Consider the following 104,256-nt stretch of genomic DNA (forward strand, 5'->3'; position numbering starts at 1 on the left):
AATCCCAAGGAATATCCGTGCTACAGTGTGATACGTAACTGTAGCATGCATCAAACTTTCACCCATATAAGGAATCAACCCGTTCATTTTCCAATAAATTACTATGCCTCCCCTTTGTTCTTGTAAAAAAGAATAATACGGTAAAACATGAGCCATAAAAATTAAAACCACACACATTTTTCCCCTCTCTGCTTTTAGAGGAAATGGCTTACTGGAAGAAAAGACTGCTTTACTGTGTCCAGGCCAATAGTTTTCCTCTTCGGATTAGAGAGAAGGATTATAGAAGCTCATGCTGAGCTAGCACTGCTGCAGCTGGACTTTGATACTAGTTGCCAGGCTGCCTAGTTGAAAGCTAACTCAGGTATAGCTGTACTAACTGCAGTCTGCAATGCAGCAGCAAATTAACTATTTAACTCAAACCAAAATCCTTTTTTCCCTACTTACTGAAAAACAGCAGCTGACAAACTATGGATTTGGCATTCTTTCACATGCAATAAGATTTGATGCAAGTATCTAAAAATATACTTCATGGCTGACAGCCCAAGGAACTGATCAATGTAAGTTCAAGAGGTGCATTTTACAGTCCAGATGTTCTCAAACTATGCTCCATCAACAACTTACAAAGATGGTTGGTCACATTATGCTGACTTTTCTCCCCTTTGCTGTACCAGTTTGTGTCCAAAAGATGAAAAGTACATCCACAATTCTTAAAATATTTCTTCTTAAACATTTTCTCCTTTTGCTAGTTAGCATAAAAACATCACAGCAAATCAATGGGATGAGAGGTCGTACCAGTGACAACTTGGTATAGACTATGAATCAAGCTTTAACCTCTGCAGCAGGATGACCTTAATGAGAACTCTGAAGGCATGAAAATGACATGTACATACATAGACACTAGATAACGACAAAAATTCCACAAGGCAAACACGCTTTTCCTAACCTGACCTACACACTTTTTCAGTGGATATGGTGCCAATGGTGTCAAAACTTGTGCAAAACCGGGGAAGAGCAAGAGGTCTTACTTGCTTATTTAAGGAAAAACCTGGTAGGATTTTCTAGGCAAATGGATTGCAACAGTGAACAATGTTACTAGATCTTAATTTATTAAATGTTCATGCCTGAAAGGTTTCCTCCAACACTTCAGTTATAAATGATTATAAAAATGCAAAACTATACCTTGGGGAAAAAATGAGGACTAGTTTAAACATGCATTTATCCATGCATTAAAACAAACACAAAACTAGCAAAACTGACAAAAATCTAAGCTTGGATACAACACCGTCATACCTTTTGTATAGGGGATACACATACTCTAGCTATGGACATACCCGTATCTTCCTCCATCTTCTCATTTGGATGTTAAATTAACAATTAGTAACTTGAATGCCATCGACAAACACCATGATAGGCTAGAAGGGGAGCATCTAGGTCCAGCATGTAGATTCAGTAGCTGTTGCTACATATATCTCTCCTTGCTCAAGTCACAAGAATCCTTATAGTTCAGTCCTTTGGGAGTGAAAGGAAGAGAATGCTTAGCCTGATATGAGGAAAGTCATTAGAAATTAAGTACCATGTAGCTTCATCGCCCATAGCAGAGAAGTGAAAATCAGGTCATGTACAGCACCTTGATACATCATTTTTTATTTTGATCTTGGCTTGCAAGTCCTTTCTTTCTCCTTCCCTTACAAAGGCACATACTTCTCATAGGAGCACAAATCTGTAAGCATCCCCAGAGCAGCCTCTGAGGCTGTTTTGCTGCATTTCCCAGAAAGCAGCCTTAATTTTGCCAAGTCAGAAGAATCATCAATCCATCATCTTTGCTACATGTTATAAAACACAGAGGACTAAAGCAAAGTTCAAATGTTCAGTGTTTTTCCTTGGAAAAGTGCTCTGCCACTTCAGTCTTCTCCATCTTTCCTCCCCTAAATAGGAGAGCTTTTACCCTTGGTTTCATGTCTCTGCTCCAGTCACAGAGCTGCTTGGTAGTAGCAGAACATGCATTACATTCTGGGGTTTTTGGTTTTTTTCAATCCTACATAATCCAGACAAACTCCCTGCTCTTATTAAAACACTGGTATGCATTTGGATTTTTCCTTGAACACCAACAATTCAAACTCTTGCCCATCACTTCACTTTCAAGTAACCATTTTTGACGTAAGCCACAGCATTCTACCTGTGTACTGAATTTCTGGAGTGAACAAGAATTTGTTTTCACCTAAACGTTCGTGTCTTCGCAGCACGGGTCAACAGCTTCATGCACAGACCGCTACACCAGCATTCCAGACAATATTCTGCTAGCAGATTCCTTTACAGACATGCTACTAAATCAGCCTAAACTCATAACTATTGCCGTGGTTAAATATGGGGTTCGGGTGAGAAGCGGGGAAGCGATTTCCTTAGTTCACCATCAGTTTTGTTGGCTGAAGGGTTAGTGAGATCATGGACACTGCCTTCTCTGTCCCTATTTTTCACATGTCTTTTGGCAGCTATATACAGCAAGACATATTCCTTTGTGTATGATAAATGCTCCAATCACTGCCATCTCCTTAGGGAAGGCAAAGAGTGCTGATCACAGCTCAAATGGCTATATAGCTCCACTGAAAATACAACTTCTCTACTGCAAGGCAGACTGATGTTCTGCAGGATAAACAGTCACATATATAGAACTCATGTTTTGATTAACTGAGTATGCTGCACTTGATACAATAAAACCATTACTTTGAGTGGGTTTGATCACTTCTGGTGTTCTTCAAGGCAATAATTTTATCACTTTATTGCTTTTCTTTTAAACTCCAGCTTGGGAAAAGAAAATAAGATGCTCGTCTTAAACAGGATGAAATCTAGAGGAAAAAGGTCCATTCGTCATCACCTGTTCCCCAGCCCCTCTAAAACAGAGTATTGAAGCAACTGGGGATTTTATCAAGCTGATGGTTACCTCCAGGCATGAGCTTATGTGAGCAAGTGCCCAAGGGAACCTGCAAACTTACCTTAGATCATACTCTGACATACTTGTAAAAATTATCAGCTATTGACACTGCAGTCAATAATCTCCTATTCCACCTTGGGATCTTAAAGCATTAAAAGCCTAAGTAATTATTCATAAGGTAGAAATACTTTCTCTTCTATAGATAAGTAAAATAAGGTACAGCATGTGACAAAGACAGACATGCCATTTCACTTGTAACTCCTACTTGCATGTCTTAATCATACACTTGTTCTCCTTCACTATTTATTTTCCTCCCTTTCTGTTCTCTAGCAGTTTGGGAAGCTTCTAAACTGTTTCATTCTTCAGGGCATTTTTTGGTTTGTTTTGGTTGGGTTTTTTTTAATACAGTCTGTATGGTCCTAAGTGTTGCTGCAGACAAACATCCATACAAAATTAAATTCAATAAACCAAAAAAATCACTTGCAGAACTGCTGGTAGCATACAGTAAGTAGAAGTGTGACATGCACAGTAAAATAGGCAGTCTCTGCTGTTGTAAAAGCTTTTACTGAACTCTGTTTCTATTTAAAATACAAATATTCTATATCATATACTTCAAACCTAGGCTCTGAATGCAAACAGTGCCATTATCTGCTTAACAGAGACCAATTATTCAATGAATAATCAAGCTACTGTGCAAGTTCTGAATGCCTATAATGTGTTATTTGATAACATGGTGTCTTCTGACCTAGACAGAGCTGCCTATAGCATACAATTAAAGGTTTCAGATACATTATGTTCTTCTCCTGCCAAATGCTGTTTATGCAGTATGCTTTATATACCCAGTGAAACTAACAGAAAAACAGTCTATTTCAGACTGAAATGCTTTGTTAAACCATTTAAACAAAAACAGTGTACTGCCTCAAGATCAGATGTCCTTCCAGGGAAGGAAAGTACCACCACCACCTGTTTTTCCTCTGATACCAAATTCTCCATTTCACAATTTAATATTTTGAACACTGGCCTTCCCTTTTTTTATCTTCATTCTATGATTTCTCTGCATTGCTTTACGATAGCATCACAATCAAGATAAGTATTTCATTACATTAGACATTACCTGGAGAGAAAGCTCCTGACCCACACAGCCAACAACAAAAAGTGAATATATTTTAAAGTGATTTTTAAAGCCTGTGAAATACACAGGCAGTAGGGAATGAAGTCCTCCCTCTCTTGAGAAAATGAACTGTGCAAGCCTGTATTTCCCAGTCAATTTGTCCCATGTACCTTAATGCTTATTTGAAGGCATGAAGCAGAACAAAGCTCACTTCACATGTTCACTCAGTCTATAAAATCCCTCCACTGAGGCAGTCTGTGAAAGTGCTAGTTAACAGTGTTTTTAGATGAGGACGTGGATCATTTCTCACTAGATGATACAGTTACTTCATTTAACCCAGCAAATATCAATCAGATACTAGCTGATGCCAGTCACCTAGGTACTCCGAGAACTGGCCGCATTGCCAATATGTCAAACAAATAACCAATTAGTGTCTTTGTTTGCTAGTTCACTGTATCCACTGCTTTCGTATTCAGGCCTTGGCAAGCTACCAGCAACTTGGACTGCAGTCCCTTCCCTCCCTCCCAAAAAAAGGGAAGTCTTAGACTAAAAGAAGTTCTTCAAAAGCAACAAGGCTATGTAATCTTCACACAGTGCATTCAGCTTGGTGCTGAGTGGGTGCAACATCCAGCCACTGAAGTTAAGAGGACCAAGTTTCTTTCTATAGCTCCCAAATTTCAGAAGAGTACAAGGGAGCTGCTGACAAGCACTTAAGAGAGAACATAATAAAAAACCAAAAAACACCATTACAGCAGGACAGTACATATCTTGATATTCAAAGGGTTCTAAGAGTCCCTGAGCTCCTATTCCTCTAGCTGGTGGAATCCTTTGCCTGGCATTCCAGGCCTTCCCAGCATTCCAAAGAACACCTTCATTTAGACATCAAAACTCCTCTACTTTCTGGCAGGATATGAAGCCTATGTACCAGTCTAAAAGCAGCACTTCAGGATAACTGTTACAGTCTCTTGCTTAGCTAGAACAGTATTATTTCACCTGCATGACAATTACTTTTCTACAGCAGAATAGTAGATGCAAGAAAATGGTCAGTATCTTTAAACTAAAGATCTTTAGTATCTTGAACTAAATCTAAACTTTTTCTAATGTTAGTCTTGAAAGTCACTATGGTGACCTGATCCTGACTTCTAAGACCATAAAGAAACTGCCTTATCAGCTATTTCTGTCTCACAACAAGCAGACTACTAAAGGAATTATTCCCCATGTTCACTTTAGAAAACCATAGCAGGGAGCCAAGTTTGGCAAAGATATCCACAGATCTGAGCATGTCACAGTTGCATCCATCACAGATTTATCCTTCAACACACTCCTGAACATTTAAATAATATATTTCAAACGACTTCAATACAAGTCATACAACACCATGCGTTTAAAAAAAACCTCAACCACTACACACTAACTGAAGTTCTCTGATTTGGGGGCTAAAAGCAAACCTTTGGGGCTTTCTGTGCCTTCAGTGGTTTTTTTTTTTCCTCATTTTGAACTGGAAAAAAATTCCACAGAGCACAAGTCTTTCAACATTTCACATAAGAATTAGCTCCATCCAAAATAATGCAAGATGCAGCTCAGCAGTGATTTAACAGACCCTACCATTCAGTTTCAAACCACAGAGCTAGCTGTCCTCAGTGATGCTACTACAGATACTCAGCTATAGATCACCAGTAGATAGGCCCCAGCTGTCATGAGACTAATAGAAGCCATTAAATATTTCCTTCTCCCCAAAACTACTCAGTATTCCCACTGCCAGCCTGGTTTCAGAGCTGTGTACTGAGGGCTGTATTTCCATTTTAAGATACTTAGAAGATACACTAATGCACAGAATATCTGTTCAAAACCAGTTCATTCCAAGTAGTCTCAAACTCAGGTTTTCTTGGAAAACTTATAATGAAGTTCTTTCTCACTGCCTGTTTCAGTACAGGACAAAAGCTTTCTACAGAGCTATCTACAGTCTTTTAAATTGACTCTTGCAGGAAAAAAGGCAAAAAATCCCAATGCTGTGTTAAAAACTTGACTGTGCTTCTGTTCAAAACAAAATAAAAACCTTAAAGAACGCAGTGAACAAACTCTACCAACTCTCCTTCCCAAAGCCGAAACTATTCTTACCAGTCCACAAGCACTTTCGTATCACAGTGAGGTCACTGCAGCACTGTCCTACATAATAAATATGCATGTAACAATCAAAAGTGAGGATTCCTGATCTAAACAGCAAGAAAGATTGTTTCAGATAAATTAGTTGCTTCTGACTCTCCTACTTACCTTCCGGTTTTATAACCACCTCTTCCAGTTTGAAAAAAATACAGGATTTTCCATGTATGTGGCTACATGAAAAACAAACTATTGACTGATGAAGCAGACAATGTATGAAAGTTAGCTGTCATATGTATAAAATAAATTGAATTTAAAAATTACTTTTGGAGGTACTCCTATCTTCAGGTAAGATCTCAAAATATTATAGTATAAATACAGCTTAATGGGGTTTTTTTCTATGGTACTCCTTCAGATAACTAGAAGAAAGTTAAGTTATTATGATTTCAGTGTCAGTAACATGAAATCTGATGACAACAAAAATGTACACATGCTCATGCTGCCAAAGGCAGTAAGACTTCTCTTTGCCAGTGTTGATCCTTGATACTTAGATAAACAGAAGTATCTAGATATATCCAAAACACACAAGACCAAAATTAACAAAGGTTTTTAAAAGTGTTGCACTTCATCACTTTAAGAAAGAAACTACTACTGAACAATGAATTTAGTATCTGCTATGCATTTAAAGAGACTATGTTACAAGCTTGTGCTAGGACGCAAAAATGTCAACAGAACTTTTAATGTCATATATACAGTATTACCTGTATCACTAAGGTTTTCCTAAGCATCTATCACCATTCACAATGTTCTCATTAAAATGTATTTAAATTGCAAATCCTCTGGGACAAGACCTGTCTTTTGTATGTACTTGAACGCTCTACAGCACAATGAGGGTCACAGTCTTTTTTGCTTTAAATACTAGCATAGCACAAGTATTTTTTAACGTAGGAAAAGATACAAAATATTCTGAAAGCACCCTTTGTGTTCGCTCTGTGCTTAATTCCCATTTACAGTTCAGAATAAACACTTCAGCTGTCATTCTATTAACAGTTTTACCTAAGAAATTCAAGATGGGGCCAAATTTGCCTGCATAATGACTTCACAGTAAGTGGCAACCAGATGGACAGCACAAGGCCATATGCTCCCCTTTGCTGAAAGGTAGGAAAGTGAGCAAATACAAATCAGAAAAGAAGGAGAGTGGGGAGACAAGTATCTCTGCAATATACCCATTAATTCATGCACACGCCCTTTCCTACCAGAAGCATACATAAACTTCTCTGTTCCCTGTACCTTAGGATCTGAATTGCAGGGAAGCAATGGCAATGATGAGGGGACAGCTAGGGAACAGCCGTTGTCTCCAGCATAACCCTTGCTAGGCAGGTACCTGTCTGTGCTACATCCACCAGTGTCGCATTCCGAAGAAGAGCCATTGTGCAAGCATGGGGAAAAGAACCAGCATCACCACGGCCCTAACAAAGTGAAGGGAACAAAGGCATCAGTCCACAGGGTCAGCCTCTCTGGAAGCTGACACTTTTTCCAACGCAGCACCAAGAGCCAAGAGGCTCAGAAGCTGTGCCCACTCCACAACCTCCACAACATTTCTTTTTGCCCAGACATAACATGTGTCAGAAGCTTTTAAGTAAGCCTTGATGCTACCTAAGTCTTGCATTACTCTTTCAGTTGGAGCAATCTGGCCATATTATAATGTCTCCAAGGAGTACCTGCCCTTTTGAGCTAGTCCTAAAAATAACATCTTTCAAAGTTAAACATATCTATTTAATTGCACTACTGCTCCCTGCTCAGAAAGTCCTTCTTAAGACCAAAGAAAAAAAGAGCATTCAGATTTCTGGAGGTGGCAGCTGGTAATGGAAGAAGAAAAACAGCAAATATGTGCAAGAAAAATCTTTGAGGTTGCTTTTTTTCTTTTGAGACACTTGTGCAAGTTAACATGTGAACCTTGACCCATATCTCACTTTCCTGTTAAAAGTTGTTTTCAAAGCTGTCTAATTTTATCATTCCAGATAAGCATGTAATTATTTACTAGATGTGGGTTGTAAAATCCAGGCAGCTATTATATACAGGGAAAAATTATGGACTGCTTGCTAGCTGAGACACACCACATGCCTCATGTTTACATCCTGAATGTTTGTTAACTTTAATTATTACAGACAGGAGCTCTTTAGTTCACTTTAAGAAGAGCTTTCTTTAAATTTGTACCATCAGCTAAATTGACTGGTAGTCCAAATGGTGTACTCTTCTGTAAGAAATTATTTTATAGACTTGAACAAAAGTATTTAAGGCAAAACACTAAAATAATTCAACAGCAGAAGTCTCACCAACTTCAATAAAATTTGTATTTTGCTATTTTTATATATGAATTTTCATTTTCTATTAGTGGAAAAAGCTGGTAGGCAGACTTAAAAATCAGACACGTAACACTTTCCACTACAAAGACTTTTGCAACTTTTTTGAGAAGCTCCGACACTTGCCTCATTTGTAGGCAGCCTTTGAAGTTCCCTGGAATAGCAGAGATGCTTTGTCTCATGGCAATCCATTCAAGTTAAACTGTTTTTCTATGTCTTCTTGCCTTTTTTAATCAAGTACTTGGTGGCCTCTCAAAAAAAAATAATCAAAGGGACATGAACTCCATGGACACAATGGCTGGGCAGCTTGCACCTCTGACAGAACAGTGGCAGACAGCATGATATGGAGCACTTACAGGTTGCTGAAGTGAAAAAGCAGAGTGGCAGGACAGACAGCAGAAAGGAGGACGAAATAGGTCAGACTTTAGCCATTGTTTCCCTAGACAAAGCACAGACCCCGAAGGTCCATCCCCATTCACAAAATAACAACCTTACCAAGTAAGGCAATTACCTGAATTAGAAATCACTACTGAAGGCTCAAATCCCACTTAGGGATTTGTTAAGGTCAACAGGGGAAGTTTATACCTCGATATAATATCGTTTAACAAAAAAAGCTAAAACCACAGTACTAAGAGGTTCCATGTTAGAAACTAATTTGCAAGAAAGTTATTTGGGTTGAAAGTTAAGCTCTTGAAAATTAGGAAGTATCATACTTGAAACAGCATATGACAAGCTCCACTTGCATTAATCCTCTTTTTAACTGTTAAGATCACATACTATTTTTCCTGCAAATCATCAGCTCATTCAGTGAACAGGGTAGCTCACAACCTAGAACTCTATCTGCGCAACCCTAAGTCAGACATTTTCCGACTTACAGGCCTGACTTTGCAACCAAAATATTCAAACATACCTTTTTAAATGTAGTTTCATTTGTGTGTAATACTATAGGTGTACATGGTGCTTTACATGACACAAGGAAAGATACAGTAATAGCCAAGGAAACTCTTACAGTTGAAATATATCAAAGCAACATTGAATCTTAGACAAGATAAAATGAAAGTGAGACAGAGGGAGAACCTCTTTATGCTGAAAATATTATGATTTTGAATAAAACAAGAAACAAGCCAATATTGCATTTTAAAATGCTTAGTTAATGACAAAAGTATCATTAGAAAACCTTCACTGCTACTTGAGTTTACAGGAAGGTCTGTCTTTCATTATACTCATGCAAAACCAGCGATTTCAACAGGATTACATGGATGTAACAGAGCTCATTGTGACCTTACAACTAAATTAAGAATTAAACCCTAATACACCACTCTTGTCAAGCCAAATCCTAAGCCCAGCAAATAGGTGGACTGAAATATGACAGAGAGACTGAAGTAAACCTTCCGCTGTCTTTCGCCCAGCCTCTGCCCCCACTGTACCAGCTAAGAATTCAGTGGAAAAAAGCTTTCAAATCACCTCGGGCAGGGGCCTCTAGAGCCAGAGAATGCACAACAGCCAAGTTCTACCCCGCAGTGATGACAAACCAACATTTATTGTTTTGTCTCTTGTGGATAGAATTTCACCAAGTACCTCATGTCCACCTACACTACAAAAATACTCCTAAAAGTATTGTCAGAGTTTGGAATTTTTTTTTCAAGTCAAAAAACTGCAAACTCCCCATTTTCCAACACTGCAGGTTCCAGGCTTGCCCCTCATATTATTAAACCTAACGAGTGTGTGGCAAATGAGTTTCAACAGCACACAGTATGAGCCTAGAACCAGCGAGGAGAGGAAAAGGAATCAAATCACCGTCTTCCTCTCACATCCCAACAACCAGCAATGAAGATTCTGCAAATAGCACTTAGCTGACACTTTTGATGATAACACATGAGGCAGAAAGGACTCCAGCTCACTCTCCTATGTCAATATTGGTTCTGCAGTATTCGTAAGGATAAAGTATTTTTTGCCTGTGAAGTAATCCCATTGTCCAGGAAGCAGATGAGTCGAACACCACTATACCCACATAACACCCCATTTGTTGCTCTTATAGAGCATGCAGTTTTATACTACATAACACAGTCCAGTTTGTTGTTGTTCTATTGCCAGGTAATGCAACTAATTTAAATGAATACTGATGATATATTATAGGTAAATTTTAGTCCTATCAGGATCTCGTAGGGTAATGCAATTTCTCCTCCTAATTTGGATGTAATCACATGTAATAACACTGAAACCATGTTCTCGATCATGCTTGAGGTTTTGCTAGTTCTGTCCCTCTGTGCTAAAAGTAATCTGTGATGCAATACTACTGCAGAGTCAGAACCTGCAGCGTATAGACCAGAGACAAAACAGCAAGCTGCCAGGTAGCCAGGTTTCAGGGAGTCACCACTGAAACCAAGCGGGAGAAATAGCACAACAGTACGCGGGGCCGGGTGAGGGGAAGTGTAACGAGCTGTACGCATCTTTTACAGGGCACCTTCAGAACTGTAATCATGCATACACCTAACTAGCCTTTGGGAACTGACACAGTGATAGGAAAACAGCTACACCGTGCATTATGTTCTGCATTTATGCTATCAGTCACAATCTGAAAATACTTCAGCTGAGCAGCAGGCTTGCACTAGTACTTGCACTGCAAGCACACATAGCTCACATCTTAATTTTCTTACTGACCTTTTCATAAACTGGTTGGACTTAAGATCTTCATCTCACCTACTACTCCATTTCTGAAGCTAGAATAGCTGATGCGTACTCTTGCTACGTGTTCTCTTTGCCCGCTGTTGTCTTTAGCACAGTTACTACCCGCTAACCACATCTAACTTTTTGTACAACTTCCACCTCTTTTCACCCTTCAGGTAAAAACCCCACCTTGCCCTAAACAGAGGAAAATCAATTTTGCAATCCAACGGTATGCAGTAAGCATACTTTTAACAGCGTTTAGGAACCATAACACATTCGAAGCAGTACGCGCTTGCTTCTTACTCTGCATCCTCTGCAAATGAGAATTATTCCTTCCCTTTCCTTCACAAAGTATACTGTCTCACAATACAGGTATTGTTCACAAGATCAAGTAACAGCTTTTCCCATACAAGATAACTGCTGCGTAATGTTAATCACAGTATCTTGTTGCAAAGCACTTATGTCCTACTATCGTATGGTCTAATTTGTAATACTCCCCTCATATGACCATGCTATTAACAACCCTTTTACAAGTGTCCTGCAGGAACTTGCAGCATCTTCACAGGAACTACCTGAAAACCACTGAGTATCGTTATTGTCTCACTCGATCCATGTTCAGGTAGTAATGTTTAAAGCACATTAAAAATATACAGGTTGCTTACCCTCCTTTCTTTGTGCAAACTCCAGTAGCAAGTCTTGCAAAAAACCTAGGAATCCTGACAGCTGCAGCACAAAACAGCAATTTCTGTCTTGGTGTGCCTATAATGTGACAGGTGCCCCGTGTTCAGACAGATGAGGCTCTCTGCTGATTGCAGTCACAGCTGTAAATACCCCTACATCATTACTCATTTTACTCCTTTTATATACACACATTCTTTTGCAGCTGTTATAATGGTGCCAGGTGCATGCTCTATTTAATATAGAGCCTGTAGGTTGGTTTGCTTTCAAACCCACGTGTAAGAACCAAGAAATTCTGCCGGAGAAACACTTTGCAGATCCTTTTCCTCACTTCAGCATCCTAACAAACTTCGAAACCATGCATGTTCACGTACTATTTTCCTTAAGAAAAGTTACGGTGGCATGCCATCCTGTTACAGCACACCAACCCTCACAATTTACAGGTATCACCTCTATAGCTGTAACAAAAAGGCCTGTTAAGTTTACTACATTTTTACAGAAGGCAAACCGACAATTCCCTGGTTAAGAGCAGCCTAAACGGATTTCAACTTCCAAAAAGAAACTACCGTTCCTTTTCTTGTCGTGGCAAGCGATAACACTGGTCTAGGACAGAAGATTTCCCCAAAGAGCCGCAGCACCTCACAGATTTACAGCTCTGAGCAGCGAAACCGTTCAAGCGGCCGCACGGCAGAGGTCTCACGCGTTAGGTGGACTTTCACAAGAAGAGGGAATAAAAGCGGCTTTTGCGCTACGGCGTTACTGGGGTCATTTGTACCCGGGAACCGCACGCCAGAAGTTGGCAGCCCGCGCCCGTCCGGAGGCGCCGGAGCCGTAGGGGTCTCGCGGGGGGGCGGGGGGGAACGGGGACGGGACGCCGCCGAGCAGCGGGGGCGGGGGGCGCGCGCGGCTGCCAGAGCCCCCCCGCCCCACGCAACCCCCCCCCAGGCCCCCTCCCCTGAGGGAGTAACGCCGCCCCGGCGCGCGCCAAGGCGGCCGCGGGCCCCGCACCGCAGGCGGACACGGCCTGAAGACACCCCTCCGCGCCCGGGCCCGCCCGACCCCCCGCGGGAGGGTGCTCCGGCCCCGCCGCAGGCCGGCGCGCGGCCGGGCTCCCTCAGACCCCGCGGCCCCGCCGCCGGGAAGTTGGCGGGAGGCGGCGCCCGCCGCCAAACTTTCTCCGCCGCAGAGGGGCTCCCCGCGCCCCGTCCGCCAGCGCGGCCCCGCCGGCGCGGCGCCGGGACCCCGCTGGGCCGCCCTGCCCGCCCCCGGGGGCGGCCCGCCGCGGCAGCAGGGCGTACGGCGGCACCGGGCGGCGGAGGGGGGTCCCCAGCGCCGCGCACGGCCGCGCCGGGGCACGGCACATACCTGCTGCCCGCGACGCCGGCACCCGCGCAGCCCCGCTCCGCCAACGGTCCGGCGCGCGCCTCGCGCGGAACCGGCAGCGGCGAGGGGAGGGGGAGGGGGCCTGCCCGCGCGCGAGCCCGCGCGCGCCCTCCCTTCCTCCCGGGTCGCCTAGGAAACAACGGGCCGTCGCTCAGGTCGGTGAGCGGGAGGGAAGGGGGGGGAGGCGGTTTAAAGGGGGCGCGCGCGCGTGCTCGCCCCCCGTCACGTGGGCGCCGCCGACCCAATAGTGGCGGCGAACGGCGGGCGCTGTAGTACTACGGGCTGGGAAGGTGAGGCGCGAGAGGGCGGGGCGGGGCGGGGCGGGGCGGGGCGGGGCGGCTCGCCCGCCACAGCCCCCGCCCCCCTCCCCCGGTAGGTCCCCTCACGGCGGGAGCCGCCGTCCCGCCATCGCCGGCCCCGGGGCAGGGCGGGCAGGGGGGACCCCCAGTGTGAGGGGCCGCGGGGTGAGGGGGCCCCGGCTGAGGGGCCGCTCCGGGCCGGGGCCGGCGGGAACTGGTTTCTGTCGGGACGGCCGTGCCGTGAGGCGCACCGGGGCTCGGCCAGCGGTGTTCTTCAAGTTCTGCCCGCTCGCTTCTCTGTTTTGCTTCTCTAGGGACCAGGATTACATAACGGCGCGCGGAGAGAGCAGCTGCAGGACTGCACGATGCAGATTAGAGATTACGTTGATTCAGCAGATTGTCCTGTGCATGTCTGAGAAAGATTACACCAGCAGAGTTAAGAATACCCGTTTGCCGTGGTAAGCTGTGGTTCGAGTGGAACAAATTAACTCAATACAAAATTAAACGCAAGAAAATGAAGTAAAAAAGGCCCAAGGTTAAGAATATGCTTTAATGGACAAAATTAAAAAAAAAAAAAGAGCTTGAAATACAAGTTTTAACAGTTCTTTCCCATGTGCTGAGCTGCTGTGGAACAGCTGGCATTGGCAGCCATCAGTTATTACTGTCTGGACCATGTTTAGCTTAAATCAAAATCAGCATTATGAAGACTAGTTACATTACCTTCCTGATGCCTACCATGTAAAAGTAAATATCTAAACTCCTATGATACGTATTTTTTAGTATCTCAAAATTATTTAGGTGATACTGGTCTATTTTATTAAACGTCCGTGTGCTAAACTGTCTCCTTGTACGCCAGTTTGTAATATGGATTTTTTGAGTTCTGATTTTTGGATCTGAGATGACTGACATTTGAGAGCTGACATTCTGATGGACGCTACATCTACCACTGAGATATGAATAAAAACTAATCGGGCAGTGAGAACCTTTTAAGTGATATTACATTTCAGTTGGTTTCTTAGAGAGTTTAGGGATGAAACTTGGGAGGGAAGGTGCCATAGAAGAAATCAGTAAACACACAGAATGAAAGAACAGTGTTGTGGGGGTTTTTTTCCAGGCTTAATAGTGGTTTTTTTAATACACGTGTCTTCTAAAATTTATTAATCCGCCCCACATAAGCACACAGCAGCTCGGGACTCAAATCTCTATCTCAAAATTACAAATATGTAGTATGACTACAGGTAGATACATTTGACAGAAGCCTTAACTGAAATGTAGCTTTGCCAGCTTCTGTATGAGTATCTCATATGGTAGAACGGGGGTTTCAGATGGGAATTTGCATTTGGTTGCAGACTACTTATGAAATTTTAGGAATGGACAGTATTCCCTTAAATTTACTGTAATGTCTCAAATTGTCATTTCAACATCATGATAACAGTTTTACCAGCTGTTTTAGTGTATAATTAATCCTAGACATGCTTCAGTGGATAAAATCAAAATGTAAACCTGAAGTTTTTCTGTAGGCATGCCTAAGACAAGAGGACTCAGTCATTTGTTGTCATTTCAGAAGACTGTAATGGAAAGAATTTTGAACAACTGTATTAGAAAAATTCACCTGTCATTCACAAGCATGTTAAGACTTGTGAGCTATTTGGCATCTGCCTTCACTTCTGTCTTTTGTTAGAGTTCCTTCACGTTGTGGCTATCCCATCTTAAAAGAAACTTTCAGTGTGTAGATTTGAGTAATGCATTGTCCTTATACAAATTTGCAGTAATATCTCATCATGAATTCTTCCTTGTTGAGATCTCAATTTGTTTCAGGCAGTTTGATGGATTTTTTTCTGACGCGTGATGATTTTCTGCGCTAAAATCTGAGCTTCATAGGGTAACGGTATTAGAAGTTATCACCCAGATAAGAAAATTAACAGGTTCCTTTTAACAAGACTTCAGGACAGTTCCTGGCTCTTGGAGAAAATAAGAGGTCTAGACTACTAACTGCTTGATGATAGATATCAAGAACACATCTCAGAAGGAAATTTATGTTTAATTAGCCTATTAAGCAGATAGTGCAATTTTAAAATTTTTTTCCCTTCATTGTTTTGACGACAAATATTTGAGCTCAGTATTGGGGCAGAATGAGATTTTACCTCTTTTGGATTTCAAAAAAGAATACATAATGCAGTAAAATCCCATTCCTGAAGACAGCTGTAAGGTGCAACTTAATCTAAATGAGCAAACAATGTATATTTGAAATAGCCATGTGACTGATGATCTTTAATTTGGGGGAGCGTTTGTATAGAGATTAATTTTAAGAATGTTTGGATAGCAAAGAACCATAAAACAAAACCCCAATCATTATTCACCGCTTTCTTTTTATCCGCCTGTGCTCTTTAAGACTTCCAGTTATCATCTTTTGGGGATACTGCATCTCATTGATGCTTAGAATAGTTAGCCATTAAAAGTACACAAAATTAGGTGGCAATAAGGATTCTGTTTTACGTGTATGGGGAGTAAAGCACACAGGTTCATTTAAAGACAAATCTAATGCGTTCAAAAGACTTGTTCCAGTCAGCCTTCAGTATGGCCAGATATTAGCATGTATTTTTGCTAAAGAGCTGAACCCATTGCAGTTTTGTGTCCGAGTGCTCAATTTGCCCAGAAATCCAATAGCAGTTCCCAAAAAAAACCCAACCTGTATTCTTTCCCCTCGTGTTTTAGTGCCCAAGAAGCACGAGAATGTATGCATTTTCTTGTATGGCTCACCTTAATCTGTGGTTTCTCTGCTACAGAATAGTAACCCAGTATTTCCATCACATTTGTAGTGTTCAGTGTGACACACACATACACGTAGAGTTCATGCTTCACTCAGCAAAGTACTTGAACATGCTTTAACGTAGTGATTTAGGATATGGTTAACTCTAAACGTGTGATTTAAATCCTTTCCTAAACTGGAGCCCATGTTAATGGATTCAGACTACGAAAGCAAAGATGCCTGGGACTTTCAAGTAACTGAAAAGGCTGAAATAGTATCAATAGACATCGGTATACACAGGTGACCTAACTTTGAGGTATAAACTATAATCTTTCAAACAATGTATTGTTATTATTAACATCCGTTTAGATGACAAAAAAGGGGGGGAAAGGGTAGAACCGATCTGAAGTTTTTTCAACAACCTGGCACAGAGCAAAATAGGCTATATTTTAAATTTCAGATTAAAATACTCTAACTTGATACTTAAAGTAATCTTTCACAAACTCCCAAGATGCATGCAAGATAAACATTTGAGCATTCGTAGAATTGGATTCTTAGTTTCTGTGAGCATAGGCTCCAGCTGTGTCTAAAAGGAAGACACTGAGTTTGGAAAGTGTTAGGAAGATGCACAAATAATCTCGTGTTTCTAGTACCGGTTCAGTGCACAGATAGATGTAAGCAAGTTAGAATCAAGTTTAGCAACAATTTCTGCTATAGCATTTCCTTTTCTTTACAATATTCTCAGGTTACTTTTCTAATGAGATAGAGAGTCCAATTTATTCTTTTTAGGACACTGATAAATACTTAAACTTCTGTTCAGAGTGCAACAAACACCCAAGAGAAAAACATTTCCATATAAATACATGACTACCTAATGATTTACTTTTCAGTCTTAAAAAAAAAAGCCACAACTGCGAATGGTGTCAGCAGCATCTCTTTTGAAAGTGATCTTTAGACCCAAATTGTGATACTTACTATCAGAACTTAAAGAATAGAATTATGCATACACACATACATCCTCTTGGATTGTTTAGGAAGTATTTTCCTTGAATATGCAGGCAACAAAGTTTGAAAATAAACAATTAGTAGTCCCGTAGCCTTCAAACTGTCTTGTTCTTGGCAGTCAGCTTATGAACAGTTTGTAGTACATGTAACCATTAGTCCTAGTCCAAACAGCTGGTGAGGTGCACAGTACATCCATTTAACACACTGATGTAGTAGAAAACTCTCAGCTTCCTTTAAGGAGTTTTCTGCTGGATCAGTGGATTTAAGCGTCTCCTGAAAAAGTTCAACTTATACCAGCAACAGCACCAGAGAGATAGTGAGATGCATACTTACAGTAAGATGAAGGAAAGGAGATGAGAGATCTCCTTCTCATAGTAGCAAAATCAAGCTATTCTGCCTGTTCAAGGAGCCATATCCTAATTAAATCTGGAAAAGGAGCTAGTCTGAAATTTAGGTTGTATATCCTATTTATATTTTCTGTTATGAGAGCTATTGGATATTATACAATCTTGTGGCACATTCTGAGAAAAGAGAAAGTAAATTAAAAAGGACTGCTTGCTCCAATAAAATACAAATTTAAATCAGATTTTTGACTGCTGCATATTATATTTTTATGATGCAATTTTTATATACTACCTTATGTGAATGTTTTGAGTTCAGCAATAAATTGCAGTACTGGTAGAGCCTAGAAAAATACGCAAGTGATCCTGTGAGCATAACGGGGTGTTACCCTATTCTGTACTTGGCCTCTGTATGCATGTTTGTCTTTGTTGTAACCTCACCCACGTTGCGCTATATGTAAATTTGAAGCCTGTTTAACAGCACATATAGAATCCAGATCTTGACTGCTAAAAATAACCATCTCCAGGATGATTTATTTCTTTTAAAAACAGGATTTTAGTTCTGAAGTGAATCATGTTGGTTTGTTTCTTTGTGCCACATGCTGTGTTAATTGTACTTGGTTGTGTACACAAAGTAAGCAAAGTCGCCTATCTGTGAGACAGCCCAAGAGGACAGCCTTTGGGTGGGGACCTTGCTGTTACAGCCCAGTATCACGGGGAACTGCCATTTCAGATTTTCTTGTATGGACAGGACACTTAAAGAGCTAGAGAAGCCATTTGAGGTCCCATGAAAAACAGAACTGTCTGCTTATACTGTAAGTACAAATGCGTTATACCTTTTGAGATGGGCCTCTACAGAAAGTTGCCCTTCTACTACTAAAAGCTGAAGTACAGGCAATTATTTCTGGTAAAGTTGATAATTTATTTTATTTGATAATTTAATGGGAAAAAATCTTTCTTCCAATATAGGACAGTTTGCTTAAAAATTTACTTTGCATACACTTTAAAGTATAATTAAGAAAAAAAGAGCAAACATTAAAAAATAAGATCTATCATGTTAGGCTTGTTCAGTAACCTATTTGGTATGTTAAACCTTGACTACACCTTACAAGAAAACAGAATATAGCAATGTTAGATGTTTATAGAGTTGGCATGTCTACAGAATAATTTTCTTTTTAGCAATGTCAAGTGAAGATTGGTTCCTGTCCAGGCAGAAAGTTTCTATTCCATATTTTAAAAATAATTGTACAAGTCTTGACCTTGCTGAATGCTGCTAAATTCACAGCCTATATCACTAATTTCACCTGACATCCAAACATGAGAAACACCCAGGTGAAACACACACGTTCTCTCTGAGAAATTACAAATTGGGAAGTTCTTGTTTGTGAAATGCAAGAATTCCACCACCAAGATCTTACCTGACTGAATAATTATCTGTCTGAGGACTGGTTCAATTGTATGCACTGACTTTCAAGGTGCAAATGTCAATTTAATTTGCTAGCCAGAAACAATAATTTAGATTGCCTAAAAGCATCAAGTATTACCATTCTGAATAAGCATGACAGTTTGGAAAAAGTATTCATTGTTTAAACGTGCTTTAGTGTGAATCTGGTTTTACTCTGTAGTACTGCCCTTAGGAGTTCACTGAACTTGACCGTAGACTTGAATGTTTGCCATTAGCTGTGAATTAATGGAACTTACATGTAACATAACAGTATATTACTGTCAAAGTACAACAAATGTCTTAGCAGCAACACTGAAAGATGCATTCCAATAGCTATTTCTTCAGGGAGAAAAGTCACTGGGATTAAAAACGACATGCTAAATTTACATGTTTGTCTTTAGGTGCTGTTTTAGAAGAATAGCCTCTGACCAAGAATAAAAATTGTTGTCGGAATAATATGCGAACAGGTAATTTCTTCCAAGTCTTTACTTGGATGTGTATACATATATAATTAGAATTCATTAAAATTGCATTGATTTTGACAGCTGCCATTGGGATTGTCACAACTGCTCCATAGGGCTGTCTTCACTTACTAGTCAGCAAACTAGAGTTCACCAGCCAGTGGTACAATTTCTCTTAAGGACATGTTTGCTTTGATCAGTCCTAATATTTCACAGTTCGTGACTGATTAGCATACAGTACGAAGTTGCTTGTAAGTGAGGAAGCATGCATCAGCCCCTTTATCATCTGTCAACATTTCCCACTGCTCTCCCTTCCCTTTTTCCTTTTAGCAGACTTCAGGATTAGACAGCCTGTAGTATTTAGCCTCTGGACTGGGCAAGACAGCTGAGTCAACATGTGGATTATCAAGGCTGCCTTGGTTTTGGGGGGCTTAAGGTGGTGCTGAGCCTTTATTTGTTTTTCTTTTTAATAGATAGGACAGTCAGGTTACAAAAGTAAATGCAAACAGACAAGATAGTTTAGGGACAGGTTTTCGTGCATGTCCTCAAAAAGAATAATGGAGAATCAGTGTCCTTAGAGGCTTCTGTTACCTCTGCCAGTTTTAAGTGTTCACAGCCTAGCATTAGAAGGAACAATCTTGTTTCGTTCCTCTTCACTTCTCCTCCCACCAAAACGTGACTTCTTTTAAAAGTAACTTTTGTGTCCTACTTCTCTTTATTTAATCTCTCATGTAGAAGGATATATCAAAATACATATATATATATTACGTAGAACATATGTTGATAACATTTCTATAGTTGTATTAATTGAAAAGCGAAATCTTTTGTATTTTTTTTTTAATTGCCTATCACCACTTGACTTGTTAAACTTTTCTATCTTGATTATGGTAGTCTGAATGTAGTATACATTTGACTTTCAAAGCGTACAATTTGCATTTTTAGATTAATATAATGTATTGACTTACCTCATGAAAAATCATAACACATTCACCAATGCTAATGTAATTGGGTTTTGGCTTGTATTGAACCCCTTCTGATTCTCCAGTATACTCTTTTGCATCATCGACTATAAATTTAAAGAGATAAATTGTTGCTTTCGTACTTTTCTGTCTATAAATACAGAGCTGTAGCTTTCAAATTTGATCCAAACTACTGCATTTCAGTAAAGCGGGTATGGAGTACAATAATACATATTTTTGTACTTAATATTTTTTTTTTAGTGTTAGACCATCCTGAATTTTCTTTTATTCTCTTTCATAATTCTGTCATCTACTTTATACTGTACTACTCTGGTACTTTCAATAAGTAGCAGCAACGTATTAATACACAAAATAGAATTAATGAAAAGCACAATTGAATGGAAAATGGGGCACCTGATCTACATGGACATAGAGGTTTCTTCAAATATCTCATTACTGGTAAAATTAAGGTTATCATTTTTCCCTTAGCACTGGAAGGAAGTCGAGCTCTGGAAAAAAATAGCCTATAGAGAAATTGTCTGTAATTACAATCAAAAAGGTTTCGAAGGCTTCCTAGGCACTTTTTGTTCTCTCTCTCTCCACCTCTCTCACTTTTCCCTAATAGGCCTAAGACAGAGTGCCTGAGGTATTTTGCCGGAACAGAAATGTCTAGTTGGACTGCAGAGCTGGTCCTTAATACACAGATCACACCGTAGCAGTGAGAGAATCATTCTCCCAAATGTTCTGAGACCTGAATGACTTGAGGCATTTAGTTTTCTTCAGTACTCTACCACTATGCCAGTGTGAGACAGGTCTGTTTCTGCATAAAGATGAAGAAAAGAAATAGAACCATAAGGCAGGATTTTAAGGAGGTTAACAAGTTCTCATTAATTCTCATGAGAATTTCTTTGAAGGCTTTCCATGAGCTGTCTAAAGGGATTTTTCTGTGGGGCCTACCTTCTATCATCTCGCTTTTTTGTCCGGTAGAATTTCAACAACACTTAACTCCCTCAGATGCTTAATAGAGCTGAGAGCAGGTCAAAGTTGAGAGTTTTGCTTTTTCTCTTTTGATTCTTACAATTGTATAGATATCCTGGTACACTGTTCATGTATTCAATATCCTCTCTTCATTTAAGGAAGGGTGTAGCCTTCGATTTAATTACACTGTCACAGAAGTTCCACTGTTATGTTTGAATAGACTAAAATAAAATAATTTATAGTTCTTGTTTAAAAACCTGCTTAGTTTTTTGTTACCATTTTATTCCTATTGCAATTATAGCGTTACCCATGCAAAATAATTTTAGAAGTCTTTTAATAGTGAACTTGCAGTAAATGAATTGCCAGTAGACAAGCACAGAAAGCTTCAGAGTTAAAATAAATTTCCATTTAACTTCTAACAAGGTAGGGCAGAACACACGTTTCTGTTATACCACATCCTGAGCCAATGCAAGAAGGTCAAACATAAACAATCTTTCCAGCCTTACCTCCCCCCTCCTCCAGCTCCCTAATTTATCTGCACACATGCAGAAATGTCCAGTTACCATTTGGGTGCTAGCACTTTGATAACATGGACATAAAACTGAATTCCTGTTGAGCTCTGTGGTATAATGACCTTTGTCTTAAAATAAGAAAAGGGCTTTACTCACACTCCTACATCAACATGCCATCATAGAAAGGGAAGAATTTATGAAAAGATGAGAGAGTGGAATTACTAGAGATGGTCTAGAGGATAGCAGGACGCACAATGCACAAGGTTAGAAGTAGCTAAGCTTTTCTGCTACTTTTAGAAAAGTCAGGTTTATTTTATATACAAAGCTGTAGAAGCTCCCTCTAGGGTAGAATGTCTTATGGTCACACTTCCTCAATTTTTTCTGCTGGAATAAAGGGGAACCCTAACTCTTTTTCCTGAAGGACAAATAAGAAAATTAAAATCTTGATTCCTCTTAAACACCACTATATTTTGCATAGAATATGTCTTCTATACATAAATAGTGAGACAGTAGAATTCTTATTTTCAGAACTTCTGTGAGAAATAACAGCAAAAACAACACCTAAAGTGTGAGGTAACACATGATTCTCATGCTTGTGATGTCACAAGACTGCTCTATTTTTCTTTTGATTGAGATATTGTGGTTTCATAAGATTGAAGAAATACATGAAAGTATATATGCATATATATAAGGTGAGTTACTGATGCATTAAATGTATCATAAATATATGCAGTCCAACTTCCAAACTTGGACTGCTTTCAGAAACAGTGAAACGGTGCAGTTAGAGACTCTATTTAAGCATAAAATGGACAACTGCTGCTACGAGTGCCAACATTAGTATCCTGTACTTGGGGTTTTATTAGAATGCCTAATTGTGTTTAAAACACTAACAATTCATATAAAAAGCCTACTGAATTAGAAAAAAAGTCTTTTGGAGTTCTGTGGAAATGACATTGTAACAGGCAGCCTTCTACATAAGTGACATTTCACAGGCTAGCTCCTCCACTGGCTGTTAAAAAATGGGGTGGGAAAACGTGGTGGTGTCCAACTGTGCTATGATTCAGCTCTTAATACAGCTTGAAGCAGTCTCAGAATGTCCTGATCCACACCTGAGACTGTTCTTGGTTTATCTGTACTGACTCCAATTCTCTCACAGAAGCTAGTGAAGCTAAAGATAGTTTGTGCCACTGGAACAGGACAAACCAGACTTCATATAGGTCATCATGTGAATCACGGTACTCAGTACGGTTTGTGGTCATGAAAGGCAAATGAAGTAACAGAATTCAAAAGTTCCTCTCACTGCAAGAGAAATTTTGCATTTTTTCATATAATTTAGGTGCTTTGCATCTGATATGGTGACAAATTTGTGATCTTTTTGCATATTGTTACATGAAACAATTCTGCAAGATAGATAGTGTTACGTGTTGCTGGCCTGGAAGGCAAGACTGATACCTTATTTGTTCATAGGGTGGTTTTGTTTGTGTGTGGTGGTTTGTTTTGGTGGGTGTTTTTTTTTTTGTTTTGTTTTTTTTTAAGGAAGCCACCCCCACTCCCCAAAAGTATAATTAAGCTCTCCTTTTATTGATAAAAATACAGAAGTCTCTGTTTTTCTCTGTGTTTGTTTTGGTCTTATTTTTAAGATCATGAAGAACTCTGTGGCACCAGTTATGGATCTTTTTGTCTAAATGGAGGGATTTGTTATATGATTCCTACTGTATCCAGTCCATTCTGCAGGTCAGTGAAACTAAAGTTTGTGTGTTTAAGTATTGGACAGTAGCTGTCTAAAGACTATTTCTCCATTTTGCTTCTTTAAGAAATTACTGTTAAAATGCTATATAAAAGAAAATACCTATTACCTGTGGCTGTTCCAAATTCAGTAATTCATGCTCAGATTACTTATGTAGTTTGCAGAGACATGACAATATGAGAAAAATAAACGTGTATACTTGGTGTATACTTGTTTGACAGCTGCAACAGTACTCAGTTACGCATGCATTCAGGATGATTTCTATATTTGGAGCCATATTTCCTCCCCACATTTCAATACAGAAAGGAACAAAGTACCCTTTGCCTCATGGAGTATAGACTGTAGGAAAGGCATTCAGAAAGGCAAAGTACATTCCCAGTTTTTCTTCCAGATGAATTATATTGCAAAAATTCTTATAACATAAAATGGTCTGACCTGAACAAAATGAGGAGGCACAAAAAGGAATATAATCTTTTCAGAGGAAAAAAGAACATAATTCAAGACTTGCTATGTTCTCTGAATCTCACTGAAATACTCAAAGGGCAGCTTTACAGTGACAGCCAAAGAGCACTTGAAAAAGAAACACCAAGGCAGCAAATACAGATGCTTCTTACACCATTCGTTTATGGGACAAAATTCTAATTTTTCATGGTTCTGCATTTACTAATTCTGTCTTATTGTTCATCAAAATAAATTACGGTTAATTTAATGGATTCTACTTAACATAGTAATAGGCATTCAGACACCTATTAGATACTCTTAAGGATATTACCTTTTTTCCTTCCGTGGGAACTTCTGCTCCCTTTTCAATCTTGAGCTATAACTAATGATAACTGGATGAAACAGTTGAAGAAGGAAACAAAATCTTTTCTAAGATGCCTAATTAAAGTATTTCTTTCTTTTGTTTGGGACAGTTCAATTTACATTTAAACTCAAGCATGTAAACTCATCTAGTAGATGAGGAAAGAAGAGGAAATTTTGTGGTAAATGCTCATTTAAAAATATACACAGCATATCACTATCATTAAGCATATTGCCCAATGTCATACAATGAATCAGATCCAAAAGTGAGGATAAAGCTTGGAAGTTCTGTATGATGGTGATTTATTCTAACTGCTAAACCTTGCAAGCTTATGCAATGTAAAATGAATACTACACACACAAAAAGTAAAACATGTTGAAATATGCATGGTTTTTTTTCTAGAAGGAATCTCATATTATTGATATTAAAAATACTTAAATGAATAAAGAATGGTTAGACTAAACAGCATCAGTTACACAATTTCAAAGCACCCTCTCAACTATTGCTAGACTGTGTAATGAGGAAGGTGTATTTGATGTAATAACTGTAAAGATGAAGTAACAAATACTGAGAACAATTCATTCTTCAGGAGCACAAGCTAGTCAGCGTAGATAATTTCCACTTTAAAAGGGCTCCAAATGAAGTAATTTGTAATTCAGGTACTAGAGGATTTTATAATCTGCTGAAGCAGAAAAGTAACATCTTAAGAGCATTTCTGTTATACTGAGGCAATCTTATTGCATTTAAATTATCAAGTCTTTTTCTTCTGTATCTGGTGGTTGATTATGAAGTTGTATGGGTTTAAATAGAAGCATTCTATTTAAGCATGTCCTCATTCTAAGCATGTTCTTTAATCAGTCAGAGAAGGCTAATTATAGATGAGAAAGGTTTTGTTTACACACAGATATCTTAGTAATCAGCAGTGATGTGAATAGAAACAACAGAAAAAAATGCATCACTATTCAGCAGAATTCAGAAAAATATTTGGTGCTCTGGAACTTCAAGACTGGCATCATCACACAGTTGGGCAAAGTTTCTTTGATGCAGGTTTTTGCCAAATCCCACCTAAAGCTTCCAAGCGTTCTCAAATCATCATCTCCCACCAACGGAAAAACTGAATCAGTTTTAGAATCAAAAGCTGAATGATCATTAGTACAGCATTGATCAAAAGGGGCAAATGGAGCAAGAACAGACTAACAAACTGTAAAAAAACCTTAAAACACATTTGCCTTGACATGCTACTTATTTACACAAATGTGTTGTGCTAAACATAGTTAGTCCAGATTGCCTGATGCAACATCATTGGATGTACTGTCACAATGTAACTAGGAAAATTGCATCATTCTTTAGAAATACGTATTTTGTAGCATGCTAACAAATTAAGAGCCACTGTTTACTTTTGGAATTTCAGCTATTTTAACCATTCAGAAATGGATATATATATACAAGGAATAGAAACAAGACATTAGTTGACCCCCCTCTCCTGTGCAACATGAGCAGATTTTAAATACAGCTGATGTGTGTTAAAACCTGAAGTTGCTCAGCTGCCATCTTCCCTCATTCCTTTCCTAACAATGAGTTAATGATCTCAGCAGCAAAAGGCGCACCTGTCACCATAAACAAGATGAGCTTCAAACCCAGGAATGCTCAAATGTACTAAATAAACATGCAGCAGAATGGAGAAGGATGGAAAAGCAGCTGCCTCAGGTGTACCATAAACCATGAGGCTGAAAGCTGTTTGCCTCAGCACTTGATGTGCAGTTGTCCCATAATCATTAATTAATGCAGTGCAGAATTAAGTGAAGATTTTGTTGTTTGCGGGGAAGCTCTGGTATTTCCATTTTGTCTTACACATGGCAGATTTCTGAGAGCCGCCTTTCTATGTTTCAGACAAAATACAGATGGTATAAGACCACACAAACACAGCTCCTCTGGTTCTGAGGGCAGTACACACAGAAATTGATAGCGAATGCTGTCTTTTTGAGGAAGGGATCATATTCTGCAGAGGCGTGTGCAGGCTAAGTACTGCAAGGGACAGAGGCAGACCTTAGAAATCTCCTCCCTGAAATTCTTGTGTATGGTTAAAGGATATCTCCACTTTCCCCTTCCTTTGCTTCTACCCTAATGCAATCTGTCTTCCACCTTTCCTATACTAATCCAGTAAATACTGTGCAAATTCCTTCTACCACTTTCTGTATACCCCATCCTTGTCTGGCTCTTTCTCTGAGATGGGGCCTTCATTCTCTTTTTCAAATGGCCCCACAAGTGGTATACTTGCTGTGCCATAAGCCTTCAGAATATACACACTGCAAGTTGCCAGTGAAGGGCTTCCCACTCATCTGGGCTTTTCTACTTTCTCTGCCTCCAAAACTATACTTTCGCATACCCCGGGCTCTTCTGAAAACACAGCGTCCAATTAGTATTTTTCAATTCTGCTTTTAGCTTGAAAAGTAGGAATAAAAGTTAGCATACACACCAAAAGCATAGCAAAAAAAAAGTCAATAATTAAGATTTATTTTTAATGGGACACAAAATATAAAATGCAACATTATCTTACGTGTTTGAAAAGTATTAGTGATCAGAATTCATATCATTGCCAGATATGATAAAGCTTGCCATAGAAACACATAGCTAAGGGAGTTCTAGAGGAAAATAACCCATTCTTTCAACTTTTCTCCCGTAGTAGCATGAGTTTTATTTTACTCTCTATGTATATGAATACAGCTTCAGAGTAACAGTTTTGAAACTCCTCTGAACACCAAACTTTTTAAAAAGCTGCTTAGGGCTTCCAATTAATTTTGCCATCGCTTATTCACTTGGGCTTTAAATTCTTTTTCATACTTACTAGATGCCCTTATAGTGTATGGATTAGGACAACTTTTAGGAGCCTGCTACAGTCTGAAGATTATGGTGATTTTGAAGCTATCAGTCATGTAATCTGAATTGCATTGATAATTTTTCAGCTGCCTTTTTCTGCTTAGAACTTTGTGTTTACATGCAAGTAACTTTTATACCAAGAAGCATCGAGGCTTTTCCTGACGAAAGGAAGACTAAAGGAAAACTAAGGTCAAGACTCTTATAGTACAATACTAAGCAGCGGGAATCCGTGTGCATATTTGACTCAAATCCTACTTCCATTTTTAAAGTCTGTCAGATACTTGCTTATGACACCCACCTTAGAGTCTGGAAGAGAAAGAAACCTTACCTTCTTACCTAAATCAGACAAGCAGTAGGTCACTTGCACTGTCTCATGAACTGCATTTGCAAACGAGACACCAGCAATGCTTTGTGTTATTGGAGGGCTGTTATGCTTATATTTTAGCCACTGATCAGATTGTAAAGGATCAAAATACTTGCAGAGGACCCACTGGTCATGTCCTGACATCTTATCCAATGCAGTCTATTTCCTTCCACCTTGTACTGACACTGATATGGGTAGTTTTGATTAATATCCTATGTTGAAAGATTCTGTGGATTTCTTTACGTATATTACCTTAGTGTTTTGCCTTCAGCACAGCTCCTATAGCAAGTTTGTATACAACAGTTAAGGCTGGCTCATCTCATCTGACAAGAGGTGTGGGCGTGTGTGCATGCGTGTGCAGGCATCTAGGAAAGCAGAAATCTGGATGCTCTCTGAAAATGGGAGTTTCTAGTCTCACAGCTTTTTCTCAAACACTTGAAGGCTGCTGTCTTTCCACTCTGATTGAATTAGAAATTCTAATTTCTTAGAGGAGGAAAAATCTTACTTCCATTTAAAAAATCAACTTTGGAATGCTACGTAGTAGGACCGTTTAAAGCCAACAGACAACATGTGCTGCAACAGTAGGCTAACAGCATGCAGATGATGTTGTGCAATAGCAACACCTGGCGTAGTGACCACAAGACTTAAGTAGTGTAACTCCCTCTTAGCATAGCCTAAAAGCAGGCTTCTCTGGCTTTTGCACTCATTCATTCAAGTACGGAAGCAGCTTCCTGCCGTACTAACAACTGCAAGTGTGTCATGCTTAACTTGTGCTCTACTTTTAGGCATCCATTATAAACAAGGTAAACTATGAGTTGCTACTGACTTTTAGGGCTGTGTATAGTAAGACTGACTACCTTTAGGAAACACTATAGAGATAACATCAGTCTGGATTATATTCATAGCCCACATGCTTGCTAGAGACTACTTTTCTGTCTTGCTTGCAGTCACCGTGTGTGTAACTCCACTGAAATTATTAGAGCTCTTGCTAATGCAACAGGATAAGCAGATCTTCTGAGTGAGTTCCACTGCTCATTATTGAAGTCTGCTTAGTCTCTTTCCCACCAATTTTAGGAAAGGACTTACAGTAGAAACCTTTCCCTCTCTTGGTTGTCTTAAAGCATCAGTTGCTTCTGTACTTAACACGTATATATACTTCACCTGTTTGTACATCAGCACTGATGACTTCATAAAAGCTTGTGCAAGCCAGTATTTGAACATCTGGATTTTCAGAAATGCCCTAACCGTAACAGAGCCTGTTGGTAGGGTCACATTAGCTATAGTTCAGTTTATTTAAATGTAACCAAGAGATGCCTCATCCCAATTTTCCTGTTTCTATGAAAACCTCCATCATTTTTAGGTTATATGACTATTTTCTACTTAGCGTGGGATCACTTTCAGCAAGCGTGTCAACAGGTCAGCCTAGGGAAAGTGGATGGGTAGCTCTGTAATCCCTAATCCATTACACACAGTTAAACAAATGCTATCAAACTGGCAAGTCATGGAAAACATATTTCTAATACTTGGTTTTGTTACATCCAGGAAGAATTAATAGGCTCAGCATCCAGGATGTTTAAGTTTGTATGTGCTTTTTTTAGTGTAGGTCTTTTTCCCTTTGCTATAACCTTGGATTCATATTGGCTATAGTTTTCCCCTTACAGTCTTAGGCCTTCTGGCTCCTTTCCATCTTGAAGACTTATGACTACCTTAAGCATCCAGTTCTGTTTTCTAATTAGTAGAAAGTGGCTACAATCTCAGTGGCATTTTTGCTACACTGTCATCATATTCCCAATTTTTTTTCCATGGTCTTTGGCAGAACATGAATATGGTTCCCATGCACTGTTCATGCCAACTCACTCTACCGTATCACAACAGTTCTCTAACCCTAGCCTTTTACCTAATCCTGTATGCAACTCTCTTCAGCTAGAAGGACTGTCTTTTCTTCCTCCTGCTTCATTTTTCTCTTTAGGCTACTGACTTACTCCCTTTACACTCATTCTCTAGTACTTTTCCATGAGCCTTAATTTGATGCCAAAACCTATTTATTTTTTCTTCCTGTATCATTTTAGCCTTGCATTATTCTCCAGTTTTCATTGGTATTCAAGAATACTTCTATGAATTTTATATTCCATTTTCTATCCCTGTTATCCTATTCAACTCTCAAAGCATTTCTCTCTCACTTGCTAGAGAACAATGCCCCACTCAAACTACACTTCCATTCTTAAAGTATTCTACAGTATTTCAGAAATAGCCCACTGAAATGCCACTATACTTAGAGTAAATATCTGGAACATTATGTCAAGCAATCAGAGCAGTCTGCCTACCCTTCCTTCTCCCAGCAGTCAAACATAGGAACTTTGAAAAGTCTCACATTGTCCTTAGTAAATGGTGGCTGTTTGATCAGTTGCACAGCTTTAACATATGATGATAATTAAATTTTTTCTAGTGTCTAAATCTTCCATTTTATTTCCAAAGGCAAAGAACTAAAAGAAATGATAGTAATTCTTTATGCAATAGTTTAGACCAGTAGTACTGAAATAGTGGTCCGTAATCTAGAGAAAGCGGTGCTGGGAGTCACATCAAGCATGCATGGTGGCAAGCTCACAGTGATCCATTTGTCTTATTTAGATATGCTAGACATCTTTCTTTTCTGGCAGTTCCTCCCCACTCCGCCTTCTTATCCCTCATCTGAAATTATACCTTGCAGCTGCCAATGGCAGTCGAGAACTTCAAGTATGTTACGGAGTTCAGCCCATTTTTCTCAGCTGGAGCCTGAAATTGCTTATGTCACAGATGATTATGACTTCAGTGCCAGAAATAGCAAGAAGGAGCAAGATCTTTAGTAATACAAATATAGAGAAGCAAATTTACATACATAAAAGATACATGCAGAATGTAGTTATTGAATTAAGTGCTTTCCATTTTCTGTAATGCAATAAATTCCTTAATAAAACTTAGAAGAATAAGTGCAAAATATAAGACAACTGAAGCTTAGTTTAGCTTCAACCTATCTATTTTTGACTCAATATGAATTACTAAGCCATTCATTTTATTTATTTTTAATAAAATATCATACCACTTTACCATGGTAAAATACCATATTCATTTAAATGCTTTCTTCAGAAGAAGTTTTCAGAAGCTCAATACATAAAATAAGCATAGTAGAGAAGACTTCTAGCTAGGTCTCTCCAAGAGAGGGTCATTCACCAAGCATGTAACATGTTCTGGCACAAATTATTACACTGCATAAACTACTTTAGCAATTTAAGGTGTACTGTGTCTCAATGAATTCCTTCATCTATTTAGCTGACAGTACTAGCTCTTCAACAAAGCAAGCTAGAAAGTCACATGAAAGGGGGAAAAGAAAGCATGACTACTGTGTGTAAGATGAGAACCAGTGGGATGACAGTTAACACCAAAGAGGTGGATTTAATTAATTAAATCTGCCAGTGGAGGAGGCAGATTCAGCTGCGAAGTACACCATTGTGAAGTATATTGCTAATCCAATGAATGTATCAAGAAAGATATGGTTTAATATATAAAAGCACTGTGGATCAGAATATACACTTGATGCCCAACATGCCCTATTCCCTTTGTTCCAGAAATATGAGGTGAGTGGAAATTCCGTAAGAAAACTTGCTGTGAAGCAAATATAAACCTTGAATTATGCCATACCACGTTCTCTCCCCACTTAAGACCAAAAGAAGCCTCTGTGCTTTTCATATTAGATGACAAGTAACTGTCTAATCCAAATAAAACTTGGTTTCCCAGGTGTATTGAGAATTACACAGGAGCCCGTTGTGAGGAAGTTTTGCTGCCCAGCATCAAGACCCAAACAAAAGGTGACCTGTTTGCAGCTTTCTTGGCTTCACTTCTTCTTCTAGGAGTTCTTGTAATTGGAGCATTCTACTTCCTTTGCAGGTAAAAGTGCTTCAGAGTGCTGAAGCTATTTAATCAAGTAGCAATTTCTTCTGGTAATCATGTACTAATTATTTGAATGTAAAAGTATGTAATGAATTATCCATAAGGTTTGTATGGTTATTCAGCATAATGAATGTGGATGTCTCAACTTGTTGCTTGTAATACTTTACTTCCTGGCTTGTAGTTTTTGCAATGTCTTTTCTAAGCTATCACTTATAGTTGCTTTGTAAAAAACACATGTAGTATACCCATTTCTGAGAGATTTTACAGTCTACCTAGAGTTAGGGCTAACATTTTAAAACATCAGTCAACGCTTACATTGTCCAAAGATTGAGAAGTAGAAGCAAATTACCAAAGTGCTTAGGGATCAGAAACTGTTCCACTGCATTGAATTGGCAGCTAAACCAACTGGTGCCATCAGCTCCCAATTCCTTTACAGCTCCTGGTTTAAAAAGTAAAACTAAGGAAAGAATCAAATTCAAGAAAAATCCCAGGTAGATGTTCATTAACTAACTAACATCCAGAATAAATCAAAGGGCTAACTCATTTATTCAGGATGATCCGTGTTTGAGCAGCATGAAAATGTCAGCGCTGGACAGCAAGTGCTGCAGGTTTGGTTTTAGTAGCATTTTAGGCATATTAGGACTTCGAATGAAAACGCGTAAGCAGTTACTGGGATTAAGTCAACCAATCTATTTGATGCTGTAACACCAAATATACATATCAGTACACTTATACCAAACCCAAACAAACTTACTGTCCAGTTACTCTTTGCATTTTTGTACACAAGTCAACCTCCTATGTCCCCTCTTGTTTTTAGAGTACAGCGCTTTTTGTAAGAGCTCATTTTGTCATATACTGCTAATATGTATTTATGCCTTTTTGAGGCAACTTGCCCCTGTAATTCTTAGCCATCACAGACTTGCAGTCTCTTCCTGTTACTCCTATGCTGCATTTCTCCTTGGTTATGATAACCTAAGGTTCTTGCAATTCTGTTCTTTGCTCTCTCATAATCACCTTGCTAAATCAACCTCTCTGATCAGTGCCTTTCAGTGAGCGACCTTTGGAATAGCTGGTCTAGTTTTACCTCAGCTGCTGTCATGGAAACCCACTGAATGCCAGTTTTTCCCATAGCTGCATATATTTAGAAGAGATAGAGAGCATTTGATAAAAGAGAGTTTGTATCAAAGAAAACTTGTGGTAGAGGATATCCCCCACCTTCGTCATTTTAGTTAAATTAATCCTGTCTTAGCAGTGGAACACCACAGCAGTTGTTTGCTAAAGAACATTTGCAGATTACTATAAAGTTATTAGAATACAATACAGCTTTAACTAACTAAAGAAAAAGTCATTCAAGTGTCATAGAGGTACAGAGAGTATTTCTTTAGAAGTAAAGCTTATCTCTGAGAAGAGAAAAAAAAGTCTTCAGAGAGCAGAGAATTCAGAGAGTAATCTGTTAAAAGATCCCTTTCCTCTGGGATACAGTAAAATTAGGGGAAGGCTTACTGAGTTTTATGGTCAAAGAGCCTTGCATTGCAAAGTACAGAAGTTTAGAATAACAGCAATGACAGGTCTGTGCGAGTCTTTTATTAGACAGTTGGAAGATGAACATCAACTACTCTATTTCTTTATAGGAAATCAATTTACCCAAGCTTTACCTATCTGGCAGAACAAGTAGTAGGGCCTCTTTATTAGAAAAATAACAAGGGCAGCAACTCAGTCTTAACATAGTTGCCCTTGAACCTATCTTACATACCAGACTAGCTTGGGAAATCTCGTAAAATCACAAGGAACTTCTTTAGCATAAAGAAAAGAACATAACTGGCTAAAAATTGTCTTGTCTTACCTTTACACTTCAGAGGCTGATGTAGCACGATCATCTTCTGCTAGAGAACTCATCTATAAAGGAAACACTTTACATCTAAAAGTCCTTATCTCTTGACTGAAGTGACCAACATATAAGAGGAGTCTCAAGTGGATACTTTAATCTGCTCCCTTCTTTTCAGCTGTATAAACAAGGGTTATTGCTAGCAGATGTCATTAATGTTATTGTAATTTTTTTCCCCAAAATTCGATCTACCACCTGTATCGTAACATTCTGAAAGAGGGTGGAACCGGGGCTTGTAAGGGTCAGCTGAGAGTTTGCATCACCCTTGACTTGTCCTCTTGACAGGATATATTAAATTTAAAATGTTAATGAAAGCAGAAAGCTTTTTCCCCCATATTGTGTGTTAGTAAGCATTTTCTGTGGCTCTTCAGCAGAGGATTCTAGTGAGGTTTTAGTATAAACAGTAATGCAACCTGGAGGGATGCAGAAGAGGAGTTATTAATTGCAATTTAGGACACAGAAACTGAATCCCTAAAATTATACATCAAATCTTTCAGAATTTAGGAAATCAGTGCTCTATTTTCTTGTCCCTGTCATCACTTCTACCCCCCCACTTCCTTTCCAAGTTTTCTTCCTCTCAGGCTGGTTGGGGCAGATTTCAGGACCAGGCATGTGTAAGTGCATTTAATGCTCCCTACAAACAAATCCGTTCAACATACAAGGGTGGAGAGAAAGGATTTCATTGCTCTGCTTATAAAACCAAATCATAAGTAAGGGTGAGAGTAACCCATAAAAGAAAAAACGGCTGCAGAGGAAAAGCTCTGGGTGAACAGCGGGAAATAATTTTCCTTTTATATTTAGCTGACTCATCACATTTTTATCAGCCGAGGATTTATTTTTTCCAATCTGCCAACAATCTGCTGTTAAAGCTGATTTCATGCTGTATTTGATTATGTACTAGGATTCATCAAGATGCTATGGTTTGGGAAAGCAAACCTACAAGGAGAAGGAGGAGAGAGAATCAAAGATAATGAAGAAACAGACAGTATTTGAAATGGCTAGAGGGTGAGAATGATGGAAAGTAGAACAAAATAAAGATAGAGGAAAGGAAATGAAGGCCTGAGTGAAAGGAACAGCAGAGAATGGAGGGAGGGAAGACGGAGAAGTGGTCAAGGACTGCTGATGAAAAAAAAAGCAGCTTAGAACTGGAAAAGATAAACAGTAGTCTAGCGTTAAAGCTCCCGCTGTTGCTGGAACCTGCTGAAGGAAAGGCTGCTGTAGAGCTATCTTAGTGAGTCTCAGGTTGATAGAATGTAATTATTTAGGTAGTAAAGTAAGTAGCTTTAATTTACTTTCTGAAAAAATTATGAGGAATGTTTTTGCAAAGAAAAGACTATCCTTTTATGTCTCCTCGAAGATGAGTCTTGTAAAACAATTTTATATCATGTTGGAGGAATTCATAAGAACAGTACTGTCCACACCCAAAATTAATGTGAAAACCAGTTCAGTACATTAGCTTCCTATGTTATGTTATCAAGTTTTCTCCAGGAATGTGTTGTTTCATAGGCAATAAACGTCGCTTCTCTGTCAAAGACGGAATCCCAATCTTTAAAGAGCATGCTCAGCTCTGTTTGCTACATTCCTGTAAAAGCTCAGCACATAAAACTACTGCTATTTCTAACTATTGGGATTCACTAGAAGATATGGCATCATGCCAACAATTGTATTTTAGCAAAGACAGTAAAATAGTTACATTGTGAATGTAAAACTTACCCATATATATATATTAAACCAGAACTGGTTTCATGAGAGTGATTTGCTGTTTAACAATGAAAAAATGCCTTGGATTGGAGTAGGCTTCTGTGCAGCTTTAGGCCCAGGAGCTGCATAACCTGTTAGCAGAGTGGAGTATATGGAGGTAGAGCAAATCCAGATCTAGCCGCTCTCTATCTTGAAACAAACACACACACACCCCCCGCCAACAAATGGATAAAGCCTATTGTTTTGACCTGGGGAAAACAGGAAAGTATGCAAAAATCCTTGCTATTACGTTGTTACTGAGGTAACAAAGGGCATATTTTGCTACAAGCAATTCACCTGTCAGTACAGGTCCATCTGGCCTTCTTTCTCCAGAAACATACTGTATAAGGGTTACTGGAAGAAGAATAAGAAAGGTAGCTGAGTAGTATAGATTCCAGATAAGCCAGCTTTGATTTAAAAACAATATAGAGGCCTGAATTCCACACACACAGCTTAGAAGAATATAGAAAACCCTAGGGAAAACTATAATCTGCAATTCATTTCTATACTTTATTATAAGTCCATGCTGAAATGCCAAATTACCTGTAAGATAAGTGTATATTGATGAACAGGAACTCAGCCAGCCAAAACAACAGGGTCTAGGAATAAAGCTGTCCAAGACAACAGACTTTGTGGAGGAGTTATATCACCACAGGACACAAACTGGACAGAAAGGAGAATAGCTCATGACTCTTCTCAAGAGAGCAGATGTCTAATTACTATTAAAAGAAAGGGAAAGAGACAGCAAGAGATCAGCTCTATTTAAAAGATCTGTTTCTCCTCAAGAAAGTGTGGAAAATATCGCATTGATATTTCACTTCCAAATGCTAAGAGAGTTAATGATAAATTAAATAATTTTGTGGTATCTACTAATTGCTTAAATAAAGACCTGAGAAATCAGACAAACAGGAACATTAACTTCAGGAGAGAATCCATTTAGTTCTGAGTGCTCTTTCTGCCTCTGATCTCTGTTCTCCTCCCTCAAATACATGCTTCTCAAAAATGTTGAGTATTAATTACAAAGTAATTGCAGAAGGTCCATGTTAACTTTTTTTCAGTAGAAGCATCATTCAATTGATTTGTCTCTTCTCTGATAACTTTTCTCACTCTGTTTTTTTTTTCTCCCTGTTGTCTCTTTTTTGTTTCTTTCGGTCAGGAAAGCTTCCATTCCAAGGACGAGTTCTTCAGAGTGTGGTGCCAACCTGGTTGAGACTACAAGCAGCAATGGCTGCAACAGTGAGTACATTGCAAGTTAAATGATTTAACTCTGTAAGGAAGGCAGGGGAGGAAGTTTTCTTTAATTAAAAGCATGTGTTTTGTTTATTTTTCAGAAATAATAACAGAGTAAAGCACTAGAGTGGAAGAATGGTGGGAAAGCAACATGCAGAGCAACCCTAAGAATACACTAGATGTAGAGGATGATGTGGTAAGCAAGATGAAAGAAGAAAGTAGACTGAAATAGGAGGCTTACTTATGTGTTGGAGAAGACTGCAACTAAGACATAAAAAGAAACAGTTGCGCTTATTAGAGTTTCTATGTATTTTTAAAGGTGTATCAAATTATACAGAAAACACTATAATCACTACAATTTATGTTTGAATTTTGTGAGATTTTTCATGACAAGTTACTGTTTTCAGTAATGCACAGGTAGAAGCATGAGATAATTTTGGTTTTTACTGCACGGGAAACATGAAATAATCCTTTTTCCACTGCATAGAGAATATGAGATGATCATAGGGTTTTTAGCATGAGGTAATACTATGAATTTTTGATAGGATTGTCCTTTTTCACAGGATTGCCCCAAAGGACTTGAGGACTGTCTTGATTCAATAGTTTCAAAATTTATACCTGTGATACATGTCCAGAATTTGGCTTGTTTCAGATACATTTACCAGATGAAGGGAAAAAAAAAAGTACCTTTCTTCAGCTAATACTGATTTTTCTTTTAATAGTAAGACAACATGAGAATGAGGTACCGCTGCTAGTGTATTGGCCAGCTTCCTGGCACAAGATTTTAATTCAAATTAAAAGAAAATATTAAGAAAAGAGATTGGTAATGTTTAAAATAAGTTTACTAGGCAGAGTATTTACCCTTTGTTTGGTATACGTCCCTAATATTAAGCAAGACACCTTCCTTGATAGTTTTATTTTTGTCTTGCCTTCTTCTGAAAATCTCACTACTGAGGGAGATTCAAACCTTACCGTAAATTTTCCAGTTGATATTTCAGATACTAGAAGTCAGGAATTTTATTCATCAGGTCCATTCCTGACACAAAATATTATCCAGCCAGGTGTCTTGGCTGAACAAGTGCTGCCCTCTCTGAAGATTTATTTGTTTTGTTCACATAACCATTTGTTGATCACACCAGTATATTATATATCACCATCTGGTTCCTCACAGGATTCACTTACTCAGACAAAGAGAGGCCAAATGACATGGTCCGTCTCTCTTTCTGCCTTGAAAACACAAAGAGACTGTCTGGTTAGTCAGAGGCACAGAAAATGTGAACTGAACAATTTTCTTTTCAACTCATTTCTAGCACTGGAGGTTGAAACCAGCAAAAATCATATACGTTTCCATAATGGCACATTACCTATCAGCTCATTAGATGGGATTTATAAGGTTGTATTGAAGAGAAAGTTAATTGAGAAAACTTCAGGAACTGAAAGGGGAGAAAATGCAGAACGCAGATTTCTTGTCACTGAAATAAAAAATCTTGAGGTGTATAAAAATATAGGTGCAAAAAAAATGTTGAATAAGCTTTTACTCCTAGGGTGTCTACTACACGCTCTAATGTCAGAAAAAATAGCGTGTATGTTTTGTCAGTGTAGACAAAAGTACAGCAAGACAAAGAAAAGACATGCTGTTACAGTGTATAAAGTAAAAAGTCAAAGAGAAAACCATATTGTAATAGGTACTAGAAAACAAAACAGAAAAATACATGACCTTCTGAGGACTCACGTCAGAGAGGTTAGAGTCCAAGTCAAAGCTCAGCATCTGAAAGAAGAATCTGAGGGCACCAAATCAAGTAGAGGACCTGATCCAGAGAAGCTCCTGATCAAGTTATATAAAGCACTAAATGATCACTTTCTCTCCAAGTTAACCGATCTTCTACGTTATTTTCTGGACTTCAAACCTTTAGCAGATACTCTGAAGGAAGCTGATAGTATTGTTTTAAAGGCTAGGGAAGGTAAAGGTGATTTTTCATCCCGTAGGGACACGCCACAGTTAACTACGGCATTTAGAAGACTTGTAGCAGTGCTGACAGCTACATTAGAATCAGTATTACCTAAAGTACTTTGCATAGCCTCAGTGAAAATTAGTCAGAGACAACTGCTGATAGATAACTTCCATATGTTACTGATCATGAGACATTCAAACTTAACAATGTTAAAGTTTGCTATACTATTTTCATTGAAGAAGGAAAAGGCTTGTGGTCATCTTAAGTGGAAATTCAGGAAGGAAATATTAACAGAAGATGTAAGAAATAAATGGACTAAAGTTGTACTCTGTAAACTCTTAGAACCCTCTCAGCTTTCTAGACAGACATGGAATAGTTATTCACTGTTACCAATCTTGTTTGCATTATTCGGGAAACAATTTGTACAAAAAGTGAAGATGAATAAACCAAAACCATGTTTAAATGCAAACAAGTGGATTTATGAAACAATGTTATCTTTCAATGAAATCCTGTTAGCGATTCAGACTGCTTCAAACCTGTTGCATTTGAGAACATTTCAGCTTCTAAAATTAATTATTTCAATTCACAAGCTTTGTGAATTTGACGTTCAGGTCAAAATAAGATCAGGCTACAAATTCATTTTAAGGTGGTCAAATGCCACAGAAAGTACAGGGTAGCCAACATTACGTATAATTTAATAAAATAGTACAACACTTTCTAGCAATGCTTGCTTACAAAATTAAGCAAGTAGTTCTGTGAGCAATAAAGCTAAGGAAACACTGGTTCCAAAGGATCAGATCTTGTGGTTGGAGTCACTGGAGTCTAAAAAGGTGTTACGTGTGTATGCAGGGATGAGCAGTAAGGTCTCTCTTCTCTGCTTGACTCCTGTTTTGATGAAATGTAAGATCTCATGTCTTTAAAATTACCCCTCCACCAGTTGAAAGGTTATGGAGGGAAGAAAAGGGGAAAAGGCTAATTTCCTAGAAACCTCCACTAATATGATTACACAACAATTTATTATAGTGTTATGGCAAAAATTCTTTTATACCTGAGGATCATCTTTTCCTTCCAGAATCCTGTAGTAAAGATCTCTTCATAATGTGTTGCAAAAACCTTTTGATCACTTGCAGAACGAAATGCCAGCCTTTAGCAGAAAATCTCTTTATAGACCTAAATAAGAGGTTGCTTGTATGTTACTCAGTATATAATCTTTTTTCATTAGTAGCCCAAACAAACACTGGGGCAAAGTACAATGAAAGGGGAAGGAGAAATGGCTGTTCAAAGAAAACAAGAGGATTTTTTGTGCTGTGTAGTCTTTTGATTTATATTGTTAAATATTGAGCAGGCAGACGACCAACGGGAAGTCCATTTGGTAGCACTTCCCGTTTTAAAGGTACCTTCAATGTTGTGCCACCGCTTCACAATTTACTGCATTAAAAAAAAAAATGATTTTCCTTCTGGCCCTGCATTTTTAAAGAGCAGAGAAGAAACGGGGGAGAGAAATGGTGTCCGTGCCATTGCTTTCTGTTGTGAGTGTTCTGACAAGGAGCTACCGAACTGACCAGAGTCCAGGCAGAAAGGGAAAGCAGTGAGCTTACCTGAAAGGCTAAAAATTCCTGTTACGTGTTCAGCAAATTCTGTATCAGAAGACATGTACCTGGAAGGGACTTCTCAGGGAGAGGGAGAGCTTTAGCCAAAGGTGGTTATGGATTTAACATGGGACACCCAACTCTTCTACATTAAAAAACAAAACAAAACAAACCCCCCAATTATGTTCCGTTGGTATTTAGCATCCTTTCAGATTTAAAGGACATCAAGCTATTTCCAGTAAAAACTGAAAAGACTGTGGATTGGACTGGATAAGAGTTTTGATTTGTACTATGACCATATTCAAACCCAGGGATATTAATGAAGACTTACCTGTGTAAGTTTGGGGAAAAAACCTAGAACTCAACTGTGTTATGATTCTCTGGCAATGTTATTTAGATTACCAGGATGCCTATGTTCACTGTACCTCTCTCAGATATAATGCCTTTTGTTGACATCTATATACTTAAATGAAGAGATGGATTATTCCTGTATCTCTCATTATACAGAATAATCGAAAGAATCCAGATGTAAATGACTTGCTTTTTGTGGTTAAGATTAGTGAAAAATGTGCTTCTTTCAAGGAAGTACTGCAGTATTTCCTGCACTTTGGGGGAAAATGAGCAAACAAAAAAACCCAAACATGTGCATACCTAAAGATGTTTAAAAAAACCAAAAACTTTTTCATTATTGTATGTAAAATTATCTGCTTGTGCTTATCCAAAGTCTGTTCTTGCTTTTCTTGTGATTGTAACCTGTTCAACATAGTCCGTATGTAATGTGAGAGAGCAACTTCTTGATAGCAAAGTACCAAACACAAATTTTGTGAAATACCGGTAGGCAGGTTGGCACTCGGTTAGTTCCATGTTGGGACTGATACTCTACAAAACCCTTCACCAGGAATTATTTCTACTGCTAGCTAAGGGTGTGTAAACAAAGCCTGCACCTGTAGCACCTGAAATAACAAGAAGATATTGCTGTTTTCATCTCCCAAATTAAAACATCTCCCAGATTTAGAAGTTCTAAATGCACCTCTGTGTCAGTTTGTGTAACATTTGAACATTCTTTTTCAGTGTACATTAAAAGAGACTATTTTCAAATGATCCTCTCAATGTAAACAATGACATTTTGACTACAACTTTGTACAGGCAAATGATGGGCTGTAAAAATATAGCTGAGCATCAACTGGTGGCATTTTTTAACAGGCCTCTATAATTTGAATCTATTTTGTGCATTCTCCATCACAGAATTTGCTGCTGTTTCAAACTAATCAGTCATTTTCACCAGTTCTGGAGATTCTAGGAGAGTTCCTGTTTTGAGGGGATTAGTGTTTGCTCTCACTGTTGCCATGTTGACAACTCAGCTAAGACGAGCTTATTTTAAAAAAGCTGTTTCTAACTCTTATAGCTGTGAAAATTTATCTTAAAAAGGTGACATGACTGCCACTGATTCAGTGACATGAATCACTCCAAAACATTTATTTTGAGAAGTCTGTGCTACCTGCTAATCTCAGTGAGGTTCTAACTGTGAAATGTAATGATGGCAATTTATAAATTGTTTTTTAAAAGCATTTAGAAGCACAAATCCCATTGATTTGGGAATAAAATTTTTGCTCCTAAATTATCAAAGCACTTGGAAAAAAATTCCAATTAGCTATTTCTCTGCTAATAATTCTAACATAAGTATCCAGGTAATATCATTTCCAAATGATCCAAACCTATCTTATGCTTTTCCTTTGGAAAAAAAGTTTCCCGTTTTTCTGGTGTATGTTATCTGTTTAGTAAAATACTCTACATTGTTATGAAGTGCTGGTAGGCATAAAATAATCAGCACAAGGGTCCTACAATGTTTGAACTCGTATTCGTTTGACCTAAAACTGTGGTACACAGGAACCAGAAAAATTTCAAGTAAGAAATCTGATAATTCAAGTCTAACGTTTATCTTATCTGCACAAAATACAACTGCTGTATTAAGATGGAATGTATTGTAGAGATCCGCCACAGACTCATACAGTTAAAAAAAAAAAATCTTCCCCACAATATAATCATGAAAAATAACCAGACAGTGGGGGAAATACTTATTTGCTTAATGTTTGCAGAGTGCTCAGAGATTAGAATATAAAAAGACGATTTAAGTTTACATGTTTACTATCTTTTTAAATTCTAACTATGCAAACTTCCAGACCTCAAACTTTATTTTCCAGTATCATTCCATTGAGTAAAATACAAGCAGGAATCTGAATGGCAAATGTTTTTTAACTTGTTCTCTCATTTGGCCAGACACTAGGGGTTTGGGAAACTTAGGTTGATACCAGAGTTAGTGTCTTATGTGAAAGCTAACGAACACCACTACAGAGTTACTTCTAGTAGAAAGAAGTTCTCCATTTTTAGAAAGCCAAAAATAAACTAAGAGGGGGTAATGACACTGAGTGAGGTTTAAGGTAGACTTTTAACTAAAAATTGATGAAGAATCATATGTAACTGCTTGTTTTTTCAAAATTTAGTCTGAGGTTTAACACTCTTATCAGCCTTCTCTGCCGCACGCTGAAAGTCAAGGTTTGGCTCCGTCATTTACGTATCTTGGTGTACTGTTCCCTGCCAAGGGGGCATGATTCAGTCTGAGTCATTCGTCTGTTAAAATAAGGCTTGTTCCAATATTAACTCGGGCCAAAACAAATGTGACACAGAGAGTAACAAAACCCAAGTTCACTATCTTTGCAGTTTGTAACTGAAATTGCTTTCTGGCAGTACAGTTGTGACAATTTAGCATAATTTGGCTCCTCTTTATCAAATTATTCTTGCCTTCTTACAACTGCTTGTTATAGAAACGTCCTATAAGGTGGGAATTTTTGGATTAGTAATTTTAAAATAAAAATTGTAGTAATAGTTTTATGTTTGGTAATTGCTGTTTTGGTTGTGCAAGTATAAGGTTATGCATCACACTGCTTGTTATTTTTTGTACTTTTGAAACCTACAGTTCACTTAATTGAAAGACGCATTAAGAAAAAATGTGCAATGAAACATCATTCATATTCAAAACATAGGGAAAATAATGTCTTTTACCTTTTGTCAGCAAAACCATCACTCCTCCCTGCAGGTCTTGTGACTTCGAAGGTTTTCTTTTTTTCTTAACAAAATCAAAATCCAGTTGCGGTCACTCAGGGACTACATTCTTTTGCTGGAAACATATTACCATCAGCACTGTAACTGCAGATAACTATCTACAGAGCAGTCCTGCTATTCACATTTGCCTCAGTCGCTGAATATTCATTTAACTAACTGGCCACTTTAAAACCTCATGGTTATCTTTTGAGTGACAGAGGTATAAATTATTGCACCGCCTTTTGGTACGTGCACCTTTTAAGTATATTTTGGTTTCACTCACGAGTTGTCGTGGTCGAAGAGCAAAGGACAGTGTGGAAGCAAAACAAATTTGGAGAGTAAAACACTTTAATCACAGATGTTGCAATTTTATCAATTACACCACTTCCCTGTCACTTGGAAGACATGACAGGCTCTGGGACAGAGAGCGTAGCAGTTCCAGCCATGCAGTGCATGGTTCCGGGGTCCCCTGGGCTCATCCCCGCTCCCTGAGGTTGGAAAGATGATCCTGGACTCTGGTGCAGGCTCTTGGGGTTCCTGCCCCAGCACCTTTTCTGTACTATGTTCTGTACTACGTTTACCTCTTCAGTGTCCGCAGCTACAGGACCTCGCTGATGATTAGCCCCTTCAAACCACTCTCATTTCCTCTTTTGCTGTGCCGTCACTGGAGCTCACCATCTGCTTCTTCGGACACTTCTGGACATGTCTGCACTGCAGTTCAGGACACGTGGTTGATCATACTTCATCTACTTCTACTGCAGCAAAAAGTTAAAAGTTCATGGGCTTATGCTAGCAGCGATGCTGACTAGCCCTAACTCGTGCTAACAGCTACGGGAATCCTGTCTGTGTTACAGAAAGGGAACATTTGCTTTGCCTCCTGTTAAACATGTCGCTTACGCAGACAGAAAGGGCCAAACATGACATTCCGCTTATGCTGAAAAGGGAAAACGTATCCACCTCCCACTGAGAGGCTTCTCTTAAAATTCAAGCATACTCCACTTCCAAGTACCTTTCCTTCTAAATGCAGTAACTAAACATTTTCCAAGTCACACCTACACTTCCCAATCTCCTATCCCCCGCAGGCCACAGGGAGTTCACAGCTCATCCTCTGTCTTCTAATTTAAAAAAACCCATCATCCACACAGCCAGGGGAAAGTGCTGTCTGGGCTCAGCACCCACTGAAACTCTCGGGACAGATATGCCTGTACCTTAGCTCCTTAGGCCAAGTTCAGGAGAAGATTTAACTAGACATGGGCAAAAAGTTGCCAACTGTAGTCTTGGTTGGTACATTTAAAGGAAAGTATCGTTATTTTGTTGTACAACATACAGTTAAGTATTTTCTTTTTACTACACTGAAAACGGGCCAGCTGCCTGATTTGGCATTTAGAAGTGTGGTGAAATGGTGCAAAATTAATCTTATTGTCATTCTATTACCAAGTGAAAATTAAAGGGAGGAAAGAATTTAAAAGGGAGCAAATATATTATTAGCTATACTGAGACTATGCTGAATTTACTTACTTGAACGTTGCAATACTGCATTCCAGCTGCAGCAATCAAAACAGGTGACTGATGTAAAAGCATGGGAAAAACATGCAAAAGCACAAGTCCTGTTTAAAGGCTCTATATTCAGAGCTTTTTCTCTAAGAAGAGAAGGCAAGGTATTTTTATGTAGTTTCATCTTTATTTAATGAGCACTTTGTTATTTTTCTCTAAAGATTTTCATTCATTTTATCTACTAAAACCATTCAGATCTGTAAATAGGACTCGAGTCTGGGCAGGCTGGGCATCTCTCTTGAAATAAAATCCAGGAAATGGTGGATTTTATGCATCAGTATTTCAGTATGCATCAGTAGTTCTTCTAGACTGTTTTACATACATAAATAGAGCACATCAAAGTACTGTTTCTTTCTACATGTTTATATTTGGACTCCAACTGCCATTTGTGCAAACCACCCTCATTCTGGAAGAAAGAGGCTTTCTTCAATTGCAGAATTCCATCAAATATCATTTACCTGCAATTCTGATTACACAAAATGCAAAGCTTTCTCAGAGCTATTATATAAAACTCTATTCCAACTACAAGATTTGATAATATTACCAAAATGATGTTTACGTTTTGGAAGGGGCTTTGATTGCAAGATGTCCACTCTTCCAGACTTCTTGGCTTTCTGGAATGAAACAAACAGCTCCCTGAAGCATTAAAAACACACTTACATTTGGTTTGCTTTAGTTGAACCAAGATGAATAAGAGTCATAACGGTAGTATAACCATGAAGCAGGTCATCCTTTATGTCATTACATTCTCTTAATACAAAATTCCCAGTAACTATTCGATCACATCCTATTTCCCCATGTCCAAAAAAGCCAAAGAGAGGAACGTTTGGAAAAAACTTCCTAAATGCATCTGCTTCCATATTCCTTTTAGTTTTATAATGCCGATATCCTCTGCCAACACACGCAAACATGAAGCCAATGGTGTTATGCTCGGGGATGTTTGCTGCTTTGAGACGCTGCATGGCGGCTTCTGCTGTCCTCTCATCAGCTACGTCCTGGTCTAGCAGAACAGTGGCACTCTGGATCTGGGGACCGCTGAAAGCCAGCCCAACCACACCGCAGGCATCGCCCGGCTGGGCGTTGTTACTGAAAGGCAACGGGCACCGCGTTAGAGAGCGCTCCAGAGAGGCCACCTCCAACCTGAATAAACGTCTGCTGTGGCAGAAGTAGATTTCAAAGCAGACCAACGTCCTAGAGATTCTGAAAGCCACCCATCGTTAAAAAACAAACCAAAGCCTTCAAATTTTAGCAACCTTTTCTTTTTTAGCAACCTTTCACAAGGAAAAACTTTCACATCCATTATTACCAGGGATTAAGCGTAAGCCTACCTTTCAAACACATGCCAAATTCAGCAGTTTGTGTACGTCACAGCTCTGTAATTCCAGCTAAACTATTAGTTAAGCTTAAGAGAAGCAAAGACACTCAGCATTTACCTATCAAACCAGGGCAGCGGTCAGTAATGTCTTCAGATTCATGTTGCTGTAAGTCTCCTTGGTTGGCCAAGACACATTGCTTTTAGTAATTACCTACTTACGCTTTATTAGCAGTAATTTAATCTACGGTCCGATCTCTTATCTGGAGTAATGGTGCAGCTGGCATACATTAGATGCAAGAAAAATGTTGGTATTACTACGGAGCTCAGACCTACGCTGGCGTGGGAGCAGCCCGCGGCAGCGTCTGCACTGCACAGCCCAGCACAGGAGCTCCAGAGAGGATGCAGCAGCACCCGCCACTCAGACGGCACAAAGGGCTCTCCCTGTGCAGCAGAGCAGCTGGAGCAAGTGGAGCCTCCATCTGCCCCGCAGGGATCCTGGCGGAGGGAAGGGGTTTAAGCTAGATGAGATCTGGCCCCGTCCTCTGAGCGCCATGTCCTTCAGCAGCAGCACTGTATGAGGTGTGCTCCTGGGCACAGTCCTGTTTGCGTGTTCAGCTACTGCTGTCACGTGAACCAAACCGAGGTTGATACAGAAACAACATGTTCACACAAATGGTCCCTGTCACAATGAGTGATAATTTATCTGCAAGCCAGAGAGTAAACACAGACTACAATAAACACACACGGGGTATCTGAAGCTGGAAATCTCCTTCGCAGTAGGTTTCTCCTAACTGGGTTTCCAGAATTCAATTTGTAACACAGTCATACACAGCTTCCAGCTTTTCTGGCTAGATCACAAGGTAGCAGTTGGACTTTATTATCTTTAAAAAAATAATTATCCTTTTACTACTGTTAATGGGCATTTCTAATATGACATACTAAAAGGCTACGGCTTCTGCACTGTTTCTCCCATTCTAAATCTTCTTTACAATTTACCCTGAAATAGATACCTACTTCTCAGAGGTCAGCGATGTAAAGCTCTCCACTTGGCCCCCCGCCAGGATGATACTTTTCTCATTCAAAGGATTGACTATTTGATGAAGAAATCGAGTCGCTCCAGACTTCCAGGAGTTGTAGCCAAACAGAAGAACCACCCGGAGATCTGGGTTATTCTTCAGACCTACAAACAAAATCACGAACGGCAATCCTCTTATTTGCAAATGCTGATCCCTGAAGTCCAACCATCCTACTCTCTCCTCAAATAATGCATCACACCTTTAGTAATGGCTGTCCACTGCTGCAACTGGGAAAGCCAGACACAAGTTGCCCAGGCGCTCAGGAGCTGGGCTGCATCGCCCACATAAGTGAGAATTTCTGAAAAGAACCTAGCAAGGAAAAGAAAACTGCATCTGCTTCCTCCAGCTTTCGACTTCTTTAGCAGAGCACTGGAGTTTTACCACAGCCTCTGAAGGTACAGCTCTTCAGTTTTACTTGGCAGCCTTAACCATCCTTTTACAGCTAAGAACTGATCATATAGGTTATTAAGAACCACAACGCAGTAAATAGCTTTACCTGAAAATTAAACACTTTCCATACATCAGGCAGTTGCTTATCCCAAGGCAGAAACTCCCAGGTTCCCAGAAGACTCAAGAAACCCTCATTATATTTCTCCTTACAAATGATCTACCCTGCTGAGGACACAACGTGAGGAACGTGAGCTGTATTTACTGAAATATGCTGTCTTCTGTCCTACCTTTCCTTGCTACAACACCTGACTTCAGATCTAAATGCAAAGTTATTTTGGAGAAGAAGAGAAGCAGCTCCTCCCCACTCGTTTCTAAACTGTAGCAACGGGAATCATTCCCAATGGCACAAACTCATTTATCGTTATTTTTAACCAATCAGAGGTTGCGCAAAATCAAACATCTCCCTCTGAACAGCTCCACTTGGAACCTACTGAGGTAATCTGAGATCGATTCTCAGGATAACTTAATACTCCAGAAAATAGGAAGAGCAGAGATGCGTAATCACCAGCTGCAGCCCTCGAGAGCCCCAGCGTGCTCTATGAATGGAGACAGCACAGAAGCTGCTGCTTCCACGCTGGCGCCTAAAAGAGCAATAAAACACTCGCAAAAGCCCAAATAAAGGGGAAAACAAGAACGTACCTGCTTCAGCAAATTTACTTTCATCAAAGACCCTGTTCTTCAAGTCCTTTGAAAAATGGAAGGTATGAATTTTCACCCCATCGATTTTGGGAAACAACAGAGCAAACCCAGCTTCACCCTCTTCAATTTCTTGAGGTTGATTGCTGCTTGAACCCATAGGGGTAACTACAAAGATACAAAACCAGATATCTTGTGCTCAGTGATTCTAATACTTTCGTCTACGCTGTAACACAGACTAAAACAGGCAGAACAGCTTAGACAATATAAAACATGATAGTTCATTTCCATAACGACGCATCTCATTGACAACTGGCATGATTTTTTTGTACATGTTTTGGTAAGATGAAGTATGTAGGAGTGCTGCTGGCTATAGATCACGCCGAAGTCACTTTGGACAAGGAGACATGGATATATTTGAACATTTCCCCCCAGCCACACCAAATATAAATCAGTTGGAAAACAAGCACTGTGCTCAAGCCTTCTGCAGGTACGCAAACATACTCAGATTTTTAAGGACCACAAGCGAAACGGGGAAAGGTGTTATACAAGTGTGTGATGACAGTATAAAGCGAACTGACACAAATATTGGGAGTGTATTATTGAATTATGCTAGTGACAACAATCAAATACCCTACTTATGCTGTGGGAAGAGAACTTAAGGTGAGAAACTGGGAAAAAATCTTTCTAATGATAAAAAAGCGAAGCACTAGAAAAAGGCTGCCAAGGGAGGCTGTGAATGTTCCATCGTTATTGCGTCCTGCTAGACCATAACAAACAGGTATGTATTGAGGATGTCCTGTACAATGAGTGACAATGTGACTCTGAAAAATATAGATAAATCCAAGAAACATTCAGTAATTACATTGCGGTGCCAGGAAAAACTGCAATGAGCTGCCTGCTCAATTAAATCAACCCTTTTAATTATAACCGCATCACATGAAGTACAAATTTAAGCTCCACGTGACTTAGCAGCGACACTGCAAACTCCTTGAAATTTAAGCTAGAGCTGAGCAAGGTGGGAGAACACGGTAATCGCTGTGAGACCTCTCCCGTCAGTCTGCAGGACTACGCCTTCAGAAACGTATGAGATTGTGATAAGCAGGAACCGGAACAGATGTGCGATACGCTGGACACCTTCAAGCTGATCTCTCACAAAATCACACGTTTGCCTCCTACCTACAATCCCTGGGGTGACCAGTCCGAGAACCTGACATCGCTTCGGCAACAATTTCTCGAGCGCAATTGCTGTTTCTTTACTGTTTCTTTTCCTGGCTGTTAAAAACAGAAGAAAAAAAAGCGGGGAGAAGCAAAAATCAGTTGTTCTGAACGGTACTGGAACAAGCCTTGCGCCCAGTCCCGTTGTGTTTAACGGGTGCTGCCCATCGGTGGCTGCCCTGCCAACAACGTGGCACATCTGTACCCGTCGGTACGGGCACAAGACTCCTGGCACGCAGAGCGGGTACCCTCCAGAGCAGGGGAGAGGAACGGCCCACGTGCAGTAACACACACCTACGGGCTGCACTTCGCACCACCAACGCAGAGCTGCCCGCGGGCGTTTTGCAAAGGGTTTGCTGCCCCTTGAAACCCAAACGCGGAGAACTGCCTCTCGGCTGCCTCCCGCTGAGCGGGCACCGGGCACGGCCTGGGGGAGCGGGTCACCTCGAGCTTTACCTTTCTTCTGCTCGTGGCTCTCCTCGTGCCCGCTGAAGGTCTCCGCGTCCGCGATATAGAGCACGGTGTGCGGCAGCACGTGCACCCTCTGTAAGAGGAGGGGAGAAGAAGCGGGACCGCGCTGCCCAACCGCTCCGGCGGGGCCCCGCTCCAGGGCCGGGAGGCGCGCTCCCGAGGCGGGAGGAGGAGCGGCGGGGAACGGCCCCCCCCCCCCACCGGCGGGCTGTCCCTCAGGGCCCCGCGCGCGCACCCACCTCCAGCTCGCGGGCCAGCGCGCGCACCAGCGCGTGGCTCTCGGCGGGGCCCGGCTCCAGCGCCGACACCCAGGCGACGCGCTGCCGCGCCCGCAGGATCCGCCGGGCGCACTCCCTCCACAGCCGGCACACGCTGCAACACACCACGGACAGGCCGCGTCGGCGGGGCCGCCCCGGGAGCGCCGGCCCCGCCCCGGCCCCGCCGCCTCGCACCCGCAGCCAACCGCCGCGGCGGCGGCCGCGCCCCTTACCAGGCGGCGCGCAGCAGCGCCTTGGTGGGCAGGAAGCCGAGGACGCGCTCCACCACCTCGGCCAGGTTGCCGAGGACGAAGGCGCCCTTGGCGGCGGCCTCCATGGCCCCGGCCGGACCCGCCGCCGCCGCCTCCCCTTCCCTGGGCCGCCGCGCCGACGGCGCTGCGCGTCACCCGCGCGCCGACGCTCCCGGGGCGGAGTTCCGGTCGCGCGGGGACGGGGACAGCAGCAGCCGCCGCCGCCAGGCTGGCGCCGCCTGGCGGCGGGGAGGACCCGCCCCGCTCCCGGGGGCCCCCGTCGCGCCCCCCCCCCCGCCCCGAGCCCCAGCAGGGAGACAGCGCACTTCGTAAAATGGTTTTTATTCATAAACTTGATGCAAGTTTACAAATTGCTGTACATTGCCGAGTAACGCCGCAATGAGAAAGGGCACCCAAACCCACGCAGGCGGCGGAGGCGCGGGGCCCGGGGGCACCCCGCGGGCAGGCTGCCGCCCGCCCCGCCGCGCCCGGGGGCCAGGCTGTGTCCCAACAGCGGTACAGCCACGCAAGCAGGAAGGCTGGGGAGTCACCCACCGTCCCTGGGGAACAACAGGTTAGTGGAAGCAGTGCCAAACCTCGCCCATCCTTTCTTTCGAGCTAAAAACCGGATCTAGAAGCAAACGCACAAGGACCCGGCCGTGCCTGATAGAGAAAAGAGCACAAAGTCGATAGTCAACTGAAAAACCAGAACAGAAACATGCTTCCGCGCTTCTAAACAGCGCTTAATCCATGGTATGCAGCCTTAGCTCAGCCCCAGAGGGGTGCAAAAGGCCTACTGACGAGTACTACGACCAAAACAGGATCGATGTAGGTAAGGCAATGAAACAGAGTGTAATTACACAGACCCAGATTCATTTCCTAATAAAGAACGAACAGTTCCCATTAGTCTGTCAATAACAAAACCACCGCCATGCCTACGGCAACATTTCTTAAGCCTCTGAAGCAGATGACAAGTTTTTGTACTTTATTGTAGCTTTGATATAAAAATTTTTAATTCAAGGACTTTCATCTCGATTTGTGCCAATCACTTTATAAGTTCATTAGTTTACAAATGATTGCAACAACCCGTTAATAAAATGGAACACCTAAAAAGGTTTTTAGTATTTTAAATAACTTCAAGCTTCATACTGCGGCTCTTCTTGTTAACGAGGTTGAGCCAACGAGTAGCAGGAACAGCCCAGCAAGTTCTGATGCCCCAGTGGAAGTGACTAGTTACAAGGTTTTATTGGCACAGCCTTGCTCTGCTTAAAAAACAAAACAAAAAAAAACCCAAACCAAAAAATTAACATAATCTAAACAAAGAGCATCTTTTCCAAGAAACAGTTTATATTCTCATACAGCCATGGAAAAATGTTTAATGACTTAACATACATGTGTTTTTCCTATATCATTAATTTGGAGATACTACAAATGCTGCCATTTTAGACCAGAAAAACTACTGTGATTTGCAAGACCTGACATTTCCTAAAACAGTATTAAACAACGTATTAAACTTCTTGGCTTTAAATGAAACAATACAACGCAAGTCTCTGCAGTCTGCATTTTGCAAAAGGTAAGAAATACACAAAAGTGTGTGAACAGCTCACTCCTATTGAATGATCTTTAGTAACTCGATAGCCTGCGGTAGGGAGCTTACGCTTTCAAATAAAAAAAAAGGGAGAAGGGAGGGCGTGGCCCAAATATGCTTAATCCGTAAGAACAAATACGGTAAAGGCCCAAACTGCTCAGTCCGGATACCTAAGAGCGGAATGGTAAGGCTGTAACTTATACTTTACGTGTCAGTTGACAGATTATCCACTAACTTATCTAATAGCTAAAGTCTTCAGTACGGCTGTTATAGGGGCACTCATAGCTTGAGTCTGTGTGTTGGAAAACATAAAAAAGAGCTTGTTTTGTTGACATTGGTCCAGGTATACAACAGTCCTCAATATTAGCCGTCTTCTTTTGGAGGAGTGTACCAGCCTATGGAGAACAGAGAAATGCGTTAGGTACCAACACTGCTACGTCAAGACGATCTCACCGTCTCACTCCCAATCTGTGGGAGATGGAAGCCTAATCTGGCTCCTTCCTTCCCTCTTAAAGTCGGCCAGCTCAGCGAGACCCAGTGCCCTAAATGCTAGTGGTCTGCAGGGGGAGACAGCGCATGTGGTGTATTCCAGGATCAGACCCAGGACTTGGGCCTGAAAAATAATACTTCCAAGTTCGGGCTTTTCTGTGGCAGCAGCTATCCTGAGTTGGACAAACTGGACATCAACAGAGGAAGCTGTTGAAGGAGGAACATTGCTGTAACAAAGCCAAATGGAATACAGGTAAAACCCCCAAGTCTTCAAGCCACTTAATGCACAGACATACAAATGTGACTACACTGGGATACTTAGCTATACATCCCACCTTGCATACTGCAGAGTTCAGCACGCACGAGCATTTGAACGGTTTACCCTGCTTCTGCACGTCTTGCTGTAGGAATGGGCTCAGAAACGTCCGTTGAATAATTTGCCTCCTGATAGGATTTGGCGTGTTTAACAGTTGAATCATACCTGATCAAGTGTGCATAGTTTTTTCTAGCCACCTCCAGATCTCCAATCTGAATTCTCCCAGCCACTATTGTAAAAAAATCCTCTAAATTTTTATACAGTGAGCACAGGGCCTATTTATGTTGTCCCAGAGAAAAGGTAGCAGCTATAAGTTAAAGACACCTTTTGCAGCAGCAATAAATGCTGTGAATGCTTTGTGTACAGCTCCTGACGCTGCAGTAATCACTGTAGTCAAGGCTAGCACATAGCTAGAAGTAAACAGACAGCCATGCTGGCTTTTGTAGCAAACTAAAAAAGCAAAAGATTCAGTTAACGGCAAGATCAAAATATCATAAAACTGGAAAGCATTTTAAAGGCGTTATCTTTGATCTTCCACCCAAGAGCAGAGAAGGCATTATGTCCAATTTTACAGGTAGGGAAGCCGAGGTGCTCCCTACAGTCACACTGAAATACACTCTCATGTTCACAGCAACATGAATTCCCAGAGGAGACTGTGTCCACCCTGGACCAAAAGAACATCACGGAAATGGTAACTGGGACTAACTCCCTCGTCACGAGACCAGGTTACCAATTCTACTGGCTACTTTCACATAACATGCAAGGAAGGCACTTAAACCTTTTAAAGCCTCAGGTCATTTGTTGTCTTCTCATCCTGGCACAATGAATGTCATTATACCTGAAGCATTGAATACTTGTTTTATGCAGCTGAGAGACCATTAACTGGCTTTAAATAAGGTAAAAAAAAATATGTGTCTCCCATTTCTATTGCACAGTTTTCCAGCCAGCGCACTTCACTTGGACTTTTTGTAGTTTTTCAGTCTCTGGTCTTTCCTTCCACTTTATCTCTTCCTTAACAATTACTACTACTACTAAGGTCTTGCCACATCGAAACAAAGCCTTTCAGGGAAAGAGGCAAACTTCCAGCAGGTACTTCACTAACAAATAAGACACCGTAAAAGCTACAATAACAATAAATCTACTGGATCAACTAGCTGAAAGTGAAATTGAACTCCCTTTGAAAGGACAGTAGGAACACATGAAACACCGCTATATTCATGTAAGCTGGAAAAGTTGCAGTGATTGTTAGTCAAGTTACTTTAAGCACTATTGTCTTCCTAGTGCAAGGTGAGAAAAAGGAAACACCATTTACGGTCTTCCCAAGCCAACGTAAGACACTCTGGCACTTCAAGTCTTACTGCGGCCAAAATACCAATTCCCAGGTTGCTGTGCAGACAAGAACAAAGTCGCAAGAATATACATACCATTTTTCTCGTGTATTTGTACTAGTGACTTATAGGACTGCTGTGCTCTTGCTAGATTATATTGATTCTGAAAGGAGAAAAAACTAACATAAAAACCTGCATCTAGACACGCAAAACTTAATAGTTTTACAAAGAAACTCAACAGTGGGCTTACAAGTAAAAACCATGCACAATGTTACAACATTCCTGGCTTTAAAGTACAAGATTTTCAAGACAAATACCCTTATTTTCTCATTTCTCCTCCGTCGTGATGACAATAATTTGTAGAGCCCTGCTGCTGGAAAGGCCCCTCTATCGGAGGGTTTAGAACCCGAGAAGTGTGTGCAGCTGGAAGGGCAGGCTCCGCGCAACCCCCACTCTAACTCCATCGTGCTCAGCTGACCAGTTACCGGGTTAGACAGAATTGTGATCATAAACTTTCACATCTAACCGAGTTCACTATCCTTGAATCAGTACTTAAAAAACGGCATCCAAGTGACAATTTCGTTGACTTAAATATTTAAACATCCTTTGAAAACAGCATTTAGTACTTGAAAGTCTTTTCAGTTACGGCCCGTTACCAGCACGCACACTAGAACTGCATTTTGATTTCAATTAATGCTGAACGGCTAGCTCAGAAGTATTTGCATGGTATTATTTTTCACTCTCTCATGAAACTTCGCAGGTGTCTAGTCCAGCAAAAGGAGGAGAACTTCTTAACATCAGTGTATGCGATCCTGGCAGTCAGGCTGTTATCTACAGCCCTTCTTGGAGCCGGAATTTACAAATCCTCCAGATTCCCAATTCTGAATCCTCCTTCCCTCCCCCCTTGCCAATATGGGGATAATACAAGCCCAACTACTTACACACCCTGCCCATCCCAAGGTTTTACCTTCCTCATACATTCATCGTTTCTTAACAAACTCGTAGCTAACTGCCAATAAAATACTCACACATGCACCACACATCAAAACGCAAATATATTTGCAATGACAATTCTGTCATTAAGCATCTTCGATGCAAGTCAGCAAAGAAATGGAGGCCTAACAGTAATTTGTGTAATTGATATACACAGCGCATTTACCTTATTGGCTCCAAACTGTACTCTGGCTTTTCCTTTGACTAAAGTGGCATTGATCTGCATGATGACTGATTCTATTGAATAGGCACTGCTCCAGCCCTGGAGGAGAAAGGAAATATTTCTATATAACACATACTTGCTTCTTGTGCTCACCTTGCAAATCTATTTTGGAACGTGTGCTTTGGGATTTTGTTTTTATTTTTCTGCACTCCAGTTTTAGTTTTAACTACTTGTTTTCAGTTAACAACTTTCATTTTCCAGAGAAAATCTGGGAAGTGATATACAGTATTAGTACTAAGAACTTGTAGGAAAAATGAAATGGCTGAATCACACATTTCCAAAATACTGCAAGACAGCAACAAGAGCAGCTCCATTATTACACCATTTACACATTTTCAGCAACGTCGCAACAGAAATGACAATTCCTTGTTATAAGAAGCAGAAAAGAGTGGTATCTAATGGAGCCACTGAGTGAGCTATGACAATTTTGCTCCCATGAAAATTACTGCTTCTCTCTGGTATTGCTTTACCTTCCAGGGTTCACAAAAGTTTCTGCCAGAGCTGGCAAATAGTTACTTCATTCATTTACTAATTTTAAAGAGAAAACCGATCACTCCGTCTACACAAGAGTCATCTGTGCCTAGAATCTTCTGCATTCCTCACTTCTGCAGAGCCGACTTCCTGCAGTAGCAGAGGCTTCCAGAAAAGAAAACAATGGCTTTTGCTCCTCAGAACTCACTCTTTACACTGGCTTCCTCCCAGAAATTCTGAGAATTCAAAGTTGATGCGCTTTCACTTCTTGCCTCTTCTTCTCAGACCTCTTGTAAGCCATCCAAGGCAGAAAAGATCTTACACAAGATCACAAGGCAAATCTTGTGGAGCTGAGGTTTAATTCCACTATGTTCCCTTTGGAGTGTGTAATTTATTCCACACAGGGATTCTTCCACTCAGGGGAAACACCTATTTTCATTATTTTAAAGCATGCTTTGTTATTATCCAGATAACAGAGTCTGTGTTCACCTGTTTAGTAAGGAGTTCCATGCATAATGCACCTCCACCTAGGACATACCTAGAAACAAACGTGAAAGAAAATACATTTGACATCAGCAGTTAGTAAAAAGATGAAGCTCTTCACAGCACTTTAAGCTCTTGCAGGCTAGTTTGTTAAATTTTTTGTTCACATAAAGCTGAAATGCCCTTTAACCAGTAATATATCCTAACTAGTCAGCCATATTATACTTATGCAAAGAAGATTAGTATTGTGAGACCAAAAAAAAAATTTCCTTTGCAATCTACACTTAGTTAAAATCGGTGACTGAGCTAGTCTGCAAAACTGCTTACACAACTGTACACAGACCATGAAAAAAGGAAGGTTGCTTTTTATGGCTACACTATGTATATGTAGTACTGACGTGTAGTTGTAAAAAAACTGAACAAATTCACATCTGTAAAGAAATTTAACACAATTCCAAACAACGTAGGTGCACCCATAAATCAAAGATGTAGACAAATGAGATCAAGCAGATCTTCACTTGCTCTTTTCTTACAAACCACTTTCTAATTTCAGTAACACTTCATAATGCATTGTGCTGACCGGGACTCAGCAGTCAGCATGCCTGGTCATCATAAAACCTGGGCTGAGGAAGTAGAATTTACCACTCCAAAAATGTAGTCTTCCCTATGATCAAGATGTTCAAACAGCGTAGATCTGTTCGACATTCATAGGGAAATGATCACTGAAATCCAAACTTTCTGGGCCATTCTTTCTTCTGTTCAAAGAAGTCCAAGCACAACAAAACCAGAAACCAAGTAAGTTTTCTGGTGTCTGGCACTGCTTGTTCACTTTTTTGGTAGCAGCAACCCTCATGAAAAATATTTAACTGCACTAACCATTTCTTGAATGCAAAAAAGACACACAATAATTAAAATCCAATCAGAACCAGCACCAGCTATCACAGACTGTGTTTTCAAACGTACAGGTATCATTTCCTGTCAGCAGGAGATGCATAAAAGCCTTGGAAGGCGAATTTAATCTTCTCTCATGGATATACACAAGTTTCTACTCCACGGACAGCACTTCAAACATGTTTTAGATGACTTTTGGAGCATGCTGTCAATTAAATTTAGTACTTTTGGATTAGCATTTGAGGAGATTTTAGACAAAAACTTTACAGCAGTGTTACCAGCAAAATCGAGTCAGTTATGACTGTACAGAAAATTTAAGGCAACACAGGGATCAAGACCCCTTCAAAGCACTAACTCAAAACATCCTACTATTCTGAACAACTGGAGAAGTAACAGCAATGTTAACCATGCACAAAGGGGCCAGTTCTTCAATGTTATGGCAGGCACAGAGTCTCTCAAAGCTAGACACAAACTAAGCAATTCAAAAAGGAATTGCATCTGGCTGGAATATGCACCCAGCTGTTTGGCTCCTATTAATTCATAAAGCTTAAGAAGCAAGTCTCCATATCACACTTTGAGCTTTTCACCAAACTCAGGAATACATCATGAATATACATTTAGGGGAAATTTCTTGAAGTCTACATGGTAGTCTCAAACTGTTCCCTGCAAACCCAGTCAACCAGTCTCAGGTTGCAACATTTTCACCACAAAGTACAATTTCTGTAAAGCAACTCAAACCTACCCTCCTGTGAGCACAGGAGATACCACTCGCACAAAGGGAGGATCAAAAGGGAAGTTATCCTGAAAAGCATAACAAAAACCAGGTTAAGAACTATACTGTGACAGTGTTTTCCTAACCAGGAAGTATTTCAATAGCCTTATTTGTCAAATCTGATTTAAAGCAGTAACATGTTTTAGTTCTGTAAAAAAAAAAAAAAAAAAAAAAAAAATCACATTTCCACAATACTGGCTAAAAAGCAATCTTTGGGAAGCTTTAGTGCCACACTTAAAGCTGTGGTTTTTCTCTTTTTTGCCTTTTTTTTCTTTTTTTTTTTAAATGCTACAGCTCCATCTTTACCCAAGTAACAGCTGAGGGTCATTTCAGTCACTTTCTACAGTAAGTAACAAACTTAACCCCAGCATTTCTTCCCATAGACACATACCTTAAAAGAGAAGTTGAGTAAAATGTATTCTACACCTTCTTTTTCTTTTAAGACCTGAAGATCACTATGGAGTGGGCTATCAGGATCAACCCTATAAAAGAAGCAGTGGGGAGATCGTGGATGAAGTTAATATTTTCACTACCTGTAAATATTAATTACTCTTGAAGAGCTTCTTTATGTATTTGTAGTTTACAAACTGTAATTTGAAGTGAACTGTAGAAAACTCTTGCTCCCTTTACCAAGTAAACGCTTTGCCACGAGATCAGCATGACAGCTTGCTGCAACGCACTATGTTCCCAATGCTATCGTGTTATTTGAACATAGTTAGCACGAAATAACATGTTTATTTGAAAACAGCAATTTTAATTTCTTCAGTTCACTGAAAATGTATGAACATATGTCCCAAGGCGGAGGGGAGGAAAATATTTTAACAGGAAGACTGTAGTGGTCGAGTTTTCAGTACACAGTTGGTGAAACCTTTATGGAATATGTGATCACAGTTCTGTATCAGCTGTTAAAAGTAATCTGCATCAGCAGAAGTACTAAAGCCAGCAGCTTCTGCTCAGCAGAATTTCAACAATTGTTTGTTGAAAAATGCTGGTGGTGAGCAGCCTAGACATTAATTCAGACACTACTGGGTTAATCCCACCCAGGCTCTGAAACCCCAGCAGCTTTTAGAAGAGACTAGTCAAAAAATGCCTGCAGCAAGCCAAATGCAGATGTTAAACAAAATGATGGGCTATTAAATCCAATCCTCTGCTACAGGTGAAGCCACCAACTTACTAGATCCCATTTCAGAATTACTTGGGTAGTTTGTCCCCATCCTACTAACAGGAAGCTGTTTCAGAAGAAAATCTCCCAGTGCTTAGAAACCTATCATTTCCAGCCACAGCTTGTACTAGGCCAGTTCAGAGCTACTTGTTCTAGTAACAATACTGTTCCTTTGGCAAATGGGCTCTTTTCTCTCTCTGACGTTTACCCCTCAACTAGTCTGCACACAGTTCAGGTTTTTTCAGACACTTTTTTCTGGGATAAACAAACACAATACTTCTTATCTTCTCTTAGTCATTCTGGAAGCCACTTGCTGCATGCACTCCATTTTCTCTTTCTTGAAGGCAGAAAAATCAGACCTGTTCACAGCACTTGACAAGGCGTTTCAAATCACTGCACAGTGGTTTGAGCGCTTTGTTATAGAAGCGCTCGATAGATAAGGCCTCCTGTAATAGGGCACAGATTTTTCTGACATACGTCATTCCTGCCATTTTCAGCTTCAAAACATTCACATGCCTATGATTATACCAAGAAGGAAACAAAATTGTATTTCAGCAGCTGGTCACATAGTCGTAGCAAGTCTTACTACTAGGACAAGCAACAATTCCTACAGGCAGATCAACTATTGTCCTGAAACAGCTTTTGTCCTTATTCACCATGACATATATGAACTAATGGAAGTTCTTTCATCTCTTGCCATCTTTTGCAGACACCCAGCCTAGTTTGGATAGGCTTTTCCTTCCTACAGGTTATCTTGGTGGATGATGGCATATGATCCCGTTAGCAGGAATAATTTCAATATAATACCTCTAGAATTAAAGTTATTGGACTATGGACACAACAAGATCAGTTATCATCTAGTACACACAGTGAAAAGCAGTACATAACAGAAGACAAGTTATATAATTATAGAAGTCATAATTATGTTTTACCTAAAAGTGCCAGTCATATGTGTCTGCTCAACTGTAGAAATAAAGAACTAATGATGCTAAGATAGTTCTGTTCCTTCTTACATCTTGAATGAAATGAGAAGTTGCATTTTCTTGACATTAAAAACAAACAAAAAATCTAAACTAAAACCATCCAGACAAAAACTCTAGACAAAAATATTCATCATTTAAAGCCTCATATTTTGGAGTGGTTTTGGAAAGAGAATTGAACAGTAATGAAAGTTACGGTAATCTGCACTACGTTGGCTGTGTAAAGAGGGTTTGGGTTTTTGCCACCTCAATTACTACAGTTCAATCTCCGTAAACATTTCTGTATACCAGAATTGTAGCCACCACACACTATTTTATATGCTCTGGCTGGAGATCCTCATTTATCAAAAGTAAGAATCTCTGCAGCAATAATAAGACAGATTCTTCATAACATGAAAAAACTTTAATAACTTACTTTAGAAGCTTAACGTGCCATTCATACAAGCTGTCATTTACCAGTTCCACTGAATATATCCCTGTAGAAATATGAGATAGAATTAATTATGCATTAAAAGTTTAACAAGGTAAAATTTAGCAAAAACATTCTTTGCTTTTAAGTACAAATACTGTCAGTAGAAGTAAGCAATAGATAAGATACTGAGATACTGATACTGAGGCACATCCTTCCTCCAGTAGCAGAAGCACTTCTGAGCAGCACCAAGGAAAAAAGTTCTTTCACTTCTATAAAAGAAATTCCACATGAATCAAAATATTTTTCTGACACCTAACCATTTCTCCTCCTCCCAATTCCCCTTCAAACTTTCCACAGCTACAACTCCAGCTTGCTTAGTACTCAGTATATTTTATACCGAGTACACGACCAACATGCTTTTGAAACACTTAACACACAGTCTGAGTATGCAGCATTATATTTCACAGGTTCTTGTCAGTATTGGCAGACCAGGACAGGACACTGGACAGTGTATGGAGTAGCAACCCAAAGAAAGATACTGCACTCCCAACAGCTAACCAAAGACATCAGAAAGATACATGAAAAGAATAGCTGTCTCTGGAAGCCAGCTGGTGATTTTCAGCAGTCCATTTGTTTTAAGCGCATTAAACAATAGTTATGCACTTCACTCAAAGGGAAGGATGAAAGGTTATCTGCCATTTTCTTGTATACTCAAGCTTCCTCTCTGCAGAAGTTCACAAGCAGCCCAGGAAAAAGCAATACATCTTTAACAATCAGACAAGATTTAGAAAACGGTATCAGTGATGTTCAAAAGTCTAATCTCTTCCCCCACAGACTATTCATGCATATACACTAAGCAACTATGGTTAAACTTGTTACCTGGGCTAATAATTAACAGCATATCCATTGCTGACATAATTATTTGGAAGACATATGCAAACCAGGAATTTGCCTAGGATTTCTGAAGGCTATACAACCAATAGACTGCAGCCACCACATTGTCTCCAAGGAATTACAGTATTAATTTCTGAGTTTTATTAGTCTAGAACACATTATCTTGCAGTTGAAACTTTTAAGTTTTAGCACTTGGAGTGCAGATGACATTTCAAGCTGTCCTGACACCTTCATTTCTAAAACATTCCAAAACTCAGTAAACAAGGTCAAGAAACCAACTCTCCTTACCGCAGTGCCACAAACAAGTGGGTACAGCAGCCAAGATCATGTTTTCAAATTTTTCTAAGTCTAGGACAACAAAGTAGGTCTGAAAACTTACTCACTGTGCTCACAATGTCCCTTTTAATCAGCAGCTAGCTCAGAGAGACCACACTTTTCTGTTTGAGTATGAACAGAAGGAGCTATCGAGGCCTTTTTCCAATTTCCCAGATCCAAGGAAGCTATTTTCTGAAATGCCCTTAGTATAAGTGAAAGTCATGAAGTATTTCAATTTGTACTGCTCTGATGTAACAACAAAAGAGTTGACATTCAAAACTCTGCTCACTGTCAACTCCCATTAATGATTAATCTATTCCAGTGGTGTAGCCAGAATATTTTCTTCCACCTACATCCAAAAGGGAGTGAAGACTGGAAGAAGCAGCCTCTTAGTGGTACAGCTTCAGCACCTAGCACGGGTGTAAAATACTTGTTACAGACAACAGAACAAGTTACAGTAAGGATTTTGACAATGTCATAAATAACGGAAGATCACAAGAGAATTTTCCATGAGCTTGTTTATTCACCAAGCCTCTAGTCCTATTCCTGCGCTCCTTCCACCACTCTAAAAGTCCTGCTCTTACCCAAAATTCACATACCAGTCCTTCTGCTCTTACCCAGAATTCATGTACCAGTCCTTCTGCTCCATGGGTTACCAAGGTCCACATGTTTTGCTAGCTTCCCCAAAGGAATAGCTTTTGCTGGTCTTAAGAGCTGTACTATACCTAAACCAGAAGTTGTAAAAGGGCTCTTCAGATCGATGCACACAGTTCAGGACTGACAAGAATGTGCCTTAACAGAACAGCAAGCTACTTAACCTTTCAAGCACCCAGACTTTGAGCTGAACAGTATCCGTATGTCCTCATGAACAGCAGCAGCATCAGGGTTGCTCACTGTTTTGGTACAGAAGCTTCTTAACAACACTATCCAAAGTTGAGGGGGGTGTGGTTTTTGGGGTTTTTTTTAATAGTCAGGAGGTACTATTTGGAACAAGCTTATATGCTTTTTCCTTAATTTAGGCAGTAAGAGGAAAAAAGTTACCATCAAGAAGAATTTAACTGATTAGCACCAGTTTCTGAGAGGTCCTTAAGGTAGGGAAGGGAATCAAGGTTCCCCTCACTTAAACACAGGTTTTTTGTTTTATTCCTTTAAGAGGCCATCAATAGAGGTGATGAAGTAAAAGGAAGCACACAGAATGATGAAGCAAGCAAAAAATGAAGAGATGAAAAGGTAGGAAGGAAACCCATCCCTTCCAAAATAGAGGCAATGTCTTTCTTACAGCAACTTTACTACAACTAGGAGTAAATCCCATACAGTCTTTGGATAAAAGCAGTGAGTTGAAGTCACTATATATGAACAACACAGCTGCTAAAGATATGAACAGAAAAGATTTTATTGAATATCTCCAAATTCTTTGTTCCTCCCCCTCCCTCCCTGTCCCCCCAAATTATGTTAAGACCTTTGTGAATTCTTCCGTATGAACTAACCAAATCTCCAGCTTCGTATTTGGAAATGAGATCATCTTAGTTCGGAGGACTTGTGACTCCTATTATCAAAACAGGTTAATGAAACTCTGTCTAATTTATAGCAGAATATCTTAATTTGCTGGACTATTTTTTGCTTCTGGTAGCTCATAAGAACATGGTTTTCTGTTTGTTTTTAAGGGTAGTTCTTCACCTAGATTCTCCAGGTAGATAAGAAACTTTCCTGTTTACAGCAAGCTTGTAGTCATCTTTTGCCTGAACTCCAACAGTAGTATTTCAATCACTAAAAGGAACCTCATTTCTAAAATGGCTACTACCTTGAATATACACCCATAGTTGAAGTCCTGACAGTGTTTTTTAATGCTACTTTTTTATAAAAGTTTAACAGAAAAGAAAAAATTTAAAGGACTATTACTACAAATATTATTCACTTTAGAAGTCCCAGCACTGTCCTATCGTCAATCCTGAAAACATGTAACCTCACATACACTAAAAAAAAGTGATCCTTATGCAACTAAAAAGCAGCCTTAGATTTTCTAGCTTATATTACAAAAAATGAAAACAGTGTTAAATTACCTTGCAACAGTTACCCGAACCTTTAAGTTTCACAATGGTTCCCTTTGTGTGTTAATAGTAAGAAATTAAATTAAGGGGAAAATGGACCATGGAGCAAGTACTCAGAACAAAGATCACTTAAAAAAAAAAAAAGAGTCAATTATCTACCATGCCCCTGCTCACATGGTGACAGTTATCTAACAAGACAAGACAGAACCAGGCTATAAAAGCAGGAGTTTTGTGCAAAGAAGAGGAACTGATATTTAAATTCATCCAAGTCCTAAGACTAAATGAAGTCATAAGGAATGAACCTAGGTAAGTTTTATAACAAACAGCATCATTCACTGGAAAAACTTAATACATGTATCAGTAGGACAGTGTTTCAAAGCAGGATTGCCATCAGTTTTATAGTGTCAACCTCCACTTGACATTTTACTCCATGAATATGTTTTAGAGATCGACACAAGGCATCCAGTTGCAGTCTTTTTACATATTCCTGAGCCATAAGCTAATAATAAGTTACTATACTCACCCTTTAGTATCCCAACTTACTTTACAGTTTAGCAAGATTTACTTTTCCTCATCATTCAGAGTACGCTTTCCTACATCAGGAGTTCAGACTTTTGCAACTAGTTAAGACTTGTTATTAATCTAAAGCCAAGAAATGGCATTATTAAGCAATGCAAATAAATCTTCACCTCAAACTACACCTATTATTGGGGGTTCCTGGTTGTGCCTCCAGCAATACCACTATGTGATTAAGCACCGTGCAGTCTTTCTAGTCAAGTAGATTTGTTATACCCAATCTTTGTTCTAACTACAAAAACAAACCCTGAAGATCATACATGGGCAGTAAAGCATCCCTCATGACATAATACACATCTGTTTCTAGGCTCTTCCTTAAACCCACTAATCCATTCTTTACCAGATAGATGGTCATTAGGGCATACTGGCAAGCACTTAGTTGCAATAAAGCCTAATAGAAGTAGACTACATTAGATCAACACTAGGATACCTAATCAAAGTTATACTTCAGACATTTTACCACTGTTCACAATACTTCAGCACATAAAACTATTTACTTAAAAGGTAAATATAGCAAATCAAAACAGGAGTCTGTTGTCACTTTAACTCTGTCCTTTTACACACAAATTAAAATGCCACAGCCACGAAGTAAAATTTAAGCCCACTAGAAATAATCTAGGGGAGAAGTTCAGAAAAGTAAAAGATAAAGGATTAAAGTTTAGACTGACTTTCTAATTGGGAATTCCTCCTATTCCCATCCTGGCCTGCACCAGGTTCTCATAACCTGGCTGCAGTGATGGAGTTCTTTACTCGGCTGACCTACAGGAATACAACTTGCCTGAAATCTATGTAATTTCTACTTCTTGTATGGTAACACTCAGACAATTCAATATACTGATTCCTTTGCTGAGCTAGTTTAGGTACAAACCTTATATGGAACAAACAGAACAACCACCTACCTACCTAAAGCTAATCAGTGTTTGTTATTCAAACAAATTTAAAAGACAAGCTTGTTCTCTATTGCCATTTGTATCCTTATTCCAAGGAACACACGGAGCTCAGGATCAGACTAACACCATCACAAAATGGTAAAAGAAAAGTAAAAGCAGTGTAGCTAAGGTTAAATCCCATATAATAACAAAACCTTCTGCTGTTGAACACAAATCCCTTTGCAGCAAGCATATTCTTGTGAGCTGTACTACCCACTGGTAGTGGTCAAGGCTTTTGCCCTATATACCTGGAGAGCTGAATTTCAGGTAGTTCTGAAAACTCAAGAAGTCCCGCGGGAGTAATCTTGAGTTGTTCTTTGTAGTCATCCATGCTAAGAGCATTCTCTTAGTTACACCAATCCTGTTAATTCTCATATGAAGATTTGCATAACAAAAAGGAAGAACATTTTAGAGGATATGTATCCTGACTTCCTTTTTCTCCACAAATACACTATTTTATATAATGAGATTATATATAATGTATGTATCTATGTATTTTTATATATATGTGCACACATATATACACATACACACACGTATATTCAAACATATGGCAGCAAAACACAGAAGGATTAGCAGGAAGTATCTGCCAAAAGAATTCTTTTAAAGTGCATCTTAAGAAGGGAATTCTTTTCAAGTGTATTTTAAGAAGGGAAATCCGAAGCATTTTACCTGTTTTATAACTCTGTGATCTATATATATCCCTGAGTTCTTTCATAAGTCGATCTGAAGCCTGAACTGACCCAGAGACTGCACCCTGAAATAAACAAAAAAGACTCCAAGTAAATGAAAAGTAGTATTTACATCAAACAGTTTTATTTCCATTACAAAGTTACACTAACTAGACGGTATTAAGAATATATTAATTTCTGTATTAGGATTAGGTTTTTGAAAAGTTACATATTCTAATGAGCAAAGACCACTCAAATGAAACAAAACACTCCCTCTAAAGCAGCACATTAATATATACTACTACATGGTATAGGTGATACAAACTTTTAATCACGGCACAACAGACATTTTTCTGTAAAGGAATTTATTCTCTTTGGCATCCATCATTTCCAAGATGGATCCAGATGGATTTCTAATAAGGAAATATTTCCTTTTACCTTCTGCTCTTATGCACTGGAAGGAAGAGTAAGACTAATCCTAAGAACAAGCTTCTGCACATAAGGTTTTTCTCAGAAGTATATTTCTATTTGGTTATGAAAAGAGGTACAGGAGCTGGGAAGCATCCACTATAGAATACCAACTTCTGGATGAACTAAGACCAACCAACATATTTAAAAAATGCAGAACAAAAGCAACGCTATTATTTACAATAGAGTGAAAAAAATCAACACCTACACAGCGGAAGACTAAGGTAAGTAAGCCTTAAAATACCAAATATTTCGTTGCGATTTGTCACAGTTCTTGTGGTTTATGCAACCAGGGCAGAAATATCTTTTGTTCTTTTAGAGCTCAGTTCTGTATTACTCACTATCTCAAAGTGATAGAAAACTTAGCATACAATTTCTGAACCTGATATTTCAGCCTGACACACAGTACTAAAGCAAAGAAAAAAAAAAAAAGACCTTTAAGTGACATGCATATAAAATATGTTTGGCTCTAAAAACCACCAGTTATTGACGAACTAATAAATACACTAGTTATCACATAACTGATGTCTACTTGTATCAACAACTGCTGCACTGGTTGTATTCTGCACACATCACCAACGCTGACAGTTCTGTGACCTTTGTATTAACTTTTTCCTCCATTTTCTGAGCTTTAAAGTGAGGACAGAACTTCTTCCTCTTACAAAATTAAAGTGCTTATTTAGAATAACACTATCACCAAAAATACCTACGCTACTCTCTCCAATTCAATGCCAAAGCTAGGAGTAAAGATTTTGATACTAAACCTTAGATGTTACATGATTACCCTGCTTACATATTCCACCCAAAATACCATTTTATGTTCAAGATTTTTGGAAAACAGAGAGATTAAAAAAGAGTGTTACAAGATTTAAAATATGGAAAAGGAATGAAGACTCCAAATGAAGTAAGGCAGCTATCACCCTGAACCCCAGCAGCCCTGTGAAACTTTGGCTTTCACTGGCAGTTTCCCAAAGGTAGATTATTTCATGAGACCCATGCAGTTCTCTGCTGCTGCTTGGACTTCAGTCACTGCCACTGAAATACAGGCTAATACATGTGGATCATAAGCATGGTTTCAGGAGGGGCAGAGGGGAAACAACAACCAACAACACACACACAACAAAAAAACCCCACCACCAAACACAAGAAAGCCCCCACCTATAATAAAGTTAACTTCAGCCTCTCTAAAGTCTTGAACGATTAGTTTACGGGTCTGTTTTCCTACTCTATCTAAAAATTTCAAGAGATTTGTTTCTTCAGTTTCCTTTCAGACACTATGAACATCTACAAACAGATCCTTTTTGGCTAGAAGTGGCAGAGAAGTATTTCTGGAGCAATCTGAAGCAGCTATGGCCATTGTCTAATATCTGAAATGTCATCTCTGTTTGCCTGAAGTCAACAGTGATATTATATATTCTACAAGATCTTAATCGTAGGATCAAATTATTTCTTAAAAAGGATTAAATATCAGTAATAGTTACTTGATGCTAAAGCCTCCACATACTCCTTTGTCTTGTCCATTCAGTAGCATCACATAATATGCTTAGCTTCACACTATAATCGGTCAACTATTCTTTTAGGCTATTCATTTTCATATTCCACTGGATTTAATTATGCAGATTACTGAAATTCCACTAGTTTTTCTTAGCGGACCAGTATGAAGAATGAACTTTGCAATTAAATATGCAAATAGAAGGCAACTCCTTTCATCTGTTTAAACAAAAGCTACATAAAGACAGGGCTCCAGACAAGTAATTTCTCAGTTTACTGAAGCCCCTGTCTATAGAGCAGTATCAGACAAAGAAGGGATTTCTCTTCCTTTAACAGCAAGCAAATGAAGTTTTATGGAAAAAACCTGATACATGTTATTTGCAGATTACTACTATTTGTACCCACTATTTGCAGATTAGCTGAAAAAGGAAGCATTACACTTAACAAGTTAACAGAACACAGTGTTAACCACCATTCTCTGTAAAATCGCTGTGCTTTTTCAGACCTCTGCTGTGAGTGTTAAGGTTGAGAGACTCATCAATGTGTTGAGTCTGGAGGAAAGAAACTTCATAGAGGTGTCAAGATTTTGGCTTTCTTCTGTGCAGAGCTGTGCAATATCCTTGCCTCATCTCCTGTATTGCTCACTGAAAGAAGGAATTTTCTTACATTTTTCACAGAGTATCAACCTCTAAATACAGACAATTTAAAAACAACTTAGATTTTCAAAGACATCCTGGGGAAAACTAGTTTCCTCATTGCATCTTTATTTCCATCAAATTAAGCTACTGAATTTCTGTACATAGTGTTGGAAGCTCACCTTTGCATATGAAAACTTAAGTATTTTCTGTACCATAATAATTTAAAACCCAAAACTTAAAATACCCACATACTCCTGAGTGCCATTATAACCGCTGATAAACTGAAGTGGTACTTAAATTAAAAAAGGTGAATTTTAGTGTGTGTAAGCCAGCCTCAGTAGGCTTTGTCTGTAACACTTTTTCACCCCTTTTTCCTAGGAGTTTGTAGTTGGGCTGCCCACTCCCTGTATAGCAGTATTAAATATAGTTAGGTTTGCTACTCTAATGAATCGATAGACTGCAAACCAGTAATCTATGATCAAGAGAAAGAAAATAGCAAGCTTAATCTAAGAAGTTTGGCACAGGAGCTTACTTTACATGCTCTGAACTACCAAGAGGAAGCCTGCAGATATTAACTGCTATACCTGATGGTATAATGCCAAACACCAGTGCTTTGAAACACAAAGTCTTCATTCCGGTGTCACTTTTGGTTTTTATAACCACTGTTAAAGTGCAGTTTAGAAGAGAGTACTACTTGTATCACACCATCGCGTGATATAATAGAGCAGTGAGTTCAGTTTTGACTATAATGGTACTAAAATTAAAGTCTTTAACTTTCCATAACTCGCTATATGCAAGTTGTAATTTCAAAGACTGAATTCACATATAAATAACTAAGTATCCTTCTAGAAAAGTGGGACTTACCACTCCAAGGGAGATAAAGCTCCCATTTCTCCAGTTGTGAGATCAAGACTGCCTTAGAAATAACTGGTCAGTCATGGGATCTGACAGATACCTGTCACATGGGGTTGACGCCAAGAGCAGAAAGGCATAGACATTTGATCTGTGAACTGAAGAAATTAAAAGAGCTGCCAGACAAGCCCCAAGTGACTTTTTTCCTATTAAGTAATCAAATAGGCAAAAAAAGCCTCACTTGACCACCCTCTCCTGTGCAAGCATACTTGTGGTTCTCCAGAACAATCAGCAGGTAAGCTGGAGAAATCCCTGCTACGGGAGGTAAACATTCATGTGCGCAACATGCCATTTGTTGAGTTGCAAATAACAAAAACACCCAGTGCAGGAATTCCCAGAGCCAAAACTGTTGGACATGAAAAATATTCATGAGCTGCATCACTACAAGCTTGTCCTGTTCTCAAACTCTTACCTCTATGGATGTGCTTTTGCCACTGTCAGAAACATGAAACTTTGGTCCAGGTCAGTATAGGCATTATATTTTTCAGAAGTGTTTCTATCCTTGATTAGTATTTTAGTGTGAATGTGTAAATCTGAGTAAAACACTTTATACAACAGTTAAGCAACACTTCTAAGAAAAGCAGGACTTCAGAACTTCTGCATTCACAAGTCAGTAGGGCACACCTAACCATGCAGAAATCAGCACAGCACACGCCACTGCCCTAGCTGTCTGCTGCACTAAGTCTCCAGACATACAAGGTTTTGCAGCCTCAGCTTTTCTCCTTTGGACATTCTCTTTTCCCCTTCCATCCCCCAAAATACAATCACAGTCCGCTCCTTACATGACTTATCTGAGGTAGCAGGTGCAGTTCATTGCAGTTTTAAATCCAAAGACCGGATTGTCTGTTTTCTGTCTGATCAGAAAAATACTGTCACGCATCGAAACAGTACAGTAAGTCATGTCACTCATAATACATTTCAGATAATTTGGCCACAAGACTAAAAATTACCTGCTAAAACAAAACACAAAAAATGGAAACTCCTCCAAAATAATAAAACAAAATCTAAAGTGACCCAAGAAGAGCTAAAGAATAAAAATTTGCTCTGTTGTCACTGAACTTTCTCACTATTCTTGCAGAAGTACATTAATTCTTGGAAGTAGATTCCTACTTACTTCAAGGATTAGGCTGAAAATGGAAATGACACCTTAGACTTCATAAAATCCAAAGAGGAAAGTGGAGACATTTGAGACTTGTAAAGAAATGTGCATAAACTCCTCAGTAGGAAATGGAAAAGGCTAATAGCATTATCTAAATAAGAAAAGCATTAATCTCTAAAATAACTATGTGGGGAGAGACCTCCGAAAAGCAAGCAGCAGCAAGTTGTTAAATATTTGAAGTTAATGATTCCAGCTCAAAGACCTTTTTTCATTCCCAGTAAGCAAGTGGTTCTTTAAAGTTATTACAATGCTAAGAGGAGGATTAGTTCTTGCTCCAAGTTACACACTGTACCACAAGCCAAATTCAAGTTTATTTCCTGATGCCAGCAAGAAGAATAGGATTAGGGATACTGCCAAGAAAGAGAACTAGTTTACAAAATTAGTAGATACATATTCTTAACTTGTATAAAACACACAGACCCTAAAAACTCTTACGACAAAAGTCTTGAGCAGCAGAAAAATGTCTTTAACCTGTTAAGAATACGCGAGAACGCGACTGCATGCACTCCTTTCCTATGGAAAAACCTTTAGCATGATCCATAACTTCAACCTGCATTTCAGCCAAGGGGAGAGAGGATGACCCATGGAGTTGGGCCAAAGAACATGTAAAGGAACTGAAAAGTCTTCTGGTTGCATTGCACACTAGTCAAAGCCGTACATTAGGCTTCACGTTCCCTCTTCCAACAACAAGCATGGAAATAGCATGGCTTTGTTTTAGTCTCCCCTGCTGAGGAAACAAAGTATACCAAAAGAGCTGTGTAGTTTGTGCGGAAACCAGACCATGTTTAGCCACTACATTTAAGTTTGTGAAATTCATACTGTCCTTTAAGAAAACTCACTGTGAAGGGCTGTACAGATTTACATTTTGCTTTATGTTAGGATACTGAGCAAACTTCTGCTATCTTAGAGCATGTTTAACACATTCTATTAAAAGTCCTGTGTCAAAGTCCCAGCATAAAGGGGCATTTAAGTGCTACTAGGTTAGGTCTTTCCTAGGTCAGTAGTGCAGCTATAGTTTTCAGTTCTCAAGCACTTAAGAGTAAACCCTTACAGGTCCTTTGAGAAATTATTTGAGCAGTGCAGCTATTTCTGGTGACCCACAAAAATACCACAGTTCCTCAGCAGCAGTCGAATACCCTGTTCCCTGTACTCAGCTGACCTTGTTTATGCACCAGCATCAACAAGAGTGTCTTGGCATGAGAAACAACTATTATGTAAGTCGAAGCTGCTGTTGTCAAACAAAAAAACCAGCAGCGTTCATTTCAGCTCCACTAGATGCAGAGGAAAAAAGCAAAAGGAAAGGCAATATTTGCCAAATGGGAAAGAACAGATAGCAAATGAAAATCTACGGTTTTACGAGGCTTTCCACACCAAGGAAGAATGTTGACACTACAAAAACCTTTTTTCAGTTCTATCAAATTTTTAGATGACAGCAAAGCAGACCATGCCTTTCAGGCTGCAAGAGGATTTATTTTATTTAACAATTAAGGAATCTTTACCATTAGGTCTGAGTTATAAATACAGAATGTCATTACTATACACTTTCCTTCAGACAACCTGATAGGTAACTATTGAATTCATACACATATCAAAGAGCAGACTCCTCTAGCCAGCTATCTCATGCTGCCTATTGCAGCAGAACGCGAGTCTAAGGTATTTTTGACAGGTTTGCACGCAAGTATAACAGCACTGGAACAGGAGCAGAAGACATTTAGTTGAAGAACTCTGATAGAAGCATTTCTATTTTATTTCCTTTGCAAAGCAAATGGCTACAAACTGAATCTCTTTTCCATGTTAAAGTGTCAGTAACTAAAAGGAAGAAGTTTTTTTTCTAAACTAGAGAAAGTTATTCAGGGACAGTAATTCATGACAAGAAATAGTCAAGATTCTGCTAACTAAAGAAGCCTTTTGCCTAATTTCTTATAACTAGATCTATCACAGCTAGTGCTGAGCACTTTGAATGTATATAGTTCTCACTACAAATCAAAAGAGGTTTACAACAGTGATTCTCTTGAATCTAACATAATTTTAAAGTGCAATTTAGGCTTTTTAGAAAATATTTACTGGAAAAATCATCAAGTTTAAGAACTAGAACAAAGCTGGTTCCTTGGACAAAAATCCTGGTGTTCCCTACATACCAACCCTAAATCTTATTCTTTCCCTAAATAGTTACAGGTCTCTCCCCTGTACCTGACTACTACTCACATCCTCAACTATTAGCTTAATGAGAAATAGCACGTCTTGTGTCTGGACATGATCTACGTGTCTGCTGACTTGCCAAAAAGCATATAAAAACTTACGAGCTCATACAGTAGAGGGCACCAATTTAAGCACCTTCTTTCTGTACAGGTGACTTATGAAAATTTTAGAACCCTTACCTTCGGTTGAAATTGGTCATGAACAGGAGTATTGAATTTCATGCATTACACATTTTAAGCCTCTCCAAAACAGAAGTTTTGATTTCTTTGGAAGCCAGGCTAAATAAAATTAAGGTTGTATGACATCATTATTCCCTCCTACATGCACCTTTGAGAGGTAGAAGCTTCTCTGGAACTTGGCACTTGTGACAAAACATTTCTAAGCCTCTGGAGGCCAAACAGGTTTTTTACAAGTGCGTACTGGCAGGATCACTCAGAAAACTGTGATAATAATGCTGCAGAGCTGTTGAAGACCCCTTGCTTTATGTTTGGCAAAAAAACCAACCCTTCAGTAATTTCCAAGTGACACAGATATTACTGAAAAAACAAACTCATGCATAAAATGGATTTAAAGCACAAATTTGTGGGTTTACTAAGTATGTTAAGTCACACATGACTTTTAATGCAGTCAGTTTTATATATGGATTTATTTATTATTTTAATAAGGGCTCAGCAACAAAAGTCATGCTTACGACCTAGACGCTTTCTGCTGATTCTGCAAGGAGGACTACTGTTCGTAACAAAGGCACGAAGCAAGAGACATAGGGACAACCAAATAAGATAACTCTGGAAATTAGAGGACCAGTTAAATATCATTAACAAGTGTGAAACCTGGATTTACATGTAAGAGTTGACTCTAATGAAAAGCTAAAAGATACTTTTTCATCCAAAATGCCAAGAATACCCCAACCCAGTTTGACAAAAGAACTTATGATAGCATTCTCCCAGGCTGAGTGACAGTGCTTTGAAGTAGCTTTTGTGCCTCCGTGGCATGTAGACTGACAACTAACTTCCTGTGCCAAAGATTTTGATGAAAGATGAGTCCATTTACTAAATGACCTTGGAATTTTAGCTGGCCTATTCAAACTTCTCCAAAAAGAGCTATTTAGGTCCCGTAACTTAAGACATTTGTCCTATATATGCTGGAAGTCAGCTACAGGTGGATTTATGTCTAGGTGCATAGCAGTAGGCTTTATTTGCTGAAAACCATTTCTATTTTAAAGCCAGAAATATTGCAAAGAAAAACAACATATCATTAACTCACATTTAAGTGATCTTGCCTTTGATTTTTTCTGATTTTTTCTAAGATTGCAAGGTTCTCTTTTTCAATGCCTTCATCCTCAGATTTCTTCCCGTCAACTGGTTCCTCCTCCTTCATATCATAGTGATCCAGATCTTCAATGTCCTACAGGATAGAGGAACATTCACTGTTAATCACTTAACTATGCTCTTCGTTCAACGAAACCCTCTCCAAGGGCATTTAGGGATACAGTCACATACTGCACAACACTATGTAGTAGTGACTGTTGGATGCCATTTCTATTTTGCTCTAACTTCACTCTCTCAGCCAGCAGTATTCATTGGAAGTGTAGGGAGCCTTCACAATAGAAACAAGACCCAAATTCACAACATGTTTCTGGTCACAGAAATAAGCACAATAAAACTTCTCACAGAAGTTAAGATTGTAGTGAATTAACCCATTACAGTAAATAGAAAACAGGGATTTAAGGCATTTTGAACAGGGCTTGAGAATTCAAAAGTACTCAAAGTTAGGGTGTCTCCAAGATGTTTCTAAAAGCGGACTCTTTTTTCAATTAGAATCTTAGCTATATTACACACTTCTGGCAAATAGTGATTAACATACCTGGCAGCACTACAGCAACCCTTCAAGAAAGCTAAATATTAGAAAGCTACATGTACTTTATTCAAGGTGAACATTTCAGCTGAAGATTAGATGCAGCATTAGGATATGAGACAAAATTATGTGGTCAAGTGTCCTGATCACACGAGCTAACATTTCAGTTCTGAGTTCTCAACTAAGACACTAAAAAATCTTCCACTCCGTATTCTGAGACAGGGTTATCCTGTTGCAGAGGAGCACTATGAACTTAAGATGACTGCCTGTAAGGTGATTCAAGTGCTATTTGTGGAGAGGAGGGGAAGGATGTAAATACCTTGAGATGAAAAAGGAAGCACTACAGCAGCTACACCAGCAAGCTATGAGTACACAACTATCAGATATGCTCCAGTACGCAGTGCTCCACCACACCTGTGGCTACTCTTTATGCACCATCTGTTTGCACGGCAGGAAAACCTGGCCATAACTGCAAATTCACGGATGTCTTACGTAGTAAGAAACACACCTATCTGGTGCCTTTGACAACACTGTTTCCTCCAACTGTAACAGATTTTAGACTGAGTATTCTTTAAAATGCTCATGTTTCCCAAAATAATGATATAGCTGTAGGAACCCTAAGCTGCTTTTCAATTTAGAAATTGGACTAGATTACAAGTTGAAGATACCCGGTGCCACACACAATGCCACCTAACAGATTATAAATTATGACAGACATGACAATATTTTTGTCTAAAGTAACCTGAACAGAGTGCAAAAAGCTACTTACAAGTTTGCAAGCAGAAAGAGCCTTGTGGCAGCAGGATATGGGAGTGTACATACTACCTTTACAGAAACTCTGGCTCCAACAAATGTGGTCTGGATCAGGCTAAATATGGTGTTAGAAAGGCTGCTTCAGATTAATTCCAGAACATGGGTAACATTTAGATATTTTCTAAAGGAAGACCTATTCAAAGAACGAGTTGTTCATTCTTACTACACAGCTTCTTCATTAAAAATCTAAATCTGAAGTAGTCAGAACAGTTCTCCTATAAGGCTGTTTATAGTGGTTTAAAAAGCAAAAATCTTGGAGCTATTCTAACATGTTGTAGAAGTCATTGAAAGGGGTGGTTCTCATGCAGTAAAAAGCTCATTAAAAGGAGCACCGTGTTGCTAGTAACATAAACCGCTTAAAGCTTAGCATGTCTGTTTTGGATGTCTTTCCATTTCCTTCAATGTATTATAGTTAAAAACCAGCTCACCTGTTTAATAAATCAGCAAACTGATTTACTCTTAGCCAGTCTGCTTCAATTTGGGAGGCACTTTCAACTGTATCAGAGCCAGTTCATACGCTGCTTGAAATAGGAGTTAACAATGCAAACTTACTGATTTGGCACACAATGTTATGTATTGTTTGACTAAAGCGCAAACAGATGTCCAATTCTTTGTATCCAAGTACCTCACAGCTGAGATCTAGGTTTAAGAAGAAAATTTCACTAGTTTTGGTGATTGAAGTGAAAAGCTGACATTAAGGTAAACATCCAAATTTTTAATTATCTTTTCTGTTGAACTCTAGGAAGATTATGTGTTACAGTTTGGCTTAATAACTAGTCAGCCACTGCAGAGCAAAATACCAGTATTCTACTAGATTAGGATAACAATCTCCTATATACACATACTTCACCCATATCTTCTTCTTCCTCCTCCTCTGATGTAACTTCTTCTGTTGTTCCATTCTGCAATACAACAATGAGGCTTCTGCATAAATTGTGCATATGTTTGTTTCTTTCAAAAACAGGAAGTCTACTATCAAAGAGAAAGCAGTATATACAACAGTTACACTTATCAAGGCCTGCAAAGGACTGAAGTTTAATGTGAAAGATACACAAAGATGCTTTCCTGGAGTATGACAGTGAAGAGATTTTTGCATGAAACAAAGATAAACAGAATGTCACAATTTATTTCACATTAAGTTCTAAGTGGAAACTTAAGCTTCAGATAAGGATATCCTATTCTGAGACAGTGACAAATGCAATAAACAAGTCAAGCGGGTTCTAACTCATGATCCCTTAACCGTGAAATCAGATCATGGCTCTAACTAGAATCCATATAGATGCTAGACCTCTAAAAAGAAAAAAAAACAACAAGCTTTAGACCTCTAAAACTTAATGGATTTTTGTCTCACTCCTTAGAACTTCGATGCAACAACTACCATCATCATATAGCCATTGTTATTAGATTATTTGACGAAATACCAAAACAATACATTGAGTTCATTTTTCATGGCTTTGCATTTCAGGATACCACATCAAGCTCAGGAAGTTTGAACTGCAGAAATACTCAGGAGCATTCTGATATGCTTGTCCTCTGCTTACTCTTCCTTTGGCAAAGAAGGTATGACACTGCTGTAGACAATGCAGGGGACTAGATGGATCTTTGGTGTGACTTGCTAAGTCCCCTCTTACTCAACTTGCAAATTATCTGACATTTCTGGCTAAGAAACCTTCCACGAGTTTGGTTTTGAGTTTCAGAGCATAAGCAAGACTCTTCAAGGAAGCTACTTCCTAATGTCACAGGCCTATTGCTTTACAGTTGCACTGCTACGTGGGTGGCTGAGAGAAAAGACCTATAGGATTACGGTTTGGCACATGACCAAAATTAAGCAAGTTATTTGTCATTACTATAGTACTGTCACCACAGGAAAACCATCTGTTACGCTACAGGAGTTTTTATAAATCCTGTCATCTTAACATGCATAAGCAAAAGAAGATATCATAATCTTATTAAAAATACAAAAAAGAACAGTTACTGTCAACTACCAGTTCTGTTTTCAGCACAATACAAAACATTTTAGTTAACCTGAACGTTTCACAGCCCTTCACAACTCTTAATTTGTCAAGAGCCCAAAAAGTAAACAAGGCATCTCAGATACTCCCTACCCAAAGTAGCATATGGTCTCAATATCCCATGTCTCTGCAAGGAATTGAAGAGGAAGGAAAACATCAACAGTAGTTCATCCAAGTGCACACTGTAAAACATATACTCTTCAAGAAAAAGCAAGCAGTGTTTAATCATGTATACATTTCAGAAAAAAAGTAAATTTGGGAAGCACTAGGAATGCACAGCAATTGGCTTGAACAGCATTTAGGAGAGAATTAAAGTGACAGCACTAGTAGCACATACACACCTTTCAATGATATAGAAACTCCAAAGGAAATTGTGTAATATTATCACACCATTATTACATGGATTCTGCAAACAAAATTCAGATTGAGGACACCATAAAGCAACAGTGCTTCATATCTCAGTTCTGGCTTACACAGGTTTAATCGTTCCCACCATCTTGTTTCTTGGAGTTGAAAAAACAACTCCTTCATTGCCATAAGGAGGTGTCCACAGCTTTTAAATTTACCTGTCCAGCTGGTAAGGGCTGATCTAGCATTTCAACATCTGGATGCTGAGGAAGATTATATAATCTGCAGAGGTCACATATTAATCTCTTCAGCTGTTGAAGAAGCTATAAAAAAAAGAAGACATGGAAACAGCTATTTAAACCAAAGCACATAACAATATATTTTGAATTTTCTTCACCTGTTGGTACTGAACTTTCAGTCAGTGCACAGCATTTAAATCACTGGAATAAAGTTTAAAGACCCCTCTTTTTCTCTGTAGTCATTGTAATAAAATCCCCACAATGGGAAACCAAGGACATGGCAAGTTAAAGACCCCTCCTGTTCATCTCCTCATGTCAAGTGAAGAAAGTCATGAGCAAAAGAATAACCTGCTGTGGCAGCACCATCCATTCCAGGCATAGGTGTCTCGGCCACAGATTACTAGGGAATAATCAAATGGTCATATTCCATGAGACAAGATAGTCCATTCCAGTTTCCTAAAGAACCATGTCTTCAAAAAACCAAGGAGGAACAGTCTGATTTTCCATATCCTGAATCCTTTTCTAGGGCACACCAGTGAGGCACTAGAAGCAAGACAAACACTATAGACGGCATAGAAACTAGCCAGCCTCTGACCTAGTGCCCAAGTAGTCTGCTTGCCATATCTTGCATCGGGTTGAGGTACAATCTGTTACTATCTCTGATTTCTGTTTCCAACTTTCAGCGTTACATTGACTGTGTTCTGTTAACTACAAAATATGGAACACCTTTCACTCACTATAATGCTATCCAGAAAATAAATTTAGTTCTGCAGAAACAGAGAAACATTAAGTTTGCTGCTTGATCACCATGCTAATTAAGTGGATTTCCATAGCTGTTAACTTTCTCCAGGCAGCCTCAGATTCCTAGTTAAGGCCCAGACCATAAAAGACTGTACTACCGCATTTCCTAACTTTTCAAGGTCTTTGCATAGCTATGTCAGAAAAACAAGGGACAGCAGAATAGGTTTGCAATATTGTCAACACTTCATTATTTGCAGAATAATACCCTAGATGAAGCTAGCAAAAATTATACATCCATTTATGGACTTTTCTTCCCGATACCAAAGGGAGTTTTGTCTTGCCATTTGTAGAAGGCAGTGTGCAAGACAGCCATTTGTGTACACATATCCTTCAGCACTACTAGTAGTTATGCCTAGAGCAGTAACCCTCACTCCACTTTAAGTATCTCTCCATAAAGGAGGGAGACTCAGGCAATGTGGCCTCATGCAAGGTACAGCATAGACTGCATTCACCTGAAAAAAATGATACCTCTACACCACTATTTGGTGTTTGTATACTGTATTTCTTAAAATATACAACAAATTAAGGTATCTAAGAAAAATCTAGTCACTCCAAAATATTCTACATGTCTAAAGCCTTGCTATTGGCCACTTTAAATGCTCTTACCTTACCCTACTGCCAGTGAAAATTCAGCCTCTCCAGGGTTAAGAACTCATTTCCAAGCCCAAATCACTAGCAGTGATAAGCAAATGTTACCCTTCTGCTATCTGAAAGCTTCAGTGCTTTTCCCTTCTCCAGCAGAATTCAATGTTCCTGTTTAACAGGAATGTTATTTATTCATCGGAGGCCACAAACTGACATACTAGCCTGCATTACAAGAATTATGACTTTCTCTCCTATCACATCACATTTGCTGTTTCTGCATCCTTCATGACAGTCATCCTTAACTCAAAACAGATGACACCAAAAGAACTGGTGTATCGGCAACACATTTCTTGTGAGTATATACAAGAGATGTGATAGTTTCTGTTGCCAGAAGCTTTCTCTAACAATCACATTTCTCAGTGTTAAGAGTCTATACCTGTCTGAAACATCAGGAAATCTTTTAGCAGGCAGAAAGCAGATTAATCAATCCAAAGGTTAGCTGGTGGATAGAACCACAGGTCTTAGAACTATTATTCTCAGCACGTGTAAGATGCTTAAAGTTACACTGCAACACATTTTGTTATGGAAAAATCTTTCTCTGCACAAACGACACTGCCTCGTGGAGAGTTGGAGCATAAACTATAAGATTTCAGGAATTGTAATTTTTCTCACGTAGCTATGTAAAGCTAGGCAAGCCATTAATTTGTTTACATCTGTGTGAAGCATACAAAAAAATCTGAATGGTGGGGGAAGAATACTACTACTGGCATTCGGCTGGTCCAAGGCTTGGAAAAGCAGTTGAACACAGTATTAGATGTGTCTTTACAGAAAGAGACAGTAAGGGCTGGGAAAAGAGTTAAGAACTGCTTCCTCCACTCCCCATCCTCTTCATGAGAAGTCTTGTCACCTGAACTGAAATTCAGAAGGAATCTTTGCAGACAGGATCTAACACATTGTAAGCTTCTCTCATTGCCTTCTGAACACAGCACCACTATGAGGTACATAAGCACTCTCAAAGCAACAAACTGCTGGTACAACCTGGACCACATTACACAGCAGCTATGCCTGAAGAGGTGTCTCCCGGCCTCCAGCAGCACATTTTCACCTTCTCACTTGCACTGGCACCAGAGATTACACAACCATGCAGCAGCTTGCAAGCTTCGAGGCAGATCAATTCCTGATGTGCTTCAGCACATAAGCACCCATTTCACCATAAAGGGGCAGACAGAAACATGCAGCTGAGAGCAGGGACCCCCTTCCTTAGCAGCAGGCTACACTTCAGGTTTAGCTTAATGCAACTGTCAAACTGCAGTTTCCTTTTTATAGCTAAGTTGTTTTACTTGATGTCAGTTTCTACAGTCTGCAAAGGTGGTGGCAGAGGGAGAAGCTGATCCTGTCTCTACAACCCTTCTTCCTCATTGCTGTGTTTTTCCTCCACAGGAATTCATTTCATACCCTTGATCCTTCTGCCATGGATCATCATCACCATTATCCCTTATGCTCTGTTCATACGTCTGAAAAATCATAGGATAATTTGGGCTGAAAAGCATGTCTGTAAGTCATCTGATCCAACTCCCTGCTTTAAGCAGGGCCTAGCATGATTTGGTATGTGTTAATGGTATGTGAATAGGCTGTATCAAAAGGGCTAGCAGATTTCTGCCATGTATTAATAATTTAAATGTATTTCCAAGCTAACTTCACATGCTTGGCTAGTGTAAAATGAATGCTTAGCACACCCGCTTGCTGCTACCAAAGGAAAGTGGGCTATCAGTATACCAATAGTTTCCCTGAATACAAACTGCCTAAAGCAGAAACTAAACAGCAACTAGAATGCATAATCCACAGGGTATTAAAGGAGCAATGTAAATAGCCTGCATAAGGTAAATGCTCAAGTGACCAAATACAATGACAAATTTATAAATTAATTATATTCATTATAATTAATATAAAAATGACAAAATATTAAAATATAATACATACATCTATAATATAACTTCTAATAATATAACTTCAGGAGTTCTGAGAAGTTGGTTGGTAGTTCTTATGGACACCATAATGCTGTTTTAGAACACAAAAACACCTCTTAGAATTTTTTGGTTCCTGTGTCAACATCTTACAAATCTGAAAACAGTTTAGAACAATTTTTCTGAAACCTATCCTGCATTAGGAGGCCTTCTTATGCATGAAGAGATCTTTCTAATGCAGTATGAAAGCATTCATAATTTTAGGATACCTTTAATGATATTCATATACTGCTGGGTTCACAATGAAGCACCTTGTTTTCTGATTACCAAGAAACATGGACTGAAGAAGTATAGTGTAAGTATACACATACTTATTCTTCTACAGGTATCTATATACAAACATATACACACATACACTACCTATATCAAAATAAATAAATGAATCAATCTTAGCCTACCACTGGAGGAAACTGCTGAAGAGGAAACAGAGGAAAGAACTAACTGTCATTTGGCATGTGACCACTAGGTCTCACACACATTCAGCAGCCTTGGGCAGTTTCTGAAAGTAAAGCAAAGCTTCTTCCCTGCATGTTGTCTCTATGATCGCCAATACATAATTGGTTGCTGCCGCGTTGGTACTTTGCAAGAGCCAACATTCTTTCCTCAAGTGCCATCATGTGGGACTAAATCTAAATTCTTTATACAGAAGTAGTGTGCTTAGGGACAGCAGCTCATCAAATTTGTACACATACTTACGCCAGGAATTCTATACTTTTGAAGCCTTCCATGCAAGTTTAAGCCCTCAAGGTTTGGAGAGTGTGAGAATTAAAGCTGCCCATCTGAGTTTAAGTCCATTTTACTATTGTCTTTAAAAAGCAAACCTCCAAATCATGTATAATGAACCCATGAAATAAGGTTTGAGACTTTAGACTTGCAACTATAACTTCCATTATATTAAACAGAACAACGAAATTGAAGTAGGATTTATCTTTTGCATTGCACAACCACTAGAAGACAGCTGTCAGTTTCAGCTGCCTACTAAGTCTAACGCCATGGTGATTTTCAGGATCTGAAAGGGAATTCAGGAGACACTAGGGGTCAGAGAGATCTCTGCAGCCCCTTCATCTGCCGATTAGAACTTGTTCAATATGAACAGCCAAGCAGCTAAAGCCTCCAAACCTAATGGTATCTATGCTGATCATGTTCTAAACAACCTTTCAACATTTTTAGTGTGTTGAGGAATTTTCATAGCAAAAAGCACCATGCTGATGCCAAGGTAACACAGAGTTTCATCCCACAGAAGATTTTCCAGGAAACGTGCATGATTTTACCATAGGTAAAACAGTTTTCCTTTTACCATGTCAAATGACAAGGCTTCCATATATCTATGTATCTATCTATCTATCCCTGTCAAACTTCTATGCCTGAAGAGCACATTCTTCAGTTTCTGAAACAGCTGATACCTGTCAGAAAGTTACAAAGCAAGTAGAAAGGGCAGAGTAATACCAAAGAACTCTAAATCAGGGTACATGTACTAGCAGTGCTTTTAGCACATGTTCGCTGTGCTCAGTTGAGCTCCTGGAAGATTCCAATGCAATTTCCCATTCAAAATTTGACTGTTCCAATAACTTTAGAGTTATTGGAACATATAGTTTAGAGCAACATGGCACAAACGATCCTTTAGCTGCAATAAATTAAATGAAAACTGGTTTGAAACATTCTAAAGGTGTAAGTTGAACTAAGTGAGTTTTGAGAAGCCTCTGAATTTCTACAGGTAATAGGTTCCTTATCCCTTCCTACCCTACTCCAAGAAGTCTGTGAGTTGCTACAACGCCCTTGAAGGGGAGGGAGTTGCAAGGTGAAAAGTTGTAGGGAGAAAAAACAAACCCCAAACCCACAAAGCCAAGCCTTTTGAGCAAAACAAAGTAGTCAGATTTTGTAGTGTAAGTACTTGGCTCTTCAAACACTCCCATCTGTCTTCATCTTGGCATAACATGACATGGGGTGGATTCCGGAGAAACCAATGGGCCATCCACAGGTGTCTATTACATCAACCCATCAGCTTTTACATGGGCAAGTACAATCTTGATATCAGAAGCTGTTATCTTACAATGTACATAAGCAGTCTATGTGCATACGCAATTCAGCCCAGCAAGTCCTACTCACGTTTGCAATAAAGCTTTCTACCCTATTGCAAAGCAACCTGTAGGTAGTTAAACATAGGCAATACCTTGCTTAAAACCTTTTGTCTGAAGCTACTAGCCACACCAGCTTCAAGCTGGAGAACCTTCCAAGAAGTGTTTTTAAGAAAACAGTTGATTTGGCCACATTTTCTGCTACTACACTGTCTTATGTCTTTCTAGGCAGAAGTCACAAAGACTAAGACATCTATAATATTCTCCTAAATGCAGTTTAGTCTGAAGTTTAGGTTGTAAGAAGAAAATACACAACTGATAGGTACGCCTCCTGTAATCAGATCCAACGTAATACATTAAAACACTAATGTTCCTCTGCAATGCCCCTTTGTTTTTAATTACGGCAAGGCACATGAAGGCTCTCGCTTGTTAGTTTTCTAATCGTTTCTGCTAGAAGTCAAATGCATCCTAAATATTGTTTAGGAAAAGAAATTTACACGTTCTTTTTTAAGGACAAGTATGCTTGATTAACATTACCCCAATAAACATTACAGGTAAGCAATTTCATGAGAAAGAATATTCCTAACTTAGCCAAAACCAGGCAAATACTAAGGCCAGCACATAATCCATGCAAGAAGCAGTATTCTGCAGATGGGTTTGTTTTGTATGCATCACATACATGCATGCACTCTTGTACACAAAAATAAACAAAAAAATGTTAAAATAATCTGTTAATAAACATCATCCTCAAGGGCTATTTAATATCCATAAAGCTGAATTTGGAGAGGAAAACCAACACTTTTAATCACTGAATTCGTCAGTAGGCTGTAACACTGCTCTTTGTGGAACGAAGTACATTTGTACTGACATTTTTCTCCAAGTAATATTCAAGGACACTTACTTTCCTGCATAGAAAGTTAATTTTTATATATACATATATACACACAGCTCCTATCTCTACATCAAAAGGGTACTCAAGCAAGATATAATGCCTGATAGATTTCTGAAATACAAAACTACCATAGAATCTGTACAAAGATTTTCTTTAAATAACAATTGTCCAAAGTCACAACACTGTTCAAACTTATCACTGTCTAAGGAACATTCTGATGAACCAGAAGCTATCAGATCAAGTCTTCTTTACTGAAACCAGGAATTCTTTGTATTAGTTACCACTACAGCCATGTTTTGGAGAATATACATTCTCAAGAACACAAAGCTTTTGCCTCCATAGTTGATCTCTGTGCAAAGAAAAACTAGAAGAGCTGTGTTATCCAGTAGTTTTAAGTTCTCATGCATTTCACTGTTTTAATTATTTTCAGAAAACCTTAAACTGTGTTAATTATTGGGGCTGAAACTTAACTGCTTTTAAAGAGCAAGCATTTAAGTCATCTTCTCCTTGTCACAAATCTTTCGGATTACTTTTGGTTCATATGTTTTTGGCAGAGAAACTTGTGCTTACAAAACCCCCAAATAACCCCAAAACTCAACTAATTTAATTGCTTGTTAATGTGACAAACCAAAATAAACACCCAAAACAACCAAAACACTTGCTCACCAGTGTATTGCTCTTCTTAATATCTTCTAAACGCTCTAAGACTGAAGTCAGGTTTGGGTCATCTGATTCTACAAACCATATTGGCGATGAAGAGGGGTAAGACTCCTGTTAAAAAACAACACAAAAGACCCAACAAATAAATAAATAAAAAACCTGTAAAGCTTTTAAAACTCATTCACCCCAAAAATTTCACACCACAGTATTAACATCAACTTTTACGTTACTCTAAGTCAGGTAACATAGAGGCTTTTAACACAGCATTTTTAGGCAATGCAAGAGAAGTTGAAAGAAATCCAGCCAACTGGTTATTCTAGTATTTCATCCTATTTTTATCTTTCTCATATATGTCCATCATCTGATCAACAGTGCTGAAAAGTTTAAAACCCTTGAGGCGAGTGAAGCAGGAGGGAGAAATTTAGAAATGTAGTACAGGTGATTATTACCAAAAAATGGAATCACAAGTAGCACATGTCAAAAAATAAAACTATATCGATGACGATTTTTCATAAAAATACAGATACTTCCAAATAAAAGCTGTGAAAGCAACAAAACCTGGAGTCTTCAGATTTCCTCCTCAAACAGGATTATTCAAACTGTTCTAGCACTGCGCCTCAGACTGAAGCAACATAGCTCTAATCTCCTGCCTTGGAGGACAATTTAACAGGCAGATCACGATGCCAAAAATCTGCAGTTTTATCTTTTTACCATCAAGGCTCATAGAGGACTTTCCACTGTTGAAAGATTCCTCAAGCAATATATTGCATACGACCCTATCAAGAAAACGTACAGAATAACTTTCTTCCATCAATAGAGTCCTACAGTTGTTAGGCAGGTGCCAAAACACATCCTAGTGACAGCGAGATCAAATGGGTTCACAGGATTAGACGTATACTCAGCCTTCCAGAACAAGCCATGGTTAGGGCGCATACAACATGTGGAACAGATGTGGCCCACAACCACTCATACAATCCATGACAAGCGATTTTTCTGTCACTAAACTGCCACAGCATGCAGCCCCTCAAAAGGTGCTAGAAAGATCCTTGCTACAGAAAAGTAAACAGAAGTCCTTTGCCTCTTGTTTAGACGTTTCAAAAAGCTATTCCAGTTTTTTTCCTAACACAGGTTTGGTAACACCGTGAGGATGGAGGAAATCACGTAGCTTCCAACTCAACAGTAAGTGTCCCTTCATATCATTGACATGTTTGGATTTTTTTTGTTTTGTTTTAGTTATTTAAGGCATTCTGCACTTCTCACCCATTCAATTAAATTTTAGTAGCTGAGGACAAATTGTTGAACCTCAGTTTTATCACCCAGATATTATCTCCATATCCCCAGGTCGTACAAAATAATGAGGGAATTTTCATTCATTTCCCTCACTACAGTTTAAAAGGAAAAATTCCGTATTTCTCATTCCAGAGACAACAAATCATGCTTCCTTCTTCAACACTTAGAGTCAAGGTTCCTACTACTACTCTAATAGGCAACTCCAAAATGTGCACTATGCTTACAAATTTACACTCTTTCTTGATTGCATCGTACATTTTTTGCTTTATCATTTTCAAGACAGCAATAAGAAGTTTTACAGAAGGAAGACATCATACCTGTCTGTCAGTGTTACTGTCTGGTCTTTAGTGATTCCCAAGCAAACTTAGCCTTAGCACGCTCTCAAAGTTCAAGTGCCGAAAGAAAAATACAGAACTTCGTAACTTAAGCTAGCTTCTGTCATTTCAAAGATACTGGCTTTATTAGAATGCAGAACACTATCCATTTGAAAACTGGAGAAAAATACAAGCATGCTAGAATTGGCTTATAATAATAATACGAAGCTTACTTCCTAACTAACCTTCTAGCTGAAATGCTGAACCTCATAAAAGAAACCATGTGATTAGATAAAGGACAACAGTTTTGGCAAAGCAGACTATCACAGCAGAGTTTCCACCTGGCAGCATATTCCAGGGAAATTCTAGCTCCAGAGGTCTAAAATTCCCACCTGTAAACTGAAGACTTTGCATAAACTTATTTTTAAACAAGCTCAATCCCCCCCAAGTTTATGTTTTTAAAATCACAGCTAAAAATACCTTAGAATACCACGATATTCCTAGTATCTTTATGAAAAGACAAACTGTTTACATCTTTCAGCTTCACTTTGAGGCATACCATACACAAAGCAGAGCCCTTAGAACATCTATTCCTGATTAACTATGGCCTAACAACTCAAATGTCTGTCAAGAAAGTCCAGTGCTCAGCTTGCCAAGATTTTAAGGCTAAGGAAGGCAAACAGATGGGTAGTTATGTGCGGTTTAATCACTTTCTTCCTTTACCAAATGCAGTACCTTGGAAAAGTGTATTTTCTCCTCAGTTTCACTTGAGACACTCTTGAAAGACTAACCACTATCACTGCTGGAGAAACAAGGTTAAATTCCCAGCTGCCACTGGGTTCCCAAACTATTGTTTTTAGGAGCTACTCTTCATCAAAGATACTCCAGGTTTGGTACTGAAAACATCTCACTCATTTTTAATAACATGCAACCTACTGTAAAGTCTTCTGCAACAGTGCAATACTCTTACCTCAAGACTGTCATACTGCACACTGTATCTTTAAGCACAGTGGAGAACATCAGAAGGCAGACTGCTAACCGTGGCCCTACTGCCTGAAGACTTACTTGAACCAGCTATTTTTGAGACCTGAACTTCTCTGGCCAGCTCATTAAGTTAAGAGAAAGGCAATAGGGTAAACACTACTACCGTGACTTTAGATTATGCCAACATTCCCATCAGAAAATACAAAGAACAAGCAAAATCCCTTCCAAGATTCACTGAGCCATCTGCTTCTTAAAATCCTCAGACTCATTAGAATTAAAATATTCTCCAGATACAGTCAACATTTGGACTGTGTATGCGCATTCTCCTAACAGGTATTTTTGGCTTTTTTTTTTTTTTTTAAATCAAGCACTTGTCAATTATGGTAGTCGAGGTCTAAGCAAGTCTATTAATTGCAATGATTTATAGAATATAAATGTCTGTCAGTCCACTCTTCTAAACTGTATCTGGAATCTGAAGACTGCTTACAGAATGAAGCTCAACTCTTCGTTGTCTGTATTCTTCTTTTCTGACAATTCTATTTCTCCTTTCTCCCCCAGAAGGATTTAATTAACAAACCCCCAGTAGGACATTTGTTCGTTGCCATCAGTATCTATCCCAGTCTGGGAGGCCTATACAAAAATCTCCTCCAAAAAACTCGCAGCAAATCCTTCGTCAGACAGGGACATGACTGATGGTGCAGATTTGATGATCGAGCAATCCCACTATGTGTTTAAATACATTACAGTGGCTACTCGAATGTGCTGATGCCTTCCACGTGGAATGACAGTCCTTCCTCATTCTTTGCTCTCATTCCAACTCATTCCATTTTTTGCAATGAAAGCAAGTCCTGCTGTATGTGAGAAAACATACTAGGATTTGATACTGCCTGCATTATTACTGTATAGCACATATACATTACTATACCCTAAAAGTGATTAAACATTCAAATTTTCAGTCTTTAGCTTTTGAAATGTGAATAGGAACAATGCATTTATCAGAAAGGCTTTTCTTAAACACTGTGTGAGCATATTCACTCATCTATATCAGAAAAGGTTTCAAATTTTAGACTTCTGGAATATGGATATTTAATTGCGTATTCCAACTTTTTCACAACAGATGCTTAATATTAAAATACAAGTTCATCAAGCTTCCAGTTTGTTGCAACACTTTTTAATTCTTCAGACTTACCAATAAATATGTTCATTTAACTTAAAAACATAAATAGCACTAAATTTCTCTAGATCTGTAAGTAATCCATATTTTTGGAACAGCTGAGTTTCACGCGGATGTGAGTCACTATATTTTGAAATACAGAATTCACACACAAACTTCAAACATTCTGATCTTGAGATATAAACAAGCTCATGAGTTTGTAACACCATAGCATGCAATGAAAAACTAAGCTTGTGGTTTGTAAGGTCAAACAACTAAACTTCACATGAGCTAATTCTGTTGAGAGAATTAAGTCAGCCTTTTCTTCCATATCTGTATCCTATAGACAGGAGAGAGAGATTTGAGTTATGTCACGTAAGGAACACAAGCTTCCCAAACACAAAGACAACATTTCATGAGAGGAACCCTAGAATAGCAGTTCTGTATTATTAATTTTCAGTGGCTAAAAAACCCCATTATTTTGGGCCTTTCACTATGCAGCTGACGTACAGTGATTTTGTATAATCTAGCTTAGCCGCACAGGTATCACCCACATTAAGTGTTTGAGATCTTTTATGTAACCACTGTAACATGACATTTTCCTGCTCTCATCACAAGAGGCAAAGGCTACAATGCTTAGGTTTGGGCAGCTTTCACAAGCTCATGCAGGCTGTACAGCCTGGAAAGCTAATGCAATTGCTCAGTAAGACATGACACACTGAGATGACATCACACCTAGCGTGTACTGAGGCCTGAGGACAAAGGCTGAATGTTTACAGCCAACCCAGATACAATTACAATTCATGCGAACATCACTTCTAGAGAGTCTTTGTATCAACATCAGGACAGATTGGGAGCTCTGTCAATACAAACGCTTCTGTAGCTTCTGTAACAGAATGCAGCAAAAGAATTTAGCCTACTAATAAACATACAAAATACAAAGAGAATAAAGCCCTGCACCCCTGCCACTGGAACAATTTCAAAACTTACCAAATCATTTAGGAAAACCACAGCGTATTAGAAGAATACACGCAGGATCTCACTGTTCAGACATTCATTGCACCCTCTGTAAGAGGGGCTGCTTACATTTTACTAACAATTTTGCTTACCAAAAAAAAAAGCAAAAATTGACAAAAAATGCCAGGAACACATACATTAAGACAGCTTTTCCTGGGTAGGGATCTGTCATCTAAGTATATCCTATCTAAGCTTTCTGATCCTTAACAATAAGGCTGTTTTACTTGCCATGTTATGTAATCTTTATCCTGTTCTATAAAGCTACGCCGACACAATTTTGATGTTAGTAAGAGACTTTTAAACGAGCTATTTCTAAATTACAATACTGTTGAAATTGTGAAGTTGCTAAATTAAAACAACACACCTTGCTCCCATTCCTAAGATTAGAACAACCTGTACACACAGTTTGCTATGAGGTAATAGAGTAACCACGTCTCCTTGTACACAATGGAGCCATTTTATCATGGCCAAATGGTAGGAAAACACATTTAAATACAAGTCTTCGGCATTATGATTTAGAATAGCAATTACATGCTGACAGTTCTTAATTTTCTTTAATTTCCAGATCATCTTAAACTGAAAAAGTGGTTTTTTTTTCTTTTAAAAGTCCTTAGTATACTGGCTGAACAAAATGCAGCCAATTTGATTTCTGTTTCTAAGTTTTTGCAAAATCTCCATCATTGACAGAACCTAGTTCTGTTCTTTTTACACCAGATACAGCTAAAACGTAGCTGATTTTCATAACAGCACTTCTGACTTATCTTCTCAGTCCCAAATTTTTTTGTCCACCCTCCTTTATGTCCAAACAACAGAACGTCAAACCCCCAGATCTTTTAAACAGCTTAATTGCTTCGAGAAGGCTAGCAAGAGGCCATTCTAGCTCACACAAATCTTGGTAATGAAGTAAGTAAATCCTAATGGAACAAGACATTTCAGAGGACTAATGCAGTCTTTTCAAGGTGAATACATTTGCAGCTATAAACACACATCAAGTAATTGATCTTAAATCATAGATGGCTTTCCCTCAGCAGACACTTCGATGCTACCAAGTTTCTAGCTTAATTTGAATTAAACAGAAGAATTAGATTTTTTTTAAAAATAAAATCAAGTCCCACTGGTTAGGGATCATATACACATCCTACACAAACATGCAAAAAATAATGAAGATCAACTACACAATTAGCTACAATTTAATACATATTATTTGAAGTTGTTAGACAATCATTCACTACTTACGAATTTTTCACCTGTGTCAACCTGCCTTTAGAGGGGGAAAAAACCCCACAAACCAGAATTAATACTAATAAAAATATCAGGACTTGAGAAAATATTCTTAAAGATAAAGTTTAGCTTGATGATTATAAAACACTAGTACTTACAGCTTCTTAAAAGAGTATTAGCTGTGATTACACAACTGACAGACTGCTTCCCATTATTAGGGGCCAAATTTTCCAGAGGCAGCTTAAGATGCAAGTAAGCATTTTCTACCACTAAGTACTTGAGTACCCGTGAAATCTACAGGCTAAGAACCTTTAAAAGTCAGCAGATTATCATCTGCCCTCCCATCCCATTCCTTATAATAATTAAAAAAAGAAGAAAGCATGAAGGGTCACTTTCAACTCAGGTTTTTTTGAAATTTCATTGGAAGTAATCCAAATAAAACTATTTCCCAGAAACCTCAAGTTACTAAAACCCCCAAAAGCTGTATTTTCAAACATCCAGACATCATTATGTGCTCTGTTGTACAGACTGAATGAGTTACTAAACATATTACAATATTCTAACATTTAATTTCCAAGTTCAAGTAAAAATTTCCTCTTTTACATACGCAAGAATTGTCATTTCTTTAAGAATCTAATAGTTCAGTGATCCAGAGTTCTAAAAGATAAGGAAAGTGTATACAATGGCGGGTTTAAAAATAAAATTTAATATTGGGGGTGGGGAGGAAGCAAAGTGAATTTTACCCACCTCTACTGAACAAGGAGAAAACTTCAACCCGCTTTTCCTTTTGGATTTTTAAGACTGTATACAACATACTACTAACTTGCTCAACGCATACAAACAAGAGGACATCTTTTATTCACTAGAGTTCAGTTAAACAGAGCTCTTAACTGTTTCTACACCACAGAAAGCAAGCTTGTATTAGCTTTGATTTTCTTACACTCTTCCTGAAGTCAAAGCCTGACATGCTCAGTTCAGTGAAAATACTTGTTACAACTCATGCATTTGGTAAGGCACCAAGTTCAACTGACTAAAATACACGTATCTCTCAAACACAGAAAATTACTGCAATTCTACCCTTGAGTTTAATGACTGTCTTGACAGCAACAGCCTATACAAGACAATCCCAGATGAAGCAGCATGCTTTCATCAGACCCCTGGCGATTGCAAGAGCTTAATCATCTTGCACCTTTAGAGGAGGTAGGTGAAAGAAACCCATAATCCTGTTCTGTGCAGGTTCTGCTAATATGCTCATCACTGCAGAACTGAATACCTTCAGGAGCGCATTAAAACAACACAACTAACAGGGTCATAGATTTCGTCTCCCACACACTCTCCAGGGAATGATGCAAGTGTAGCAGAGTGTCTTGTTTTAGAATTGTTGATGTTATTAAATACAGCCATGTTAAGAGAAGGCAGGGTCAAAGGCATGTGCCTCACAGAACAGGAAGACCATAACAAACCACAACTCTATAGGTACCTGTAAAATTCACTCTACCATCACAAATTGTCCCAAACAAAAATAAATATAGTTCTCTATACAAACAAATTCTACTGATTATAAAAGGCTACCACAAAAGTAACTACAAGGAAATGTTTCTATTAAGAGCACGCAGAACGATTATGGACATTACTTTTGTTTTCACAACAGACATCCTCTTGGGCAGAGCAAAGCAGTTCCCCTCCTGTCACATCAGGCTTTTACAGACACACGTGCAATGGTCTGCCATTTTGCACAGCCGCTTTCTGTATGAGTGCGTGTGGACTACAGCAGGTTTTAAATGAACTGAAAGCCTACATTATGGAACACTTTTGGCAATATACAGATTCAGCAGCAACTGCAAGGGCCAATATTCATAAAATGGTGACTGCAGCATATCTAAGGGACAGTATTTCAATGGCAATTCACTTGTGTAAAAATTATTCCAAAACCCAAGCAGCTTGTAATTTGCAGCTTCACCTGCACAAATTCATTTGTTCAACCCAGGCCCATAGAATTCTTTTGAAATTATTACAGAATCTTCAACTTTTTTACTTTGGATACACCTAAGACAGAAAATAACATTTTGAGAAAAAAAAAAAACAACCTGGAAAAGACTTAAGCAAATGCTGCTTTCAACCAGGCAAATACAAGAGACCAATAATTTTTTTCAAAGTTTGTGAAATAATCTAAGCTACTTCTGTGTTTTACGTCCATGTCTCTATACAGGTGCACACATTTAAATCTCTCACTGCTCAAACATCATTACCTTAGAAGAAGCCAAAACACATACAACCAAAGTAGCAAAGCACAAAACATCACTTCAAATGGTCACAAACATGAATGCAGATGTGGCATCATAGTTCTTGCACTTCTTATGGTCAAGTTCTTGTAGTCAAGTTTTTACAGCTAGTCATTCTTCAAACTGATCTACGCAAAATGCCCCAACTGCCGATTTTGATATACGAAATTGCACATTACGCTTGGAAAAACAGGTTTATCAAACTCTCTTATCAGTTGCCACAACCTCATCCACTACCCTTACCAAACAAAAGGCAGCAGGCTACTTGTCCAGTATAACATGACTACACAGAATTAAAATACAAACTTTGACCATAAAAGCAAAAAAGGCACTTTTCTGATTAAAACAGCTATTGATCTTCACTATTCTCCAGGTCATCATTATAGGGCAGCAGGCCATCTACTCATTCAAAGAAATTTACAGAAAAGGCAAACACCCTTAGCACTTTTGTACGGACCCAAAGTAAAACCCACCAAATGTTAACGTACTGCTGCTCAAACACAACTCTTAAGTTAACACTAAGCTTAGCTAACAGCATAGCAAGTGACAGTTGCTGAAGAGCAGCATGTAGTCTCTGAAAACGAAAACTGTTTTAGAGGGCCAACCCAGTTAAGGGAGCTAAGGAACACTGCTTTGCCAATATTATTAACAGCAACAAATAAAGTTACAGATCACCCACCCTGAAAATTGAGCAAAGAACATAGCATTGCTGAAGACTAAGTGACTTGCTTATTGGGAAGAAGGTTGTAGAGCTGATAGTAGAATCCAGATTTTTACCATAGCACCTCACAGCAATCGGATCAACCTATCTTGCTCCTCACACACAAAAAACCCACTGTGTGCTTGTAGTCTCGTCTTGACAGTTGTCAGAGGATGGTTGTTTTAGAACCCTCAGCCACAAGGGGTTCTCTTCTTTAATGCGCGCATTATACATGCACTCAAGCTGGCGAGGTTTATCTAAGAAGCAGCTAGACACACGCACTAAAGAGAAAGGTATTTTGCAAATCTGATTCCCCAATACTCTTTCTTTACCAGCAGCACAGTATCTTACGTGCCCAAATTCCTAAAGGAAGTCTCGTTACTTGAATCAAATTATCAACTCATTCAAATTATCAAGAGTTATTAATTACCTACTTCTGCAACTATACAGACAAGTACATTCTGAGAAGGTATCATTGACATTAGTGTCACAAAGCCAGAGTAGCAAGAAACGGCTTCTAATATGGCTAGAACTGAAGTGGTTATAACTAAGTTGCAACATGTCACACTCTCCCTGACTTAACTTGAAAAAGAAAAGTTTCCTAGCAGACCTGCTCTTGCCTGTATCACTTAGACTGTCACTGCTCAGTATGCAAAGTCTGGTGTCACTTCTGCTGTCACCCAAAAATCCAGGCTTCCCTTCCTCCCCTTCATTCTCTTTACCTCCAGGAATTTGTGTCTTTCAAGTGTTCAAATTGCTTACCCCCCTTTCCATTAAAGGCACTGTGCCCTTCCCCACCCCACCCCTTTACAAACTTGCAGTGCTCCAGACACATCTGCAGGTACAAGGATTTTTCATCCCCACCCGCTGCTAACAGAGGTCCTGCTGCTCTACTGCTCTTACACCTGAGCAGCACTCCAGCCACCTCCTGCCAGGTTCCAGAGCTCTCCCCTCACAGCGACACATACACAGCTGCCCTGACTGCTGCTTAGTCACTGGCCTTCAGATTAGAGCCATTTAGATGGCACTTTGTTCCCCCCCGCCGCCAAATTTCAGTACCATGGAGTTCAACCGCTGTTTACCATTTATAAGTTAAATACCGCACTCTTACCACAGTTATTTCCTACTTCAAAAATTCAAGGAAGCCTGTGGTATCTTGAACACCACTGCACAGGAACGCTTTAATTTTTTTCTAATGCCACTATACAAGTTCTGACAGAGTTTAAGTTTCTGCCTTTCTGAATACACACTGTAGAAGCTATTGCAAGATCTGCAACTATATTGAACTCTTTCTTTTCAAGGAGTTAAAATTTAGAGATCTGAGAGAAGTAAGAATACCATCCAAACTAAATCTCAAGAAATGATGCACTAACTGCTCTACAGTACGTAAGATACCAGGATGTCTTGTATGCATGAGATAACAAAACACGTAAGGTCTTTATTTTAATAAACAAAACACGTAAGGTCTTTATTTTAATACCGCACTTAAAGGTTACAGCTGGAAGCAAGAAATCAATAAGACATACACTAACTGGTATGCTTGTTTCCAGCAAAGATCAACTGAGAACTATTCTGATCATATTAGCTTCAACTGTATTGAATACAGGCAGGCTGATATAAGATCTAAATGTTAAACAGCCTCTCCTTACTATAATCAGTCATTTAATTTTCCGCTTGTCTTCTATGAGTTGGTGACAGGTCATTTTCACTTCTCCTACAGAGCTTGCAGCTGAAGAAATACAGTAGAACGCTTAATAAAATCATAAACTATCACGTGTCTTAAAAACGGCATATTACCATTCATGGTCTAAAGAAAAAAAAAAAAATCAACTTCAGCCAGGAATTCAGGGTTTTATAACCTTTCAAAAACTACATAAAGGCAAACACCCTGACAGTACTGAACAGTAGTCCACACTGAGGCATAACTAAAATAGTAGTTATTGCTGTTAATCAGCTTCTACAAACATTTGTTCCTATCCAGAAGTTTTGCCCCCTTTCTTTTTTTAAATAATACTATTTAGAGAACTGTCTCCATCTTTGCATCTTCCGTTCTCCTGAAAGGAATTTGATTTTACAAGTAAACAAAACCCCAAACTACTTCCAGTTAGTCTGGTCCAGTTGTCTCTGTTTAGCTGTCACTGTAACAAACCAGACAGTCATGTAGGCCCACCAGACTGATGCTGGCTCAGGTATTCCACACAGGAGCAATCCCAAGTGCCGCTGAGGACTCAGCCACCACTTGGCAAGCAGCTCTCTGTCAGCAGTGCTGGCTTCAGCAGTCTTCCCCAGCGCTCACTCATTCCTATGCCCTCTGTTGTGACGGTACAGCTGTTTGTGCAGCCACACAGTGAACCTGACTGGGAAATGATCCAGATTAACAATAACCCAGTAAAGAATTTTTACATGCCAGCCAGGTCCTTAATCCAGTAAACTCAATTTTGGCTACTTCACAAGGCACATAGCCTTTGCTGGTCTGCTAGCAACAGCAGTATAACAGAGTGCATAGTACTTTGTTCTTCCTAGCAATCATAATTTTTAATTCATCTTGAGGATATCAACATGTCATCCCCTCGCATAACAGAAAAAACACCTGCAGATTCATTCTAGTCTGAGTAAGTCTGACAGAATGAAGTTACTCTTTTTTGGGAACATAGTTGATCAACTCCATGAATAACTTCTGATTTTACAGTGTTCCATTGTAGACAGATTGCCATGATGAATTTGGAAGTGCAACCTTATTTTCCAGAATAGAATGCACTTTCTACACTACTCCCTTATTTTTCTCATTTCATTGATAAAAAGCTTTAACAGAAAAGCCAAAATCTTAGCGCGTGCACGTGTGGGCACATACACACATCCCCCCCGAAAAAAAAATAAAATCAAGAGTAGCAAGATACACTCTTGCTTCTTGTAGCATAAGAAAGGTCTCTGGTGAGGTCAACTATCAGTACTCCAAGTTTGACACAACGTAAATATCGTTGGCAACACAAATCAAAGGCAACATCACATACCATCACATGCCTGTTACAAAGTAGCCCTACTCTAAGTTAGTCTCTTTAAAATTAGTGACTATGAAGAAACATAGAAAAATTACGAGGTTATCTTTCAGTCTTTTACAAAAACCTCCTGAACAGTTAACATGAGGAAGCATGCTGAGTAAAAAGAAATAATTCTTTTCATAAAACTTCTTTTAATTATCAAAGTGCAGGGAAAGCTCTTCTGAGGACCACAACAGTCCCAATTCTGAAATTAGGGTATCATTAACTCACATGAGTAACCCATTTGAAATAAGTGCAATTTCCTGTACGTTAAAACTTCAACATAAGCCAGCACTTATATTTGAAGCCCACCATTGTAGCTTTCTAGGACATTTTAGGAGCACTTCATACATTATACAGGGGACAGAACAACTGACCTGCAAAATCCTGAAGTACTGGTTGCAGCCTTTCACACACAGCACAACTAACGTGTAGCATCAGAAAATAAGGTCCTATGCATTCCACACACAAAAGATTCCTCCTACTCCTTTTTGCAATATTCCTTTTCCAATTACAGTCTTGGCATACAAAAAGAAGTTAAAACTCTCACTCTTTCAGGGTTTTTTGTTTGCTTAATTTTGGTTTACTAAATAAAACAAGACTAAACTTCTCAATTTCCATTGCATAAGTTATGTTTGATAATAGTTACTTGACTGCCTTTTTAAAAAACTCCAAATATCTCTAAGTCTAGTTAGAAAAGCACGTATTACCAAGATAAAGCTGCGTGTGCTTTTATTTACTCCTGGTATCCATATGCTGCAAGACAAAGGTCTCAACCTCACTACGTAATGTCTAGTGATCTACAACAACAAAAAAAAAATCTGTGGTTTGAACTGAAGGCCTCATTCATTATGTGGTTAGTTCTGTGTACAAATAAATAACCTTTTTAAAAGGTTATCAGCTGTCTAGGCATTAGCTAGGAGTACATTTAATATTAAAGTCTTATGCCTTTGAAGAACTATCGCATGTTCTAATACACTCACTTTCTGTATATACCCAACTTGTCAAAAGCTTCACAGGTAATGGCTTTTCATCCATTCTAGTTTAGAAGGGAAAATAAAGTCTTCTCCCATCAACTGCAGTTATCTGTAGACAGCAACCTTTTCAAGTCTTTCATAGTAGCTTTAACTCCGATTTAGCAGCAGGGTATTTTTCAGTGAAAGCAGAAGATACTTCTTTCCAGCAGAGAAGCAAGAGTATACTGGAGTCAGCCATATCACATGAATTGAATTGTTAATGTATGAAGGATACCACTGCACATCAGAGCCCAGTATCTGTTTGGGGCAAAATCTGCTCCCACACAGAGCTGACGCAAACCCCGTTCTACCTGCAAGTGCTACTTGAGGACACAGAATTTCAATAGTTGTTTTGTGTATGGGTGGAGAGATATTAATATCCAGTTTCCCTCTGAAGAGATTATATAAAAAACCCAAGATGTTTTACAGCAGTCCAAATCAGTCCCTTGTCTTGCAGTAACAAGGAAAAGAGTGAATAATTCTAACACACCCTTTGGAATACTATGACATAAGCCTGATAAGGTACCAAACTGAAACTACAATTGCATTAAAAGACACTTACCTAAAGTCATGATCAACAAACACACTCCTCTAAGTAAAGCCACTGTTTTGATACTATTTCAAAAAAACAGTACAAAACAGGACCAGGATAAATACATATACTTTGTAAAGGACACTGGTTTATCGAACTTGATTAATTGAATACTGCTGTTAAATAAAAATGAAACCTGAGAGAAACAGAAATATGACTCCAGAGTGGAGACACTGCTGTTGGCATAACAAAATGGGAATGTGAAGGTACACAGCCTGAACAAGTTCAATAATTAGACAGTTCTCAGGAATAAGCAGCAATGTTTCTGACAGGGATGGCTCCACCCTAAAGTGCCTCTTTTAAAATAACCCGATTAACCATTTAAGTTCCAATATGGGTCACTACCAGAAATAATGAAGGACAGACTTGGACAAAGTTTGCCAGTCACTTTATGAAACCGAAGAGCTATCGAGTAAAATATATCTTGCTTTAATTTCAAGCATTGCTCAGTATCACAGGCAGACTATTCCTAGGATGCTGCAGCAAATGCTTAACTTTGACAGTTCTACAAACTCATACTGCAGACAATCAGAAAATCATCTCGGTAAGAAATTCCAGGGCAGACTTCTAATCTAACTGTGGAATTTAGTCTAGGAGACTTGTGGAGACCCATGCAGTTCCTAAGCAGACATTCTCCCCCACCTCTCCAGGAGAACATTTCCTGTTTCCTCTGCCTTCTCTCTCTAGATTGGAGAAAAGGAAGAGATCCATTGTGAAGATCAGAGCAACTTAGTTATCATGTCTCTCTTCAGATTTAGTGCAGAAGCCACTGGAAGCTTCCTTCCCTACCAGATTCTTCTCCATCCAGTAACTTCAGCATCCGTACACACTGCTAGACAGCTTTCATTTTAGGTAAAATATTGAGGTACCCAAACAGAATCACAATGAAAAAAGTGATGATTGAGCTTTGTGCTTACTCTTCCCCCTAAGAGGATTCTTGAGCGCCCAGACACACAATCTACCATAAGCTTTTGTTGAGTAAGGGAAATATCCCGGCTTGATCAGCATTGTAGGGGTTAAACCGGTTGGTTAGAAGAAGCAAACAGATAAAGTTACCTATTTGCACTGCAAATCCAGAGCACTAAGATAGCAGCTTCTGATGAAGAGGGTGAGTCTCCCCAACAAAACATATTTAACAACAACTTTATAGCCTTACCAGCTTTTGCATGCCACTATCGCCATTTGAAGTTCTAGTTCCCACACTACCTGCAGATCCACTGAAGCACAGTAAACAACACTTATTCTTTTCCAGTTTACAGTACCTACAGAAAAAAAACTGGAGGCAATTAGGAGTAGTCAGAGCCAAGAGACTCAATTCAGTGGGGAGGGGGGGGAAAAAAATAAAAAAAAATTTAAAAAATTCACTTTTGTCACGCTTAGACTTCTAACGCTCGTATCAAAAAAACAAAACAGAAGTCCAGAGGTCAGCTTTCTCTTTTTGGCTCTGTCATCTGCTGCCCACTTGTTTCAAGAGAGCCACCTCTTTATCTCAGGTTGTCCCCTCCCACTTATTTTTAATGGGGAAAACAGCCACCTACCTCAAAGAGCCAAAAATTACTCGACATTGGAAAACACCAAGCTGCTCACAGACAACTGAAACAGAAGTTTCAAGAAGCTCGGATACAGCCCTTTTTAAAGCAGAAGTCTTGGCTCTAAGGTTTGAAACAGCTCTTTTCCTGTTCTTTTTGCAAGTTCATATGCCACAATTCTAATGGCACACGAAAGACCTCTTAACCTTTAGGGCAAGTGACTGCAATAGCAGATTGCAGACACTGTTTCCTCAATAATACCTAAAAATGCCAAGAGTGACCTAAGCCTGTTTCTTGCTTGCTCAGACACACCTCAACCAAAGGCCTACAAGTAAGTGGGCATATTTCTTGCAAGTTAAGAAAGAATTACTATCAAAAGTAGCTATGACAAAAGCACCCTCAGAAGTAGATATACACCACAGCACAAATCCAAGGCACTAAAAACTTCAGGCCTTACTACTGGCTTCCCTGTTAGCTGTCACTTGACAAAGAAATAATAACCCATCAAATTCAACTAGCAACTGAGGGTGCGCAATCATCAGACCTTTTATTTTACTCTTTAGAGATAGACTTAAGAAGTAGATCATGTTGTATGGAAAGAAACAGCCAGACTTCTCAGAAATGAAACATTCTCTACCAAATAAAAAATATTTAAAGGAAGTCACATAATCCGTCATCTGATAGGTCATGTCTAAAAAACAAGAACACCAAAGCATCTTGCTTATTTTACCATAGAAAACATCTTACGTCTTACAAGTATATACACAAGTGTCCAGTAAAACAAACACCAGTCCCATGACCACAAAACTGACTTCTCATGACAATTAACTGGAAGATTCTTGTAACAAGTCTCCTTTAATTTCATAAAGTTAATTTAAGGCAAGTAAGGATCCAATCAAGATTATTAGATTTGCCAGGTTTACATGCACATTTTTGTCTTTCAGTACTCAAATATTCACACTTACATGCATTTTTCTACCGCCACACTATTTGAAACTTTCATCCTTTCATTGGCAAAAGACAAAAAAGCTCTAGAGCTTCTCTTCCTCAAACCCAAACGTACTAACCCTATTTTCACGCAGTCAAAATTTTTCAATACTCTACACTTAAACTGAATCTCGATAAGGCATAAGTTCACTTACAACTACAGCCAGTCCAATAAAAATGACCCTACAGCACTTTGCTATACATGAGTCACAGACACCAATATATTCAAATCCTTTGGCAAGTTTAGGCCCTAAACTTTTAAAAACACAGAGGATTTTTACCACGGCACACAACACTGAACATTTTATCCTGCCTCCCTCCCACTCATTTAAAACAAACAAACCCCAGCGCATTTAAGGGGGGGAAGCCCAAGCAAAACAAAACACAGAAATGAGAAATCCCAAACCAAACGGCAGGTAGAAGCCCCCCGGATTCGACAAGGCTGCCCCTACCCCCTTCACAAGTTCCAACGCTACCGTCGCGATAAAACAACTGTTGGCCAGGGGAGCAGAGGCGCTATTTTGTCCCTCCACGACGGCAAGAATGAAAAGTTTCCCCGTCCTCCCGCAGCGGTCCCCCCCGCGGAGCCTCACCGGCTGACCCCCACGGGGGGAAGGCCCGGCCGCCACCCAGGCCCGCCCGTGCGGCGTTTCCCCGCCCGGGTCAGGGCGGGCCGCCCGGCTCCAGGCCGCGGCGGTGTGGCGCACTCAGTAAAGCGCTCGTCCTCCACCTCCCTCCCGGGCTCCCACCTCTCGGGGCAGGGAGGAAAACGCTCCCCGAGCCCCGCCGAGGCGCCGCAGGGACGGGGGAGGCGGGGAGGGCCCCTCTGCTCTCCCCGCCGCCCTTCCGCTGCCCCGGGGGACGGCCGCGGGGCGGGGAGCCGGCCCGGGAGCTCTCTCCCCGCTGCCCCGGGCCCGGCCGCCCTTTGTTCCGGCTCGCGGCTCCCGTCCCCGAAGCAGGCGGCGGCAGGCGACGCGGCGGCCCGCGTCCTTCCCCCGCACCCGCCGCCGCTCCGGAGAAGCCCCCCGAGGGGCTGCCGGGCCCCCCGCCCCGGCGGGGAGGAGAGGCCGGGAGCGCCCGCTCCCTAACTTTTGTTACGGTCGCGGTGGGGACGGGGCGGAGGAAACACAGAGCCTCGGGGGGAAGCGGGCCCGGGCGCCTCGGCAGCCCCCCCGGCCCCGGCCCCCGCAGCGGGCGGAGGGCCCGGTCCCCCCGGTGCTGAGTCACCCCCGCGGCGGGGCTGCGCCCCCTCCCCGCGCCCCGCAGACAATGGCGAGGGCGGGCCGTGCCCCGCCGTGGCCCTCCCCCGCCGCCCCGGCCCCCGCACCGTGATGTTGCAGTGGATGGTGAGCGGCGGCGGCGGCTGCGGGCTGGAGCCCGGCGGCGGCGGCAGGAGCACGAACTGGCAGTGGAGCTCGTCCAGCTTCCAGGAGACGATGCGGAAGCGCTCGTGGTCCTTGTCGAAGATGGACTCGAGGAACTTCAGCTCGGCCTTGAGCCCTGACACCGACATCCTGGCCTCATCTCCGGGCCCGGGCCTGCGCCGCCTCCCTCCGCCTCAGCCCGGCCCGACCCTGGCCCCGGCCGCGCCTGCGGGGCGGAAGATGGCGGGAGGGCGGGGGGGCCGGGGCAGCCCCAGGCGGCGGGGGGACGGCGAGCGCGGCGGCAGCTCCCTTTGTACCAGCCTCCTGCACCCACTCGCTCGCTTAAAAGGGCAACAGCGCAGCCCGCTCCCCCTTCCCTTCCCCTTCCTCCCGGCGGGCTGGGCCAGGCCCGCCAGCCGCCCCGCCCTCGCCCTGCCCTCCTCCCGCTAGGCCGGCCCCGCTCCCGGGACGCACGCAGCAGGGCCGGGCCGGCCCCCTGCTCCTCCCCCGGGGCCGCCGCCCGCCGCCCCGCGCCCGCCCCAGCGCCCACGGACAGCACCGACGACCGCCCCCGCGGCCCGGGCCGGGCTGTCCCGCCGCCCGCCCGCTCCGCACACCGCCAGGCTGCCCCGCGGCACCCTGCGGGCTCTGCCCGCCGGCCCCTGCCCCTGCCCGGGCACTGCCCTCTGCCCCCGGCAGCCCGGTGCCGAACCGCAGCGACTGCTTACCCGTCTTTCCCCTCTTCTACGGCTCAGCCCCGCGGAAGGGCGCGCGGTCTTCCTTCCTCAGCGCGCTTGTATTTTGGCGAGAAGAACTGCAGCTTGGGCTTGCACTTGTCACCTCAGAGTCCTGTCCGTCTCCAGTGCTCCTAGAGGTCAGCCGACATCAACCAGGAATCCCTGTCCCGACATTTCTGACGGAGCAATACAAGTAAGACCTGGCGTCGATCTTTGCAGGCTGAAAAGCAGCAATACAGAGGCCAAGAAAAATTGTTAGTGTTGCATTTAAGTTCCTCTGTAATTGTACAACATTTTACCCCCAGTAAAAGCACCATGAAGCATGAAAGCAGAGTAAAGTGAATACTTGCTAGGTTCAGGGGTCAAGAGATGCCTCTATTTCTGTCACTTCCTGACACTGGAAAAATCATCTCTGCACCTTTATTTGTCCCTTTCCAGCCTGGTTTTGTCTAAAGACAGCTGACAGCTCTTTGGGAAAAAGGATCAGCTCCCACATGGCATAAAGAGTTTACTGTGAATACAAGTAATACTGTTGCAGAGCATCACTCTTGTTTCCCAAGCAGCTTTCAATTAATGCAGTACACACATGCACACACACAAACCTGGAATAGGGAATTGCCTTTTTTTTTTACATTGATATTTTATATAAATCTTCAATTCCAGAGAAACTGGCAGCACTTCAACAAACCACAAGCTGAATCTTGTCAAGTGGTGAGAACTCTAATCTTGATCCAGAAAAACAGTTATGCACATGCCCAACTCCAAGCATATGGAAGTCTTACTGATTTGCGGGCTTGAAATCTCCTATCCTCCCAGCAAAGAGAGCTGCAAAGAGCATACTTTGCTACAAAAGAAGCCAGGAAGGATTGACACTGGTTAAATACTCTGAATGAAAGACAGCAGAA

The 104,256-nt window shown here is 39.8% G+C and overlaps 3 protein-coding genes across 4 annotated transcripts; 1 reads left to right on the forward strand and 2 right to left on the reverse strand.

Moving 5' to 3' along the window:
* Nucleotides 1-19,526: 19,526 nt before the first annotated feature.
* On the forward strand, nt 19,527-36,686 carry NRG4 (neuregulin 4). The gene is made up of 5 exons (XM_009820639.2): nt 19,527-19,536; nt 23,620-23,713; nt 31,541-31,690; nt 36,475-36,554; nt 36,650-36,686. Exons 1-5 carry the CDS (start codon nt 19,527-19,529, stop codon nt 36,664-36,666), a joined length of 351 nt encoding a protein of 116 aa, XP_009818941.2. The 3' UTR covers nt 36,667-36,686.
* An 8,167-nt stretch (nt 36,687-44,853) lies between these two features.
* On the reverse strand, nt 44,854-50,502 carry FBXO22 (F-box protein 22). Its single transcript, XM_059824007.1, has 7 exons — nt 50,399-50,502; nt 50,148-50,280; nt 49,894-49,981; nt 49,399-49,494; nt 48,223-48,387; nt 47,072-47,237; nt 44,854-45,828 (listed from the first exon to the last, which is right to left on the reverse strand). Exons 1-7 carry the CDS (start codon nt 50,500-50,502, stop codon nt 45,399-45,401), a joined length of 1,182 nt encoding a protein of 393 aa, XP_059679990.1. The 3' UTR covers nt 44,854-45,398.
* Nucleotides 50,503-52,182: 1,680 nt separating this feature from the next.
* Nucleotides 52,183-102,808, reverse strand: UBE2Q2 (ubiquitin conjugating enzyme E2 Q2). Of its 2 annotated transcripts, XM_059823668.1 has the most exons (13): nt 102,578-102,807; nt 85,134-85,238; nt 78,070-78,174; nt 76,337-76,393; nt 74,088-74,228; nt 65,959-66,043; nt 60,528-60,588; nt 58,362-58,452; nt 57,941-57,999; nt 56,314-56,362; nt 55,297-55,392; nt 54,234-54,300; nt 52,183-52,399 (listed from the first exon to the last, which is right to left on the reverse strand). In XM_059823668.1, the coding sequence occupies exons 1-13, from the start codon at nt 102,761-102,763 to the stop codon at nt 52,368-52,370; spliced, it is 1,134 nt and encodes a 377-aa protein (XP_059679651.1). In that variant the 5' UTR covers nt 102,764-102,807; the 3' UTR covers nt 52,183-52,367. The 2 variants fall into 2 exon arrangements, with proteins under 2 accessions (XP_059679651.1, XP_059679652.1); XM_059823669.1 differs by lacking the exon at nt 78,070-78,174 and having other exon boundaries at nt 102,578-102,808.
* Between the last annotated feature and the right edge of the window lie 1,448 nt (nt 102,809-104,256).

Source organism: Gavia stellata, chromosome 13, assembly GCF_030936135.1.
Source record: "Gavia stellata isolate bGavSte3 chromosome 13, bGavSte3.hap2, whole genome shotgun sequence".
Lineage (NCBI taxonomy): Eukaryota > Metazoa > Chordata > Aves > Gaviiformes > Gaviidae > Gavia > Gavia stellata.

Coding starts and splice junctions, on each gene's coding strand:
- NRG4 (XM_009820639.2), top strand. Junction 23,714..31,540: donor GTATCCAGTCCATTCTGCAG/GTCAGTGAAACT, acceptor TTGGTTTCCCAG/GTGTATTGAGAATTACACAG. Junction 31,691..36,474: donor GCATTCTACTTCCTTTGCAG/GTAAAAGTGCTT, acceptor TCTTTCGGTCAG/GAAAGCTTCCATTCCAAGGA.
- FBXO22 (XM_059824007.1), bottom strand. CDS start 50,502: ATGGAGGCCGCCGCCAAGGGCGCCTTCGTCCTCGGCAACCTGGCCGAG. Junction 49,495..49,893: donor GAGCCACGAGCAGAAGAAAG/GTAAAGCTCGAG, acceptor TGTTTTTAACAG/CCAGGAAAAGAAACAGTAAA. Junction 47,238..48,222: donor AAGTAAATTTGCTGAAGCAG/GTACGTTCTTGT, acceptor TTTTGTTTGTAG/GTCTGAAGAATAACCCAGAT.
- UBE2Q2 (XM_059823668.1), bottom strand. CDS start 102,763: ATGTCGGTGTCAGGGCTCAAGGCCGAGCTGAAGTTCCTCGAGTCCATC. Junction 78,175..85,133: donor TTAAGAAGAGCAATACACTG/GTGAGCAAGTGT, acceptor TTTTTTTTATAG/CTTCTTCAACAGCTGAAGAG. Junction 76,394..78,069: donor AGCCCTTACCAGCTGGACAG/GTAAATTTAAAA, acceptor GTTGTATTGCAG/AATGGAACAACAGAAGAAGT.